The 144039-nt window shown below is 43.7% G+C and overlaps 1 protein-coding gene across 1 annotated transcript; it reads right to left on the reverse strand.

The window, feature by feature from the left end:
- Positions 1-6407: 6407 nt before the first annotated feature.
- On the reverse strand, positions 6408-117545 carry Frmpd2 (FERM and PDZ domain containing 2). Its single transcript, XM_048336023.1, has 29 exons — positions 117451-117545; positions 97923-98048; positions 96021-96178; positions 94271-94336; positions 92369-92560; positions 89719-89851; positions 87903-87990; positions 85166-85301; positions 82950-83021; positions 82254-82428; positions 80994-81141; positions 80246-80384; positions 72125-72280; positions 66862-67047; positions 57641-57797; positions 48967-49177; positions 42234-42334; positions 39996-40088; positions 39184-39291; positions 38986-39102; positions 27188-27375; positions 25342-25443; positions 21257-21350; positions 20327-20412; positions 17829-17976; positions 15515-15729; positions 13127-13225; positions 11803-12131; positions 6408-6611 (listed from the first exon to the last, which is right to left on the reverse strand). Exons 1-29 carry the CDS (start codon positions 117473-117475, stop codon positions 6563-6565), a joined length of 3897 nt encoding a protein of 1298 aa, XP_048191980.1. The 5' UTR covers positions 117476-117545; the 3' UTR covers positions 6408-6562.
- Positions 117546-144039: the final 26494 nt, after the last annotated feature.

The raw sequence follows: 144039 nt of genomic DNA on the forward strand, positions 1-144039 counted from the left end.
TTGTTTATGTTGTCAGTGGCTTTCCAACTGTCCCTGCACCATTTGTAAAAAGTCTATTCTTTCTCCATTGAGAATCTTTCAAACTTTTGTTAAAAGTCTGGGAGTCAGGTTCTGGTGGCTCATGCCTGTAATCCTAGCTAGTTTGGAGGCTGAGATCTAAGGATCACAGTTCAAACCCAACTCAGGCAGGAATGCTTGTGAGACTTTATCTCCAATTAACTACCAAAAAAAGTCAGAAGTAGAGCTGTGGCCAAGTGGTAGAGTGCTAGCCTTGAGCACAAAACCTCAGGGGACAGCATCCAGGCTTTGAGTTAAAGTTCCAGGACCAGCTTTTAAAAAAAAAAAATTCAGACATTTGTCTTTTTCTATAAATTTCAGAATGCATTTTTCTTTTTCCTTTTTTTGACAGTACGCTGGGGCTTTGTACATATTGCTCTTCCACTTGAGCCACACCTCCGCTGCTTTTTTTCTCTAGCTCTTTTTTCAGATAGGGTCACATTTTTGCCCTGGACCAGCTTCAGACAACAGTCCTCTTACCTCTACTTCCTGTGTAGCTTAGATTACAGATACATGCCAGGCCTACATTTTCCTTTCTACAATTCAATTATAGCATGAATATAAAATAAAATTTATAAAATAAATTACACAATGTTGCTTCTGACTACAAAACAATTTTCAGGGATTATGATAGGAATTGCATTAGACTTCTAAATCAACTTTGGGAGAAATGACATTTATACTGCTTTGAGTTGATTAGCCTACTTTTTAAACTATGAGTTAGTGCTGAATATTCATTGTGTTTTGACAAGTTACTACCAACTGTATGCTAGTATATAATAAGAGTTTAATGAATATTTATGGCTGGGAGAGAGGGTGAGAGAGCCAAGGAAATCCTTGAAGATTCTGGACCAGTGTTTCCCAAATCTGGCCACATAATCATCTGCTGTGCTTGGTAAAAGTTCTCTGGGCTTCAGTCCAACCAGTCTCATTCCAAAGCCCTAAGGGTGAACAGAGTGTGCCTTTGTTTTGTTGTGTTTGTTTGTTTTTTTATAGTTGATTCTCAAGTACAGTAGGGTTTGAGAATGTTGACCATACAGGCCACAAGTGGAAGCAGTTTGGAGGCCAGGAGAGGAGTGTTCTAGGACTGCATTATGTAGTTGGATTTTTTTTCTGAAACAAAGGGCAAGCCTAAGGAAAATGAATATATTCTCCATGAGAAATGGCTCAACATGGGAATCGAGCCTGCAGGTGGGCTATTGTTCCCTATAAGCATGACAACTAAGCTAATCTTATTTAAACTTCTATCCACCCAATTCTTGTTCAGAGAGAAAAGAAGCAAGCAGAGTATGGAAGAATACATGCAGTCCCAAAATAGTGAATACTGGTTTTTATTCACTCCATTGCATACTTGGTTGATTCCCAAACCTTGAGGCCTACAAAACTCTGTATCACCAAGCTATGAAAGAATCTATTAAAAGACTGTTCAGATCCTTCATTAACAGAAAAGCATGTCATAACCTATAAGACTATCATGAAGAGATGGGAAAAGTTAGAAAGAAGCAAAGCATACAAGGACGAGCTTGTGAATCAGCTTATAGCTGAGGCCTTTAACATTTGTGTTTTTGTATTTGTCTTTATTTTTGTCTGGTTATCTCTCTCTCTCTCTTCCTCCTCCCTTTTTCTCTCTCTCTCCCTCTCCTCCTTCCTCCCTCTCTCCTTCCCTGCCATGTTTTCTTTCTTTCCTTCCTTTTCTCTGTCTCCCAATTGTATTTATGAGACTGCTTCCTCACTCCCACCTGACTGGGAGTTTCATGGCTTGGGCTGAGGTCCCCCAAGTCTATTTCCATGGTTTATTTTTTGTAATAGTGGTGGCTGTATCTTAATATTTGGTCATGCTGGATCTACTTTTTCCTCTCTTCTTATTATAATTAGGTTTTACACACAAAGAGAAATATCCTTCTAAGTGACTATGCATAACTGTTGGTAAGTGTATAGAAAAGATACAGAAAGATAGCAAAACATATTTTCTCCCATTCAAACCTTTGAGCCAAACCTCCTAAGCAGGTCCCTTCAGGGATCTTTCACCATCAGGGACTAAATAGTGCCAAGCTGAATGTTGTATCCATCCTGGGAAGAACAGCAGACCTTGCCTCACTGGATGGAACACGTAGTTTCCAAATCCTTTCATGAGATGAAGCTACTCTTCATCCCCTGTCTCCTACTCACAAGGCTTTTCTTGACATAAACCCTACAATGAGTCTTGGCGGTGACCACCATGATCTCTTAGAAGTTAGCTTTTAACAGCTGAGCAAGGTGCTCCCCAGGTATCTTCTCAGGGACCCCTCCTTCCTGGCTGCAGAGCCCTTGGGTGTACTCTTTAACCAGGATCATCTGAGGGCTCTTCCATCAAAAGGATGTCCATGCAGAAACCCTCAAGGTTCTTCCTTATGTTCACCTAAAACAACAAGCAGCTTTCAGTGGGTGAAATTGATTGACATTTGGCCCTAAATCAAATGGATCAATCCCTTCCTCATACCCTCCCTGGACAATGAGGGCTGGGCCTTTGGGTTGTTTTTGTCTTCATTTTGTCTTGTTTGATCATGGAAAAGAAATACTTTGTGAGGAAGGAGTGGCCCCCATGTCACTAGATGGATGGAAATTATAGAGATTCAAAGGGAAACATACATTCTAGGGGAGATGTAAAAATGTAGCAAAATTAGATTCTGACAGCTGTAGTGTGAATCTGCTCTTCCTCACTGTATGATTCTGAACAAAGTAAATTTAAGCACATTTATAGAACAAAATATGAATACCAAGCAAAATTGATTTGAGGATTATATTAAATAACTTAGAGAACCTTCCTCTGTACTTAATATCTAAAAGGACCAAGTAACTAATTTGGCATAGAGGTTTCGGGGAGGCTCTACTCAATCCATATCAAAGTATTCTTTGTGTCTCTGAGACATCTCCCCACCTCCAAGACAAAGGATTGAATATATACAGTAGACCTGTAGGCAGTTTTAGGACCCCTTCGAGAATGTAAAGAGTATTCAAGCTACTATTCCAGAAAGAAGCACATAGGTCTAGACCTGAGACCCCCTGCATGCTAAAGACACACGTGTGGACCACTCTATGCAGCCTAGGCCAAGAACTCACACCTTGACAACTCATGCTTGAATCCCAAGTTCTGTTAGCAGAGGAAGGTAAGGCCTGCTCTCTTTGTGTACATAATAAAAGATAACAGGACTCATCAACATATCAAATTATGGCAAGTCCACTTAGGTACTGGCACCTTCTCTGTAGACAGGTACTTCTTCCCTCTCCACCTTCTGTTTGGGCACAAATCTGACTGCCTAGTCTACATGGACAAAAAAAAATAGAATTGAATGCATTTAAAAGGTTTCACCACATCACTGAAGCGTAGCACTTTCAAAGTGCTTACTACTAACACTTGCCTAGTGGTCTCACCTAACCATTACAACAGCAACATTTGGTTACCACCACTGGGGCTCAGCTCCATCTTTGTTTACAATTCATTTTTTGGAGGTCACTCAGCTAGTGAGTAACTCGGCAAGGCAGAAGCCCCTCCTACCACAGTGCCCTGTCCTCATTGCTGTGTGTGCATCTCCACTGAGACCTTTCATAATCACTGATGGAAGCATCTAGTTCTTGGTGGCTATCCTGTGGGTGCCTAAAAGTTGCTCAGCCTTCTTCCTTCAGCCCCCCAAACTTGAGGATCCCCTCCAGAAATAGTACCAGAACATGTGAGCCATACTCTCTGCTTGTTTCACACTGTGTAAATCTTTAATGAGCCTTTCAATCTCTACAGGGTATCTGGCTTTTCCACAAATGCCTGTGCATTGCCTTTCAAGCTTCAGAATCCTCCTCTCCATTAACCTTCTATTTTCTATTAAACTTCTATTTTCAGATAAGAGACTGGCTTTTATCATTGGACTTGAATTTCAAAGACCACCCTCCTTATCGCTTGCCTGCCACTGAATCCAAATCATTCACTTGTGATGGCAAACTTCCTTTTAGACAACCAGGAAAGTATAGCTGGGACAAAGCTGAATGAGAGTTATACTGGGATCTTTATAAATTGATCTCAGTAACTTACAGTGGGAATGGCTTATGAGAAAGCTTCTTAAACATTGAGTACTTTTTTATATGCACTGGAACACAGATATCATAGGTGCTTATCTAAGATGCTGGGTTGTTTAGGCATCTAGGGAATTTAACTTACCCAGGACTAGCCTGACAGATTAGGTTGCAAATACTCCTTCCTCAGCCTCTGGGGGCTCCTCACACTGATAGTTTGAATTTTCTTAGTGATGGTCTGTACATAGCCATCAAATCATGAGCCAGGTACCAGGGGATCATGCCTATAATCTTGGCTAATCAGGAGGCTGATCAAAGTTCAGAGTTAGACAGAACTAGATCAGGGTTCAGGGAAGATAGATCCTTCAGACTCTTGTCTCCTTAACCAGCTAAAAAGCTAGAACTGGCAATGTGGATTAAATGATAGCACACCAGTGGTGAGCAGGGGGGAAAAAAAGCTAAACAGAAGCATGAAGCCTTCAGTTCAAGTCCCAGAACCAGCATAATAAATAAATAAATAAATAAATAGCATCTTAATATGACACCAGGACTCACTTTAACTATAGGTAGCCCAGGGAGGAAAAAATCAAAACACACACACCCACCAAAAATAAAGAAACAGAAAAAAAAATTAGCAGGGCACTGGTATTAGCTTACACCTATAGTCCTAGCAACTCAGGAGACTAAGATCTGAGAATTGCAGTTCAAAGCCAGCACGGAAAGAAAAGTCTGTGAGATTTTTATCTCCAATAAACTACTCAGATAAAGCCAGAAATAGAACTGTGGCTCAAGTGGTAGAGCACTAGCCTTGAATACAAAGAGGCTCAGATACAGTGCCTAAGCCCTGTGTTCAAGCCCCAGGACCAGCATAACAAAAACAGGAATTGGCCCTTGACATGTTGACCCCTAAAACTGAGTAACTTGAGGATATTCAGTGTGCTCAGCCCTTGCTGGTGGCAGCACAGCTAACACTGAACATGTGAGCCTGGGAGTTGGGGAGAAGAGGTTGACTTCTCTCATTTACTTGCTTCATGGGCCTAGGAAAGCCCCAGGTGTGTCCTGTGTAAAATGGAGGTGGTAGTCATCCTGGACCTGTAGGATCATCATTTTGGAACAAGGACACTGTAAGCACTCAGCAGAAATGGCTGCCAGGGTGATTCCCCACCACCACAACAAGCTCTGCAATGCCCACAGACAGAACCCTGAAAACAGAGCCCCATGGGAAGAACTCAGCCTCATCCCACCCAGTGAGTGGGATCCCCACCTGAGTCCAGATCCACAGCATCTTCCAGGTCTTCCCAATCACTCTCATTTTCTTGGGACCTGTCCTGAAGCAAAGGCTCTGGAAGGACACCCCAAGAACAGAACTGTGGCAAGGGAATAGTCTCTGAATCTGCCTCCAAACATGCTTCACAGGGCAGCTGGCCTTCGGACACAGAGTTGATGATCAGGTACTCTTCATCCTCTGAGGTCCAGAAAGGGAGTTGTGATGGGTAGCACACGTCACCTTCAGCATCATCCCAGTCCCATTGAGGACTAGAAAACAGAAATCTGTGTGTCCTCCATCCTGGATCAGAAATTTCTTGCCCACTTTTCTTTTGCCTTTCAGGGGCAAAAGACGGGTCTTGCATGAGACCCATCCAGGCTTCAAACAGCTCCTGTCAGGGGTCACTCAAGGCATCAGAAGCAAACAGTGGCTCAGGCATGGTACCTATCCTAGAGGAGCCCCAACTTAGCAAATATTGTAGTGCAAGTAATGAGTAGAGGCAGCACAGAGTATTATGGGATGGAGGGGGCAGTTTAGCAAGCCCAGGAGACCACAGGGGGCTTGCCGGAGGGCCTGGTATTGCACACAGAGCCAAGAGCTATGACTCAGCCCTAGGACCAACTATTTACATGGTGAGCAGAGTTGCTCAGGCAGACAATGGTGACTTTATTAACTTTTCTGGTCCCTGGGTTTTCTCACTTGAAAACTGGAATATTGAAAAATGTATAAGACCATTAGAATGTTTAAATGAAATAACCCTGAGACATGCCTTCCATGGCTCCTGGCCCAGGCACATTTCTGGTCAGTGTGAGATGCTGTTCTTATGACTATAATGATGACTGCTATTTCAGTAAAGAGATTAGGTGTAAAGAACCAAAGAAGGAGACTGGGAGCCACTCAAGCAGGCGACCTTCAGAACCCTTTGTGCAAACACCAGGTCCTTTACTGCACACTTTAAAAAGTTCCTATTTAGAGAGGCGGCCTGCTGGAGTGACATTTATTCACTGTTTCACAGGAAAGACACAGGAGACAGGAGAATGGTAAAAGCTCATTATCTGGTGATGTAGATACAGATGAGACAGACTCAGCTTTCCAGGGGATGTTCCAGGATCACTACAGGTGATTTGATTAGAAAAAGCAGAAGAGCAGTGGGTGCAGGGTGTTCTGAATAGCACCGCAGACAGGCAGAGAAGGCACTCAGAAAATATCTGTTGCAAGTCCAGTTAGTGAGGATGAGAAGGAATATCTAAAAGGAAACACAGAGATTTAGCTTGTTTTTTTAAACCAACTACATAGGTCCTTATTTCTCAACCTCTTTCCCCAGACTCAAACCAATAGATGTTGGCTTTGTTCTGTAATAGTGTCCTCCCCACCCCCTTTCTGCAGTGTGTCTCGCTCCTAAAATCAGCTCTGCAATAAATACAGAAACAACCAGAGAACATCTGTCCCAACCTGAATTTTGCTATGATGGGGCATTATTTCTACTGAGCTACAGGTTATATATAAAAATGCATTTCAGGTAAATATATGCATGCTCATGTGTATAAAAAGAAACTGGACTCTGCATATACAAAAGAGAAACATTTGCTTTTTCAAGGGAAAAAATACTGAGAAACTTGCCATCAGTTTGAAGGGAAAATTGCTTTAAAAACTTAAAGTATTTGACCACATTGTACAGAAACTGCATTTTTTTTTTTACAAACATAGCGGAGAGACATCTGGGAAGTTTTATAAAAAGCAGGGAAACCGACAGGCAAGTCCCATCTTCGTATTCCATGCAAATGTGTGATTTGAAGGTAAGGATGAGATGAGGAGAGATGGGAGAGAACAATGAAAGGGGCAACACTGATCAAGGTCCATTATAATCATTATCCCACTTGTGGAATTGAAACCCTTTTGTACAACTACTTAAAGATAATAATACATTTTAAAATTTAAAAAGCAGAAAAACTATCTGTGTAAGGTGGCTCATATCTGTAATACTAACTACTGAAGAGATTGAGAAAATTGCAATTCAAAGTCAGCGTGGGCAAAAAGTTAGCAAGACCCCGTCTCAATTATTAAACTGGGTGTGTGGCATTTGCCAGTCATCTTAACTATATGGGAGGCCAGTAGTGGGAGTATCCTGTCTGAGGCTGTTCCCAGACAAAAAATGGCATACTTTCCCTGAAAAACGGTAGAGCACTTGCCTAGCAAACACAAAGCCTTGAGTTCAAAATCTAAGTAGGGGGGAAAAAAAGCAGGTAATGCAGTGCTTCAAGTAGCACTCAGGTCCTGCCTTTCCTGGACTCTGTTCCTACTCCTAATCAAGTGCAGATAGGACAGGCCTGCCCACAGACAGCTTCCTCCCTCACTAACTAGCTTATTCTCCCAGCTGTCCTGGGGGCTAGAGTCAAATTACACCTCCAGCCTCCTCCTTGTCCTTTGCTATTTCCAAGACAGCCCTCCTTCAGGTGTGCAGTCAGTTTAAGTCATTTAAGGTTCATTTCAAGGATCTTTGTCATATTTTTCATTCTTCATTCTTCAATGGTCATGCAGACTTGCATCATCACTTTCACAAAATGATACTTAACTAAATTTACATATATTTTACTTAAATGAATTCCACTACATGTGCTAGGCCAGACCAAAATAGAAAACTCAACTTTCTACTCAATGAGTATAGGTCCTGAAATGGATGCCAGGGGCAGAGAGGAACCCTCTGTCTTAAAAATGTAAGAACCAGACTTGATCTGGGCTGGATCAAAGCAAAAGCGATCTGCTCTCATACCAGGGGAGCATACAACATCACAACTAAGTTATGTCCAAGGGTAATGGGAGTGGGTTTGATTTCCACCTTATAACTGAACTTTATGCAATAGAATTTTACTCATTCATCTGTTACATCATTGGCAGAAACTTCTAGGTCATGTTGAAATCAAGCTGTATGATCTAGAAGCTTCTTCTCTTTTTGTTCCAAATTGTGAAGTGAGTTTGGCTTACAGGTGCTAGAAACAATGAGGCAGTTGGTTTGAGACAACTACCTCAGAACTTCAGATACTTCTAAGGGGGTCTGCAGTGTCACAACCTCACTTCTTTTTTTTTTTTTTTTGGCCAGTCCTGGGCCTTGGACTCAGGGCCTGAGCACTGTCCCTGGCTTCTTTTTGCTCAAGGCTAGCACTCTGCCACTTGAGCCACAGCGCCGCTTCTGGCCGTTTTCTGTATATGTGGTGCTGGGGAATCGAACCTAGGGCCTCGTGTATCCGAGGGAGGCACTCTTGCCACTAGGCTATATCCCCAGCCCACAACCTCACTTCTTAGCCCCAACCCTACCATGGAGTTGGAGGAATTGCCTTCAGTGACTGCTGGACACGTACTATGCTTTTCTTCCTTCAGGGGGCAGTCTCGAAATGTACACCAAATGCAAACTAATGTCCTGAATGCAAGCTAATGTCCTGTTAGAGGAGGAACTGTCATGGTTTGAGTCATTCCTTTAGAAGGATAGAAAAGGTTCCTGGCTGGTAAAGAGCCACTAAGGTGAGAGTAGAGCCAGGAATCATGGGAAGGCAGAACATTATCATCCCCAGAACTGTCATGGGGAGACAGTAAAAGAAGGAGGTGTGGGCCATGGAGGTAACCAAAAGAGTAATAGGAAAAGTAAGGCTCTGTACATGGCTGCATGCACCCTGTGGGTCTGGGCAGTGACCTCAGCATGTTACCACAGCAGCAGGGGACCCCTAGCCTGCTAGACTGCTCTGCACACGCAGACAGGACTCTTGTGTGACTCTCCAAGAATGACAGATTTGGGACACCTGATGTTCCCTTTGCAAGGAGGGACTAAGCCAAATATAATTTTACTTGGAAAAAGAGTGTTGTGTAATGGTTCTTGAAAAGAAAAAAAAAGTGACAGAAAGAGAGGAGATGGGCATCAGGAATGGTATTTGAAGCCACTTTAGGCAAATAAAAGTTCATGAGACCCACTCTTAACCCAAGCTTCTATTAAAGCTGGGAATGGTGGTATGCATCCTTGCCTACATAGGATTATAGTCCACTAAAGCAAAAAAGAAAGATTATATTTAAAGTAATAGCAAAAATAAGAAAGAGCCAAAGGCCTGGCTCAAGTGGTAGAGCTCCTACCTAGAAATCCCTGAGTCCTAGCAGTACTGCAAAAAAAAAAAAAAAAAAAAAAAAAAAGGATAGAAAGGGTGCTGCCTCATCAAGCCCATGGGGGTAGAACTCAGTGCCTCCAACTTACAAGGCAGAGGCTCTACCACTTGAGCCCCACCTCCATCTTCAAATTTTCTTACATGTCCTATAAGAGCATGCTAATGACAATCCTTGGATAAATCCCTACAGGTCATTCCCTTTATCATTTTATCTAGTATATCAATTACTGCCCAGAGTGCAACTGTAAGAAACTATAAATACACTTGTGTTCACACATTCATTGTCACTAATGAAAGTGCTCACCCACCCTGCTCTACTTTGCACATTGTTTTTGTGTGGCTGGCACAGCATTTTGTTTTGTTGGGGTTTTTTAATTTATCTGGATGATTTCAGGGAATGTAAGCCTGGCTCCTGTTTGTTCCAGCTTGCACAGGGTCTAATTATGACATTCATTCTGCTTCTTACCATGGTGGTCCCCTAGTTTCTGGGTGGGGACTTGCTCCAGGACCCCCTGAATATCATAATCCCCAGAGACTGAAGTTCTTTATATAAAATGTACTATACTTTTGTGTGTCACTTATAGATCACTTATAATATCCAATACAACAGAAATACTATGGAAATCATTGTAATGCTGTATTGTTGAGATAATGACAAAATCAAATATCTTTAATATTTTTTGTATTGTTACTAAGGATTGATTTCCTGGCCTAGGCATTATCCCTTGGATTTTTTGCTCAGGCTGATACTCTACCAATTGAGCCATAGCTCCACTTAAGCTTTTTTCTAGCTAATTGGAGATACAAGTCTCAAAGACATTCCTGCCCAGGCTAGCTTTGACCCATGATCCTCAGATCTCATCCTCCTGAGTAGCTAGGATTATGAGAGTGAGCCACCAACTCTCAGCTTTGAATATTTCTTATATTTTCAATTTAGAGTTGGTTGAGTATACATGTGTATTATCCACATACAATGGGCTGGCTGTTACCTGCCAGTCCCCATGAATCTGTTCTGGTCACACTTCTAGTGATGGAGCTATTTGTTTGTTTGACCTCCTGGAGTTTGAACTCAGGGTCTTGTGCTTGGTAGGTAGGCACTCTACCCCTGGAGCCACTCCCCAAGCCTTTGTTTCTTTCATTGTTTTGCCCAGAACCAGCCTCAGATGGCAATCCTCCTACCTATGCTTCTGGGATGACAGCTGTACCCAGCCAATTGGAATCACACTAAGTTTTTGCCTGAGCTGAACTTCAGCTGTGATCTTCCCAATCTCTATCCCCCAAGTAGCTGGGATTACAAGTGTAAACCACCACACTTGACCCAGATAAAAGCCATTTATTCTCAGCCATTTTATATAGTGTCAAACACTATTGCTCTTCATTATTTGCCTGTTTTGTGCCCATGCATTGAGCTAGCAAACCTAGAGACTGGAGCCTACCCAGCCCCCCCCTCTCTCTCTGTGTGTGTGTATGTGCCCCTCCCCCTTCTCTCCTTCCCTCCCTCTCTGCTCCAAATGTGTAATAAGTACCTGTCAAACTGAGTGAAGTGTATGTTTTTCATGATAAAGGGACTAAAAACTAGATATACTTAAGAGTATTCACTTAACAGTTATTAAAATTGTTTCTCCCTGGTCTTGAAGATATGTGTGTGTGTGTGTGTGTACACTTGTGTGTGTGTGTCTGTCTGTGTCTGCATATGTGTGCCAGTCAGAGGGCTTGAACTGGGGCCTGGGCACTGCCCATGAACTTCTGTGCTCAAGGCTGGCACTCTACCACTTGAGCCACTGCTCCACTTCTGGCTTTTTAGTGGTTACTTGGACATAAGAATTTCATGGACATTTCTGCCCAGGGAGGCATCAGACCATGATCCTCATATCTCAGCCCCCTGAGTAGCTAGGATTATCCGGGTGAGCCACCAGCACTAGGCATTGCATATTCTTAAAGGTGGTATGATAATGAAGAGGATGCACATAAGAACATCCCTCTTGCCAAAGTGCTGTAAGAGGCTGGGGAGGGTACCGGACACAGATTTGTGCACTAGGAGAGAATCTGAGGCTTGACAGCAGTGGTCTCCAGGACACTCAAGGTCTGGGTGGGAGGTGTTTCCCCAGAGCTCACGAGTGGCAACTGGTAGATCTCCAAACCTCCTGTTTCTCTTATTTCTGACCCCCACCCTCCTAAATGCTTGGGCACTGAGCACTGAGCACAATCTTGCCAAGTCATCCATTGCTTCATTGTAACCTTCTAATGGTAATGCCTGCCATTTGCCAATGTTGCAGACAAATTGTGTGTTACCTCTCAAGTCTGCTGATATCACACACTGAGTAGCAGCTTTGCCTTATGTCCTTTTCCAAAGAGGAAGTCAACTCCAGTGCCTCCGTTTCTTGGTGAAGTTTACATAAGTGAGGATGGGATTCTAGAAGATGCCTCGAGGACTTCGCCCAAGGTCTGGCTGGGTCCTGGTTCCCTTGTGCTTCTCTAACAGCCTTCCTGAGAGGCTCTGGCCCAAGCCTCAGGCCTTCCTCTGCGTCTCCAAGGTTGCCCTCTTGGCCCAGAATGGGGCCCTGCTCCCAGTCAGTACACACTGCTCTGGCGAATCCCTTGTCTGCTGAGACTTCAGGAGTCTAGTAAAAGAAATGACAATGATTACTTGCTCCACAGTGCACACTGGGGAAAACTATAAAAATTGCTTCTTTAATAACAGTCAGTGTGCATGTGTACAAATGGAATGGAAGGACGAGTAGGGCTGGATGACAAGGGAGAGCAATGGGACAGTGGTGTTGGTCAAGATGAACTGTACTCACAAAGTTTTATCCTTAGTTGAAATCCCCTTGTACAACTATTTACTTACAGAAATTTAAATAATAGCCATGTGCCAGTGGCTCAGGCCCATAATCCTAGTAACTCAGGAGGATGAGTTCAAAGCCAGCCCAAACAATGAAGTGCATGAGACTCTTATCTCTGATTACCAAAAATCAGGAAGTAGAGCTTTGGCTCAAATGGTAGAACATCAGCCTTAAGGAGAAAAAGGTATGGAACAGCACCCAGGCCCCAAGTTCCAGCTCTATTACTGGAACACACACACACACACACACACACACGCTTTTTAATGAAGAAGGAGGAAAAGGAGAAAGAGAAGGAGGAAAGAGGAAGGAGGAGAAGGAGGATGAGGAAGGGGAGAAGGAAGAATCCTACTTTCTAGTATAAAAAATGTTTGAAGTTTGTCTTCATCTGAAGCTCTTCATGAAGCTCTTCTTTGGGCATGAGGCTCTTCCTTAGTTCTCTTTCTCTCCTCTCTGGACACATGAAACCCCTGGGAGAAATCCTTTGCTCTGTTTTTGTGTCAACTCTCCTTGCTCCCCATTTCCCCCTCATCTAATGCTCAGGCTACCAAAGAGCCTGGCCCTAGACATTTCATTACCAAAGCCTAAATATACAAACCTTTTCAAGACAACCCCAACATTGGAGAGACAGAAACACGGGAAGAAAATGGATTTGGGGACCCAGTTGTTTTCCTTGTGGTCTTGAACCCACTCCAAAAGCAGAAGAGGGCTTCCCAGGACCACCAGACAAGAGAACAAGGGCCTGATGGGAGCCAGGTGAAGAAAGTGGAGCTTACCTGCAATCCCTGCTCCATCTCCTGCAGTGAACCTGGAGGGGGCCGGCAAAGGAGGAGTGTGACTTCTGGTGTAGCCCCTCGCAGTAAATGGAGCACCTCCTACAAGAAACCCAGAGCCAGGGTCAGATGTGGGGCTGGCATCTGTGGGGAGTGTCTCTTGAGGCCTGCCTTTTCAGCTGCCTTGATGTGTGTGTGTGTGTGTGTGTGTGTGTGTGTGTGTGTGTGTGTGTGTCCTAGCCCCACATAACTTTGAGGAATGTCACTGTGAACTTGAGTTCCCCTAAGCCACAAGCAGGGGATAGCAACCCGGGGGTCCCACAAAGGTGATGCACACAGGCTAGGAACAGCCCTAGAAAGCTCTGCAGCCTCCTGCCAAGGCTCAGCTGTGCCCTGGGGAGGCAGTTGCCTCCTCTCTGCTTCCTGCCACATGCAGGGTTCTCTCCTGCCTCCTTCCAGTAGTGATCCAAAGAGCAGATGCAGCCAAGTCTTTTCTCTGCTGTATTGCCTTCCTAGCTGGGCCTACCTACACAGCACTCAGATCCTGTGCTGGCTTGCTCCTCTCCCTCTCTCTGCCTATCTGTCCTCCCAGGTCCTCCCAGGTCTCACCTGCTTCCTGCTCAACTCTGCACATTTCCACCATGCTGGACCTATGCAGCCAAGCAATTTTCTCACGGCCAGAGGCATGAACTGCCTTCACAGCTGCCATTTCCTATCTGGACCAGGATTTCTTAACCTTCCAGTACTATTGACATTTTAGGCTGACTAATTCCAGGACACATGCCCTGTGCCCTGAAGGATATTTAGTATCATTTCCAGTTTCTGCCCATCAGATGACCACAGCACCCACAAACTGTGGCAACAATGATGTCCCTAGATTTTATGCTCCCAAGGGGCAGCAGCATGCCTTCTTGAGACCCACTGGTCTAGATATTCCATAGTGGCACCCTCTCCAGCTTCCCAGGACCTCCATTGGTTTCACTTGTAGCTTGCAAGTCTCCCAAGGCTTATGGATGGAAGGCTGAGTACAGAGCTGATGATCCCCAGAGAGCAATTCCTGGACCAGCAGATGCCATAGAGATGTGGAAATGTAAAGAGATAGAATCTAGTTGATTCATCAGTGGTTATAGAGCCCCTGGCCTCTTCTCTTCTCTTCTCACCCCTGCTGTCTCTCTCTTTCTCTGCCTTCCTCTCTGTCTTTTTAGTTCTGACTGTCTGTTTCCCATTTTCTCTATCTCTTCCTACCTGTCCCCAGAAGATGGATATTTGAAAGCCAAAGCCCATGCTGTTCTGGAGACTGTCCCTCTCCCAGCCTTTCCCAGATCTGTGTTCTACCTTCCAGCATCCTGCTCTGTGCTCCTGGAGCCCACCTGTGTGGGCTGCATGGGCTTCCCCTTGGGCTCTTCTGGAGAAGCACAAGCAGGGACCACTGCTAGGGAGGAGGAGGAGGTCATCGTGGGTTCCTCACTTGCTTCTCAAGAAGTTGCCACAGGATGGCTGTGGCCCTCAGATAATGCTGCAGCTGGGGCCTCTCTCTTTCCGGGGTTCGATAACTTTTCTTCCCACCTTCCTTTGGGCTTGAAAGAGTGGGAAGCTGCAGCCTACTGTGGTAGGCCCCAGGCTACTGCAATCTTCTCTGACTTCCAAATAACCTGCCCACACCTTTATTAACATCTCAAAAGACTCCATTTTCTGCCAAGACTAATATTTCATAGAGATTCTGTACTGCAAACATTGAGAAAAGCCCACTTTTACTATCTAGTTCTATCTACTCTGTCTCTCTCCTTTTATGTGGTGGGGTGTCAGTACTGGAGTTTGAACTGAGGGCCTGGGCATGGTCCCCTTCGCTTAAGACTAGTGCTCTACTACTTGAGACACAGTTTGACTTCCAGCTTTGGGGGATTAATTGGAAATAAGAGTCTCATGGACTTTTCTGCCTGGTCTGACTTCAAACTATAATCTCAGCTCTCAGCCTCCTGAGTAGCTAGGATGACCCACAGATGACCCCCATCCACTTTCCTTTTGAAATTACATTTTTGGTCATAGTCAGGACAGTTCCTGTCTCTTGTGCATCAAAAGCTTAAAGTGAGCAACAAGATCAAAAGGAGCTCAGAAGGGACATCTCTAGACCCTTCTGCCTCACACCCACCTCCCAAAAAAAGCCAGATTTCGCATTCAGTTTCACTAGTAAACCTAATGAAAAGCAAGGCTCACCAGAAGTCAGACTTTTTTTGTAATGAGACAGAAAATTAAATATGGAACATTCAGCCTATTGCTTTTCCTGTGGGGTCCAAGTCTAGGCCTCGAATGTGGATTTTAAGAGCCTGGGATAGTCTGTGGGGAGGTGACATCAGCCTGAACTCAGAGCTACCACCTTTGTGGCCCCCATACCTGGAAAGCAAGGCCTTCTGTGGGTCTTCCATCCACTGCCAGGATAATGTCACCAACTGCAATAGCCCCGTGCTCCTCTGCTGGCTGCCCAGGAAAGAGCCTCTTGATCCTCACGAGATCCCGCTTGAGCTGCCCACAGCTCTCTCCCTCCATATGCACGAAACTGAATCCAAAACCGTTGGTATTCTTTTTCAGTTTGACTTCAAACTTAGGACCTATATTGTGGGATGTTGATTAAAAAACAACTTTCAGTAGGTTGTAATCAGCCAGCCTCAACAGCAAATTGTCACAGAGATTAATTATTTCTGCATGGAATCTAAAGGTTTCATGTGTTGCTATGTTATAGATCAGTACTGTCCCATAGATAATTAGTACAAGCTGCAGGTACAAACTACAAGTTCCTTTCAAAATTTTCAAATAGTAACATTTTTTTAAAAGAAAAAAAGTGGTAAAATAAACCTTAATCATACATTTTACTTAACACAATATAGATAGTTCTCAACTTACCAAGGGATTAAATCCTGGTAAACTATTCACAAATTAAAAATGCCATAAGCCAGAAGTGCACCAGAACAGGCACCACTTGCTCACACCTGTAATCCCAGCTACCCAAGAGGCTGAGACCTGGTGGAGATTAAGGTTAGCAGCCAGTTCGGGCTGAAAAGCCCAAGAACTTCCATCTCCATCCAGTAAAAACTGGGTCGGAGGAATGATTCAAGTGGAAGAACATTAGCCGTGAGCAAGCAAGCTAAGTGAGGGTGAGAGGCCATGAGTTCAAATTCTGTACTTGCACAAGAGAAAAAGTTCCTAGAATTCACCTACCCTACCAAACACCCTAACTTCCAAGCACCTTTCATCTCCTTTGCTGAATGAGAGCTGCCACTCACTGTCACTGCCCAGGCTCAATAGATCTCAGCACATGTCACTAGCCTAGTACAAGATGAAGACTCAGAATTTATAGTACAGCTCCTATAGAATATGTGTGGCTTTACATTGCAAAGTTTAAAAAAAAACTATTGTTCAACCGTTCTGTTAGGAATTTTCTCTATATATTTATTTTGACATATAGTCATATGAAAATTGCATTAATGAGATGCTTATAATTGTTTTCTGAACTAAATCTTCAAACTCTGAAATGTATTGTATGCACTTGTATTGCCACATTCCAAATGTTGAGCAACTATGCATAAGTGACTACCTTATTGGCAATGCAAATATAGGCAGCCCACTAGATTAATATGTAAAGATTCCATTTTAAACATGCACAGCATGTTCTTAGTATTGAGTAAAACTTGTAGCATGTATACACTACATTTTAGAACATATTTTAGTATGCTCAACACTAAATTTTGCATAATTAGACCATGACGACAATAATGGCCAACTCTATGAGCAATATTTTAGTTGCTATTATTTTTTCTTTTGCATAGGACAAGGCAGTAACTTCAAGTTATTAAAGATGAGCACCATCCTATGTACTTAGAGAGTCTTATGGCCAGAAATGCTTCTAGGCTTTTGCTGGTCTGCCTTCACCCTCTCACCTGGTACTAATTTTCTCATTGGCATATTGGCCTCCATGGCCCAGTTTTTAGTCAAGTTTACCAAGGTTCCCCTTGGGGTGGGCAGAGGTGCACAAGAGGAAGAAACAGACTTGATTTAAGGACAAGGGATCCCCCTCTACCTTTCCCATCATTCAACCCTGTGGTTACTTTACCTCATGCCTCCTGTAGCAGGACCACAAAATCTACATGAAGGGACTGAAATATGGCCAAGCTCTAAGGCATGATGCAGAAAACAAAATCACAAGGGACATGCAAAGAGACAGTCCATCAGAATATGTGTAATTATGACCTTCTTGACTGGTCATAAATTTTCTTTTTTTACTGGTGCTAATAGGAGGCTAGAGTCCTACACATCTTCATCTTCCAACTCACCTAATCAGCCTTCAGATGACTTCGTTCCAAATGTGTTAGTTGAAATGTAGAGCCAATTATTTCTGAAAACACATGCCCCTTTTGTGCCAATTTTAGCCCTAAATACTTGTGCACAACATTAGCATTGAGACAGCTGATGTGAAGACTGAAAAAGGCTTGGTAGGCAGGGAGCAGAATTTTGCCTGATAATCATTTTGGGACAATGCCTTTGTTTTCCAGAAACATATTCCATCATCTTGGCTGATGATCATGAGTAATGCTGTTGACATTTTTTTTGAGAACCCAAAGGCAACCTTCCTGCTTTTTGTTTTTGACTTGACAATTCAAAAGCAGCACACAATGATATGACAATATTAACACTTGATTCTGTCTCCTCTTACCATCTGTCACCGAGACATAGCTCGCAGGTCTGCCAGGCAGGGCTGTTACCAGGGAAACCAGCTCATGTTCATCATCCATCCTGTTATTAGCAGAACAACATTGCTGTGCAATCCTGGGGCTTCTTCTCTCTAAGACCAGTTTGGCAACCTAGAAGGATGGTGGACAAAATTCAATTTATATTTCATGTGTCAACTACTCCATTCACTCAGAAAATTGCTTCTTAATTCTATGATGCTCCCTATAAGCTATTTCATTTGAATCTCAAATCAAAGTCTTCAATCTGGCCTCTGTAGTATCCAGACCTTGATATCCAATGCCCCTAGAAGTAACACATTCCCCTCTGTGTCAGCATGCTCAGTGTCAGCCCCATGTTCTCCCTCTGTTCCTTCCCCTCTTCTTCTTCAGTCCAAAATACTCATCCACATGCATTTACTCCCTGGGACATGGAGCCGCCTATTCATTAAGCTCATAGGGGCCATACTTGGAGTGGTCTAGCTCCCTACCTTGCAATCTCTGAATACTCATTGTTTGTAATCCTGTGAGTTTCCCCTATTAGAAACAATTCCTCCAGTGTTCTGTCTATTCCCTGTCCACTGCCCATGCTGGCTACACAGCAGCAAGCTCCTGCTAGCTGAGCTGATTGAATTCTGTGTTCATTTCTGTTGGTCTTTTCCAATCAAGACTGCTGGGGGTGCTGGGGATATGGCCTAGTGGCAAGAGTGCCTGCCTCATATACATGAGGCCCTGGGTTCGATTCCCCAGCACTACATATACAGAAAATGGCCAGAAGTGGCGCTGTGCTAGCCTTGAGCAAAAAGAAGCCAGGGACAGTGCTCAGGCCCTGAGTCCAAGCCCCAGGACTGGAAAAAAAAAAAAAAGACTGCTGGGGGTTTGATCCAAGATGCAAATTAAACATGAAATACTCCTGGTTAAAAGTTTCTACTACATCTCATGACTCAATGTCATATGAAGGCATTCTGGATTTCAGCCCCTTCCCTGCTTTCTGGCTTGATTTCTTATCCTTCTTCCCCACAACACTGCATGTCCTTGTTACCCCAGTAAGCCAAGAACCAGTAGTTGATATTAGTAGGAAGAGAAACAATAAACTTCTGCTGGGTACCTATAACCCTAGCTACTCAGGAGGCCAAGATCTGAGGATTAAGGTTTGAAGCCAGCCTGCAGAAAAGTCCATGAACCTCTTATCTCCAGTTAACCAGAAAAAAGCTGTAAGTAGAAGTGGGGCTCAAGTGGTAGACTGCCAGCTTTGAGAGGAAAAAGCTAAGGCATAGTGGCTCAGACTTAAGTTCAAGCCTCAGTAGCAGAACAAAAAAACAAAAATAAAATATGATAAGTTTGCATTGAGAACACTTTATCCTGCCTTCATTCTTGTGCTGCAATTGTTGTTCACCACAGTCCCACAGTGTCAGTGCCTGCATGTCATCATGCTAATATGCCAGCCAAGTGTCCTTTCTAGCCATTTCATTAATAAAGGTCTAAAGATCAGAGCATGATAATACATTATGGTTGTTTTTAAGATATATCAACCAAGTTTACCAGGACAAAAGAAGACTTGCTTTGGGAAAGGAAGTGTAAAAACACCAAAACTGGGCTGGAATGTGGCTTGGTGGTAGAGTGCTTGCATAGCATGCATGAAGCCCTGGGTTCGATTCCTCAGTGCCACATAGTGCTGGCCTTCAGCAAAGGAAGCTCAGGGGCAGTGCTCAAGCCCTGAGTTCAAGCTCCAGGACTGGCATTAAAAAAAAAACTCAAATATAGCAAAACTGCCTGGGAGTTTGCTAGAAAGGTCCTCAGCATCCTGTATGACTACTGGGTGACCCCTCAGTTACCAAGAGAGGGCAGGGCCATGTTCATTTTATGGCTTAGGATACCGGAGCTATTAGAACTCCTACCCTGAGGCAGAGGACAAAACCCATCACAATCACATCAAGTCACAGCCTCAATGCTGCATGGAATAAAACACATAATGAACATCTCTAGCTCTTAATGTCCTTAATTTCTAGCTCCCAGAACAGCACAGCCCACACCCTCTTGGTGGGTGTAAACACAGGGTGTTGAGTAGTGATATGTGCTGGAAGGTGGAGGTTCTTGTGGATGAGAGCCAGGAGGAGAGAGGACCTGACAGCAAATGGATGAGCTTGTCTGCAGGGTTGGAGCAGGCCTAGGGGGCATGGCCAGAGCCAGAATGATTCCGCTGCCTTTATCAGCTCTGTTCTGCTGTCTGATTCCTAAATCTAGGCAAGCAAACATAAGCTTTTCAATTTCTGCTTAGAAACCTCTGTCTGTTACCTTGTGAGTTTCACACCCATGTCTTTAAAAAAGGTATTAAGAGGAAGAAATAAAGAGGAAAAACATAGAAAAAGGAAAAAAGCATTAAGTGTCCTGACGGTCTCTCTCGCAACTGCGGGGGCAACTGCAGCTTCTGGTGTTGTCTGAACAAGCTCTGAAAGAAGGAAAGTTCCTTGTAAGGGTGCCTCACCTGCCCAGGACCCTTGAGACATTGCACAGCCTGCCTGTGAGTGAGGCCACATAGACTGACTCCATCCACCTGCAGGAGACGGTCACCTGGAAAAGAAAGGGTGGAATCATGTCCCAGACTCTGGGATTGCAGAAAGGGCTGCAGCCCCAGGCCTGGCCCTCCATGAAGCCTCAGACAAGGGACAGGAAGCCAAGCTGCTAGGTTTGCCTGGGCTCAGCAGGAGGCTTGCCTGGGTCTGATCACCTGTGCCTCCCTTTCCAAGGCATATGAAAGATCCAGGACATGAAAGCCTTTCTATTATTGGCTCACAGGATGGCTAAGCCAGCTCTGTTCTACCTTATCTTTCCTCCTGTTTTCCTGTGAAACTATTTGTGAAAAGATTTTCAAGTTCCTCAGTGCTAATATTTCTCTCCCCTAGATTTTTTTCATTTCAAAAAGGGTCAGGGAGGCAATGGTTGATATGGGGGATACTGAAATACAGGAGAACATGGAAGTAAGATTCTGGGTGCCTTTTTTTACTTGGTGCTAACAGTTTTAGAGAAGACTAAAAATCTATCCTTTAGAGTAGTGAGACACAATATAGGGCAGCAAGAAGGCTCGTATCTAACCAAGTAACACACACCCTATACTGAAGCAAGATCACCAGCACCAGCTCTGTTCCCACTCTGGGAAGCTGTACTTTGTCCCAAGAAAGCCAGCAACAAATTTCTTTTAAAGCTCTTCTGTCATCTTCTTCCCAATTTGCTGCCAAAATGTTTAGAGCTCTTCTGATCTATCAAGTGGGTAGGGAAGCTGAAATCCTCTCCTTCCAAAATGGGGAAATGGGGAAATAGGACTTTTGTGAGACAATGGCTTGTGGAAGGCAGAGTGGGCAAAGCCTGAGGGTCTACCAGAAAGTTGGGAGAGCTCCCAACAGCCTCCATTTCTCACCCTGTAGGATCTGTCCTTCTTTGGCAGCTGGACCTCCAGGAATGATGGATTTCACATAGATCCCTCCATATCGCACACTTGTGTTAATGCCGCCCTGTAAAACACAAAGGAAAACTTACCACCCATCTGCCCCTGCTGAGGAAGGGAGCCCCTCCTGCCTACCAACCATACCGCAGTCGCATTTGTTTGACAGTCTTTTATATCCACCTGTGTAGACTACCTTTTCCACTGAACAATAAGGTTATGTCCTTCAGAGAGCACAGGAATAGAAGCTGAGTCCCTGCCCCAGTCTATCACTGCAGGCGCTCTATAACTAGTCGTATAGAACACACAAAATCTGTAAAAGGTAGCAAATGAAGTGGATTTGCCTGTGTTTGTTTATGGATACAAAAAATAGAATTAAATTACACACTATTTTATGTTTTCAGTGGATCACCTAGCAATCCTGTCCATCAGGTGAGATAAAGATCTAGCTTGTTTTTTTCTTTCAATTTATACATACATTTAGACAGATTGTTTAATCAATGAGACTATATCACTCTTATTCAATTTTTCTGCCTCCACCTCCCAGTCTCACTGTAAGCAACACAGTGATAAGTGGTAATAGCTGGGAATCTACCCATGCCTGCCTACCTGTTTGTATCTATCTGCCTCCATCTATCTTTACCTTTTTCCATGCTCATATAGAAATGGTTAAAAGGAAATCTGACTAAGCTTCAAGATGGACATCCAAAGCCAGATATAAAAAATCATACCTGCAACTCCATCTATTTAGGAGGCAGAGGCAAGAGGATCACAAGTTTAAGGCCAGCTTGGGGAAAAGGTAGCTCGATTTTCTCTCTCTCTCAAAAAAAGCAAGAGAGGCCTGGGGCATATCTCAAGTGGTAGAGCACATACACAGAGCCCTGACTTCAATTCCTAGTAATCAACAAAAAAAGGGCGAGGGTACTCAAGCCAGACAGCTGAATGACCTTCGTTGCTCTAATTTGGAGCTTGAATGGCCCCCAGTGTGTGAAAAGCCTGGTTCCCAGTGTGGTACTGTTGGAAGGTGATGAGACCCTTAGGAGGCGGGGCCTAGGGAAGGTTTTCAGGTCATTGTCCTCAAGAGGACTGTGAGACCCTCTCTCCCCCTCTTTTGAGAAAGATCATGAAGTAAACAGCTGTGATCCACCACGTGATCCAAAGACCCAAACCAACTGGGCCAAACCTATCATGGATTGAAATCTGTATAAGAAAGATTCATAATAAACCTTGTTTATAAGTTAAGTATTTCAGGTATTGGTTACAGTGATTGAAAAGCTGACTAATAGAAACCATAAGGGCCTGATGGAATTTTGTTCAATTAGTCCAAGATTCCTGTGAAACTAGACTTCCAGCATTACTGATGCAAAACTTCAATGTGATCATCATTAAGAAAGGGTGAACTATGAATCAGCTGCAGATGTGACCTCAGTCTCGCTTTGATGGGCTTCAGGCCACTTTGCCCCCTGCCTGTCTATCACCGTCTGCTCTTGTTTAGAGGACTTACTGACCTTGCACAAGAGTGATGTGGTTCTCCCTTTCCAGTCAGACAGTAAGCTTACCTTCACTTCAGACCATTTGGTGACTATGGTTTCTTTCTTCTCTCTATGGCACTGGGTATTTAACACAGGGCCTGGCACTCTGCTGCTTGAGCCCTTTTGCCTTGATTCATTTGTGAATAAATTCTTATGTGTATGTCCAGCCAGCACAGATTGCAGTCTGTCTATTGATGCTTCCCATATACTTGGGATGACAGCTATACCACATCCAGCTGTTGTTTGATGGCCTCAATCCACAATCCCCTAATCAATCTCAGCCTTCCAAGTAGCCAAAGGGCACCAGCATCCAGCTATTGGTGGCCTTTGTTTCTTACGAACAACTATAAACACTCACCTAGTTCATGTGTTGAACAAAATAAGGACTCATGGCACAGTTTTCTACATGCTGCTTTCTTGATCCATGTATTCTTCACTGACATCTTTGTATGTAGAAAGAGCTGGTACTGATTCACTTGGTTTGGGTTTTGTTTTCTTATACTGGAACTGGGGCTTTAACTCAGTGCAGCAGTTTGCCATCTATGGAATACTTGTGCCACAATACAAGCAGCTTTTCCTCAACTGGTCTGTAATCTTTGTTTTCCATGTGTTCAACACTATAAGCAACACTGCATTACACATCTTCACATATTCAGCCTTGGTTAATGGGATTCTTATTTCTGTTTCTATGAGCCCAAGGCTATGTGCATTTGTCATTATAACAGACGTTGCCAGATTGCATCCCAGTGTGAGTGTGCATATAATTACTCACATTTCCCCAGTTTTGTGTGACAGTAGCCTTTTTCTGGATCCCACCAGCTATATTTGGCCAAGCTGATAGTTAAAGTTTCCTTTTAACTTAATTTGTATTCCTATGATTTCTTACAGATCAGAGTGTCTTTCATTTTTTGATGGCCATCATATTTGAATGAGATGTTTCAATAATTATTTTTAAAATTAAATTTCTCCAAAGAATCAAAGTTTTATGCCAGCAAAAAAATTCACTGATCTCCTCTTAGTGTGTGTGTGTGTGTGTGTGTGTGTGTGTGTGTGTGAATAATCTAAAATTTAGCAAGTTTTTCAGATGAGAAATAGCTATGGTGTCTGATAAGGCTGTTACTCCAAACCAAGAATAAGTTGTCCATTCTTGTTCCTAGCCTGTTCCCTCTCTAAGTATGAGCCTTATTTCTCTTTCTTTCTTTTCTTTTTCTTTTTATTTTGATGCCAGTGCTGAGGCTTGAACTAGGGGCCTTTCACTCTCACTTGGCTTTTTCTTCCAAGGCTGGCCCTCTACCACTTGAGCCACACCTCCAGTTTCTGAGTTTTGCTGGTTAATTGGAGATAAGAGACTTGAAATTTTCTATCTGGACTAGCTTCATACCTCATTCATCAAATCTCAGCCTCCTGTGTAGCTAGGACCATAAACATGAGCTACTGACAGCCAGCTTTATGAGCTTTATTTCTTGATGTTTAAAGTTACCAGCTAAGTTTATTGGCTAATGGTCCAGCCATCCAGGGATACTTGCTGTAGGTACACAGCATCACCATATACAAAAACAAATAACTAGCTAAGTGCCAGTGGCTTACACATGTAATCCTAGCTACTCTGGAGGCTGAGATCATAGTTTGAAGCCAGTCTACTCAGAAAAACTAACAAGACAGTTACATACAATTTAACACAAAAAAAGCCTGAACTGGTTCAAGTGGTAGAGTGCTAGCCCTGAGCAGAAAAACCTCAGAGACAAGCATTCAGGCCCTGAGTTCAAGCAGCAGGACTGGCAAAAAAAAAAAAAATCACACACATCCACACCCCAGTTCTCCTCTCTCTTCAGTTTGTTCGGGAAGTTTTCATTGGCCTTGACATTTCCTTACCTGTTGGGAGACTGTCTTCTCTTTCCAATCAACTGAATTCCACAATGTCATCCCTGAAATCCAGGTCCCTTCCAGTGTCACCAGGGAATGGGTTTTTCTAATGCTCAGTAAAAAGTACATTACCTCCCAACTTCTGCCCTCATGCTTCATAGCAGGGAGATCACAATTACCAGGGAATCTCCCACCCCAGGGGCAGGGGTCTGCTGGGCAGAACTCAGAAGCCAAATGCAGGATGCCAGTCTGGGCAGAGATCTTACCGAAGGTGAAGCACAAAGTTGCACTGTGATCTAGTTTGGGATGACAGTGGGTCACCCCATTCACCAATGGCTGGTGTCCTTGACACCCCACTTTGCTATTCTTTTCTTATTATCTAGTGTAATCTGAGTCTAGGCACTTCACAGTTCCACTCACACAATCCTCCTTACCCGGCAGCACTTCCTCAGCTCCTACCCTGGGTTCAGCCTCACTCCACCCTGCCTCTCCCAGTTTGTCCTTGAATTCCTATTCCCCATAGAGAGCAATTTCGTGGCTTTCTTTGATCCACCCACATCCCGTGTGCCCCCTGTACAAGAGTTCATGTCAGAGTGGAATGCCCACCAAGATGGTCATTTTTAATGGTTTTCCCACCAAGCAATACCCACCCCCCCTAATTCTCACAGTCACACTGAAGCCAAGAGTTCCATCTTCTTTAACCAGTTCCACAAAGTAGATTTCACCAGCATTGGTTTCTGGAGGTGATGGGGGACAAGAACCAACACCCTGTCCAGATAAAGAAACAGAGAAAGAGGAAACATGAGGTTTCTCCAAGCTCTCAGTTGCTCTTAGAAGTAGGCAGCACGGGGAGCATTTCCACAGGAGTCTAACTGCTTAGATTCCTATCCCAGTTCTGCTAACCCCGGAGACCATGGAATTATTCTTCTTTCCTCTCCATGCCTCAAGTGTCTCACCTCTGAAATTTGGTGGCAATAATAACTCTCTCCCATGACTCTTCCATGAGGTCACATGGATGACTTGCTCAAGACTGTGAGACATATAGGTAAACACTCAAACACCAGCTACTCTTATTATTCTTTGCTGTCCTTGTACATCCAAATCTTACACATTATGCTATAGACTGATCACTGGCACCCACGGCAGGGCCCAAGCAATGCATGTCTGAAATCCTAGCTACTCAGGAGGCTGAGATCTGAGAGTTGAGGTTCAAATCCAGTCCAGACAAGATAAATCCAAGACATTCTTTTCTCGAAGCTGGTCATAAAAGCTACAAATACCTGGCCTTTCCCTGGAGGGCCTTTGCTGTGGGTCCTCACCTGAAAGGTGCCCTTATCTCCAATGACTGAGGGACACACAGGAGAAACTGAACTGACAAGCCTTCCCTAAGCACTTCTTAGCTGACTCATACCCATTGTCCTATTTCCTTTCTCTAGGGCTCTCTATTAATTATCAAACCTACATACTCAGGCTTAACAATTGCTTCAGGTATTTATTTCCTTATGAAAGCTCACATAAAACTTACATTCAATAAACATATGTTTTTCCTCTTGTTAATCTGGCTACAAGGGCCCCATCTAAGAGACCTAAAGTAGATACACTGGGAGTAGCATGGCCCAGTGGGTAGGCATTATTACCTCTGCTTGTACAAAGGGAATGTGGGTTTGAAAGGTGTGAAACAAGAAGAAGTTGTACCAACTACTAAACCTGGGTAGAGAAGAAGGTTAAGGCTAAGCATCCCTTCAGAGGTGCTGGCAGCCTTTACAGAAACTATGGAACAGCTAAGCATCTGGGGTAGAAACAGCGTGGCTGTTACTACCCAGGCAAGAGGAGCAAGTAGGTGATGGAACCAGGGAGTCATTCTGGAGTAAGGACCACTTGATAGGAACTTGATATGCCCACTAATGGAGGGCACAGGCAGCCAGTCAGCCCCTGCCAGGGCTGAATCAACCAAAAGAGTGAGAATTGACACAGTGAGTGACTGTCAGCGGCAAGGCAGCAGAGCGCAGGGGGAGGCTGCAAAATGGATCTCTCACCTCGTGTCCAAGAAACAGTGAGGATGGCACTGATGCACACAAGTCCTCAGGACACTGAGGTAGTGTTTTATCTTCTGCCTCCATGGGATGAAGGTCAGGTACAAAGTAACCAAGCTGCCAGGTTGAGGACCAATCATCAACTAAGATTAGAAGATGTTCTGTGGCCTCAGCCCTGCCCTTGGCAGCCATCCATTTGGTCATCTTGTCTTTACCAGTAACAATTACTGGTCCTTGGTGACTAAGGACACTAGAGGCCTGTGGCCCTGGCACTGTGCCCAGTGCTCTGGCTTGTCCCCATGTAGGACAGGCTCTTATTTCCATTTCACAAGTGAGAGGCTGTGGCTAGTAGGTTAAGTAGGCTCTGGCCACCTGACATAGTGCCTCAAGAGCACAGGAGGATGTGGGAGCTGGGCTGGACTCCACAGCATTTTTACTTTCTACCAAATTCTAGAACATGAATCAAAGGGTATGGTCACCTTTGGTGGAAGAGGGGACAGCTCAGGCCTCTTCCTGGGGACTGGACTTAGTACTCCAATATTTCTGTCTTGGTCTTGTGTATGTAGTGACAAACTTCCCTGCTGGTTCTTCCTCAGGCTGTCTGTAGAGAAGATTCCAGAATTGACTTGGTTAGTCTTCTCTTCACTGGGCATATTTCCACAAATATCTATGAAAACAAGATAAGACAAACTCAACAGTTTGAGAGGCTGGCATATCAGTGGCATTGTAAGTGGGGCACAATGGTATCTTTCAGTGAAAGAGAGACCTTTCATAGTTGCAGAGAACAATGTGAATATAGCACTTCATGGAGGATGGTTCCATTTAGAATCAAGAAAGGGAAGATTCTGGATATGATTCAGAAACCTAAATAGAAGTCATTCATGCAGCCCAGTTGTGAAAACAGGAGCAAGGAGAGTGAATAATACCAACTTCCCCTGTGAAACTTTTGTCATATGATGAGAGATAAAGAGAAAAATAAAGGAGAGACAGAGGTCTTTCAACCTTCTCAACAGGCCACCCGGAATGGAGCATCCACATTCAAGAGGAAACAGTCCTCAGGATGAGTCTTGACCCCTCGCTCCAAGACCTGCAAGTGCTGCTGCGCTGAACTTCCATTTCCAAGACCCCAATGTGATTCAAAGACCCACATGAGGGTCTTTGGATGGGACTTGCTAGACTCATGTGGGTGAAAGTTGCTTACCCTAATTCTGAGCCTTGACTTGGCATAGAACAGAAGAAAATGCGTAGAACCTTGGGCAAGGTAGCTCACATTTCTAGACCTCAATTTCTTTAAACAGAACTAGAGATGATGCCAATATCAATAATACTGTAAGGTTAGTGAGATTTAAAGACTATTTCTAGAGAGGAGATTTTATGTAGAGGAAAAGAGATAACAATGTGTGTACACATTCTAGCTTAGTGTGTATAAAGCAAGAAGTGTATTACTGTTGATATCAGTATTTGCTGTTCAACAAGTGTGAATTAAAAGAGTACATAATAGAATATCTTTAAACCTGGTAGCACAAATGTGCAGGTAGATTTACTCTTTCACACAAACTCATTAGTACCCTGGGAAGTGCACCAAATCACATATTGAATGAATTTGATTTGAATGAATTTGACTTTAAAAAGTTGGTTTTGAGCTATTCAGATCTAAAGATACTCAGTAGGGAGGGAAGGAGACCCTTTTGTAATGCCATGTTCCTAGCCATTTCCTTCAGGGTCCACCATCACTGTCCTCCTGGCAATGGTCTACATGTCTCTTCATTTTCTTCCACACTATCCAAGAGACCAGGATGAGACCTAGCATCAAACTAAAGAGCCAGACTGTGCAACTGTGTTCTGTCTAAAGAAGCAAGAGCCACTGAGCTAGTTACCTAGGAAACTGGGATGGATGGACAAGGAGGAGGGGCTCCCTCTTGAATCTGCCACCTCGTTGCCTGGACTACAGGGCTGGCTTGGCTGGACTATAGTCTTACAGCTCCAATCTAGGAGGTAGGAAGGTTGATGTCCAACCAGGATCCCAACTCAAGAGGAAAGGGCAGGGTTGTCTGAGCCTAGAAGGCCACATGGTGTCCACTTAGTGGCAGAGACAAGAACAGTAGGTGAGGTGCCTGGGCATCAGGCCTTCTGCACATGTTCAATGAATATTTGCCAAATGTCTGCAGTGCCAGAGTCTCCCCCAGAAGCATCCCCTGGGCCTCAGTTTCCCCAGAGTGCCACTCCTTATAACCCAAGCTGCAGAGGAACTCTCTTCATCTCTTCCAAGTCTCTGGGCCAGCCTAAGTCTGCCAGGAGCCTGAGCAGCTCAAAACATTCTTGAAGAATTCAAGACCTCGTGAAATTCTGGGTTCTTTACCCACAAGTCCTCAGGCAATTTTGGCTAAAGGCAGGAAAGGCATAGTACTTCACTTAAAACTCATAGGCACTTTTCAGCCTTGCTGTCTAGATAAAATAGGACTTTTCCTCTTTAGACACAGCAACTTGGAACTGCTGTCTGGGGCCAGGGGGAGACAGGGCCAGGCCTAATCCTTGCCTGTTCCCACCCATTCCTGCCTGTTCCAGCCCCTTCATCTCAAATGCCTGCCAATCAAGCATTATCCTCCCTGCCTCCGCCCTTCGCATGGAGGGTCACTGCGGCTCACATCCACGTGTAAACACCCACGAACACTCAGTGTGTGATACATGTTATAAGGTACATGTAGCTGAGGTGACAGAAGCTAATGAGGCTATGGTGGCCTCATCCCCCACTCCCACATCCTCTGTCAGTCTCTCTCTGGCCCACTGCCTTTTCATATGTGTGGGGGGGGGAGGGGGGTGTATTTGAGACAAAAGTCAAAATGGAAGAGCCACGGCCCAGCTGTCCCCAGTGAGAGGGAGTCACATGAGTGAGAGTGGACTGGGTATGATTGATGGTGAGTTCCTGGTTTGTTGGGGATTCATCTTGGCCTTAAGGGGGGAAGGGTGAGGAGAGCACTCCCGAGAAGCCCCCTTCCCCCAGCCCTGGGGCAGTGTGGAAGTGAGCCACACCTCCTTCTGGGTCCGGAACCAGAAGGGGTAGCTTTGAGACCATCCCCCACCTTGTGCCAGCGCTCCCTTTTCGCACTGGCTTTGCCCACAGGGCGGTACTATGGGAAGTGATGTTAGCCCATGAGGGAGGTACTTGGGAGCTGCTCTTGGATGGACAAGCTTGCCAGCCTATCGCCAGCTCATGCTCAATCCTTGTCATCACTACTATATTACTGTGAGTCCCTCCCTATTAAATTGGATTGCTCTCCGAAGCGTCTCCTAGATCCGTCTGCGCCTGGCTTCCTTGGTGGGTAAGGAGGGAGGAAAAGGGGATCTCATTTGGCCACGTGCACCTTAGGCTAGCCCATGTCCCTTCACTCCACCTTGGCTGCCTGCTGGTCGGGTGCCCAGGGGAGAGGGTGAAAAGGGAGCACTGATAAGGGAGTAAGCTTAGCATCCCCCGCACCGGGGGAGGTAAATCTAGCCCGGCACTGGTTGGTTTTTGTTGCTGTTGTTTTAAACAATAAATAACTTTTTCTACTGTTTAAAAAGAAGAAGCACGATTAATGGGAAAAGTTTTGGCAGCAGGGGGCGGATTCTGTCGTGGAGGTTGCGGGACGCGGGCGGTGACGCGGGAGGCGGCCAGGACAGTGCTGCGTGGTGTTCGGGGCATGCGTGTGGTCCTTACCCAGTGGCTTCTGTTCACCGACAGATGAAGACACACATACTGTAGAGTTGGAAGTATAGCGGGAGACCCCACGGACACAAAGCAGGGTGCGGACCAAGACATACCCGGCAGCGACGAGAAGTTCGGGTCCACACCGGATTCGGACAAGGGAACCCAGCGCGGCAGAAAGAGGGAACGGGGGAAGCCACCACGACACTTCGCCAACCCCTGAAGGGCCAACCGCGGCACGGGACACACACACAAAGCAGCAAAAGTGAGTCCCCCATAATCCCTTCCCCCAACGGGAGACCCAAGCCCGACAAAGAAGCTATATCTCTCTCCCTCCCCCTCCCCACTCCCGTGGGAACAAAGGACCTCCAAATCAGGCGGGAAGCTCCCATCAGGCGCTGGGAAGCCAGTCTAGCAGGGGAAGGGCGGAACAGCCCCAAGCCCCCAAAGGTTCCTGAACTGGCAGAACCGGCCCCGTCCCCTTCCCAACAGGGGCCGGGGACGGCCGGCAGGGCAAGCCCCACCCGAGGCGCCTAGACCTTGCGGACTCTTACAACTAAAATCACAGGCGCTGGTGGGCAATACCAGCCCAGCAGGGTCACCTGAGCCTGATCTCGTTCCCCCTCCTCGCAGCGGAGGCGAGGTCTGAGGGGGCCAAGCCACACCCGGACAGTCGATCCCACTGGGCCCCACACATACTGCCTCCCCCCCCAACGGACTCGCGGGAGGGCGCAAGCACAACCCAACAACCCAGGGCTCGCTCTGGGAGGCAGACCCCACTAAAGTGCCTGTTGTAGGGGACTCACAGTGCACAGGAGGGCGGGGCCCCGGCGAAAGCGCCCGCTCTGGTAGGCGTGCCCTGCACTGGTGGGCGGGGCCACAGCGACAGCACCTGCTGCCGTAGACACGCCTACACAGAAGGGAGGGAAGATCTACACAGACCTCCAGATGCGCAAATCACAAAGAAACATAACTCAGTTCATCAAAGGACAAGCCAACTCGCCAGCTCCAAAAAGCAGCACGACTGAAGAGGAGATGGAGAATAAAAAAGCAAATGAGGACATGTTAACAGGAATGATCGAAACCGTCAGAAATGAAATCAGAAAACAATTCCAGGAGTTTAGAGCGGAAATCTGGAAGGACACCCAGGAAGCCAAGAAAGAAATGGAAGCAAAACTGGATACAATGCAAGCCTCGTTTAAAGAAATGGAAGCAAAAATGGATACAATGCAAGCCGCCTTTAAAGAAAATCTCCACACCCTGAGAATTGAAATGCATGAAAAAATAGATTTAAAATACAACTCTTTAAAGGAAGAAATTTCCACGATCAGAGCTGATATGACAACCATGAATAGCTCTCTGACATCCATAAACTCCGCAATTGAAACCATAACACAAAGAGTGGACCATATGGAATCCAGAATCTCTCTCCTGGACGATGAAGCAGCTGACAACAACCAGAAAATGACCACACTCCAAGAAAAGGTGAAGCTTCAGGGAAGATTAATCCAGGAACTAATGGACAAAGACAAGAGATATAATCTGCGCATAATTGGAATAGAAGAAGGAGCCGAATATCAGAGCAGAGGGCTTAATCATGTTCTCAATAAAGTTATTGCAGAAAACTTCCCCAATCTCACAGGGGACCCCATCCAGGTAACCGAAGCCTATAGGACACCTGGCAGGCCAGACCCCAGGAAAACCACCCCAAGGCACATAATATTCAAGACTACAGACCTCAAGATTAAAGAGCAAATTCTGAATTCAGCCAAAGCGAAGAAGGAAACTTTTTTCAATGGGAAGAGGATTCGAATAACATGCGACTTATCCACACAAACTTACCAAGCTCGAAGTGAGTGGAAGAACACCATCCAAGTACTTCAGAATAACAATTTACAACCTCGGATCAAATATCCAGCGAAACTGGAGTTCACATTCGAAGGGAGAACCAGATCTTTCCACACCAAAGAGGAGCTAAAGGAGTATGTGAATAAAAAACCAGCCCTACAGCGAATATTAAGAGGGGAAGCCCACCCAACAGAGATCGTAAAAGACACACAGACAGAATCAGAAAGAAACTTCAATAGCCAAAGTCCAGCAGAAAGACCAGCTCACTAAAGACAAGAAGAAAAAAAAAAAAAAACAGGAAAAAACAGCCCAACAAGAAAATGGAAGGAGAAAAAACACCCTTATCCTTGATCTCTTTAAATATAAATGGCTTAAACTCCCCGATCAAGAGGAGCAGACTGGCAGAATGGATCCGCAAACAAAAAGTTGACATCTGCTGTCTACAAGAGACCCACCTTACAGCAAGGGACAAAAACAGGCTTCGAATGAAAGGATGGAGCAAGATCTACCAAGCAAATGCACCCACCAAAACGGCAGGTGTAGCCATTCTGATCTCAGACAAGCTGGATTTCTCTTTAAAGTCCACTCAAAAAGACAAAGAAGGACACTACATATTAATACAAGGAAAAATCCAGAATCAAGACATCACGGTGATAAATGTATACTCACCGAACAAAAGAGGCCTGACATATGTCAAGCAAATTCTCACAGAATTACAGAGCAAGATAGATGCAAACACAATCATAGTGGGTGACTTTAATACTCCTCTCTCTCCAAGAGACAGATCCAACACCCAGAGGATTAGTAAGGAAGCTGAGGACCTAAATAACACCATTTCCCAAATGGATCTAACAGACCTATATAGAACCTTCCACCCTACAGAGACCCAATACACCTTCTTTTCAGCAGCCCATGGATCATATTCCAAAATAGACCACGTCATAGCCCACACAAAGAACCTCAGCAAATACAAAAGTATTGACATCATCCCATGTATTATATCTGATCACAGTGGATTAAAGGTAACCCTCAACAACAAAGGATACCACAGAGCCTATACACACTCTTGGAGGCTAAACCCCACGCTGCTATCCAACACTTGGGCCACAGATCAAATTAAAGATGAAATCAACGAATTCATAAGCCACAATGACAAAGAAAACACATCACAAAGAAACCTATGGGACACAGCTAAGGCAGTACTGAGGGGCAAGATCATTGCACTCAGTACCCACATTAAAAGAATGGAAGCAGAGCAGGTGAATACCCTCACGATGAAACTAAAACAACTGGAGAAACAAGAAATGACAGAATCTAAAACGACTAGGAGGGGAGAGATTACAAAGATTAAAGAAGAGATAAATCTGATTGAAAATAGAAAGACCATTCAACAAATAAATAAGACTAAAAGCTGGTTCTTTGAGAAAATAAACAAAATTGACAGACCCCTTGCAAGACTCACAAAAAAAGAAGAGAAGAGACTCATATTCGTAAAATCAGGGACTCCACAGGAAAAATTACAACAAGTACACACGATATCCAAACAATCATAAGGAGCTATTTCCAAAACCTCTACTCAACAAAAAACAATAATTTTACAGAAATGGATCAATTCTTAGAGAAGTACAAACTGCCCAAACTGAACCAAGAAGAAATAAATCAACTAAATAAACCAATAACTTACGGTGAGATACAGGAGGTAATCAAGAACCTCCCTACTAAGAAAAGCCCAGGCCCAGATGGATTCACCAATGAATTCTACAAAACCTTTAGTGAGGAGCTAATTCCAATACTCCTCAAACTCTTCCGCGAAATAGAAACGGAGGGAGAAATCCCGAACTCATTCTACGAAGCTAATATCATACTCATCCCCAAACCAGGCAAAGATCCAACAAAAAAAGAGAACTACAGACCAATATCACTAATGAACACAGATGCAAAGCTCCTCAATAAAATATTAGCTAACAGGATCCAGAAAGTGATCAAGAATATCATACATCATGACCAAGTAGGCTTCATCCCTCAGTCACAAGGATGGTTCAACATCCGTAAATCAATCAATGTAATTCACCACATAAACAGAACTAAAATCAAGAATCACATTGTTATCTCAGTCGATGCCCAAAAAGCCTTCGACAAAATACAACATCCATACCTATTAAAAGCTTTGGAGATAAGAGGAATAGATGGAACATTCCTCAAAACAATAAAAGCCATATACAACAGACCAACTGCTAATATCATATTAAATGGAGAGAAACTTAAATCATTCCCCCTAAACACAGGAACAAGACAAGGATGCCCACTCTCCCCACTTCTGTTCAACATAGTACTGGAATCCCTAGCCATAGCAATAAGGCAAGAGGAGGACATCAAAGGGATACACATCGGCAAGGAAGAAATCAAGTTATCCCTATTCGCAGACGACATGATCTTATATCTCAAGGACCCAAAAAACTCAGTACCCAAACTCCTACATCTAATAAACCAATTTGGCCAAGTAGCAGGATACAAAATCAATCCACAAAAGTCAGCAGCTTTTCTGTACACCAGCAATAGACAAACAGAAAAGGAAATTATGGAAACAATTCCATTTACAGTAGCCAAAAAAAGAATAAAGTACCTAGGGATCAACTTAACCAAGGACGTGACGGACCTATTCAATGAAAACTACAAAAATCTAATAAGGGAAATCAAAGAAGACACAAGGAGATGGAAAGACCTCCCATGCTCATGGGTAGGCAGAATCAATATAGTGAAAATGGCCATATTGCCCAAATTGTTATACAAATTCAATGCAATACCTATCAAAATCCCAGCCACATTCTTCACTGAAATAGAGAAACCAATCCATAAATTCATATGGAACAGCAAAAAACCTAGAATAGCCAAAGCAATTCTAGGCAAAAAACATAGTGCAGGAGATATCACCATACCAGACTTCAAGCTCTACTACAAGGCCATCATAACAAAAACAGCATGGTATTGGTATAAAAACAGATCGGAAGACCAGTGGATTAGAATTGAAGACCCAGAAATAAAACCGCACTCTTACAGCCAACTGATATTCGACAAAGGAGCTAAAGACATACAATGGAATAAACATAGCCTCTTCAACTACTGGTGCTGGGAGAACTGGGCAGCCATATGCAGAAAACTCAAAGGAGACCCAAGCCTATCACCATGCACCAAGATCAACTCAAAATGGATCAAGGACCTCAACATCAGACCTGAATCCTTGAAACTACTGAAGGACAGAGTAGGAAAGACACTAGAACTTATAGGCACAGGAAGGAACTTCCTGAATAGAGTCCCAGGGGCACAACAAATAGGGGAAAGACTCAACAAATGGGACTACTACAAATTAAAAAGTTTCTGCACAGCTAAGGTCATAGCCACCAAAATAGAAAGACAGCCAACGATATGGGAAAGGATATTTACCAGCACAGCAACAGACAAAGGCCTGATATCTGTCATCTACAGAGAACTCAAAAAACTAAGCCCCTCCAAGCCCAATAAACCTATTAGGAAATGGGCAAAAGAGCTAAAGAGAGACTTCACAAGAGAAGATATAAAAATGGCAAAGAAACACATGAGGAAATGCTCAACATCCCTGCTAGTAAAGGAAATGCAAATAAAAACAACCCTGAGATACCACCTCACCCCAGTTAGAATGGCCTATACTCTGAACTCAGGAAACAACAAATGCTGGAGGGGCTGTGGGGAAAGAGGAACCCTTCTCCATTGTTGGTGGGAGTGCAAATTAGTACAGCCACTTTGGAGAACAGTATGGAGGTTTCTCAAAAAGCTCAATATAGACCTACCCTATGACCCAGCCATACCACTCCTAGGCATCTATCCTAAACAGCAAAACCCAAGATATCAAAAGGACATTTGTACTTCCATGTTTATCGCAGCACAATTCACAATAGCCAAAATTTGGAAACAACCCAGATGCCCCTCCACAGATGAATGGATCCAAAAAATATGGTACTTATACACAATGGAATACTACATAGCGATTAGGAATGGTGAAATATTGTTATTCGCAGGGAAATGGTCAGAACTCGAACAAATAATGTTGAGTGAGACAAGCCTAGAACACAGAAAACAAAGGGGCATGATCTCCCTGATATATGACTGTTAACAAAGGGAGATGGAGAGACAGTAGAGACCAAGTCTGTGAACACTGTATATGTGCTTGATACATTGTATATTGCATATGGGTCTACCTGACCTAGACAAGGGATGGGAAAACAGGTTGTAAGATATCACAAGAAATGTACACACTGCCCTACTATGTAACTGCACCCTCTTTGCACAGCACCTTGTAAAAAAATTTTATGTTCAATTAATAATGAAAAAAATTTAAAAAAAAAAAAAGAAGAAGCACAACACAAAAGACCCACTGAAGTATTTAAACTGAGTTTACTGTATGCCCTGCTGGCTGATCTTGACAGGATTTATCTATCTAGTCCCTGACCTGCGCGATCTAGATTGATCACCTCAGCAGGATTCTAACTAGGTTCAAATTCATGGTGGTCAAGTCTGCACCCAGAAGCCCAGCCAGAGTCACCATGGAAAGCACTTCCTCCATCAGTGACAATTTCCAAAGGACCCTCGACTGTGACAAAGGCTGTGTTCCCAAGGACCTCTGCTGAGAAGCCTGTCATTCCCAGACATTGTGAGGAACCCACTGTCTGGAATTCTTGTAGGAAGCTGAGGTTGAAGATTTGGAGTACCACTTTTTTAAAGCGATTTTTCTTTTTTTTTTCAATTGTTACTATAAAGGTGATTTACATAAGGGTTACAGTTGCATATATATGTGAGGTACCCCTTCCTTTTCTCTCTCCCAGTTTCACATCTCCCCTCCCTCCCACCCGGTCCTCCCCCACACACACAAGTTGTATAGTTCATTTTCAGTAGAGTGTCTAGTGAAGGAATTTTTTATGCCTCTTCCCCATCACAGCAGGCCATTCTCAAACTACACTGATTTGTGATCAGCTGTATTATGTTTCCTGACAAAACAAGGAGTGGATTTAGTACTTCTATTGGTGTAGAATGTGCAAGAAAATGCTGTTGTATCTAACAGTGAGTCTGAGGTCAGTACAGTGAAAGTGTGGGGGCTGGCCACTAGAACAGCTGGGACAGCTCTGACCATAGGGTGAGAGGTACCCTCTATTTCCACTCCACCCATCTCTCCATTCCCAACGCCATAGCTGGATCTGGGCAGCTGCAATGCCTGGGAAGGCCACCAGGGAGTGATGTGCACATGAGTGAGAGAATGAAGGTGGAGGGTTTTGCCCCAGTGCATGGCAAGTGGATAGTCTATGATCAGACTAGAGTTTGCAGGCACTGTCCTGAAGTTTACAAACCCCCCAACCAAAAGGCATGAGTGGTCCTGCGTAATGAAAGAATGAGGATATCAGCCTCCCCTTATTTCTCCATCCAAATCCTAAAACTCCCCAAATCAATATAATGATACCATTCTTTTAGCAGTAGTAAACTCCCCAAATCAATATAATGATACCATTCTTTTAGCAGTAGTTGCTCTCTTCTTATCTAAAGGATAAAGAAAAATACCTTCAAAAAACAAAATCTATATTCATGGGGATCTGTAGCCCACCCTACATGCCAACTGAGAACTAAGTAAGAACAGTACCAGGTGCCAGTAGCTCATACCTGTAATCCTAGCTACTGGAGAGGTTGAGATCTGAGGATCGAGGTTCCAAACCAGCCCTGGCAAGCAAGTCCATGAGTCTATTATCTCTGATTAAGTGTCAAAAAAAAAAAAAGCTGGAAGTAAGTAAAGCTGTAGTTGAAGTGGTAGAGTGTTCCCCTTGAGCAAAAAAGCTAAGGGACAGCGGGGACAGTGCTTAGGACCTGCATTCAAGCCCAGGACAGGTGCACGGAGAGAGAGAGAGAGAAAAGCACATCTTCTGCGCTAATTCTGCTCCAAGGTTTAAGGTCACAGTTAGTGTTTGTCGCCTTCCCAGGGGGACAAGAGATTGCTCCAGCTAAGTCCAAACCATAGAAATCTCATCTTCAATTGGCATTGGGTAACAATAAAAATGTCATGCAAAGTGAATGAGCCAAAGCACTTATAGTGGGTGTGCCCAGACTTGCCTGGTTAATGTGAAAATAGCAATCTTTTCTGTCAGAGGATATCACCATCGTAACTATTTCTAGTTCTAGGTTCTTCCAGATTCTAGCTAAACCCCATTTGCCCATTAAGCTTGCCTGAAAATGTGTAAATGTTAGTTCCTCCCCTCTACTGGTATCAAATTCTAGCCAGGCACAAGCAGAGTGTGAACCTGAGCTTGGCCAACCTGAGTAGAGGGGCAAGGCCCACTGTGAGAGACAAAAGAGAGCAGCCAGCCTGCTCCTCGAGTTTGCTGGCCTGGCTGGTTGGTGGCACACCTCCTGCATAAGTAAACTTTGCCTTACTGAGCTCCTAATACATTAATGTCGTTATTCTTACATGACACCCCAATATCCTGAGGCATTTCTAACATTGATGAACAGGTAGAACCGGTTGCGGCCTTTCACCAGAACATACCATTATAAAGCCTGTTCTATCAACAGTGTTCCCCAAGGCATTGATTTGTACAATGACATTGCCACTTTGCAACCACCAGGAGGCTAGCAACATAAAAAACCTTCATGGAGCTCATTATCCCATGGCAATCAGACTCCTGAAATCAGACAATGCTGCTGAGTTTCTGGAAACAGGTTAAATCGTACCTTTGGACTGAGAAATGATTAATTCTATTTTGTCAGGGGAATTTTGAATCATTCTGACAGCCATGTTGAAAGTGAAGCCCTCCAAGCTGATATGATTCAAGGCCAGTATCTGCCCTCCTGGAAAAAATAAGACATCTCAATAATTCCACCAAGAAAACAAGAAAAGGATTCTTTTAAACAGGAATTTACGAAGATTACCTGGCTTCATCTTTTTAGTTTTTTCTGCTGGTCCCCCTGGAATAATAGAAGATATGAAAATTCCAGGGTTCACTTGGCCTTCATCTTCTCCTTCATTAATGACAAAACCTATGATCAAGATAGTTAATAAGATCATGCTTAATGGCTCTGCAGTTCAGAGAATTTAAGCAGTTTGAGGTCACACAGCTCCCAGTGGCATTGCCATTTGGATGTGAGTGGATTGCTCCCTTTAGCCATTAGATTGCCAGAAAAAGTAGTGTTCACTTTAGCAACCATGGCTAAAGCTAAAGATGCAGCCCAACAATTTGAACTAGATTTTATTCCAGGACAGAATCAGAGATAGGAAGGAGATTGTTTTTAATGAAGTATTCCATCTTGTTTCATGTATCTTGTTTCTTAGTGATTTTAGGGTGTTTTTTTAAAAAAATATGATCAATATTAAAAGGTGAGAAAGTTTGTCTATTCCTCACCATCACTGAGAATCTACATATACTAGAGAAATATTTTCCCATGCTACTGAGGACCTACATCGGGGCTTACAAGGAAGCCTTTGTCTCAAAAGTCCCATTGCTCTTATAGGACACTTCATGAGAGAAAGAGAGAGAAAAGAGGGAGGAGGAGGAGAAGGAAGAAAAGGAGGAGGAGGAAGAGGAGAGGGAGGGGGAGGAGGAGGAGATCACTGAAAAAAAAGAAGACAAATTGGGAGAGGAGGTCAGAAAGGGGTAGTAGAAAAGTTGAAAGGAAAAAGCAGCATCAGACTCCCCAGCTGCTTATCAGGGCAGATGGATGTCACCTGCAGAGGGCACTCTTACCAAAACCATGGTGTGGATCACGGTTCAGTGCCACATGAATGATTTCTTGACCGTGGTCTGTTGTAAAACTCTTTCTTCTGTTTTTCTGCGGCCCTAGAGGTGGAGTCAAAGCACAATTATGCCTTTCTTCCCAGGTTATTAATTTTTAAAAAGTAGAGAACAATAACACACATGTGCAAACACACACACACACACACACACACACATCCAAAAGCAAACATAGCTCATACAGAAGCTCCCAACAGCAGTGTGATGGGTCACTGAGCACACACTTCCAGGAGCCCACTGGGCCACTGTGAGTCAAGTTTTGAACTGTCAAAGCAGAGGCCAGCCCAGAGCAGGTGTTTTAGTTATGCCTTTTTTTTTTTTTAACCAATCCTGGGGCTTGAACTCAGGGCCTGAGCACTGTCCTTGGCTTCTTTTTGCCCAAGGCTAGCACTCTACCACAGCATCACTTCTGCTTTTTCTATATATGTGGTGCTGAGGAATCGGTCCCAGGGCTTCATATGTGCAAGGCAAGCACTTTAACACTAGGCCATATTCCCAGCCCTAGTTTTTGCCTTTTTTTCTCTCCTGTATTGGTCTTCGAACAAGATGAAAGATAAGCAGGATGTGTTTGCTCGCAGTGACAATTTAAACTAAATACAGAGATGAGACAACAAAATTTTCTTCAGTTGGCTCCCCACAAGACTATGTCGAAGGCTTGAGGGCCAGCCTCTGGTGTGCTGGTGCTAACGTCTTAGGGCTTGAACTCAGGACCTGAACGTTTTTCCTTAACTTTTTCACTAAAAGCTGGCATCTAGACCTCATCCTCTGGCTTTTTGCTGGTTAATTGGAGTTAAGAGTCTTGGATTTATCTGCCCAGACTAGCTTTGAACTGCAGTCCTCAGCTCTCAGCCACCTGTGTAGTTAGGATTACAGGTATGAGCCTCTGGCTCCCAGCCTTTTTTGAGAGCATTTGGAAGGAGTTCCTGAGACGCCAGCCTCTCCCTCCCTCACACTTTGCTTAGCAGCTGCCGTGAGTGGCTAGGCTTTCTCCAACATGGGCTACCACCATTGTGTCCTGTGCCACCCCAGGCCCAAAGCAACAGGGCCAAGTGGCCATAGTATTGAACTTCTAAAACTGTGAGCCAAAATAACTCCTCTTTTTTTAAAACAATTTTTATTGTTGTTACTATAAAGGTGATGTACAGAAGGGTTACAGTTATACCAGCTGGGTAAAGAGTTCATTTCTTTTTGGACAATATCACCCACCCCTTGTGGTCTCCCAGTTTTTTCCTCTTTTTTTCTCAAATTTTTATTATCAAACTGATGTACAGAGAGGTTACAGTTTCATACATTAGGCATTGGATACATTTCTTGTACTGTTTGTTACCTTGTCCCTCATACCCCCCTTTTCTCCTCTTTTTTAAGTTGACTTGTTGCAAGTATGTTATTACAGTAACCACAAGTTGACTCATACGTGCATCTACCTGTCAGGGTGATAGGGGCCAGCAGCTCAACCTGGCAGGATGAGGATCTACCACCATAACTGTTTTACACACACACACACACACACACACACACACACACACACACACACACACACACGACCACGAAAACTGCAGACTGGTAACAAAAAAATAGTTGCCTGGTGGTATAGAGCCAGCCCCCAGATCTGGTACTTGTCAAGTGTACATATTTTCCCTAACTGTGGAGTCTTCTTTGTTCTTATTTTCAACTGAGAACTCGCCAGGAGGAGAAGGTTATCTTCCCTGTGCACATTTTCTGGGGAACACAGAGATATGTTTTGGTCCTGTGAGGAGAAGCTTGATGCTAACAGATGGGATATTTTTCTAAACACACCACTCCTCAGTGGGTCTTCCTTATGGCAGAGCCCTGGGAATCACCTGGCCAAGCCAGTCCCTCTTCATACACCAGCCAGAGCCAAATATTGATTAGGACCACTCTTTCCTACCCTATGAAGTTTGAGAATAATTTCAAAAAGCAAAAAGATTGTGAATAGCCAGGCATCAATGTCTTATGCATACAATCCCACCAACTTAGGAGGAGTTCAAAGTGAGCCCAGTCAGGAAAATCATGAGACTCAGTACACAGGCTCAAGTCCTAGGACCAGCACCAAAACAAAAAATATATAATAATTATTTAGATTGGAAAGAAAACTGAAGTAGTAGTAATAGATTTAAAGCAAGCACCCCATCTAAGGTTTATTTAACCCTACATTGGTTTGTTCCCTACCTGCATAGACTCTCTGAGCAAGTGGCTTAGAGAGAAGGCCACAGGTCATTGGCTTCTGGATCAAACAGCTGGTGTCTGGCTGCTCCCAGTCAGTGTGGGGGCTGCAAGAAACGGTAACAAGTTAGATAAGGCCTCTTCATGGCAAATCTTGGGTACCTGTGTGTATGTGCATGGCCTGGGGAGGAAATCCCTGGGCCCAGCCATCCAGTTGATCCACAGTCCTCCCCACTGGGGGCTGATCTGGTCATGGGAGGTGAGTGAGGAGGGATGGGCTCACTGCAGTCACCCAGACCTCATCAGAACCTTCCATTTCCCCCTTTGCATAGGATATGCAAATTCTCAAGACCTCCCATTTCCTCAACTGTGAGATAGAAATGATCCAGGCTTCTGATAGCATCCACAGCAAGCCAAAACCATGAAGTATAGGGTCTTTATGTTTGTATGCGTGCTCTTGCTTCTAGCTGAAGGTCCTTAGCAGGTGCTCCAACATCCCACACCTGCTGTGTCCCACTAAAGGCAGACTTGAACACACACACTCACACACACTGAGATCAGGAAACATTCGTGTAGGCACACATGGTTAAAGGTATAGAGCTGTGAACTGGATGTGGTTTGTCCCCCAAAGGTTCATGTAGTGGACACTTGGTCCATAGTGGAGTGATGCTGAGGTGGTAGATCCTTTAAGAGGTGGAGCTCAAGGGTGAGGAGTCAAGTCACAGAGACACCACCTTTGCAAAGGATGAAGTAGTCCCCTGAGAGTGAGTAGTAAAAAAGCAAGACTCATCCCCTGCCTCAGGGGGTTCTTGTCCTCTTCTGAGAGCCCTCCTTTTTACATGCATCCCTGCCATAGTGCCAGTTACCAAGCGTTAAAGCAGCATGGGCCTCACCAGATCACCACTAAGCCTTTGGACTTTCAACCTTCAAAACTATGTGCCAGCTAGACGTGTGTGTGTGTGTGTGCGTGTGTGTGTGTGTGTGTGTGTGTGTGTGTGTGTGTGTGTGTGTGTACTAGTACTAGGACTTGAATTCAAGGCTTTGGCATTATTCCTTAGCTTTTTGCTGAAGGTTAGTACTCAACCATTTGAGCCACTTTGGACTTTTGGGTGAATTAGAGATAAGTCTCAAAGACTTTATACTGCTTGAGTTGGCTTCAAATCATAATGCTTAGATCTCAGTCTCCTAAGTAGTTTGGATTATGGTTGTGAACTTCTGTGCCCAGCTTAAACCTTTCTTTTAAGGTACCCAACCTTCTTCTGTTACAGCAACAGAAACATACTAATACATGCTAACAGACTAGTAAGTAAAAAATGTTGTATGTAGAAGAGAATGATGAATCAAGGGTCAGCTCGAATACTAACGGGCTATATTCAAAAATGAACAAGTCGAGAACAAGCAAGAAGAAGAGATAGAAAGCTACTGATGCTGAGAGCCCTGGAAAAAAAAGCCAGCATTGGACCTCAAGGCTGGTCAGTTGCCTGGTCAGAGTCCCCAACACTAATGAAGCCCCTCCCAGACCACAACTTAGGCATATAGGCTGTGGCAGGGGACCATGTTGTTATTTCCTGGAAGCAGTGATGGGAGCATGTAGCCATCTTCCTCATAGGGAAGAGCAGAGCTGGTAAGGAGAAGAGCAGAGAAGCTCTTTGCTCTTAGGGAGGAGCATCCTTCTACCTTTTTTCCTGCTCTGTCCTGCATCACAGCAAATCCAACTCAAGTTGATGGAGAATCCCACGGCAGCAAGGTGGGGGGACAGTCTGGACATGCAAGGTGGTGAGGACAGAATGCTGAGTCAGACATGTGCCTGTCCTATGACTGTCCCAGCCTACCAAAGATAGAGCTATCCATCTTCCCAGCCCACAGGAATGCTAAGTAGGAGGTGATTGGTAGAGTGCTTATGGGTTCAAAGGAAGATGTCCCAGCAGTCTGGGAGGAGCTGACCAAGGCTCTGAGGATGAGGGAGCATGTGAAGAAAAGCAAGGGGTTACCCCATCACCAGGTTTCTGTGGCTCCTGTGATCTTGCCACACAGGCAGCCAACTCTCGGTTGTTGAAAAGCCATTAACTGCCAGTTACACAAGGACAAAAAGTGTATGGCACTACATACTATATAAGGTAGTTAGATGAGTCAGATACATAGTCAGATATAGAATGGTGGAGGCAAGGGCCTGGACAAAGAAGAATGGGGAGGTGGTGCTGAATGGGACACTTTTAACATGGCAAGAAGAGGTCTGAGGATGGGTGATGAAAAGGGTTCTTCAACAACGTAAATGTACAAAATGCCATTGAATTACACTCTTAAAAGTGTTAAGGGGGACTGGGGATATGGCCTAGTGGCAAGAGTGCCTGCCTCATATACATGAGGCCCTGGGTTCGATTCCCCAGCACCACATATACAGAAAATGGCCAGAAGTGGCGCTGTGGCTCAAGTGGCAGAGTGCTAGCCTTGAGCAAAGAGAATCCAGGGACAGTGCTCAGGCCCAGAGTCCAAGCCCCAGGACTGGCCAAAAAAAAAAAAAAAAAAAGTGTTAAGGACCCTGCCAGTGGCAATTCACTTCTATAATCCAGCTATTCAGGAGGCTGAGATCTGAAGATCATGGTTCAAAGCCAGCCTGACCATGAAATCCCATGAACCTCTTCTGTCCATTTTACCACCAAAAAACTCAAGTGGTATCCTTGAGCAAAAAGGTTCAAGGACAGTACTCAGGTCCTTAGTTCAAGCCCCAATACCAGCACACACACAGAAAGAAAAGTTGGGATGGTACATTTTATGGATTATGTACTTGACCACAGTTTCAAAATCTTTTACATTGAAAACCTTTAAAAATCCATTTACTGAAAGTCTCTTCATTCTGTCCTCAGAGCTGAAGATAGAAATGATACATGGCTATTCTTAGGAATTTCAGTGCTCAGCAGAAGAATAAAAGTTTGTGCCTGCCAGGGGGAAAGGGACATAGGGCAGGGGCCTGTCCTAAATACAGCCAGTGGATGAGTCACCTCCTGACTGAGGAAGTCAGTCAGGACAGTTTTCAGAGGAGAGTGACAGGAAGAGGGGGGCGGCTACTTGGGAGAAGGAGAGGGCAGTAGGTGTATTTGTTGTTACCAATAACATATTTGTTCTAAGAAGCACTGAGTAAGTCAATGTAGTGAATGGCACTGGGGATGGGACTCTCTCTCTTCTGGGGGTCTCACCTTCCCTTCCTGGCTCCTGCCTGCCCTGAGCACATACCCCAAGCACCAAGTCCCCAGCATGGCCTGCTCTTTCTACCCTTTCTCACCACCTGTGCTTACTTACAAGTACTAGCTAGCAGGGACTATGTCTGTCCTGCTCAGCACCTAACCAGGGCTTACATACAGTAGGTGCTTAGCTGATTTTTCTAATAAAACAAATGAGACTTGTCCATGGCTCTCCTCTCTTGCCTCTACTAATGAAAATTAAGACCTGATTTCCCATCACCAGTGTGACCCTCTCCAGTGTTCACTCACAAAAGATCCAGAATACTGCACCTGTGTTATACTGAGTGATGGACCCATCCTGCTCCTGTAACAGGCAGTGTGTCCCCACATCCCTGAGAGATCCAGGAAGAGCACCAAAATCAGGATCCTCACTGTGGTCTACCTGTATTTAGCATTTATAATATACCTAAATTCCCACACCACCCCCAGTGGAATGGGTGTCACTGCTGACACCACTAGACAGATGAGGAAATGAGGCCAACATATCAAATACCTGTGTCATGATCACATGGCAGTGAACAGCAAAGCAAGTATTGGTAATGCACCTGCAGGGCCCAGGGGCCTAGGGGATATAGGCCACACAGACTCAGCTCCTCAGCTAAGTCAGAAGAGAGCTCCCTGCTGCATCATTTTCCCACATGCCAAACCAGAAGTACTCAGAGCCTCATTCTCTCATCCATGTCACCAAGATCAGCAGTACCTGGTGGACATGCCCTTTAACAGGTGCTTATAGGAGGCCTTCTGTACATGTCTCAGTGGAATGGAGACCTGCTGGCACCAGCTAACGTCTGTCCCCAACCTCCAATCACCCCATGCTCACTCCTTCTCCCTGACCTCTCCCCCACAAAACCCCACTCATACTTAAGTCATTGTCTTGGAAAAGGCAAGTCCTAGGTTTCCCCTTATTCCTAAGATTCACTTGTGGCCTCTTCAGTGAGTTATTATGAGTTGTGATCATTGGGCATTTGTAGACTAACATGGATATAATCAACATGTGATGACTGAGTTTCCTGGGGAAAGCAGGCTGCCATGTAGCTCCACAAAGCTTAGACCCACCTTGCAGGACCCCAACCTGTCACTGAAGTCCATTCATCCTCAGGAAGGATGCTTCACTGTCAGCACATTGTTCCATGAGGTTGGCTAAGTGCTCATTTCCCACCAAAGGCTCATGTGCTAAAGTCTCGGTCCCTGACTCTGAAGCTCCGAGGACAGAGGTAGAAGAACCTTTAAGAAGTAGGAAGGGCCTGATGGGAGGTTGTATTCGCCAGACTTAGCATCACATTCACAAATACCTGACAGAATCAATTTGAGGGAGGAGGATTTACTTTGGCTCACAGTTTTAGAGGCATCAGTCTGTGATGGTTAACTCCTTTGAGATTCTGACCCATGGTGAGACAGAATATCACAGTGGTTAGAGCATGGCAGAGTCTGTTCACCTAATAGTGAACAGTAAGTAGATAGTAGAAGGAAAGAATCAGGGACAAGACACAGCTTCCATGGGCCCACTCTTATTGCTTTGCTTCCCCTGCTCACCCCCTCCTCCAAAACTTTCTAAAACCCCTCAAATAGAACCACCAGCTAGGGAATACAACTTTCTAATGCATGAACTTTTGGGAGCTTTTTATCCAAACTATATCAGAAGTCTAAAGTCAGTGTGCTCATGAAATGAAAGAGGATATTAGGACCCTAGTCCCTTCGTCTCCCTGCCCCACCTTCCAGAAAAAGAACTGGCTTTTTCCACCACCTGCCCCTGCCATGATGTGCCTCACCATAGGCCCAAGAAGAACCAGGGCCCTTTGACCATGAATTGAAACCTACAAACTGGTCGTCAAAGTTAGCCTTTCCTCTTTTGGAGCTGATTATCTTGGTTATTTTGTTACAATAACACAAGTGTCTATAGTTGCTTTGCCACCAATCTCCTCCCAATATAGTCAAGCCTTCTTCATGCTGCATCTCTAGTGAGGTTCTACATGGCATTACAGGGCTTCAAGAGCCCAGCAAGAGATTTTTTTCTCTTCTTTCTTCTTCTTCCTTCTTTTTCCTCCCCTCCCCCTCCCTCTACCCCTCCTCCACATCCTTTTCCTTCTCCTCCTCCACATCCTTTTCCTCCTCCTCCTCCTCCTCCTCCTCCTCCTCCTCCTCCTCCTCCTCCTCCTCCTCCTCCTCCTCCTCCTCCTCCTCCTCCTTCTCCTCCTCCTTCTCTTCTCCCTCCTCTTCTCTTGAACTCCAGAGGCTCAAGCCTGTAACCCAAGCTATTCAGGAGACTGAGATCTGAGGGTCACAGTTCAAAGCCAGCCTATGCAGGGAAGTTTATGAGATTCTTATCTCCAATTAACTACCAAAAACCCAGAAATGGAATTGTGGCTCAAGTGACAGAGCAATCCTGAGTTCAAGAGGAGAGGGGACTACTAGGGTGCAGTGTATCCCAGCCACTGAGACCAGGGATCTGAGCATGTGAGGAAAGGTGTGCTAGACCTTCCAAACCAATCCAAGAGGACAGCCATGCTCCCAGTCAACACCAAATTGCAGCAGACGAATGCCCCAACTAAGTTCTACCTAGTTTTGTAACCCAGAATACTGAAATGAGATAACAAAATGATTGATTGGTGGCAATAAATGATAGAACAGTTTTGCTTCCCCAATATTGATTGACTTGGCAATGCACAGTGAATCCTATTTGCATCCAGAGAATTCAGGCAACCATTTTCTCCAAATGACTCTTAGGAATTTACATATATGCATGGATTTTAATTCAAATGAATCATCTATACACTCTTATTGGAGCAGATGTTTAGCTCATACAAAAAAAAAAAACCAGGCCTCAGTCATCTGTTGCCTGGGAATCTGTTCTATTTATACAACTTGCAATGTCAGTGTAATCCAAGTTCTGGGCTATTTTTAAATGTCAGGAACAGTGTTTTATAATGAAAAGTTGCATTTGTCAGCTTGTTGTTTCATATACAAATTTGAATGACAATCAGTCTACCCCATAGAATGGTATCAAGGTTAGGAATCTTGTCTTTTAAGGTTCAACTGCTTGTGTTTGAGTCATACCCTCAATTTTCCTTCCCGTAAAATGGGGAGAATAGTAATAATTTTTAAAAGCTACCCAGGGCTGTACAGGTTAAATCAGTTCATGTGCACAAGTACCTAGATTAGTATCTGGCTTCTAATAATTCCAAACAGACTTATTGTAACTTCTTTACGTTGTCCTCTGCAATTCCCACTACACTTAGTTTTTGGTTTTGTGTTGTATTGTTTGGGGTTTGTTGTTTTTGAGGTTTCTTGTTTTTTTCACCAAAAGGAAAGAGAGAAATTTTCCCCATAGCCTAGACCAAGCCCAGGGCTGGCCTACAATAACACTGGGTATAGTTGGCAGTGACTCAAGGATGCTATACTCCCCTTAGGAGTCACATCCATTAGCCAGCTGCTTCAGGTACAGATGGATCCAGTGCAGCAAGTGCCTGCTGGGCTGGGCTCAGAGAAAAGATGAAACCTACCTGCCTCCAATTCCTGCTGTCCCAGTTTGCTTGCTGATCTCCATGTTGAAGTTGTCCAGCCATGGGTTAAGCGGGCCTCCCATGGGCTTCTGCCACCTGGGTACAAACAACTCGTTTTCTGAGTGTGATAGTCTCTGAATCCATGTGAGAGGCGTGGCCTGGGTCTGGTGTGCAGGACTCAGATTGGTCATTTGCAGAAACTTGTCCTGGTCTGAAGGGAGAAGTGAGGAAACAGACACACACACACACACACACACATACACACACACACACACACACAATGACACTGGTCCACTTCCCCTGCAGGTGAGCAATATTCTCCCATTCTCAGCTCTCCTCTCCCAGCTTTCTCTGCACTACCAGGCCTGTTATTTTATTTTATTTTTTAGCCTCATATCAACTAGGAGAGTTCTGTGATTAGCTCTGGGAATGCAAGTCATCCTAATTAACACTTGCTAATGAAAGACACTTCAGAAACCTAAGAAGAGGCAAGATGATCCCTTTCCTATAGCTGACAAAACCAGGAGCCAGGAGCCTGTTCCCCAGGGCACAGCCACAGTATGCCTGGAGACCCATTGGGCAGAACACCAGATAAAATTAGCTTGCATATTCAGGCTTGCATCTGCATTTATAGATCTTTTCTCACAGTGGGACTTATAACAAACAGGATTTTACATCTCCTATCTCTACATGGTTTAGTTTGTCCTGGTCACAAGTCTGCACTTAAGAACCTATTTCCTGAAATACATGTATGTATTAGACAGGGCAGCCCCCATCTCTCCTTCCCTGCAGAAAATTTAATAAGTTACTCTGGTCAGATCTTGAGACCACAGATATCCCTCATACCTGTGAATGACCACTTCACTGCTTATAGAATTCATTTAATAATTGGGCAATTGAGTGGTTCACACTTGTAATCCTAGCTACTCAAGAGGCTAAGATCTGAGGGTCATGATTTGAAGTCAGCCTGGGCAGGAAAGCCCATAACACTCTTATCTACCAATTAAGTATATATTTTTAAAAAGTCAGAGTGGAGCTATGGCTCAAGTGGTAGAGTGCTACCCTTGAGAACAAAAGCTAAAGGATCATACCCAGGCCCTGAGTTCAAGCCCCAAGATTGAGACCAAAAACAAACAAACCAAAATGGTATTTGATCAATAGATTACTAAAGTGAATAGAGAGCACACAAAGCCAATTTTGTATTGTGAGCTCCCTGCTTAAAACTAGGAAGGAAAGACCTAAGGGCAGGGTGCTCAGCAGCATGTTTTGTCTATGTGTGTTTTTATGTGTTTATAAATGCACGTGATTGTGTGTGTGTGTGTATGTGTGTGTGTTTTCTATGTCTATGTACATGGTGTCTATGTGGGAGTGTGTATGTAGGAAGTGGCATGGTGTGGGGATGTTTATAGCCATAGTGTATGTGATATGAGTGTGTGCATGTGTGTATATGTATGTGTGCCCATGTATTACTGTATGGTACTCTCCATAGGAGGGAGTTGGTGGCACCTCAAGAAATGTCCTACAACAGTATCTGCTTCGCTGCCAGGGCTGTGTCTACTAAAATATCTAGCCTTTAAAAGAAAAAACACCTTTTTTCTGGGCGCTAGTGGCTCATGTCTGTAATCTTGGATATTCAGGAGGTTGAGATCTGCGAATCACAGTTTAAAGCCAACCCAAGCAAGAGAGTCTCCAAAACTCATCTCCAATTAACCACCAAACAAATCCAGAAGTGGAGCTGTAGAGTGGTATAGCATTAGCCTTGAGAAAAAAAAGCCAAGCAAGAACAGGAGGCCTTGAATTCAAGCCCCAATACCAGCACCAAAAAAAGAAAGAAGAGAGCCAGGAACCAGTGGCTCATACCTGTAATCCTAGCTATTCAGGAGGCTGAGATCTGAGGATCATAGTTTGAAGCCAGCCCAAGCAGGAAAGTTCAGTTAGCCACCAGAAAACAAGAAGTGGCACTGTGGCTCAAAATGGTAGAGAAAAAAAACCCAGGGATAGCACACAGGCCTTGAGTTTAAGTCCCACAACTGACAAGAAGAGGAGGGGGAGGGGAAGGGAAGGGAAAGGGGAGGAGGAGGGGGAAGAGGAGGAGGGGGGGAAGGGGGGAGGAGGAGGAGGAAGAAGCGGATGAGGAAGAGGAAGAAGAAGAGGAGAGGAAGAGAAAAAAGAGGACAGGGGAAGGAAGAAAAAAGAAACAGAGAGAAAGAGAAGGTAGGAGGAAGGAAGGAAGGAAGGAAGGAAGGAAGGAAGGAAGGAAGGAAGGAAGGAAGGAAGGAAGGAAGGAAGGAAGAAGAGAAGGAAGGAAGGAAGAGAGGGAGGGAGGGAGGGAGGGAGGGAGGGAGGGAGGGAGGGAGGGAGGGAGGGAGGGAGGGAGGGAGGGAGGAAGGGAAAAGAAACCTTTTCAAACATTTTGTCTAAGGGCTGGGAATATGGCCTAGTGGCAAGAATGCTTGCCTCATATACATGAAGCCCTGGGTTCAATTCCTCAGCACCACATATATAGGAAAGGCCAGAAGAGGCACTGTGGCTCAAGTGGCAGAGTGCTAGCCTTGAGCAAAAAGAAGCCAGGGACAGTGCTCAGGCCCTGAGTCCAAGCCCCAGGACTGGCAAAAAAAAAAAAAAAATTGTCTAAATGAGGACACTATGGTCCCATGGCTTGCTTACTGTAGGCAGAAAGGAATGGAAGGATGGAAGCAATCTGAATATGACCTGCAGGTTTCCACAAATGTCCTAGAGCCTTACACTGGGGCTTGGGTCTGTTCAGAAACAGCCATGGTAACAGCTGGTATTACTGAACACATCTTATGTGACAATCTAGTGGGAGGCAGATTGTCTACATTTTCTTCCTTCGTCCTCACCTACTCACTCAGAAAAATACTGTACTCATTTTACAGATGAGGGAACTAGAGACTAAGGGAGAATTGAAATTTCATTCCTGGTCCCAGGACCAGTAAGCGGTAGAGCAGGATTTCTACTGGAGTCTGCTGACTCCACAGTCCATGACAGACTATGGGTATGTTGAAGACACTGACCAAACAGCAGCTCAGCCAGCACACAACAGCACACCCAGCCTTGTGACCTCTGGGGCCTGACCACACAGTGGCCTTGGAGTTACTCATGGTGGATACTAATACCCGTGCAGAAATTCTAGGCAGAGACATTGAGATAGGTCCTGTCCAAGTAGGTTGAATGGTTTGGAGCAAGGCTGTAGAGAGCCTGGGGTTCTGGGATAGAAGGTGTAGAAAGAAGTGGAGGACTTGGGCTTTGGGAGGGATGGTGTGGTCATCAGGAAGCTGGAGAGTGCTGGGGAGTGAGGAGGAAGCTCAGGGCACAGGACTAGGCCTGCATGTGTGGTCAAGAGAGGAGATCACAGGGGTGAAGCCCTTAGCATCAGACCACCTGAGGCAAGGTGTGGATGGGGCTGTGGGCTGGTGCTCTTACCAGACTTTGACTGTATGGGACACCACTGGATCAACCAGGGAGGGGAGGGGAGATTTGCTAGTAAGAAGAAGAGCCCAGAGCTGATGTTCAGGAACAGAAGGAAGGGTTACCAAGCATATCCCCAAGCTACCGGCACATCAAAAACAGCACACAGTGTCTGTTCCCTGACTTTGGATGACTTACAGAGTAAATGTGGCTTTGGTAAAATAGCTGATGACTATCTGAATCTATCTGGATATCAAGGGCTCAGATCCAAGTCAGTTACAGTAGCCCAGCCCATAGGAGACAGGCGCAAGGACGCAGGGAAAGGGTACCAGGCAAGGTAATGGATAGCTCAGTGCACATCCACCCAGTACTGCACAGCCAGGAGCCAATCAGAAAGGATTGAGAAGCCCATGGGGTCCTCTCGGCAGCTTTCTGCATTTAGTCCTGAAATTGTATACTTGTAAAAAAAAAAAGTCTCAGTGATTGTTCTTTCTCCCCAGAAAACCAAATATAACTATGCAATAATCTGCTTGTTGAGACAATTCACAGAAGAATGACACTGAGAAACATTTGGAAAATGTTCAACTTCCCAACCATCAAAATAAATCACAATATAACACAAAATAAATCAACAATAGGAGGTTGTTTTCACAAAGATGCACAGGAGAGTGGCTAGGCTGGATGCCAAGGGGCCCAAACACAGCCCATCAAAGTTCCCTAGCTCTCAGATCCAGTCACTGTACTTTCAGCATCTAGTTTAACAAAGTGACGTAAACTCTAAAACGTATTCCTTTACTGATGCCTACTGTGATACTATTTGCAAAAAGCAAACTAAACATTAAAAGGGAGGAATGATTAAATATCTGTGTTTCCACATAAAAAAAACCTGTTCAGCCATCCATCCCTCCACTGCCATCGACACACCTACCCATCCATACACCTACCCATCCATCCTCCCACAGACACCCCTACACCACTTACCCATCCATCCCTCTACTGCCACTCACAGATTCATTCGTCCATCCACTCATCCATACACACACACCTAGACCCACCTACCCACCCATCCACCTACACACCTACCCATTTATCCTCCCACCCACCCATCCATCCATTCACATACATGCCTACACCCACCTACCCGCCCATCCCGCCACCATACACACACACACACATACACACACACACACACACACACATCTATCCATTCATCCACTCACCCACCAGTCCATCCATCTATACACACACACCCCTACATCTACCTACCCATCCATCCCTTCACTACCACACACACACTCACCCATCTACCCAGTCATCTACTCACCCACCATTCAGTCCATACATACACACACTCCTACAGCTATCTACCCATCCATCCCTCTACCACCACTCACACACTCACCTACCCCCCCACCCCACCTATCCACCCATATGCCCAATCAGAAAAAAAATGCACTAAGTAGTCCCATTTATCCCATCTCTATTTTGTAACAGAGGAGCAGTGAACAATATGGAATGTTATACTGGATTCTGAGGAATTTCCCGTCTATCTCAGATTGGAGACAGACATACACACAAATAACAATGACAGGTTAGAAGACAGAAGTCTAAAAAAAAAAAAAAAAAAAAAAAAACACAAGGCATGGTCCACTCTACCTGGGAAAGAGTCACCCAGGGACAGCCAAGGGTGACAGCCAATCAGGAAAGCCTACAAGAAGTTATCCTCAACGAGGGAGAGATGGGCTGATCTGTGGTCTATGCCTAGAAGGAGTTTTGGCACAAAATCATAGGTGGCAGTTGTTAAGCACAAAGACCCTGGAACCTGAGACCTGCAGGTGTGTTAACAGCCAGCAGGATGGCATGTAGAACAGTTGGAGAGCAGAAGGAAGAGTCTGGGCATGAATGGAATCAAGGCTGGGACCAGATCTCATGTAGGGTTCCATGGGTCATCCTCTGATGATGGGGGCCATCTCTGCAGACAGCACAGAGCCATTGAGTGGGCCTAGTTCTTTTGCAAGGGCTTTCAAAGGCAGAGGGAAGGACAAGTACAGAAGATGTGAGCTTCAGCATGAAACTTGTCTGACAGCATGTCAGAGGATGGGAAAGAGGGTGCAGATCCCAGGTCCTTCCAGCAACAGAACAAAGATCCTGTCAGGAGCTCAAGTCTTGGATGCTCTGAGAAGGAAGACAGGTTAGAGGCAGCCAGATGGCTGCCACACACCATCATAAAAATGCTGTGTGCAGGAACTTCTCACGTGAAAGTTCCAAAATGGCACAGTTAATAGTCTGCATGAATCCTTAAGTATAAATGAATATTCGATTCTTGAAAATTCCTAAAAACATTTCATTTGAGGAAACAGCATACAATGAGAAAAATAGACTTCATAAGACTAATTTCTCAGTGAGCTCATGGGAGTCTGTATAAATATTTTATCAGCATTGAAATCAGGCAATTAAAGTAATATTGATGGTGTTTGATGCATAGAATCTCAGCCATAGCAGGTAGATTGAATATAATTAATTTGCATTTATCATTTCCAGTTCCTTGGAAGTATCTTAGAAGCAACAACTTTGGGTTTCAGTAAACATTTGTTTGTTTGTTTTGTTGCAAATAGTGTGCTACCTTTCCTCCCTGTGTGTGGTTCTGTGTCTGAAAACTCAGCGATAGTGTTTTTCCCTGGTCACACTTGATTTTGGCTTTTTGCTGGTTAACTGATAAGAATCTCACAGACTTTTCTGCCTGGGCTGGCTTTGAACCATGATGCTTCCTGATTAGCTAGGATTACAGGGCCCCAGGCCAGCTCTGGGAATGCAGTGACCCAGCTCCCACGGTCATTGGCCAGTACTGATCCAAACCCCACAGGCAGAGACCATTGTTGCTATCCACAATGCACACTGGATGCCAGGCATCCAGCACAGTGTTCAGATGAGCACAGTGTGGATCAGAGAGGACATGAGCTGCCCAAAGGCACACAGCAAACATTCCTCTGAGTCTGTGTATTCCATAGGTCACATTTTTACCCAGTGCTTTTCTAACTTTTGGGTACATTTAAGTCAGCTGCATGCTTTTTCAAATATGGATTTCATTTCACTAGATATAGGTAGAGCCTGAGATTCTCTACCCTTAGTTGAGCTCCCAGGTGAGGTGTGCACACTGCAGGGCCCACAGCCCCCTTCTGAATATGGAGTGTGGAAGGCTATACTTTTACTGTTCCTTCGTATAATAGGAAAAGGAATGCTGAGAGAACAATGGTGACTGTGATAAGGTTAACACTGTAATCTGGCTCAGTGGCCCTAAAAGACAGACTCTGGCCAGTTATGAAAAGCTAGGTACCAGGGGTAAAGTGTCAGGCTCTGGGCCCTGAGAGCCACAAGTTCAAGTGTCAGCTCACCAACTAAGCAGGCTGGCCTTTCACATCACTCCTCCAAGCCCCAGTTTGTTCTCCCACCCAGGAAAAATGTTGCAGATTCCTGCTTTCCAGGGTTGTTTGAGAATAACAGTATGACAAAAAGTGTATTTCTATCGTAAATGAGATAATTCATGTATGCCTAATTATCTCATAATACCAGGAAAATAGCAATAGCAATATGGTATCTAGAATTTCCTACATACTCAATAAATAGTAACTAATCTTCTACAAACATTGGTCTCTTTCCTAATTGTATCAATTACAGATGTTCATTCCTGAAATTTTGGTAAGTACTAAAAAAACATAAAGAGAAAACAATCAGGTTTGTATGTTTAACTCACAAAGTAATAGCAAGTTATATTATGGTGTTGTGCATTTCTGTATTCTTCCTTTCCTGTTTTACAACATGATTATACCAGTGCTATCCATGCATTTAGCATGTGTGACTATTTAAACATAAGCCAGTGCTAATGGCTCATGCTTATAATCCTAGCTACTCAAGAAGCTGAGATACAAGGATCGCAGTTCAAAGCCAGCCTAAACAGGAAAGTCTATGAGACTCTTATTAGTTTACCAGAAAAACTTCAGAGGTAAAGCTGTAGCTCAAGTGGTAGAGCGCCACTCTTGAGTCAAAAAGCCAAGGGGCCCCAAGCAAGGGGCCCTGAACTTAAGCCCCAGTACCAGCACAAAAATAAATGAATAAATAAATGTAAAATGAATTACTGAAATTCAAACAGAATGAAAGATTTACTTTCTTGCGCATGCTTGTCACCTTTCAAATGTTCCATAGGCACCTGCTATGGGGGGATCCACACTGGAGGATGGAGAACTTTATATAATCAAGGTCCCATCTGACAGTGCTGAAGATGGCCTCATGGCTGCCTTTCCTCTCCTAGCCTTGAATCATGTACACAGTGTCACATGTCCTCCTCCTCCAAAAACTACTTTTATTGTATACAGATGTGCTGTGAGTTAACTAGTCTTCTATTTCAGGATACTTAGGGTGCTACCAAATGTGATAACTGAACAACACAGGTATCACTTCATGTATGTTCATACCTATTGGCTCAGGATAAATATTCATCTACAAAGAAAATATGGGGCCAGAAAGACAGAGACACATACACACATATGTATATATATATATATATATATGTATATGTACGTGTGCATATATTATATATGCATGTGTACACATGTGTGCACGTGTGTTCTATGTACATGTGTGCATATACCTGTATATATGCATGTACATATGTAAGTATATGTATGCATATAATCAAAAGGTTCCATTTATATTATATGCGTATAATATATATATATATGTGAGTGTATATATATATCCTACATCTTGCACTCTGGGAAGACTCTATCAGTTAAATTCTTGGGCCAATTTATTTTTGTTCTTACCAATCTGAGAAAATAATTGCACTCCATTTTTACTGTGTTACTGTCATTACTAGGCATATTAAAGACTCTAAAGAATTCTAGATCAATTGCGTCTGTTTGTACAAATTTTCTTGCAAATTAACAAATGCCAAAAGTGTATGTTGAGAATGTACTACCAAGTGCTAGTGGCTCATGTGTGTAATCCTAACTACTCAGTAGACTGAGGTTTGAGATTCACAGTTCAAAACCAGCCCAGGCAGACAAATCCGAGTCTCTTATCGCTAATCAACTGGCAAAAAAGCAGAAGTGGAGGCATGGCTCAAGTGACAGAGCACCAGCCTTGAGTGGAAAAAGCTAAGAGGAAGCATGAGCCTCTGAGTTCAAGCCCCACTACTGGCACGAGAGAGAGAGAAACAGACAGACAGAATGTAGCATCATCTACTCACCAGTTGAAAGGTGGCAAGTGTGCCCAGAGTCCATCTGTGCATTAAACGCATGCTGGGCAGAGCAGAGCCCCAGTAAATATTTACAGATCTTGGCTGAATCAGTGACAAACGTGTACTTTTTCCCAGTAATACTGCTGGTGATGGTGAACTTTTTTCGCTGAAGGAAGCAAACACAGACTTTAATGCTTGATATCTCTTACCCATCCACTGAAGTGCAAGTGTAGAGAGCATAATAAAATGTTCAGCTTCATTTGTCAAGTCAGGATACAGAAAGGCCACCCATGTGACCATGTTCATATAGAAACAACCGAAATGCCTTTCAATGGATGAATGGGTTGAGCAAATATCACACACACACACACACACACACACACACACACACACACACACACACACAAAATGGGGTTTTACTCATCCTTCCAGAAAAAAAGATACACAATATTTGCAAAGAAATGGATGGGCCTGGTAAAGAATTATGTGAAGTGAAAGTCAGGCAAAGGACATATTTTCTCTCACATATGGAAGCTAAATCTACTTTATAAATATATATATGTAAACATCTATAGGGTCACATGCATAAGTGTACAAATGTATTAACTAAAATGTGGTATATAGAGGGGAGGATTCCAATGGTATAACTCCTTTGAACAATTGACTTACAGTCTAACAAATGAATACCAGAAAGGTGGGATTTGAGATGTTGGGAGATGAGATTAAGAGGAGGAGGGTAAACAAATGGAGAAAGAAAGAGTGGGAGAATGCAGTCATAGTAGTCAAGGTATATATGTGAAAACAGGACACGGTAAATAGAGGGGATAGGTGGGATTGGGAGAGGTGGGAGGGAACGATACAGGGGTGACATGGATCAAGATGTATTATATTCATAAACTGACATGCTGACTTGAAATTCCTTTGTACAACTACTTAAAGATAATAAAATTACAATAACAAAAATATGCTTGGCCCGATGCCCATTATCAGCATATCAGCAGCCCAAAGTAGATGGGAAGCATTTTCTGACAATAGCCCTATATTTTTTCTTGAACTAAAAAAAAAAAAATCATTTTCTGTTTCTCTCATTCATAAGTCAAATGCACACTTGGCAGACAATTGTTACTTGCTAAGGAGTGTGCGAGATGGAAAGAGTGAGAGAAATCAGGTGCACACATCACCCTGAGCAAGGAGCCAACATCCTTCTCAATGTGCATTGTGAAGAGGCCAGTGAATATTCAATCTAAAAATTCCAAGACGTTATAGACAGAGCTCAGCTAGTAGGCAGGATATAAAAAAAAAACCAAGAAAAGAAAACTGTACCTCTATATGTGTTCTAATATTTTTGTTGCAATGAGACAAAGAAGCAACAGAAAACGAGTGGGCTGCTGGAAGCTATGGCAGGTGGGCACTTCTTGTGATTAGTGATCACAGAAAAACAGGGAGCTGTGAGCAGACTGGTAGACACCAGTGACTACCAAGATGGCCGCCAGACACCAGCCAACCCCGGGCCTTGTTATACCGTATAATAACACATTAACAGAGAAATGTGTTACATACAAAGAAAGGCACACCGGGCCCACATGCAAAGTGGTGTGTACTCTCTGGGTATCTTTCCCTTTCCCTTTTCCTGGAAAAAGCATTTCTATTCAAACCCTTCCCACAAAACACAGTGTATGTCTTTGTTTATGCTCACTATATCCATGAGTGCCCTGTTGGGTTTCTTTTCTTGAACATATTTTCACTTTGCTGTTTTTGTGGGGGTTTTGATGCCATGGGTGGGGGTTGAATTCAACACCTGGGCGCTTAGCTTTTTCACTTAAGGCTGGCACTTTACCACTTGAGCCACAGCACCACTTATGACTTTTGGTGGTTAATTGGAGGTAAGAGTCTCATGCCCCAGCTGGCTTCAAATCATGGTGCTCAAATCTCAGGCTCCTGAGTACTTGGATTTCAAACATAAGTCATCGGCATCCAGCTCGACGCCGCCTCCTCCCCCTCCCCCTCCTCCTCCTCCTCCCAGTACTGGAAATTGAACTCAGTGCCTCACATTTACTAGATAGGCACTTTACCGCTTCATCCACAGCTTCAATCCTTCTTCATATTGGTTATTTTCAAGGTAGAGCATCACTTAACACCCAGGCAAACCTGGACTGTGATCTGCTACTTGTTCTTTCCTGTGTCTGTGCCCACTGTGCTTCGCTTGCCATAACAGGCACCTGCTACCACACTGTGCCATTGGTTGAAATGAAGTCTCATGAACTTCTTTTTGCTCAGGATGGGCTTAATCTCAATTCCTCCTTCTCTGCCTCTCAAGTGGCTAGGATTACAGGCTTGAACTACTGCATTTGGCTCACTTTATTTTTGCTTTAGAACTAGCCTGAGGCTGATTTCTATCCTACATGAAGGAAAAGATTATCTGCCCAGCTGGTGACAGCTTTCTGGCAGGCACAGTTACAGTTCTGTGCCAGGTTCTATTCTGAGGGCTTTGAGGATATTACACCTTTTTTGTCTTCCCAGTTACAGAATTGAGAGAGAATCTGTCATTATCTCAGTCTTACAGGTGAGTAAATGGAGCATGAGTCCTCATGATGCAGAAGGAATTGAAGTCACTGCACCAGGAAATGCTTCTCTACATTTTATTTTCAAGACCTATATGCAAGATGATAATATTTATATAGCTCGCTGGCTAAACTGGTCAGGTCTGCCACTTGGGGATATTTATGTTGAGTTTTGCAGACACCACAACTTTTTGTAATATGTAATTCTAATTATCTCAAATTAGTAAAATGTTATTAAATATAAATCCATATATATCATTCAAATAAAATGCCTAGTCTAGATATTAAAGGCTCATGCCTAATCCTGGCTAATCAGGAGGCTGAAGTCTGGAGGATCACAGTTTAAAACCTGCCCATGCAGACAAATCCATGAGACTTGCATCCCCAATTAACTAGCAAAAAAGCTAGAAGTGGGGGTGTGGCTCAACTGATAGAGCACTAGCCTTGAGAGGAAAAAGCTAAGCAAGAGTGTGATTCCCTGAGTTCAAGACCAGTACACACACTGAATGAATGAATGAATTGATGTTTAGAACAGTCCTCCCACCACTGAAATTTCTGATCTTCCCAAGGGCAAATCTGTTTCAATTCCATTTCCATTGGTTTGTCAAACACTAATGAAAAGCAGGAAAGTGTTTGTTGCTTGTCCTCTGAGAAATTCCTTTTGCCCACTAACCTAATTTTAGATAAATTTCATCATTCATAAATATCCTTCACTCTTCCTGACAAATGTATCTTCTAAGTCTCCTTGGGTCAGTTTAGATGAATTCTCAGTCCAATGCTATACCTAGCATTTCTTGACATTTCATATTTTTCTCAAGAATTCTTAGTACTATACTTAATAATTCGTCCTTAGTATTCAGTGGATCATCTTGTATATACTTTTCCAAAGTTGAATACATATTTGTCACTGCCTGGTGTTATCATTTTATTCAGTGCTGACAAGTTTATATTAAGCTCAGTCAGGAATTTAATTTTGTTTAGTAACTAAGACACTTTTTCAGGTCTAATAAAGATTCTTGAGGAAAAAATAGAGATTCTTGAAAAAATTCTTGAGGAAAAAATCACTCACACAAAGAGGGAGAGAAAGAGAGAGGGGGGAGGAGGAAGGTAGGGAGAAAAAGAGAAGAAGAGAGACGGGAGAGCGAGGAGAAGGGAGAGGGCAAGATGGAGAGGTAATGAGGAGGAGTGAGAGAGGGAGGGAGGAAGAAAAGAAGGAAGAGAGGAGGGGATGGAGAGAGGGAGGAGGAAAGGAAGGGACAAGGAGGGAGAGAGTAAGGGAAAGGAAGAGAGGGGGAGATTCAGTTTGAAACCTGTCAGCAGAACTGTCCTTTGGGATGTTGGAGTACTAAGGGATTAAACACCAAGAGTGAAAAGCCATCTATTTCTTACCATAAAGCTGAAAACAATCTTGATGGCAGTGGTTAGGTTTTTATTTCTATTTATCCTCACTCTGATAGTATCATTTGATGGGAAATTTACATCTGCACCAAAGTTCCTCCTGTGCATGCATTTCTTTGCTGTATAACTCCAATCTCACTTCCCCACACAACCCTGAAAACCTTTGCTACCCTGCTTGCCCCTAAGGCTGCAATACTAACATTCTGAGTGCTTCTGTCCCTACCACCTCTTTTGTTGGAAAGCATCAGTTTTCCATTTCAAACTGTTTACTCCTTGTAGTTTTATTGTTGCTATTTGCTTCCCTGATTGCTTATTCAAAACCTTTCTGTTTTGAATTGAAGACCCAGAATTGAACCCACAGAACTACGCCTACTTAATCTTTGATAAAGGAGCTAAAACAATAGTATGGAAGAAAGATAGCCTCTTTAACAAGTGGTGCTGGCAAAACTGGCTCAACACATGCAACAAACTAAAACTAGATCCTTATATATCACCCTGCACCAAAATCAATTCCAAATGGATTAAAGACCTTGAAATCAAAACAGGCACCCTGAAAACACTAAAGGAAGGAGTAGGAGAAACACTTGGGCTCCTTGGCACAGGACAGAACTTCCTTAACAAAGACCCTGAAAGGCTACAAATCAAAGAAAGGTTGGACAAATGGGACTGCATCAAACTTCAGAGCTTCTGCACTGCAAAGGACATAGCTCTCAAGATAAACAGAAAGCCCACAGACTGGGAGAAGATCTTTACCGGACATTCAACAGACAAAGGCCTCATCTCTAAAATATATGCAGAACTAAAAAAATTACCTTCTTCCAAAACAAAACCGCAAAGAACCAATAGCCCCCTCATCAAGTGGGCTAAAGACTTACAAAGAAACTTCTCTGATGAGGAAATGAGAATGGCCAATAGGCATATGAAAAAATGTTCTACATCACTGGCCATAAAGGAAATGCAAATCAAAACAACATTGAGATTCCATCTCACCCCAGCAAGAATGTCATATATCAAGAAAACTATGGGGCTGGGGATATAGCCTAGTGGCAAGAGTGCCTGCCTCGGATACACGAGGCCCTAGGTTCGATTCCCCAGCACCACATATACAGAAAACGGCCAGAAGCGGCGCTGTGGCTCAAGTGGCGGAGTGCTAGCCTTGAGCGGGAAGAAGCCAGGGACAGTGCTCAGTCCCGGAGTCCAAGGCCCAGGACTGGCCAAAAAAAAAAAAAGAAAACTAATAATAACAATTGTTGGAGGGGATGTGGCCAAAAGGGAACCCTACTTCATTGTTGGTGGGAATGTAAACTGGTTCAGCCACTCTGGCAAGCAGTATGGAGATTCCTCAGAAGGCTCAATATAGAACTCCCCTATGACCCAGCAGCCCCACTGTTGGGTATCTATCCAAAAGCCCACAAACAAAATCACAGTAATGCCACCAGCACAACAATGTTCATCGCAGCACAATTTGTCATAGCAAGAATCTGGAACCAACCCAGATGCCCCTCCATAGATGAATGGATCAGGAAAATGTGGTACATATACACAATGGAATTTTATGCCTCTATCAGAAAGAATAACATTGTTCCATTTGTAAGGAAATGGAAGGACTTGGAAAAAGTTATACTAAGTGAAGTGAGCCAGACCCAAAGAAACATGGACTCTATGGTCTCCCTTATTGGGAATAATTAGTACAGGTTTAGGCAAGCCATAGCAGAGCATCACAAGGCCCAATAGCTATACCCTTATGAACACATAAGATGATGCTAAGTGAAATGAACTCCATGTTATGGAAACAATTGTTATATCACAGTTGTAACTACTTTCAACGTCCTATGGGTATGTGTAGTTTCTATTATTGATGATGTTCTTGTATCACCTTCCTATGGTTGTACCTACACTATCTCTGTAATCTTATCTGAGTATATTGGAAACCGTGTTTACTGGTATTGGAAGTAAGAAATTCAAAGGGAATACCAAATTTGAGAGACACAGGGTAAAAAAGGAGAAATAACTACAAAAGCAATACTTGCAAAACTGTTTGGTGTAAGAGAACTGAACAGCTGGGGGGGGGAGGGAAAGGGGGGAGGGAGGGGGGCATGAGGGACAAGGTAACAAACAGTACAAGAAATGTATCCAATGCCTAATGTATGAAACTGTAACCTCTCTGTACATCAGTTTGATAAAAATTTGAAAAAAAAAAACCTTTCTGTTTTGATACATCTTGGCAAACCTACAATAATTTTCCAGGCAGAGGCAGATGCAGGGAAATCCTTCCAGCACCCTCACCTGGGAAGACCTTTCCTGGAAGGGCTGGGACAGTGTGTTCACCTGTTCCTATAAAATGTGGGAAGTAAAATATTTCCACCATTGTCAGTCAAGACTACTGAGTCTCCAACTTGTGTTCTGCTAGAGTTTGGATCTTAAATGTCCACTGAGATCCATATGTTAAAGGTGCAGTCCTCAGGGTGGAGCTATTGGGAGATGGTAGACTCTTTAGGAGGTGTGGTCTAGTGGGAGGAAGTTAGGTCATTGGGGATGTGTCCTTGGAGTATTAGTATTAGTACTCTACTCTCTTCCCCTGTCTCTTTGCTCCTTGGCCATAACATACATGGTTTTGCTCACTGGCCTCACCACAAGCCCAAAGCAACACAGATAGTCAATCCCAGACTGAAGCCTCTACAGTCATGAGCCTAACTAAAACATTTTCTATTTAAAAATTAAACATTTTGGGTATTTTGTTACAGTGATGGGAAGCTAACACATGAAATGAGGTAGTGCTGATGATCTGGGAAAAAATCCCTCTGAAGAGAAATTGAGATGGGGCTACTGTTAGTGAGCTTTACTGATGTGGCTTTCAGTCTTCTTTGCAATCATTACTTCCTTAGCGGGCATCTCAGAACACCCTTTCCACTGGGATAAACCACCCAGCTCTCAACAAAAGGGGGAAGGGGCAACAGCATTAGCAACTGATCATGTCCTGCAACATACTACACCTAAGTGGGAGTTGATATGAGTCAGTAGCTGGTGTGAAGGATAATTTTGTACTCATTAGAAATTTTAAACTACAGTGGTACTGTGGCTCAAAGTGGTAGTCTTGAACTGAAGAGCTCAGGGACAGCACCCAGGCCCAAAGTTCATACACCATAATGGGTGAGAAGAAAGAAAAGAAAGAAAGAAAGAAAGAAAGAAAGAAAGAAAGAAAGAAAGAAAGAAAGAAAGAAAGAAAGAAAGAAGAAGAAAGAAAGAAAGAAAGAAAGAAAGGAAGGAAGGAAGGAAGGAAGGAAGGAAGGAAGGAAGGAAGGAAGGAAGGAAGGAAGGAAGGAAGGAAATTTTAAACTATAATTAAATTCTCTAAAACACCCAATCACAGGAGGCTGAGATGTGAGGAATGAGATTTGAAGCCAACCCAGGCGCACACATGTAGTCTTAGGTACTCAAGAGGCTGAGATCTGAGTTCAAAGACAGTCTAGACAGAAAGTCTGTGAGACTCTTATCTCCAGTAAACTACCAAAACACCAGGGATGGAGCTGTGGCTCAAATGGGAGAGTGCTCCCTAGCTTTGAGCAAAAAACACAAAGGGAGAATGCTCAGACTCTGAGTTCAAGCTCCAGGACTGGCACACACAAAAAGGGTTTTGGGTTTTTTAAATTTATTTTCTCATTCTAAATAAATGTTCCCTTTCATTGAGTGCCTTATAACTTTATATTCTTTTCCTTAAAGAGGATCCTACATGGCATACATCTTCTGCTCTTGCATTTCTGTTCAACAATTTAAACTAGGGCTGATGAGAAAGAACAATAATCAAAATATGTAGACTTCTTGCTTTAGAAGGAACACTTGTTGAAGTGAACATCAAATTATGCACGCATGTCAATACACCAATGAAGCATAATCTTTGAAAATGGAATCTTAGCCAGGTCCTGGTGACTCACATCTGTAATCCTAATCCTGTCTAAGATCCAGAGGATTATAGTTCAAAACCTGCCTACCAGGAAAAGCCTGCCAGACTTCACCTCCAAAATAATGAGCACAAACTGGAGGCATAGTTCAAGTGGTAGAGCATAAATTGACCAAGTATGAGTCCTTGAGTTCAAACCACAATCTACCTTCAAAATAAATAAAGAAAGAAAGGACACCTCTCTTGGCCCTGCCTCTTCTCTGCAGATTGGTAAGATGACTGCTCAGTGATTATTTGAAGCATCTTGACTTTAGCTGTTAGTAAACAAAATTGAAGCTAGCTTCCTGAGCTGTTTCTCATATTGTTCTCAGAGTTGCCTATTTTGTGCTTGCAGGAGCATAAAATGCTAAAGTCATTTTCTGTGAAAGATGCTAAGTTGGTGGCGAGCAGCTGGGGGCCTTCCTTCATGAGATAATTTCTTTTCCCAGAAAAATAAAGCATTCATGCCAAGAAAGATGATCATCGGGGGATGGGAATCAGAATTAAGTAGTTTTTCTTAAGCTATTAAGTTTGTCTTATGGACCCAGTAACTTCCCAGCTTTACTCAAACAAGGTCCCTGATATAGGAAAAATAAACACTCATAAATTTAGGCCAATTTATATATAAAGTACTTACTGGAGGCGAAAGGGCTGGATTTTATCACTTCACAAACTCCATTTTTGGCCAGGCTCCAATGGCTCATGCCTATAATCCTAGATACCCAAGAGCTAAGATCTGAGGATCATGGTGTGCAAAGCCAGCCCAGGCAGGAAAGTCCATGAGACTACTATCTGCCAAAAAACTGGAAATAGAGCTGGGCTTGAATGGTAGAGCACTAGCCTTGAGCACCAAAGCACTTAGACCCTGAGTTCAAGCCCCAAGGCTGGCACAATCCCATAGCACATGTGTCATCCATGAGCAACAGGCCAGGTGCCTGGACTCATGGTGTACAAGGGGTAATTAACAAATGAAAATGATTCAAACCTTGCAGAATCCTCTCAGCCTATAGACTCCTTATCCTCCATCTTCCATCTCCAACCTGATTGTCAACATAGATGGGATCCCCAGTGCAAGGAAACTTCCCAGAGGGCAAGTGTAACCCTTGAGGCTGTGAATGAGCTAGTGAAGGATGATGGGAAGAAATGGCCTCTTGCAGACCTTCCCAGACCTCTTAGTAGACTCCGCCCAAATATCCTCAGTGCATCAGAATATCGATGCCAGGATGGTAGCAACTTTGTCAAAAAATGTATCTGTCACTTCTCACTCCTTTAAAGATGCACAGATCAAAAAGAAAACAAAGCACACATCACTCATCAAATTTAGCCACACTCACACAAGTCGAGATCTTCCCAGTTTCTCTCCACAGAAACCATGAGGTTGCAATTCTGCTATTGTTTTTCACTTCATAGACTATGATGCCTCTGGCACAGATCCCCAAGGCCATGTCCCCTTCTGGTCTCTTCTTCTCTGGGAAAACTCGGTGAATGAACACTCCATATTCTGGGAGCTGTTGGGTAACCTGGAGAAAGGAGAAAGGCCAGTTTCGGAGACACCACTCTACTGGTTCAAGATACAGGGCCTCAATCCACCTCATGAACAATGCATTGGTTTAATTCTACCTTCACTGTGTACGTTAAAGAAACAGCTAAGCATATTTCCTTACTCTAGAAATATCCCCACCGCTTACTTGATTTCTTTCTTCCTTTCTTTTTATTTTCTTTCTTTTGTGCTTGTGCTGGGGCTTGAACTCAGTGCCTGGACACTATCTCTTAGCTTTATCACTGTACCACTCGAGCCATAACTCCACTTCTGCATTTTTTTTCTAGTTAATTGGAAACAAAGCCATGATCCTTAGAGCTCATGCTCCTGAATAGCTACAGGCATGAGACACTAGCGCCCAGCTCATTTTGGTGTTTAGAGTAAAATAGTCTTCTGCAAGACACAATGTTGTCATTAAGAAAAAAGTTGTCTTATGCCCATGCAAGCCCACAGTGGCTCCGAGGGGACCAGTGCCCATTCCCCAGCTACAAAGGGCCCCATCAGGGCAGGACTCTTCATTGAGCAACTGTCTCCTTTGTCTTAATTTCACCTCTTTGGGAGTATCAAACACAGGTTTGAGTCTCTTTTTAACTTTGGAGAGAAATTATTTGTTGTTGTTGTCATTGTCATCGTCATCATCATCATCATCAAGCTCACCCCAAATTTACTGAGCACTTACTGAGCACCAGTGCTGAAAGAGCCACAGCCACACTGGTATGTAGTTAAGATATGGCACATTTTTCAATCAATTTGAGTAATGTGCCAAAGTTCCCACTTTGGGAATGTAGACATGTGAGTATTTGCTCCTGAGTCTACACCATCAACAAGCAAAATGCATAAAGATTGATAAAGATTGGGAACACATGAACATATATAAAATCACCAAGGGCATCTTCCTAGCTACGTAGGAGGCTGAGATGTAAGGATCACAGTTCAAAGTCAGCCCAGGCAGCAACGTCTGTGAGACTCTTAACTCCAATAAGTCACCAAAAAGCTAGAGGTCGAGCTGTCGCTCAAGTGGTAGAGCACTAGCCTTGAGTACAAAAACTCAGAGACAGTGTCCAGGACCTGAATTCAAGCCCCAGGACTGGCACAATAATAATAATAACAACAATAATAATAATAATAGTATATTGTCTGTCTCCTCTCTGCTATGAAGTCTCCCATGGTGCCATTCCTCTTCCATCCCACATGGGGATTCTCTCAAAGGGAGATAAGTGGGCCAGGGCCATCCCACCCGGATCCCCTGTCTTCCTACAGCAGACAGCAAAATAAGATCGGAACCAGGAGCACCCCACTGCACCCTTGCTGTTCTGAAAATGGTTGGAAGTCAATGGATTGTTGTTTCCAGATACTAGCCAAGAAATTCACAACAGGACATGTGCTTTGACTCTTATCACTTAACCTCTGAGAATCTGTCCTAGGAGAAGAGGCTGAATAATACAGACAAGTCCTTCTCATGGTTTTTTTCAATGCAGACTTTCATGGCTCAGTTGGAGGTAGGCAAGGAGAGGGGGGCCAGCTCCTGGGTGGTAAATGATTTCCTGAAGACAGAACTGCTTTAAACGAATAATCAAGCAGCTCGTACAAAGGGTATTTATAAAGCATCTGCAGTCATCTAGGGAATGCATTTTGTAAAGTGGAGAAAATACAGAATATAGATTCTAACAGGCTGAGAGAGAGAGAGAGAGAGAGAGAGAGAGAGAGAGATTTTTTAATTAACACATCACAACCCCTTCTGGTGTGCGAGCATGGCTCCACGGCCGAGCAAGTGCGCTTAACAGTGAGTTAACCTTGAACAGGTGGTTGTGGGATTCACATACTCTTGAGCAGCACATCTCCCCAACAGAGGATGGGGTTCTGTGGTAGCCATGCTGGACTGCTGCCAAGCCTGCTTCTAGTGGAAAGTAATGAATTGGAAGGATTGGCATCTGGGAATTAGGTCAGCCCCACCAGGCAGCCACCTGGGAATGCTTTCCTTTTTTTCTATTTTTTAAAAGAAAAAAGAGCCAAGAGGAGCTATAATTAAATAATCCAGTGACTATTTGCAGAACAGACTCTGCAGTGGGCTAGGAGGCTCCAGGGCCCTCCAGGAGTTCACAGCTTCCTTCCTGCAAGTGATGAGAACCAAGACTGGGACACCAGGTAGGCTCCACAGTGCACAGCACTAAAGTTAAAACTGCTCACCACCTTTGACCTGGAGGTGAGATTCTGTCACTAACTAACTAGGCAGAAACCCAGCTAAAGATTCATGTGAAAAAACGCTAACCTCTGTATGGTTGCCTTAGTTCCATGTTGTGTCAAACAATAGAGCACAGGAGGAGAAAACTATGGATTGTTAAACTCCGTTTTCCAAATTTTAAGGATATGAGATTATTGTGAATACTTCTACATGGAAGCCAGGTGCCAGTGCCTATAATCTAGTACTCAGGAGGCTGAGATCTGGGAATCAAGGTTCAAAGCCAGCCCAGGCAGGAAAGTCTTTATCTCCAGTTAACCAGCAAAAAGCCAGAAGTGGAACTGTGGATTGAGCAGTAGAGCACCAGCCTTGAGTGAAAAAGCTAAGAGACAGTGTCCAGGCCCTGAGTTCAAGCCCCAGTAGTGGCACCAGGGTAAAGGTGTATGTATATGTGTCTATATATAATAAGTATCAGTCCACCTTTAAATATATATGCATATGTATGAATGCACAGAACAAAGAGAGAAAGACAAAGCCACCACAATATAGGTGTGCTAATTCCACAGGGCAGAATGATGAGGATGCTCACATTCCTAAAAGACTTTGTTAAGAAAAAAAAAAAAAACTCAGGCCTTAATGCAGAGGGTCCTAGTATATTCTGGGGATGACTGTGTCTCCATTAAGCTCTCTGTACCAAGAAGAAAGAGCCAAGCTGAGTGCTGTAGGCTCATGCTTAGAATCCTACCTATGTAGGAAACTGAGATCTGAGGATTGTGGTTCAAAGCCAGTCCAGGTAGGAAAGTCTGTGAGACTCTTAGCTCCAAGTAACCATCAAAAAGCAGGAAGTGGAGCTGTGGCTTATGTGGTAGAATGAACAGAGACAGTGCCTGGACCCTGAGTTCAAGCTCCAAGAACAGCAAAATAAGAAGGGGAGGGAGAGAGGGGGAGGAAGGGGGAGAAGGAACAGTCAGCCTACAGCATTAGCAACTGCATCTAGCCCATCAAATAGCAAGTATGAAATCCAGAGTATTCCTTGACACCAAAGAAGGTTGCATGCAAATGTAATAAAATTGATTCAGTGCATCTATGAAAAACTAGAGAAAATGGGAGAATGTTGTATTTTTTGCTTCTGAGATGGTGGCTGCTTTTGCAGTTGTTTTTCATAATTCAAGCCAGGGGAGGGAACATCTGTCAGCATCTGTCTTGCAAGAATGTCATGCTGTGCGGAGTTCTTGGTCTCTTGAATCAATTCTTAAGTTCTGTGGCCACTGCCATCAGAGGGCTTTAAAGTCTCCACTTGCTTCCCATCAAGGGAATGAGTGCTGCATCCTGTGGTTAGTGAACGTGCAGTGTGGACCATGGAATGCAGGAAGCACTATCCAGTCGTTGCTTCCTTACTGAAATCCTTGCAGACTGGCCCCATGCTAGGCATGAGCATGGCTGCAATAAAGGCCAGGCCACAAAGAAAAAGCCAGACCCCACCTTGTTCGCTCTGCTTTCAGGTACCTGTCTCTATGAAAAGAAAGAAAACATGGACAAAATGGAGCTTCCTTTAAACACTGCTCATTCAAAGCCAAACATCAGTGGCTCATGCCTGTAATCCTTGATTCTCAGAAGGCTGAGATCTGAGGATCAAAGTTCAAAATCAACCTGGGCAGGAAAGTCTGTGAGATTCTTATCTCCAATTAAGCACCAACAAATCTGAAGTGGAGCAGTGGCTCAAGTAGTAGAATGCTAGCCTTTAGCATAAAAAGCTCAGGACAGCACCAGGGCCTTGAGTTCAAGCCCCAGGACCAGCACAAACAAAAACAATAACAACAACAAAAAACATTCCTTCAAAGCCAGGCACCAATGGCTCAGCCTATAAACCTAGCTACTCAGAAAGCTGATATCAGAGGATCATGGCTCAGAGCCAGTGAGGGCAGAGAAATCCCTGAGACTCTTATCTCAAACTAACCAGCAAAAAGCCAGAAGTTGAAGTGTGGCTCAAGTGGTAAAGCTCCACCATTGAGGATTAAAAGCTAAGGCAGACTGCAGTGCCCTGAGATCAAGCCCCAGTACCAGCACCAAAACAAAAAACAAACAAATTAAAACCCTGCTTGTCAAATCTAAAGGTCCAGCCACATATCCTGTCTCAGAAGATCTGAGGGCCCCTTTCATGCACCGCATGCCCAGCTGTACCTGCAAGGAAGTCAGCCACTCCTGCCCTGCTCCCACCTGGAGTGGCTGGGAGGTTGTTCTTATGGTGTGTTTTTATCTCATAGCTGCCTCTGCCCCTAGCAGAGGACAGGAACTCATTGGACCAGAAGTGCAGACTCCATTTTTCCATCCCCCACAGTACTTGACCACAGTGGAGGGAGATGGTGGGCCAGAGAAGGTATTCATCATTGCAGATGCCCACAAATATGGGAAGGGAATGAAATGTCACTGCTTTGGTTCCAGGGGTATAGAGACTGGAACGCACTTTGCCCCTTGTACAGGGAACATGCAGGCTGTGCTGGACTGTAGTCAGTGATCTGTACACAAGAGGCCTTCTAGTGGCTTCGCATTGGCTCACTTCTGTGTGTACTTCAGTCATCCTGTGTGTCACCTATGACAGATGTGGTCTACCTCCAAAGTGCTGAACTGCCCCCTCTAAGGTTAAAGCAAAGACCCACAGTAGTCTCTAGCCTACCCATCTTTGAAGGGAACATTTCCAATGCCGCCTGCTTCTACAATCATCTCCCTGACCCTCAGGTTGATGGGAGCTCCTTTCTTTGCATCTTAAGGCTCTGATTAGTACCTCCCTGTGCATCTGGTTCCCAGAGACAGCTCCAAGAGGATCACTGATGGCATTCCTTGAATCCCAGCCCCTCTCTGAAGAGCCAGAAGGCCTCACCCTCAAGAACTCCAGCTCAGCTTCCTCTCTCCACAGCTCAGCACTGAGCCGGTGCATCTCAGACACTTCAACCTGGACCCGAAGAGCAGTCATTCTGTCCAGCAGACTGGCTGGGATGTAATCTTCAACTCGGAAATAAGCCTTACTCTCCACCTGCTGGAAACAGGAGAGAGGAAAGGAGTTAAGCCTAAAAACTTTCTAGAGGATTCCAAACAGACAGTGTGTCTGTAGATACAATCCCATCAGGCCTTGGGGAAAGGATGGTCCTTCAAGGTGCCCCATAAAAAGTAGGGCCAAATGCTAGGACATGAGCAAAACAGTGAGAAGCAAACAGCCCTCCCTCCATTTTTGAGCCCCTCCTTAAACTGCAGTGGGCTCTTTTGCTCCTCCATACAACCTTGTAGGAGAGCGGTATCTAGCATTGCCTTTGCCATGATAAAGAGGGAAATCATTCTGTAAGAGGCAACCTAAAAAATGCTTTTGTGGTGAATGAATTGAAATTATCTCAACTTTTTGCACATGTTCCCTCTGATCTGAGCTGTTCTCTCCTGCCTTCCTGCAATCCCTCCAGGCTCCAGGAAAGAGAACAGTCACTGATAAGCATCTTGCATGGAAAGCAAATTCAAATAGTCAGTGCCTATTTCTTTTCATCAAAAGAGCAAAGAGCAGCAGAAAACTCAGGGGACCCCTGCCAGCCAACTTGCTCCGGTTCCCTTCCAGTGATAAAATGGTAACACTTGGGAACTTCCAGAGACAAAGACTGAAGTAGTGGTCAGCAGGCCACATCTTCTCCTTGGGACTGTTTTAACTGTGCATACCTTTCTCACTATCTGCCCCCAGTTCTCTGTTTCATGTGAAGCCAGTGTCTGTGCCCCTGAAGATGGCTAAACATGTTCTAAGTGCTGCCACCCTACAGCTGCCCATATAGGAAGCCTCCTTTCCCTTTATTTCACATATGGAGCCCAAGGACCTGATCTAACTTAGGACTCCTGGACGTGGAGCCTTAGGGACTTCAATTCCACAGGGCCAAGGCCAGCCAGCTTTTAAGAGAAAGAAACCCATAATGCCATTACATGTTCCCAAAGCCATAGAAAACCCTGGGCTCTAAAATTTTATTTTTCTTCACATCTACAGCCATGTGTTCCCAGTCCTGTCCCCTGTGATGAGGAGGTACCGTATGTGACAATGGCTATGCATGTGAAGATATTGAAACCCCAGCACCCCACCCCAGGCCTCACACTTAACCAGCTCTGCTCTGTAAGGGGCTGAGGCTGCAAGTCAGGATTGCCTACTGCCTGTGATGGCTCCCTGAATAGACTGGGACAGAGAGAATTGTGCTGAAAGTCATAGAGGTGTGGCCTCCAGTCATGGTAAAGAATGAGAAGTCTTAGCTATTCAGGAAGCTGAGATCTGAGGATTACAGTTCAGAGACAACCCAGGAAGGAAAAATCTATGAGACTCTTATCTCCAATTAACCACCAAAAAGCCCAAAGTAGAGCTGTGGGAGAGCACTAGCCTTTAAATTAAAAAAATAAAAATAAAAATAAAAACACCTCAAGGTCAGTGCCCAGACCCTGATTTCAAGCCCCAGGAGTGGTACAGGAAAGAAAAAACCAACAAACCATAAAAGTATAGTGCTGAAAGAAAGAAGATTGCACAAAAATGTTCCATGATGTATGGCTCCAGTGATGTGACACTCTGCTAGGATGTTGGTGAAAAGGTCAGTGATTGCTGGTGGTTACAGAGAAGGTGGTGAGTAGGTGGTTCACAGAGGATTTTTAGGGCAATGAAACTACACTGCATGATACTACAATAGTAGATGTATGACCTTATAACTTTGTCAAAATTCATAATATATGTACAACACCAAGACTGCACCCAGCATCAACCATGGACTCTGGATGATGGATGTGTGGATGTGCACTTAAGGTATTTATATTGTTTATGGTAGAGGCTGTGTATGTGTGGGAACTAGGGTTATAATGAGAGATCTTTACACCTTCTCAATTTTGCTGTGATCTTGAAGCTGCTTTGTTAAGGCCCAGATGTTAAAGACTTGCTCATCAGCCTTTGACTCTATTCCTTAAGGAGGTAGAGCCTAGAGGAAAGAAATTAGGTCATTGGGAGTCATTGGGAGTGTGGCCTTGGAGGGGATATTGGAACCACACTCCTTCTATCTTTCTCTGTTTTGCTTTCCAGTCTCTGTGAGGTGAGCAGCTTTGCTCCACCATGAGCTTCCACCATGATAACCTGTCTGGTCATAGGCCTAAAGCAATGAGATCAAGAAGCCCTGTTCTGGGGCTGGGAATATGGCCTAGTGGCAAGAGCGCTTGCCTCGTATACATGAAGCCCTGGGTTCAATTCCCCAGCACCACATATATAGAAAATGGCCAGAAGTGGCACTGTGGCTCAAGTGGCAGAGTGCTATCCTTGAGCAAAAAGAAGCCAGGGACAGTGCTCAGGCCCTGAGTCCAAGCCCCAGGACTGACCAAAAAATAAATAAATAAAATAATAATAATAATAATAATTTTTAAAAAAAGAAACCCTGTCCTGAAAGCTCTAAACTCATGAACTAGAATCTATCCTCCCTATCAGTTGACCACCACAGGTATTTTGTCACAGTGATGGAAAGATGGCTAACACATATTCTAAAAATTAATGTCTATTAAAACTTTGTGGGGAAACAAAAAAAAAAAAGTACTCATGGTCTTTGACCCAGAATCTTTTGCTAGGAAGATATTTAAAAGAAACAGTCAACATGGACCTAGAAAGCTCCAAGCACAAGTCCTTTATTTCTATGTCATTTACAAAAAGAAAAGATCAAAAGCAACTCAAGGGATAATTATAGTTCATTATCACTTGCATGGCACAATCAGGTGAATGCCCAGAGAACTGGAAAATAAAGGAAGCCCCAGTTCTGCGGAGTCACAGCACCTGCCACTCCACAGGGTTATCAGGACACCAAGGGAGGACACAGCCCAAATGAAAAGGCCACAAATCCAGTGTGGCAATGTTTACAACTATGGGGCGGGGGGGAAGCCCTGAATGAGATGGAGGCTGGAAGAGAATGTGCCTGAGGAATGCTATTCTGCTATGATGATGTGATTACAGAGATTTATTTTGGTACTAAATTGTCTTTGTCTCCCTTTTTAAAATGCAAATGTAATCATGTTACTTCCCTGCTTAAAATTCCACAGGGGCTCCCAATCTTGCACAACAGTGATTTTCAAGTCTTTTCTCTTCCCAGCACCAGAACCACTTATCACACAAAATATACGTCCTGAGCAGGGCACAGTAAGTCCTCCCAGATATGATGGCCACCTGGGCTCAGGTCACAGTGAAATACCTAGCCTCTGTGGTGGCCCAGCCTCTCCCCTTTGAGGCCTTCCTGATATGGTTGGGATCGTAAATGTCCCCCATGTGTTCAAGGCTTGGTCACCAGTCTGGCAAGAGTAGAGCCATGTGGGAGGAAGTGATGTCATTGGGGCATGCCCTTAAAGATAATTGGGACTTTAGTGGTCTCCTTCCCCACCCCTCCCCTCCCCATCCTCTTCCTCCTCTCACTTCTCCTCCTCCCTTTCCCCCTTCTCCACCTCAATTTGCAGTACTGGAGTTTGAACTCAGAGTGAGGGCAGAGGCAGAATGGGAAGAAGAAAGATATTCCTACTTCTAATAATGACGGATTGTATCTGCTCTGTAGACCTTTTGTCTTCCTTTGTTCATCGTGTCTGCTTAAGGCTATGGCCGGCTATGGAGCCTGAACATCATCTTCTCCTTCTCCTTCTCCTTCTCCTTCTCCTTCTCCTTCTCCTCCTCTTCCTCTTCCTCCTTCTCCTCTTTCTCCTTCTCTTCCTCCTCCTCTTTCTTCCTCCTCCTCCTGTTCCTTCTTTCTTTCTCTCTCTCTCTCTGTTTTCCAGATGCCACAAGGTGACCACCGCCTCCAGTGTGCACTCCCACCACAGAGCAACTGGATTGACACCTCTGAACATGAACCAAATAAATCCTTCCTCCTTGAGGTAGATTTTCATAGGTATTCTGTCACAACAATGGAAAGCTAACATACATCCCTATGACATTTGAGACACCCATTGCAGTGCCCAGCACATAGTGAAGCAGGCAAGTACACTTTGGGTTCTGGCTGATACTTACGTGTCACTGTAGATGTCATCTGTTGTCATGGATGTAGCAATATGTCCCTAGCATTATCAGGAGAAGGCTATGACTGTGTAGTGGGGAAAATGCACAGGAAATCTCTGCATCTTCTACCTATTATTGCTCTAAAACTGCTCTTCAGAATGAAGTTTATGGCCAGGTACTTGTGACTCATGTCTGTGATCCTAGCTACCAAGGAGGCTGATATCTGAGAAGCTCAGTTTGAAGCTAGATCAGGCAAGAAATTTTGTGGGACTCCTATCTCCAATAAACCAGCAAAAAGCTCAAAGTGGAGGTATGGCTCAATTGGCAGAGTACTAGCCTTAGGGCTGGGGATATGGCCTAGTGGCAAGAGTGCTTGCCTCATATACATGTGGCCCTGGGTTCAATTCTCCAGCACCACATATACAGAAAATGGCCAGAAGTGGCGCTGTGGCTCAAGTGGCAGAGTGCTAGCCTTGAGCGGGAAGAAGCCAGGGACAGTGCTCAGGCCCTGAGTCCAAGCCCCAGGACTGGCCAAAACAAAACAAAACAAAACAGAGTACTAGCCTTAAACAAAAAAGTTCAGGGACATGCCCAGACCCTACGTTCAAGCCCCAGTAAAGTACACACACACACACACACACACACACACACACACACACACACACACCAAAAAAATTGTTATATACTTTTTAGAGTCTTTGATCCAGCATTTCATTGCTAGGAATATATCCAAGCAGTCAGGAGAAATGAATCCTAACTAGGCTCTCAAGAACAAACTTGACCTCAGAGTCACAATTTTCTCAACTACCAAAAGATTCATACCAACTTTTCAGTTAAGATAGGATTCCATAGTGCCAAGATGGAACAGGCCCATTGGTGGATACTTAAATAGGTGGCTTTGTGTAACCTGTGGTCTTCATACACAAGAAAGAGAGTACACAGTGGGCAGTGGAGAGCATATCAAAAATGCTCTGGATACCAAAGGTATGAGCAGAGAGGACTGGCAGGATTTGGGAGAGGGGAGCCAAGTGGAGGATAAGATCAGAGGAAAGCAAGCCAGGCACAGGCGGCTCACATCTGTAACCCTAGCTACTCAGGAGGCTGAGATCTGAGGATTGTGATTCAAAGTCAGCCCAGGCAGAAAAGTCAATAAGACTCTTACCTGCCCAAATGTCAGAAGTGGTGCTTTGGCTCATGTGATAGAGCTCTAGCCTTGAGCAGAAAAGCTCAGGGATAGTACCCAGGCCCTGAGTTCAAGCCCCAGGCCAGCAAAAAATAAATTAGAGGAAAGCAGAAACAGGTGAGGTCAGTCAAAAATTCAGAAATCAGACAAGTCCCCAGGGCAGGGCACTGTGGATGTTAATTTTATGTGTCGATGTAACTCAGCCACAGGGTGTTCAGGCACGTGGTCAGACATTCAGGTGATGTTCACTAGGAGAAAAAATATGTTTTGGAAAACATCAACATTTCAATTAGTAGGATGAATAAAGCAGATTTCCCTATCCAATGTGGTTGGCTAACTTAGTCCATTGGGGCTATCCTAACAAAATGCCATAAATTTGGGTAGTTAATATTTTAAAAATATCAGAAGTGTATTTCTCACAGTTCTGGAAGCTGAGAAGTCCAAGATCCAGGCAGCAACCCTGGTGTCCAGGCAGGCTGCTGAGCACCCTGTTCCCAAGAATGTGCCTTGCTGCGCGGTCGGTATGTGAGGGAAGAGCCTTGCTCCCTCCAGCCCCAGTTCATAAGGCTCTAACTCATCCCAAAGGGCAAAGCCCTCATGACTTACTACTCATTTACCAGCTCTACCTCATGATAGGACCACAATGGGACCGCGCTTCCACCTGAACTTGGGAGGAAATACATTCAAACCGGAGCCAGGAGCTCCAAGAAATCTAATACTCTGATAGGAGAAAATAAATTAAAGGACTAAAATGTCCAGCCATCTAGAAAATAAGATGGAATCCCTTTCTGTCTGGCTATCTTTAAGCTAGAACACAGGTCTTCTGGCCCTGGGCTACATTGCTAGGCCCTACCAAAAAAAAAAATAAAAGCTTGAAGGGGCAAGTTAGAGATTAAGGGAACCAGGCCAGCTCTGGAAGATCTCCCTCTGAGGCAGAGTGGTACAAGAGGCAGAAAGCGGAGTTAGTCCCATGGACCACAGCAGGCCCAGCGGAGTAGGGAGGGGAATGTCAATGGTGCTTCCAGTCCCTGCCAAGCAAGCTTCCACCTTGCCTGTCAATGGTTTATCACAGGGTCACCAAGGCAGGAGCCAGGCCTCCATTCATTATCCACTTAGAGGGTGGAACTGAGGAGCCTCTGAAGACAAACCTGACAGAGGAGAAAGCTCAGACACAGGAAGCCCAAGTCTTTCTGACATCACTGGCAGCAAGTACTAGCTTTTCACTGTTATGACACAATATCTGAGAAAACCAAAGAAAACACTCAAGGAGAAGAAAGGATTTGTTTTGGCTAATGATTTCAGCATTTCATCCATGGTCAGCTAGATCCATTGCTTTGGGCATAAGGGGAGGCAAAATATCATGGCAAACGTGGGCTACATGAGGCTGCCAGCCTTATGGCTGCCAACAAGTGGAGAGACAGAGGGCATCCCCATTTTTAATTCCAACTTAGGTAAACAAGTACCTCAGCATTACTCCTTCCTAATTTGTGTCATTTGCTAATTAAATAGCCCCTGTCAACTCACTGAAAGACAATTACATATGGTTGTGCTGCTGTCGCAGGGCATGACCAACAAGACATCAGCCATGTTTGAGAGGAAGTACATCCCACCAGAGCTAGCTAGCTCTGACCTCAGAGTCACACACACACTTGGGCTCAAATTGTGACTTTGGCAGTTACTAGACACTTTAAGCAACAACAGATTGTTCTTCTACAGAATATATCAGTTTCATAATGTTACTATGAGAGTTGAGAGGGCTAACACTATAGAAAATGTGTGTCAATGGCAGGAACAAACTTTTTTGTTGGTTGTAGGGCTTGAACTTGGGGCCTGGGCACTGTCCCTGAGCTCTTTTTACTTAAGGCTAACACTCTACCACTTTGAACCACAGATCCCTTTCTGGTTTTCTGGTGGTTAATTGGAGGTAAGAGTCTCATGGACTTTCCTGTCTGGGCTGGCTTTGAGCTGCGATACTCAGATCTCAGCCTCCTAAGTAGCTACGACTACAGATGGGAGCCACCAGCACCTGGCCAGAATTATTTCTTAATGAAAGTTTTGGTGATGATGATGATGACAGGAACTCAATAAATAAGTAAATTATTCTTTTTTTTTTGGAGTACTGTGTTTGGAGTGTAGTCTCAGTGTCCTGCAAGTGTCCATTGTGATGAAAGATCTGGTCTTCAGAGCTATGGAAAGGTGAGGGGACCTTTTGGGAGGAAGGACCCATTGAAAAGGTCTTAGGTCATTGGGGATGTGGCCTTGGAAGGCATCCAGAACCTCAGTCTCTCTCTGAATTTCCATTGGGCACCATAAGCTCTTCCACACACAATCCCGCTGTGATGTGCCACTACTCATCGCCCTCACCAGAGGCCAAATCAACCCAGAAGCCCAATATTGGACTTTGAATTTCCAAACAGTAAGTTAAATGAGTTTTTTCTCTCCATGAGTTCACTGTCTCTGATGTTCCACCACAGTAACAAATCTGAATAATACAAGAGGGATGAATTAGACTAGAAATACAGTACCACCGCTCTCCAGAACCTGAGAAACAGTTGATGAGTGCTTCTTGGATGGATGGATACATAGTTGGATGGATGGATGGAAGGATGGATGGATGGATGGATGGATGGAAAGACTGTCGCAAAGATGGATGGATGGGTGGATGGATAGACTTTACCATGATCTCAGTAGTACATGATGACAATACTTCTTCAAGGCAGAATCTCCACATTACTATCTTTCCAATTCCATAATAATTTCTCCTTTTACTCCACCCAGAGGGCCCCTGTATCCAGCCCTACCTCCTTAGGATAGTTGCCAAACTCGGCTTGCAAGGCTAGAGCCCCCAACTGCAATAGTATCTCATCATTGCAATGCAGTCTCTCTTCCAGGATGTCCTTCCGAAGCTGCAGATAAAACTGATGCCTTGTCAGGCTGTACCTGGTAAATGAACACAAGAAAGAAGGTGGGTGGAGAGCTGAGAGGTCAGGAGAACCTAAACCAGGGGGCCACTCAGCCTGGGCAGGAAATGGGGGCAGGAGAGGGGATAGGCTATCACCCAACAGAACCCAGAGTACAAGGTCAGGGAGACCAGTGTATTCTCTCCACCTCACCATGCCTCTGCCTTTGTGTCGGGCACTTCCAAAACCCCACTGAGATGTCCACTGCTATGGCTCCCTCCCATAAGGTATAATGTATGGTAAGCAAAGGAGCAGAAATGGTGAGTCAATTCCAAATCCAGTGCTCTCTCCTCCAGCCTCTCCCTAGGCTGCTGGATTGTGAGTGAAGGGAGAAGGGGGAAACAGGTTGAGTGAACTTTGACCTCAAGTGACCTCTGTTTGAAATACAAGGGCAAGTTCTTATTCTGACCTGAGTTCATCTCAAAATCAAACAAAAAAAAAACACACAATGGATATTTTCCTTTTATGCTCATTTATATAAGAAACACATGGGCAGAAACTGCTGTCATTTCTATGGAAGTCCCCATACCCAAAGCGCTCGCCTGAAGCACTCTGTATAAGGTCCTCCAGGGCGGGTGGCAGCACTCACTGGAGCAGCCCACAGTGGCTGACGAAGAACTTTATCCGCAGAAACAGCGTGAAGGTATCCAGGGTGGTCTTCAGCAGCTGCTCCCTCCAGCCTTCTGGGGCGATTTTGCACAGTCTGGTTTCATTGTCCAGGAAAAAGAACTCTTTGCCTAAGATGGAAGTAGAGAGAGAGTATGGAGGGGGAAGGGACAGGCAGCACCCCAGCCCTTAGGCTCACAGCCCTGAGTCCTAACCCCATGCTCAGATGCCTTGTTGGTGTAGGAGAGAACAGGAGAGTCCCCTCAGTGCCCGGCAGTTAACACCTGCTTCCCAGCTGTCAACTTGTGAACATAAAATAGCAAAGGATTTCTAGGTGCTGATGGTTCACACCTGTGATCCTAGCTACTCAAGAGGCTGAGTTCTGGGGATCCTGGTTCAAAGCCAGACCTGATGGGAAGGTTTGTGAGACTCCGATCTCCAATTACCCACCAAAAAGCCAGAAGTAGAGCTGTGGTTCAAGAGGTAAAGCACAAAGCTTAAGGACAGCACTCAGACCCTTAACTCAAGCCCCAATGCCAGAACAGTAGGTAGATTGATAGATAGATGATGATGATGATGATGATGATGATGATGATGATGATGATGATGATGATGGACAGATAGAAACAAATAGAAATAAAAGGTAATAAGTGACAAAGGCCTATGAAGTTTTCACCATGTACCAGGCCTTCTGCATCAATTGCCTTATCTTCCACCTCTCAGTCTAACTCCAATGCCTTGCTATTCCTCAGAGCAATCTGGCAGATCACATCCCCTCCCTCTTCAACATCCTACACTCACTATTTCCTGACAATCTGTGAACACTTGAAACTTTTTTTTTTGCTGGTCCTGGAGCTTGAACCCTGGGCCTGGGTGCTGTTCCTGAGCCCCTTTTGCTTAAGATTAGAGCTCTACCACTTGTACCATAGCACCGCTTCTGGCTTTTTGCTGTGATTCAATGAAAATTAGAGTCTCATTGACGTTCCTGCCCAAGCTGGCTTTGAACCTCGATCCTCAGATCTCAGCCTTCTGAGTTGCTGGCCAGAGCCACCAGTGCCAGGCCACTTGACACTTTTTACACAAGCACCTGAGGTTCTCACCACCATGCTAACTGATGGTAAAGTAGACAGAGGGAGATATCCTTGTCTTAAACTACTTTCCTAGGGGAAACCCAGCTCAGATTCCCACATATCTGGTTCCTAGAGGCCCAAGAAGGCCAGTGATGCTCCCAGGAGATGCTCACCTTTCACATAAGCCAAACAAAAGTAGGTGGTCTCTCTGAGATTGGTGAAGGACATGACGGCATTGAAGACAGCTCCCACGGTGGACCTGATGTCGCATTTTACCTCCAGACACTGCCCACTCAGCAGGACCACACAGAGGTCCCTAAGAGCCAAATAGGATTTCCCTTTTTTGGTCTAAAAACAACAGTGGTGGTGTAAGTTGTCACAGTAACTATGAGACTTGGGCTAGTTACTGCACTAGCCACTTTAAACTGTATTATCTCATTTAACCATCAAACAACCTTAGGAGTAGTGCCCAGGCCAAGAGTTAAAATCCTAGGTCCACCACTCACAGCTACTGCGAGTAAGTAGCTAGCCACAGACTGCTGACATCCACAGCAGAGATTGGAGCCTAACACCATGCCCCACATGTGAGAGGTGCCTCACAAGCACCCAGACTGAATGAGAGGTAGGCTAGAGTGACTGGTGGTGGACAGACCAGTAAGATCAAGCCAGAAGCTGTAGAGGGTTTCTCTCAAAGGTGTAAAGGAGATAGTGAAGGAATTGGGCAGGAATAGAAGTGGTCACTGCTCTGGTCACAGTCTAGAGAAGACTGGGGGGCCACAGGGACATCTTCACATAGAACATCGCTAGATACCAGACTTTCCTGGCTAGGCAACTCCCTCCTTGACCACCCAGCCCAGCCCCAGGGTTACCACAATGGTTCCAGGCAGATGTAGGGTCACTGGGGCCTCTCCAGCCATCAGGACAAACTCCGGCCTGGAAAACTGGAGAAAATATTCAGACTACTTATAGTGGAGAAACAGAGTTGGCTTCCCCTATAAGCTCATTTCCCCCAGCCTCCCCAGTTCTTTGTTCTCCAGACTCCAAAGGAAACAGGTTTCAGCAAGACCTCAAAGCCACTATGAGTATCTGAAGGAGACTGATACATCTTGGCCCTTAAGTAAGCACAGGGACATCTTTATTAAGAGTTCACAACTCACACAGCATTTCCTAATCTTTTCAGTGTATCAAACTATAAAACACATCCTAGCCAGAAGCTGGTGGTTCACTCCCGTAATCTGAACTACTTAGGAGGCTGAGCTCTGATGGTTGCAGTTTAAGCAGAAATGTGAGGATTTTATCTCTAAGTAATCACCAAAAAGCCAGAAGTGGAGCTATGGCTCAAGTGATAGAGCACCAGCCTTGAGCTACAAAGCTCAGGTACAGCATTCAAGCCCTGAGTTCAAGCCTCAGTTTCTCTCTCTCTCTCTCTCTCTCTCTCTCTCTCTCTCTCTCTCTCTCTCTGTGTGTGTGTGTGTGTGTGTCTCTGTCTCTCTCTCTCTCTCTCTCTCACACACACACACACACTCATTATGTTCAATGAAACAAACCCTCACAAATAAAACACCAGGGTTAGATTAAGGAAAAGTTTTTCTAGCTTTAGCAGTGGAATCAGGAGTGTTCACCATCAACTCTCATTCTTGGTTTACAAAACTCCTCATTTGTGTCAGTGATGAACCAAGAAATGTTTTAGTCCTCGTGTTACTTAGAGCCAGCCATCATCTCCTGGTTGCCTGTCCTCAACTCATTTTACTGGTGAGAAAATGGAGGCTCCAAGAGGCTAAAAGCTCCCTGTGTGCATAGCCAGCAGGTCACAGGCTTAGGGGTGATGTGTTATGTGCCCCCACAGACTCCCAGCAGGACTCTGGTTTCCAGAGACTACAACTGGAGATGGGATGTGTCCTGGGAGAGTCCCCAGCCCCAGTCCTTAGGGGGTGATGGAGAGAGAAAGCTCATAAGGCAGCATGCATCAGGGGCTGAGAGCTTCCTGAGGGTAGGGACACCCCTTCAGCCCAGCCCTCAGAATCTCCTTCTTGAAGGCCACAGCAGGGGGCTTGAGGGGAGGTGCGGCATGTGGAAGGAAGCAGGACCACACAAAAGGAGGGGTGACCAGAGGCCATTTAGGGCTCAGCTTTAATTTGTTGTTGGTCTTTAATTTCCCTATGACAATGATCTTCTGAATCCATCTGGGTTTGAGGGTCCCAATGATGAGACACAAGGTCAGGTAGACAGCTACCCCATGAATGGCATGTCACCCTATATGCAGTTCAGGGCACCCGTCCCCTCAGGGCCACTGTGGGCTTGTACACTGTATGACAGCTTTTCAGCTGAGGGCAGCGTTTTGTGTCTTGAAGCAAGACTGCTTTATCCTAAACACCAAAGGGAGCTGGGAGCTGGTGGCTCATGCCTGTCATCCTAGCTACTTCGGGAGGCTGAGATCCAAAGATTGGGGTCTGAAGCCAGGCTGGACAGAAAACTCTGTAACTTTTAGCTCCAAATAACCAGCCAAAAGCCAGAAGTGGATGTGTGGCTCAAGTGATAGAGCACCAGCCTTGAGCCAAAAAAAAAAAAAAAAAGAAACAAAGAAAGAATGAATGAAACAAAGAAAGCCAAGTGAGAGCTCAAGTTCCTGAATTCAAGCCTCAGTGCTGGTAAAAAAAAAAAAAAAAAAAAAAAAAAAAAAATGAATGAATGAAACAAACAAAAAAAACACCAAAATGGCTATGACTGGTTTCAGGGCTGTTTGTAGAAGACCTTTTGAGCAGAGGATGTATCCTGGGCCCAGCCATTATCTGATCAGGCAGCACAAACTTGACCAGCTGACCCTCATTGTGGCCTCTCCATGAGGAGTCCTGGCTCCCAGAAGATCCCTGGCAAGTGCATTCAGTCTAGACAGCTCTCTGAGCACATGCCACTCTTGCTCTGTCTTTCACACTATTGGCTGTGAGCTTTCTGAGAGGTAGGCTGTGGCCTCTTCCACTTTATTCATAACACAAGGTCTCCTGTAGACCCAGCCCACTGAGGCTCTTTGTCACCACCCCTCTGCCCAAGCCCTTTGGGAGACTCTCTCAGCCATCTTATGGCTCACCTTTCCCTTTCTTTGCAGGAAACTTCTTGGAGAAGGAGTTGTTGGCCGTGACCTTTCTGCGTCTGCCAAGGGTACAGACCCGGAGCTCAGCGGCCGGTCCTCTTGAACGTCGTGGGGAAGAACACCTGCAACACTGCTGGGCAGGGATGGAGAGGTCATGAAGCTCTTGATGATGCTCCGACACCAGACATCTGGGCAGCTGCACCCATGCCCCTCACCCCGTGAGGACTTCCTGCAGCCACTGCTTAGGTAGGGAAACTGAGACTTACACAAGTCAGGTTTGTAGAGCCATGGGAATGGGTGGGGTTAGGAGTACATGATCCCTTAGCCATGAGATTCCCGTGATCTGACTTCCTTCCTCCATGTTTAAAATATTTTGACCATAAAGATAAGTCATGTACCACATAATGGCAGCACATAGCAGATGCACCCGCAGTACCATGATGTTTCGACTGAGGTGAAGGTTCCTGTCACCTAGTGAGGCAGACTTGTTACATGGTAATACCACACGTTGTGTGTTTACTGTTGTGAGGAACCTGCCCTGCCTGTCCTGTGCCGCTCAGCAGTACCATCTGCGTGATCGATAATGGTAACAAACGACTCTCACTAGCCTCTCATTCGCCTAAGAATTTGCTACTGTGTGCCTGTATCATTACTTCAGAATATACTCTTTGAACAAACTCTTGAGATTTTTTGTTTAAAAAAAGTATTCTAGTCCAGGCACCAATGGTTCATGCCTGAAATCCTAGCCACTCTGGAGACTGAGATCTGAGGATGATGGTTCAAAGCCAGTTCAGAAAGAAATTCTACTGGACTCGTATCTCCAATTTTTTGTTCTTATTGTTTAACTTGTCTCTTTTTATGCTGGTCCTAGGGCTTGAACTCCGGGCCAGGGCACTAAGTTTTGGGGTGTGTGTGTGTGTGTGTGTGTGTGTGTGTGTGTGTCTGTGTCTGTGTCTGTGTCTGTGTGTCTGTGTGTCTGTGTGTTTCTCAAAGCTAGTACTCTACCACAGTGGAGACACAGATCCACTTCCAGCTTTTTGATGATTAATTGGAGCTAAGTATCTCATGGCCTTTCCTACCTAGGCTGGCTTCCACCAGTAAACCTCAGATCTCAGCCTCTTAAGTGGCCAGGATTACAAAAGTGAGCTACCAGTGCCTGGTTAACAGTCCTAGTCATGAGTAAAAAAGCTGAGGGACAGCTCCCAAGCCCTGAATTCAAGCCCCAGGACCAGCACACGTGCGCACACACACACATACATATAGTGTTGTAAACAGTTGGCCATATTTTGCCACCAGCATCCTTATATATCTGTTTCCTTTGTCTTTTGACTACACTTCTTTATCTGGTGCCAGTCTTGTGTTGCTTTGTCACCATAACTCTGAGTACTAGGCTATTATAGTACACACACGTACATGTATACACACACATGCATATGCCCACATGAGCACATATGCATGAATGTACGTGCATGTGCACAGATGTATGTATACCTAAGAACACACACACACACACACACACACCATAGACCCTAAGTGTGTAGAAGGCTACGCCATCAGTTTTGTGTAAGGACATGTCATGATGTTCACACCCCAATGATATCACCTAACAACACATTTCTCAGAACCTGCCCCACTATTAAGAGATGGATGACTATGTATGATTTATGGTATCAGAGGGAAGCTATTTCATTAGCAAAAATAGTTTCAAATGGCAAGAAAAATCATACGGTAAATGCTATGAGCATCGGTCAAACCCCAGCAGTGGATATGACAAGTATATGGCTAAAGCCAGCAGCTGAGCTATGCAAAGATAAGCTTGCATCGCAAACCTTATCAAAGCACCAAAGAAATACACACTCCAACCCCAGGTCCCCACAGTTCCAGCTCTGGGAAGATACGGGCCCAGCACACAATTAAAGTACAATGTCAGACTAGTGAAGGAAAAAAGGCTTTGCAAAGCAACTTTACAACCTCTTCCCTTGGAAAGGTGGAGTCATTTCCCTGGCCTTGAACTCTGGGCTGGATTTAAGGCCTGATTAGGCTAATAAAATGAGGCAGAAGTCATGGAAAGCTGGAGCTGGAATTCTCTCTCTCTCTCTCTCTCTCTCTCTCTCTCTCTCTCTCTCTCTCTCCTCTTCTCTTTTCTCCTTCCTTCCCTCCTCCCTTCCCTCCTCTCTCCTTTCCTCCTTCCTTCTTCTTTTTCCCTCCCTCCTTTTCCTTTTCTCCCTTCCTTTTCTCTCCCTCTTCCCTTCTTCTCTATCTTGCCCTTCCTCTCTCCTCTTCTCTTTTCCTTCCTCCCCTTCCCTCCCTCCTTCCCTCCCCCATCTCTCCCCTGTCTCTGTCAGGTGAGCAATCAAAGCCCAGCCTCTTAGAAAAGAGCAGCCAAATATCTACCAGGATCCCAGAGGGTTCAGAAAGGCTGGGCTGAGCACAGGCTCCAGGCTGCAGAGGTGCAAGCTAAATGCTATGACAGCTGGGCTTTGTGCTGGGTAGCAGGTAGTAAGCAATTGCAATCGCTTAAGGCACATTGTTGCTCTGTCCCTGCGCCTAACCATGGTTCCAAGAGGAGACAGGGCATCTGATGACAGCCCCTCAACACTACGCTTCTACATTTCCCAATGGAAGATTTTTGGAGAGGCAAGAGGCTTCTTTCTCATCAATAATCACTTTTTTAAAAGCAGGAAATAAGCCATCTCCCACCAAGTTCCCAGCACCTTCCAACCTCAGAACTCACCTGTTAACAAAGAGGCTGCAGTGACTCTGTGCTGTGTTGTTCCATCGGGGATCCAGGGAGCTCTGGGTTTCTGTGCTTCTCTCTGAAACTAATCAAACACACACTAGAAGGTATGGCTGGAGGCAAAGGGCCTGGCGTTCTGGAATCAGGCAGCCCAGAGTATAGATAACATCACAACTCACTAACTGAGTGCCCCTGGTGAAATGAGAGAACTTCTCTGAATCTTCGTGCTCATATGAAAAATGTCACAGGTGGGAGATGGGAGCACTATAAGAGGGGAGTAAGAAGCTGGGCACCAGTGGCTCATGCCTGTAATCCTAGCTACTCAGAATGCTGAGATCTGAGGATTGTGGTTCAAAGACAGCCTGGGCAGGAAAGGCCGTGAGACTTTTGTTGTTGTTAATCGTGGGGCTTGAACTCTGGGCCTGGCCCCTGTCCCTGAGCTCTTCATCTCAAAGCTAATGCTCTACCACTTAAGCCACACACCACTTTCAGTTTTCTGGGGGTTAAATAGAGTCTCACGGACTTTTCTGCCCAGGCTAGCTTTGAACCGCAATCCTCAGATCTCAGCCTCCCAAGTCTCTAGGATTACAGGCTCAAGCCACTGGCACCAGGCTGAGACTCTTATTTCCAATAAACTACTCAGAAAAGCCAGAAGTGGTGCTGTGGCTCAGTGGTAAAACACTAGCCTTGTGCAAACAAAGCTCAGGGATAGAGTATAGGGCCTGAGTTCAATCCCCCAGAACTGGTGAAGTAGAGAAAAAAGAGGAGAAGGAGGAGGAGGAGGAGGAAGTTGAGAAGGAGGAAAAGGGAGAGGAAGTGGTGGAGGCCACCACTTAATGGCAAAGAATAGAATAGCATCTTGTGTTAAGGATCAAAAAAAGGGGAGTGACTTTAATTAGAAATAAAAATACAAAACCAAGTGAAGTGGTATGTGCCTGTCATCCCAGGACTCAGGAGTTGGTGACAGGAAGATTTAAAGCTTGAGGCCACCTTGGTTTACATAAAAAGACCCTGTCTATAAATAAATGAGCAAATAAATAAAATAAACAAGGAAAAAATCAGCAAATCAGCAAACAAGCTCGGTTTTAGTTGAAAAACCAACTTCTTAAAAGTTATATTTTTTCTATAAGTCCATATAGAAAGTAACTTTTTCCTGGGTGCTAGTGGCTACAACTAACCCCAGGTATCCTGGGTAGCTGAGACCTGAGAATTGAGGTTGAGAGCTGGCCTAGACAGTCAAATCCTAGAAACTCTTATCTCCAATTAACCAGCAAAAAGCCAGAAGTGGAGATGTGGCTCACATGGTAGAGCACCAGACTTAAGGGGGAAAAATAAAACAAGCAAGAGCATGAGGTCCTATATTCAAGCACAGATAGATCGATGATAGATAGACAGATATAGATATTGTTTCAGAAGCTTTACTTTTTTGTTCCTTATTCTGTTTGAGTTGTTTTTAACTGTGTGGGGTTTTTTTTTGTATTTTCATTTTTGGTATTAGGGATTGAACCCAGGACACTGCACTTGCTAAGCAAGCACTTTGCCACTGAGCTACATCCCAACATCCCAGCCCTTGTTGCTTATTCTGATTTGTTGTCATCACCTTGTGAAGTTAGATTTTAATTAAAAGAAGATGAACTTTTGCTACAAGTATCTCTGTTTGATGGTTAAGGGGTGGGGGGCTAAGACTCAGCCCCTTCACTGCAGGACTTCCTGGAGAAGTGCCACTTGCCTGGGCTTTCTCTGCCATCACAGCAGAATAGCTGACCCACGCTGGGCACTAGTGGCCAGGCAGGGAGCTCAGGACCTCACCCACCTCTGTGAGGATGCAGATCATCCAGGGCCTGGGAGGCAGGGCTCTTGCTGCTTGCCTGATGCAGCCTCTTCCTGAGCAGATAGCTTCTGCTCTGTGGCTCACAGGTGCTTTCTTCCACAACTCTCCTCTCTACCTGGAGATCAAGGGCATCACACAGCTGCCACCCCAGGTCAGCAGACACCAGCAAACTACTTACCAGGCTAGACCAATATGGCATCATCCACCCTATCCAGGGAGAGCCCAGTGTCACTTTGTCCAATACCTGGAAGACGCTCTGGATCCATCCACTCGCCCCCTAGCAGTGAGTCACTTCCGCCAGTCCTGGGTCTGGCACATCAGGACCCTTCTCTTGCTTTTCTGTCCTGGCTGGGGTCTCTCAGCACCTCTGAGCAGCAGGACCCAGCACCATGTCCTTCCCACTGCAACCTTGCCACTTCATGTACATCACTCCCCATTGTAACATGACCTCAAACTTCCTCCCCTGTCTGTGTCCCCTGTCTTGCTGGCCTGTGTCCCCCACCATACTGTGCCATCTGTATGATCTATCCAGCATGGCAGCTGCCCTAGTATGGCTCTGAACAAGTTGAAATTTATTTTGTGGATTCCTGAGCCCATGGATGCCATCCAGAACAGTGACATGCCACTGAATCTTTCAAATAAATATAGCCTTGTCCCACCTGAACCTTCAGGCCCAGTGATAATATCAGAGCCATATCTCATGTGCAAAGACAGAAAGGGAGATCTACCATGAATGCTGGTCCTGGGGCTTGAACTCAGGGCCTGGGATATCCCTGGAGTTTTTTTTCTCAAGGCTAGCACTCTCCCACTTGTGGCACAGCTCTACTGCCAGCTTTTTGGTGGTTAATTGGAGATAAGAGTTTCATGGAGTTTCCTGCCCAGGCTGGTTTTGAACTGTGATCATCGGATCTCAGCCTCTTGAGTTGCTAGGATTACAGGCATGAGCCACCAGTGCCTGGCTAGGAGGGACATTTTCTAATGGACTGTTTGTAGTGCCTACTCACCTGTCTCTTTATCTCCATCCATATGGTGCCTGTGTTAATCTTGGCCTGGGCTCACCAACATGTCCATAAACAGATGCCGCTGCCTAGCTGGGTTCTGGCTCTGCCTCCCTCCAGATTATCTCACATAAAAACCTCCTTGCATTGAATACCATAGGCCCCTTGCTTGCCTGTCCTTCTCCAGCCATGCCTTGGCATGGAGGAGCAGTGACAGGGATCAACTTCCAGGCACCATTCCTGCTCCAGCGCTCCCTGTGGGATGGAAAGAGGCTATCCCCTGCTGAGGCCACTTTTTTCTTCAGCTTGCCCCCAGTCTGATCTCCCTCACTACCATTTCCCAGACTGCTTCCCCAATACATGACTTGCCCAGGAATCCCAGCCACAGGGATGGAGGGCCCCCAACCCTCAATCAAATACTGACGTGTGCCAGGTTCCTGCAATGCACTGGGCATGCAAAGAACAGAAAACCGCCTGCTGAGACAAAGGCAGAGGGTGGGAGGCTGGAGGGGAGGGGACAGATACCCTGAGAGTAAAATGTCAAACAAGGCCTAGAAGATAGAATGGAAGAACTGAATTCCAGCTCATAAATGTGACTGTTCTGTATAAACACACACTTGCAAAGGTTTAATAGTCTGAGCCATGATAGAAATCAGGCTCTACCTATGGGAATTCAACTGGACCACCTGATAGAACTTGAATGACAAGAATATTCTAGATCTGCCCTGTCCAGTAGGATAGCCACCAGCTCTCTGCAGGGACTGAGTACTTGAAATGTAACAAGTGCAACTATGGTATTGAATGTGTGTGTGTGTGTGTGTGTGTGTGTGTGTGTGTGTTTGTGCTGCTCGGATGGAACCTAGGGCCTTATGTGTGTTCGACAACCACTCCACCACTAAGCTACTTTGCAGCCCCCTGAATTATTATACATTTTTGTACCCTGCTGGAGCTTGAACTCATGACCTTACTATCTTGCTTGGCTTCTTCTTTTCCCTTTTTTATTGTTATTATAAAGGAAATATACAGCTAGATTACAGTTCCATAAGTTAAGTAATGAGTACATTTCTTTTTGGACAATGTCACCCCTTCCCTCATTCTCTCCCAGTTTTTCCCTTATGTACCCACCCACAATTTGAACAGTTCATTTTCAAAATATTGTCTAGTGAGTATCATTGCTGCATTTGTTTACCCTTTGCCCCTCCATTTTTGTGTCCCCCCTCCCAAAGACGGATAAATGAACAAACAAAACAAAAAGAAAACAAAACAACAAGAACAAAGAACTCCCTTGTTTCCATTTCCTACAGTTCATCTTGATAAATACTACTTTATTTGATCAGAAGGGCATAGGCATTGTGCCTTTGTGCTTCTTCCCTAAGAGTATTACTTGGCTTTCTTTATCAAGACTGGCACTCCATCACTTGGCATAAGTGTCTTGTGGATTTTGTTTCTGCCTTGTCTGGCTTTGAACCTTGATCCTCAGATCTCAGCCTCCTAAGTAGCTAGGATTACAACCATGTGCTACTGGTGCTTAGCTTCTTATTATATTTTAATTAGTTATCATTTAGCCAATTTCCATTTCAATGACCACACATGATGAGTGGCTGCCAGGTTGCTGGGTCTAGTTGTGCACTGACCTCGGAGATGGAGCCCAGCACCAGGCCCACCAGACGCCTGATGTGGAGGCTGGCGGGGGTGGGGTACACAGCCACTTCTTCCTGGTGGACCCGACAGACTTCCAGAACTGACAGGAGTGGCTGCCTCCTGTGCGGCTGATCCTCACACATGGCCAGCAGGAGCGCGTGCACTGGCTCGCTGAGTGGCAGGGGCTGCGGGACACAGGGTGGCGAGAAGGACAAGTGCCATTCAAACATACACTGTGATGTCAGCACTGTGACTGGAGCACCCTAGAGATATCACCTCCAGAATATAAGCCTGCTCCTTCTGGGAGGTTCAATACATACAATCCATCACCAAGACTACAGGATGCAGAACACACACACACACACACACACACACACACACACACACACAGTGTGCAGTGTGCTTCTCACTCACCTGGACAACCCTCAGTTGGGACACACACCTGGAATGCAGGTAAGGGACCGGATGGTGATGGTGATCGCCACTGATGCCAGGCACCTGGGCATCCCAGTCGGCAGCCTTTCACACATGTTCACCCTGCAGCCTGCCATGCCCACCAGTGAGGAAAGTGGGTCTCATTTCATGGACCCTTGAGCGCCAATGACATTAAAACTAGGGTCTGAGACAGGTACCAGTGGCTCATGTAATCCTAGCTACTCAGGATGATGAGCTCAGAAGATCAAAGTTCAAAGCTAGCCCAGTAGGAAAGTCTGTGACTTTTATCTCCAATGAACACCAGAACAAACAAAAACACTGGAAGTGGTCCTGTGACTCAAGTAGTAGAGCTCTAGCCTTAAGTACAAAAGCTCAGGGACAGCACCCAGGCCTTGAGTTCAAGTCCCAGGACTGGCAACACACACACACACACACACACACACACACACACACACACACACACACATACACACATGTATGCATGCACACAAATCTTTCACTGTGGTGTCTCCAGCAGCAGTCTCCCAGCCTGACTGCACTCTTGTAGAACTAGTTTCTAAGAAACTCTAATGGTATCCCATGAAATTTTACACAAAGACATGCACACACATACTCAACAGTCCCAAACTGTAAAATGCTATGCTGTACAACACTGAAGTTTGTATGCACTGAGCCTTCTGATAGTGTATAAAGTACTTCTCCTGAAAACCTCAGAGGATGGACTCCACCTGCCTTTGGGGAACATCATCAGATTGGTTTGCAAGAGAGGCATCTCACTTCAAGAAGGGGCAGCTTTAAAAGAGTTTCCAGTCAATACAGAAAAACAATGAAGTTGGGCATTGGTGGCTCACACTTGTCATCCTAGCTACTCAGGAGGCTGAGATCTGAGGATGTCAGTTTGAAGCCAGCCCAGGCAGAAAAGTCCAAGCAACTCTTTCTCCAACTAGCCAGCAAAAAACTGGAGGAGAAAGTGTGGCTCAAGTGACAAAACTCCAGCCTTGAATGGAAAGCAAATTGAGAGTGTGAAGCCCCACTACACACACACACACACACACACACAACATAACAGTGGCCTCTGTACCTGGAAACTCCTCCAGCTTACTACTTCCCTGAACAGAGATGGTTACATAGGCATTATCTTGCTTTCCAGTCCCAACTATGCCTGCCTACAGTGCCAGATTGAGCCCAATGCTGAGGCTGCACCAGCACTTAAAGAAAGGAGCTGTGTACTTGACTGCTAAAGCTTGCTAGGTCCTAGGAGGGAAGCATGGTGACACCCATGCTCAGTAAATGTGATCCTGCTATAGACAAACACTGAACTAACCCAAAGCTGTGCCTGAAAAGCTGGGAGTATGGCTCAAGCAGTAGAGCAGTTGCCTAGTGAGTACAAGACCTGAGTTCAAATCACAGTTTGAAGTAAAGCCATGGCTGAGCAGAACCTGGAGCCTTCATTTACAGACCTGGTTTGGAGGGACGTGGAACCCTGCTGACCAGTAGAGAGTCATTCCCAAAGAATAGACATGTACCTGCCCAAGGGAAACACACATGATTAGATGTCCACCAACTCTAGCATTCCATAGTGCTGGTCTTGGGGGCAAAGTCAATTCCACAGAGTCATCTGTCTAGCCACACCACCTGCTCCCCTCACCCTGTGCTGCCTCCTACACTACAGGTGAGAAAGCCAGAAGTTTGCTTTCTAGTAGAAACTATGATACCTAGGAGATAGATGTATAGCTATATAGCCTACTATCAATCCACATATATATATACATATATATTCTGAAATAGTAAATTTTTTAAAAGTATCTAGAAGAAGGTGGTTCATGTCTGTAATCCTAGCTACTCAGGAGGCTGAGATCTAAAGATTAGGGTTTGAAGCCAGCCTGGGAAGTTAAGTCCGTGAGTCTCTTATCTCCAACTAACTAGCCATCAGCCAAGAGTAAAGATATGGCTCAAGTGTTAGATCACTTGAGCAAAAAAGCTAATGGAGAGGCCCTGAGTTCAAGCCCCAGTATCAGCACAAAACCAACCATTTGCTTTACTGATTAATGGAATGTATGAGACTGATTCCATCCTTTTCCTCTTTTTTCCAGATTGAATACTGATTTGATACATAGAGTCACAGAAGCCATCTACAACCATCAAAATGCCAACAGATAAAAAGGATAGAATTTAAATAGACAGTCTAGCTCTTCAGTGAAATCAAGGAGCTGCTGACCGCCCCCTTCTTAAGTAACTAATAACTCTGTCTGTGACCATAGCCATTGTATTGTAGACTTTTGGGGTTTTGTGGTCAAAACCATTTGTAAAGGACATATGATGGTTTCATTAAAGATCATTTACTCAGAGCCTGTTCAACACTTCTTGAATGCTCATGATCTCCAGATTGACTAAATCATAGCAAACCCAATGTACAGGTGTAGAAATGAGCTCATCAAAGTTATTTGCTGAGCCTGGCACTGGTGGCTCACACCTATAATCCTGTCCACTCAGGAGACTGAGATCTGAGGATCACAATTCAATACCAGCCCAGGCAGAAAAGGCCATAAGAGATTCTTATCTCCAATAAGCTACTCAGAAAAGGTCAGAAGTGGTGGAGTGCTAGCCTTGAGCCCACAAAGCTCAGGGACAGTGAGTACCTAGGCCCTGGGTTCAAGCCCCAGGACCAGTACAAGAAAAGAAAACTGACTTGCCTTTGTCTAAGAGCTAACGAGAGGCCGGCAAGGAACAATGAAAACAATGTCCGTGTGTGTGTGTGTGTGTGTGTGTGTGTGTGTGTTAAGTGGGTGTGCATGCCTGCACACACATATGCCAGTAATGGAGCTTGAAGTAAGGGCCCCCTATGCCAGTACTGGAGCTTGAAGTAAGGTCCCCCTTCTGTTCCTGAGTTTTTGTGTTCAAGGCTAATGTTCTACAACTTGAGTCATAGCTCTACTTCTGTCTTTTTGGTGGTTAATTGGAGATAAGAATTTCACTGGCTTTTCTACCTGGGTTGGTTTTGAATCCTGATCTTCTGATCTCAGCTTCCTGAGTATCTAGGATTCCAGGCATGAGCCACCAGCACATGGCTAAGATCAATGTCCTTTAGCCCACTGTACCTCTGTGTTGACAGCCAGGTTCTGCAGAGCTGGGCTAGGAGCTAGAAATGCTGCTCTGATGACAGGCTTTTCCTGGGGGACAGGAGGCAGGTGCAGAGGCCTCACATCTTACCTGAGACACATCTGGCTTCTCATCCTGGCTCAATCCTTGTAGGAGTTCAGGGGCCTTGAATGGTGCAGCCTCTACATGAGAAATATGGTCTTGGAAAGAAAGACTTCCAGCTGTAGACAGCAAGACTGACCAGGGACAGACCACATAATCTGATGAACCTGAAACCAAGGCAGTGAAGGGGTAACAACGTAAGGCTGCCACCTGGAGGCCACCAGAGAATTGCACCCTGTAGGTGCTTGCCTGGTGTGAGCCAGCCCCAGGGGAGACACAGAACTGAATACATTCTATCCTGACTTGCAAGAACATGCATTGAAACGGGTGGCCAAAAATGTAGCATCCGAATGTATCAGTGGCCTGAGAGTTTTAGAAGGTTACAGGAGGCCAGAGCTTAGAATTGGGGTAAGTTTGAAGCTCTCTCCAGCCAGACCAGGACCCAAGGCAGTTGGTCTTCAGAAGCTCTATAAGTGCTCACGGGAACCTCCAGAGTAGAGGAAGGGTGTGAGCACCCAGGGAGAGGGAGACAGGAGCGGTACAGATGCACTTTGCCCATGATGGGACCTCTCACCTCCTGGAGCATTTTTGAGCCTCTGCTGTATGTGCCTCTTTTGTCAACCATTTGAGGTTTCTAAGCCAACATTTGAATGTAAGTTCTAGGGATTAACTTCAGTTACTGATTGGATGCCTCAGACCCATCCTTCTGTACCTGCCCCTTCCAGCATCTCTATACACAGAGAGTGTGGTGCTCAGCTTTCCCAGACGGGGTGCTAGAGAGACCTTGCAGAAGACAGGGGATCTCCTTCTGTGTCCAGGAGGTGGGCAGTGTAGGTGTGAGAGACCTGGGTGGAGACATGGACCTTGGAAGAGAGATTTCCACTGCCACCTCTAGGCCTGGCCTGGTCACTTGATCACCTGCTCTAGACTGGCCACACAAGTATTGTAGGTAAGCATCTTCCTGCTCACCTGAGCCTGTCCAGACCCCAAAGGGTTATGCTCACTTCTACTCGCTCAGCCACCTGACTACCAGTGGCTATTGCCTAGCCTCACCTGGGTCATGACTGCAGGCCATCATGGCCAGGAAAGCCATGTCATCATCATAAGCTGTAAGCACACCTCTAACAAATCTGAACCCCCACCTGGAGAGGAGGCTCTCCTTCAAAGTTTGTCCCTCACTGGGAACCTGCCCTCAGCTCTCAATATAAGCTTTCTTCTATCTTTCCATCAGTTCTGTATTACAGTTCAATTGTTCATTATACTAACCTCCCCTTGAGAGCACTGTATGGATTCTGTCTTGTTGTTTAAGATGATGATCTCCTCCACCTCCTCCTCTTCCTCTTTGGGCTCCTGCCTTTGGTATTACTGGGGATTTGAACACTTGCTAAGCCTGTGTTCTTAAGCCACATACCCAGTCCTCTTGCATTTAGTTTATTTTTCAAATAGGGTCTCGTGCTTTTGCCCAGGTCAGCCTTGGGGCAAAGTCATCCTACCTCCACCTTCCAAGTAGCTGGAACCACAGGCATGCCCCACCATACCCAACTTGAGTTCTGTCTTCTGATAGGAAGCAGGGTCGTTCAGCACATAACAGATGGAGTGTTTGAGTGTCCTGTATGATTGTCCTTGCCGCCCATCTCTGGCCAAGCATAAGTGGCCTGGGGTTGATAGGCCTGTATTGCTGTAGCAAGACTAAGGCTTTTCAAGCAAAGTCTGTCAATTCTGCCTCATAACATGGGACTATGAAACAGACCAGCCTCCCAAATGCAACTGCTAGGTAGGTGTCATTTGCCTATTCATTCAGGAACCTTGGACTAATAGCCAGTTGAAAAGAAGCAAAAAATATTATTTGTTTGAAAAGCTTCCCATTCATTCCACACTCCTGCAACTCACTTGCCCCAAGTCTTCCCTTACCATTGCGCAGATCTTCCAGGAGCCTCTCAGCAGCGAGTGACAAGAGGGACCAGATTTCTTCCTCAGACAGAGCTTCACCCATGACCTGCAGTACACTGGCCAGAGTCACTGAGGCTGGGCTCATGCCTGCAAAGAAACATGGGTGACAGATCCCATGCAGTATCCAGAATCACACTGGATCCAGCACTGGTCATTGAACAGAACAGGGGCATCAGGCTTCCATTGCCTGCATTCCAGGACCGGGACATCCTGAGCCAGGCATGTGGGAGATGAGAAAGAAGGCTCTGAAGCATTGCCCATGTAGGCTGGTTGAGGCTTAGTGAGTGAGCAAATAAATAGACAAGCCAACCACCCCCCCCCCCCAGTGACAGGTTAAGTAAATGAATGAATGAACAGCAGAACCATGGCAGGCCCACCTCCTCTGGGAGAGCTTCCATGACAGAAAGTGGGCATCTCTGCCTCTTCTCCTCAGCCTGGGAAAGTGGATTAATAACCATTTGTGCCTCAACAAATGATTTGTGTCTTTCTTCTCTGGCTGCCACATGCCAAGTGTGAGAGATCAACACAGATCTTCTGCCAGCACCCACCCACGCTGCAAGTAAGGGTCCCCCAAAGGAGCCCCCAAAGGGCTCACAGAAGAGCAGACAGGATGAAAAGCAGGAGGAGGCAGCCAGGAGGGTATGATCTTCCTTTTCCTCCCAGAAGCTAAACAAAGAACACTCCTGTAAACCAAAGCTGACATGTCAATGTTTGTCCCCAACAAAGCCCCCTCCCACTAATCCCCAGAGCCCAGGAGCTAGTGGCAGCAGCGGAAGAAGCCAGGTGGCAGGCTTGTCTTAATCTGGTTATATATCAAGATTTATTTTTTTTCTACAGCTCTCGCTCGGGGAGAATGGATGTGCATGCTGGGATGGAGTGGGGGAGGGAACTCACATAATACTACATTATAGACCCTGCATTCCCCTCCCACCCACCATGGCTGCTAAGCCCAGCTTTCTGCTCACCAGCTGTGCAGTGCTCTCAGAAAGACAGGCTCAGAGAAAAAGCCTGGCTCTTCCATCTCTACTAGGGGCCAGGGAGAGAACTGCTGCCAGACCTCCTCAAGATGCCAAGTCCGTGAGCTATGATTTTAGCCAAGGAGTTTGTGAGGGGCAGCTGCTGCTGACATTCACAGGCAGGTAAAGGTTTGATGGGCAGCAGACACTGGTAACCCTGATTTGATCGATGCATGATTGAAATCACACAGCCCTCCATAGATGTATAATTACTGTGTCTCAACTAAGAATTTAAGTCATGAATTAGAAGCTCAAGACTAAACTCTTCCTTTGTTTTCTTCCTTTCTCTTCCGCCCTCTTTCCTTCATTCATCCTCCCTTCCCTTTCTTTCTCTTCTCTTTCTTTCCTCTCCCTTCTTCTTTCCTTCCTTATTTCCTTTCCTTTCCTTATTTCCTTTTGTCCCCCGCCCCTCCCTTCTCTTTTTTCTTTTCATTCCCTTCCTCTCCTCTCTCCTCCCCATCCTCCCTTCTTTTTTCTTTTCTTTTCCTTCTTTCCTTTCCTTCCTTTCTTTTTCTTTCCTCCTCCTATTTTGCAAGCTTAGATTTATAGACCAAATATCTCCATTCAGTCACATGCTTTCTAACTCTCTATAACCTACGTGAATGGCTATTTTTAAGGATTAAAAACAAAGAGATATGGATGAGACTTTGCTTCTCAGACAGAAAAATCTCTAAATCCTAATCTAAAATATGGGCTGTGAGGGGGTTTTCCAATCAGTTTAAGACAGAAAGGAAACTGGTTGATTAAGACCAGTATTTCAATATAGTAATTTGTAAAATGGGTTACAGTAATCCTTAATGTAAAGCAAGCACTATTTAAGTAGTGGCTTTTATAATTATAGTGGGTACTAATCCAGCATTCAAGGTAATTAACATGTTGTACTGGGATATTACTAAGGTTATTATAGTACAGATAATTTTAGATCCTCAGACCTTTAGTTTCAACAATCAACATATTATATTTTCCTTGTCTGATAACCAGCTAAGAGGACAGGGTTGACTGAATGAGATTTGTTTTTTTAATTTCAAAACATAAATATGCATAAAAGCACATAGCATCCTGCTCAAAAGCTGCATTATAGATCTGGGCTCTGCTATGGTTTTAAGTTAAGGTTTGACCTCATTGATATTCATGTTGACATTTGATTGCTAAGGCCTAATTACTAAAGCCTTGAAATAAGATTAGTTCTACTGGAAACAGGTTAGCTCTCATGAGAACACATTATTGAAAAGCAGATCCGCTTCTCTGTCCACATGCACCTACACCTACATGTCTTTCTGTATCCTACCATAAAGATTTCAGCAGAGGCCAGACCAATGCTACTCAACTCCATAACAGTGCACTAAAATTAACCATTTTTACTTTCAGATTAGCCAGTGTTAGGTAGTCCAGATAGCTTTAAAATCTGAACTGTGCTCCTGCAAAAGGGATACCCTGCTGCCAGAAAGTAAGAGGCCGCTTGAAAGATGATTTGGTGGGTCCTGTGACCTAATGAGAAGCCCTCTAACTTTCTGTCTATCTGCACCCTTGGATCTAAGCTGTTCTCTGCACAATCCCTTGCAATCACCTTGTTTGCAGGAGGAAAGAGAAGATTCAGAGAGGTATCTTGTGTGGAAGGCAAACTGTTCATCAAACCAACAATGGCTTCTTATCATCTTGAAAACAAACAGCCCAAAACTCAAGAGATCACCTTGTTCCTATTCTGTTCCATTAACAAAGTGATAATTTATCTGGAATTTCTACAAGGACAAGACTGAGCTCATGGTCAATCAGGCCTTAGCTTCAACTTGGGACTCTTTTAACTGTGCATGCCTTTCTTACCCTCTGCCCCCAATGCTCCCTACTTAACCTGAAGCCAATGTCTTTGCCCCTGAGGATAGGTAAAGATGCGCTGAAGTGCTGTCTTCCGATGGCTGCCATGTAAGTAATCTTTCTTACCCCTTGCCATGTCTATTTGGCATATGGGGATGAGTGGCTGGACTTAACTTTGGACTCCTGGACTTTGGGCCTGGGGTCTAAAAACCTAAGTTACAAAAAGAACCTATTGAACTGCATTAGAAGTGCAGTTGCAAAATGCCAACCTGGAAAAGTTTATAGGTCAAACAATCTAGTTCCTCAATAAATAAATTTACAAGACAATACAAATATGTTTTGATTGGACTCCTTTTCTCTTATGTGATTTAAAATAACAGGGAACATTCAATGTCTGGAAAAGCAACTAATTTCTCAGGTTGTAGCAACAAGCATCTCTCCTGGTCATTAAAGCTAAGAGGTCCTTGATGTGCATGTATGTCTGTGCATTCATATGTGCATGTTACTAGAGCTTGAACTCCAGGCCTCTCACTCTTGCTCATCTTCTCTGCTTACAGCTGGTGCTCTACCTCTGAAGCCTCACCTCCACTTCCAGATTTTTGTTAATTAATTGGAGGCAAGAGTCTCTCAGATTTGTCCTCCCAGGCTAGCACTAAACTATGATCTCAGACTCTTGAATGGTTAAGATTATAGGCATGAGCCACCTGTACCTGGTTTGAAATTGCAGTTCTTGTTATTGGAATTGTCAAGATCACTACTTCCACATCAAGTTCCACACTTAATACAAGAGGTAAAAAAGAAACAATTCACCATTCTTTATCATTTAAAAACAACAAAACAAAACAAAATGAAAGCATTGCCACACTTATTCCAATGAACTTATTCCATGATTGCTCTGCAGAAAACAGTGAACACAGCCAATTATTTTTGCACACACTCCTTTCTGATTGGCCCCAGAGATGATGCAGTGCCATGGAACATTATGACCTAACCCTAGGGTAAGCAGGTGCCAGGGGAGAGTGCCGAGTCCTGGAAACCATCTGGCAGCTCTAGGCACAGCCTTCTACACCAGCTGTCCTTTGTAGAAATCTCAAGGGAGAGTAGCCAATTTGAGTACACTCTGGGGACCCCACTCTTGCACACCACTCCTTAAGAACCAACCTGGAATCGCCACTAACATTGTTCTCTCTCTCTCTCTCTCTCTATCTATCTATCTATCTATCTATCTATCTATCTCTCTCTCTCTCTCTCTCTGTCTCTCTCTCTCTCTCTCTGTAACATGGTAAAGGTCCATTAGAAAATTAACATTTCTTTTGCCCTTACCATATGCCAGTCCTGTGTCCTGGATGTTTTCCATGGATAAATAATTTCAGTCTCACAGCAAGCTTTGAAATAGGGATAATACTTCTGTAGAAACTGAGGGACAGAGGGATGCCATGACTTGGACAGCACCTCATGGCTAGACTTGGGTTTAGGCTCCTGATTTTCAAGGCGATGCCTTCACCACCATATTCTGCTAGTTGAAGAAATGATCTGAAGCACCTTATGGAGCCAGAAGTCTAAAGTGGGAAACAGGCTGATCAGCCTTTCATCGCACCATGATGCCTCTGGGCTCTTCTCCAAGTTTCTCTAAATGGTCTGGTGGATGAGGTACTGCTGTGCTATGGCCTAAAAAAAGGATCATTAACTATTAAAAGGATACAGGGATCCCACATCAGATAAACCAAAGCTACTAGCCAGCAAGGATGCTCTGGGAAAGTTTCCAGCCAATGAGCACTCATTTAGAGCAAAGCCCACATCTCCCTCTCTCCCTCTCTAATCTCCCATGTACCTTCTTTGACCTGATCTCCAAAGACCAAAGTCTCTATAAAGACCCCCTAATCTGAAAATGTCTGTGATCCACTAGATGAAACAGCCTATGTTGAGACCCCTGCTCTTCCAGGAGCCTCCTCACAGTACTCTCTGATGTGCTACCAGGTTGTGGGGCATCCTAACTGCCAGGAAATAATTTGCTTGGCATCTGACAGATCTCTACCTGGTCTGATTTATATAGCAGCTCATCTTCTGTCCATGTATTTTTAGTGCTCTACTTGGGCCATGATGCTATAGACCTGAGATTCATCAGCAAGGATACCCTGGTACTCCTGCACTCATTCATGTATTAAACAAATACTTACCAAAGATCTAGTATAATTCAAGATCTATGCAGGAAATGGAATGGGGACCAATCTGACATCCTGCCTTCACGAGGCCTGGGCACTGGCAGAGGGAACAGGTGAGCAATGAAAGGATAGGCAAATCAAATAATTGTGTGGCATGGTAGGCTCTTCAGGAAAAGCGAAATGGATGATATCTTGTCATTGGAGTGGGGACTCTGCAGCTAGAACATCAGGCAAGGTACCTGGAGATAGGACATTTGAGCTGCAATTTGGACATTGAGAAGGAAATCAGTTGTGAGACAAAGTGTCCAGAGAAAATAAGCCACAAAAATCCCAGGGTTTGGCAGATTCCATGAATACAGAGAAGACCTGCATGCTGAGGACAGTAAGCGAGGGTGCAGGTTGGAGGTAGAGACACAGAGCTAAGCAGGGGCAGTCTGATGGGTCAACTCTAGTCAAGAGAAAAAAAATGCATTCTTGGGGCTGGGGATATGGCCTAGTGGCAAGAGTGCCTGCCTCATATACATGAGGCCCTGGGTTCGATTCCCCAGCACCACATATACAGAAAATGGCCAGAAGTGGCGCTGTGGCTCAAGTGGCAGAGTGCTGGCCTTGAGCAAAACGAAGCCAGGGACAGTGCTCAGGCCCAGAGTCCAAGCCCCAGGACTGGCCAAAAAAAAAAAAAAAATTGCATTCTTGCCTAGGTGACTTGGGACACATGGCAGGGTGCTTGCTTGTGCAGCAAGTAAGTGGGACTCACGCTGTGCAAAGCCAGCCAGTAGCCAGTGCTGTGGCTAAATACTGACAAGGGAAGTGCAGCACCCAAGGGCTTAGCAGGCTCCCATGTTATCTATCTGTGAATCTGAATTTTTTTTTATCACCTCCAGTAAGAACCCTGTGTCCAAGTCCACTGGGCGAAGGCTGAGTGATGACCCCTGAGTTCCCTCTGATGGATGGAGCCAGCTACCCAAAGGCAGGTCCTATGCATTCATTGTCATAGTAAATACAGTAGAGGGGCTTGAGGACCTGGACACTGTTTCTTAGTATGCTTGCTCAAGGCTGGTGCTCTTTAACTTGAGCCGTCCCTTCATTTCTGGGTTTTTGCTGGTTAATTGGAAATAAAAGTCTACAAGCTTCTTGCCCTGGCTGGTTTTAAACTGTGATCCTCAGATCTCAACCTCTTGAGTAACTAGGATTATAGGTCTCTGGCCCCTGGCCCCTGGCTACTGTCACAGTATTTCACAGCGTATGACAAGTTCTAGCTTTGAGGAAGTAATGATCTTTACTGATCCTAAGCAATTGTTAACTAGGAAGGCTTTACACTGTGAGACCTTGGTGTCCTTCCATGATTCTGCCTTCATATGTTACCCTCCCCCAGTTTCTACCAAGGAACTTGGGCCAGGGTCTCTGGGGGCTTTCTTAGCTCTAAAATTCAAGGTGCTACTACCTAAGAAATAAACAGATACATTTGAAGCCAAAGAAACAGAGTGGGGACAGTGTACACAACTCCTGATCTCAAAAAAAGAGGCAATTGATCCCTCCTGTCAATACGGTTTATTATTTCAAACTCTACCCTTGAATTTCTCAGTAGCCTTTCTCCCTCCCCCTCTTCTGGAAATGTCTTCCAGGATTTGATGTCTCCTCTTGTGGTCATTTCTTGCAGCTCCTTTAACAAATCACCACAAACTTAGAGCCCAGTTTCACAGGCCAAAGATCTGGAGTCAGTCATGGAGCTGAAATCAGTGTGTGGACAGGACCATATTGCCTCCATAATAAAGGAAATTTCACTCTTTACCTCTCCAGGTTTCTGATGACTGTCTGCATTCCTTGGCTGGTGGCTACATCCCTCCAGTATCTGCCTTGGAAGTCATGGTGCCTGTCTTCTACCTGGTCAAAATATTCTTCCTCCTTCTTTTGAGAACACTTGTCATTACAAAGTGGAGCTATGGCTCAGGTGGTAGAGCACAAGTTTTGAGAGAAAAACCAACACAACAACATGAAGAAGAGAGAGCCAGGTGCTGTTGGCTCATGCCTGTAATCCTAGCTACTCAAGAGGCTGATAGCTAAGGATCGAGCTTTGAAGCCAGCCTGGGTAGGAAAATCCATGAGACTCTTATGTTCAATTGACTACCAAAAAGATGCAAGTGGAGGTGTGGCTCAAGTGGTAAAGTGCTAACCTTGAGTATATACACTCAGGGACAGCATGTAAGCCAGAGACGTATTCAAGCCAGAGTTCAAGCCCCAGTACCGCTCCCACCACCACCCCCCGCCAAAAACAAAAGAAAAAACAGAGAGAGCATGAGGCCCTGAGTTCAAGCTCCAGTACTGGCACAGAGAAAGAGAAAGAGACAAAAAGTGAGAATATTTAAGGTTTCCCTAGATCATCCAGGAAACCCTCAGATCCCTTTATATAATCCAATCTGTTGTTTTCGCCACATTCATAGGTTCCATATTTATAGATAATATTTATAGGCACCACAGAGAGAATTTGGTTATCTTTTTATTTTTTATTCCTGGCTGTGTGATCTTATGCACTGGGTAAATACTTGACCTCTCTGAGCCTCAGTTTTGTTACCTGAGCAATAGAGAGTTAACAGCAGCAATATGTCATAGAACTGTTGAGATTATGTCAAAATACCGGATGTATAAAAAGTGCCAAGCATGTCTTCTTTCAGTTCTCTCTCCATCACTACTGCAAGCATCAAGACAGGGATTTTAAACACAGAAAGTTCCTGAGTGGCTTCCAACAGCATGATTTTAGAAGAGATTGTGTTAATTGTTTCCATCTGTCCACCAGAAATTGAGGTGCTATAAACATCCCATTTTCAATAGCTCAAGTATTGCAATGTCCCTAAAATAGACAGTCCAGGGAGGAGCCAGGAAAGAGTGGTGTTGGGCTCCCTCAGAATCAAAGCTCACAAATCAGTTCTTTCCTCTCTCCTCCCTTTGTTTCTTAAGTCCCTATCCATTCCTTTTCCCTTTCAACATTCATTGAAAACCGTCTGCCCACAATCCAATCAAGATCTGAATGTAACTTGCCACAGGACAAGTTGCATCTTTCCCCCCCCCAAAAAAAAAAGAAAATGATGCTCTGCCTGACCTGTTTAAAGGTCTAAAGGAATCAAGAGCCCCCAGGTCCAGAACTCTCCACAGTGCCAGCCTCAGAAGCTAACTTCCAGCAGGTATGTGTGTGAAATTGCATCACCTACTGCGTGCCTTCTCCACATGGGCCTTTCCCTGCCACTTCAACACACAGTGCATGCACACACACTCACGCACACAAACACGTGGGAGCACACATGCACGCACACATGCACACACACACACACACACACAGAGCCAATTAAATGCTGGAGAGATTGCTGTCAGGCTTCCAACCTCTTGCAGTGGATGTGAGAACAAGCTAAGGTAAGAAAGACAACCAAACTGGGCACTGTGGTTCACTTCTGTAATCCTAATGACTCAAGAGGCTGAGATACAAGGATCAGTTTGGAGCCAGCTTGAGCAGGAGAGGTCATGAGAGTCTTCGCTCCAATTAACCACTAACAAGCTGGAAGCAAAGGTATGGCTCAAGAGGAAAAGCACCAGCCTTGAGTGAAAAAGCTAAAAGACACTGTGCCCAGGTCCTGTGTTCAAGCCCCAGTACCAGCACCAAAAAAAGAAAGAAGGACAATCAGGGTGCCCCCACCCCCAGCACTGCAAGGTGGAACCATCCCTCATTTGTAAATGAGAGAGTGGAGAGCAGTATAGAGAAAGATTTTAGAACACTTAGGGCAACATTTCTGCTACCTACAATCTCTAATATACCACTGCCCTAATACTTGCTCTATTCCTATCTCACTTTTCTACTAAGATACTTTTTCTTATTTGTTTAAATGGGTTTATTTTCAAGGAATCATATATCATTATGGTCAATGGGAAAATAGTATCATTAGACATAAATAAAAGATAAATTATAACAATTTTTAAAATTATTGAGTTCTTGCCAGATAATATTGCCTCCCAGAGGCTCTGAGCTTCTGGATCAGTTGAGTTAGAGAAATGGGAAATATCCATGGATCTGAACAGGCTCTTTGGCTGACTTCTGAAAAAAATGGAAGTAAAATGCCAAAAACATGTACTGTGAATCCACTTGTATTCTGTGGGACTGCCTGGCCTTTGCTTTGTGCATCATCATTTAGGCCACTACTTTCACCACCTTCTTCCTCCTCCTTCTTCCTCCTCCTCCTCCTTCTTCTTCTTCTTCTTCTTCTTCTTCTTCTTCTTCTTCTTCTTCTTCTTCTTCTTCTTCTTCTTCTTCTTCTTCTTCTTCCTCCTCAACTTGCTACGGTGTAACTGGTTCTCAACATGGACTGGCTGATTCCTGCTTTATGATAATGAGTAAGGAAAGTAGACTTTTACAGGTTACAGAATCTTCATATACTTCTATGTCTCCCAAAAGCCCCCCCCACCACACACACACACACACACACACACACACAAAAGGTCCCTCCTTTCAGACAAAGAAATTTCATTTTTCTCTTTTGTTCTGTTTTTTTTTTGTGCCCATACTGACTTAAACTCAGAGACTAGGCACCCTTAGGTGTTTTTTTTTGTTTTGTTTTGTTTTAATTTCCCACATGGCCATTTACAGCTTTTTGAAGATTAATTGGAAAGGTGAGTCTTTCCTGCCCAGTCTAGCCACAGCTCAGCCTCCTGAGTATCTAGGATTACAAGTATTAGCCACTGGCACCCAGCAAAAACAGAGATTGTAGTTAATTTCAGATTGTAAAAAGACACATGGTTGGTAAGCACCATTTAGGATTCTAAAAGAGGGAAAAGATGAATCTGTGAGCTAATCAGACTAGGGTTGCAAGTGTTTCAATTAGCATTCAATTTTTTAAAGATGTGCTGTTTAGAAGTGGCTTTGTGTTGAGCTTTGCATTTCAACCTTAAGATTCATGCTTCATTGACATAGTGATTTATATATTAAAAGAATCATTTCACATGGCATTCAATTAATCTTCAACTAATTGATAATATATCTATCATTATTTCTCCAAAGAACAGTAAAGCTCAGATTCCATTTAGGAGAGTTCTTAAAGAAACCCAAAACCAATAGGAAAGAGAAAGACAAGAAAATAGAAGAATTGAAAGCCTCAGATGCCCACTGCATTACTCAGTCAACAGGGGAGAGGGGAAGAGTACAAGATAAAGATTTATCACAGGGACTTACATAATTATGAAGGCTAAGAGCCCTCATAATCTGCTATCTACAGGCTGGAGGTCCAGAAATCCTGACGGTGTGACTCAGTCCAAGTTCAAAGGCCCAAGAACTAGAGGAACAGATCATGTAAATCCAAGAGGATAAAAGAAGGTGAGATGAGATGTTCCATCTTAAGCAGTTAGGCAGAATGAAAGGGATAAGTTACCTCTTCCTCTCCTTTTTGTTCAAATCAGACCTTCTATGGGGTGGCTAATGCCAACCCACTTGGGGGAGGGCCATGTGCTTTACTGAGTTATGTGATTCCCATGCTGGTTTCACTTGGAAACACCTTACACTCCCAAATGATATTTAATCTGGGCACTCTATAGCACAATATAGTTGACAGGTACAGAAAACAGCACTTCTAGCTAGACAAATGTAAGTGTCCCAAATTAAATGTTATTTACCTTAGTTCCTATTGCCAAGTACATTACATTCAGCCATCAATGAAAGTTTCCAAGTCACATATAAAACCAAGAGAGTGAGAAAAAGAAACAACGTAAAGAGAGAAAGCAAGTGACAGAAATTCAAAATAGCAATGACTACTATACTATGGGCTATGCAGAAAATAGAAAATGTTCATGAATACACAGGTAATATAAGCAGAAAGGTGAAAATTCCAAAAACTAAAATCAAGCAGAAATGTTAAAAATCAGCAGCACTAGGAGAGAGTGCAAAATGAACTGAATCTGTAACGAAGAGGCCTTCTGAAAAATAGAGCTACAGGGCCTGGCGCAGTCTACAAAACATTTAAGGAACAGATGACATCAGTCCTCTATATGCTCTTCCAGAAAATAGAAGCAAAGAAAATACTTCCAGGGGCTGGGAATATGGTCTAGTGGCAAGAGTGCTTGTCTCATATACATGAAGCCCTAGGTTTGATTCCCCAGCACCACATATATAGAAAATAGCCAGAAGTGGCACTGTGGCTCAAGTGGCAGAGTGCTAGCCTTGAGCAAAAAGAAGCCAGGGACAGTGCTCAGGCCCTGAGTCCAAGGCCCAGGACTGGCAAAAAAAAGAAAAAGAAAATACTTCCAAACGCATTCTTTGAAGTCAGAATTGCCCTAATACCACAACCATAAAAAAGATACTACAACAAAGTAAAACCACAGATCAATGAGTTTCATGAATGAGGAGGAAAAAAATCTCCTATATAATATTAGCAAATTGAGTTCAATGATGTAAAAACATAATCATATATCATGATGAAATGAAATTTAATGCAGGCCTACAAAGCTGGCTAACATTCAAAAATGCTATTAATTCAACCCAGAACTTCCACAGACTAAGGAAAAATCATACCATTATAACCGTTAGTACAGAAAAGGCTATTTGACAAAAATCCAACACCCAGTCACAATTAAAAACAAATTTTCAACTAATCAATAATACAGAACTTTCTGTATATAACTTTTTTTAAAAAAAGTTTACAGCCAACATTTTACCTAATGATGAGAAATGAGATTCATCTTTGCAAAGGTCAGGAAGAAGACAAAGGTAGGACTCTCACTGTTCATATTGAGCATCCTAAAGGAAGTCCTAGTTAATGTAACCAAAGGTATATAGATTGGGAAGGAAGAAGTAAAATTGTCTCCATTCAGAGATGACATCAATATGTAGATAGAAAATCTCAAATAATCAACAAATAGCCTCTTGGAACTAACAGGTATCCAACTATTTATTACTCAAGAGGCTGAGTGAGATCTGAGAATCACAGTTCAAAGCCAACCCAGGCAGAAATGTCCCAAAGACTCTTACCTCCAATTAACTAGCAAAAAGCTGAAAGTGAAAGTGTGGCTCATGTGGTAGAGTCCTTGAGAAAAAAGCCAAATGAGAGCAAACAGCTATGAGTTCAAACCCCAGTATTAGCCCCAAAAACACACAAATCAAAACAAACAAAAAACTCTAAAAAGCAATTATATAAGCAATGCAGGTCATGAAGTTAATACACAAAATAAAATTGATTGATTTTAAGTAATGTTAGCAATGATAACTGAGATTTGAAATTTTAAATACAATATCTGTTATTAAATTAACACTAAAAGGTTATGATGTAGTTAGGAATAAATTTATCAAAATATGTATAAGATTCTTTTGAGGAAAAGCACAAAATTCAGATGAAAACAATTTTTCCTGTAAAGAGTTAGTCCATGTTCATGGATAGGAAGATGATATCATTAAGATGTTACTTCTCAACTTGATCTACACAGATTTAATCAAGCCCTGTCAAAGTCCCAGGCATTTATCTTATTAACATCAACAACTGATTCTAAGGTTATACAAGAAAAGAAGCAGAACATTCGACATAATAGTTTAAAATAAAAACAAAGTTTTAACACTAGTTCCCAAAGTTATTATAAAGTACATGAAGCAAGAGAATGTTGTATTGATGAAAGAATAAAGAACTAAATCAGAGACATAGAATAGAAAGCCCCCAAATAGGCCAATACAATTTACCTAATCTACTTTTAAAGAACGAGCAATGGCAATTAAATAGAGATTCTGACTAAATTTATTGACCAAAGGTCAGCAAGGCCAGGTGGCAAAACAAGTTTTTCCCACCAGGGGGTGACTTTCTTCTCACTCCCCTGTTAGAAGAAACCATATTGAACCCTCTATTTCCACCTTTGCCTGGCATAACAAGAAACTCCTTGGCCTTCCCACTGTGCTGGCATTGGATGAGACCCAGTAGAGAGGGACGACTTTCACCCTATGCAGGGTAACAAAGGACTGTCTCTGAAGTGTCTTATGAGGAGCAGTATTGGTATCCCTGGTCATCTTAGCTAAAGTTCTATCAGTAGAAAACTTAGTGGGAAGACACAACACTGCCCTAAACAACAGTGTAAAGATGTCCTGGAGGGGTCAAGAGAGGCTTAGCAGAGAACCTGGACTTCTACTTCCATCTGAAAGTAAATCAACAGACACTCCTCCTGGATGCAGTCAAGGGACAGCTGCTTAAAAAGGTCTAAAGAAGGTCCAGACACTGAGCACCTGTGGCTCACACCTGTAATCCTAGATACTCAGGAGGCTGAGATCTGAGGATCGAGGTTCAAAGCCAGCCCCGGCAGGAAAGTCCATTAAGACTCTTATCTCCAATTTAACCACCAGAAAGCTAGAGATGGCGTTGTGGCTCCAAGTGGTAGAGCACTAGCTTTGTGCTGAAGAGCTCAGGGACAGCGCCTAGGCCCAGAGTTCAAGCCCAACCAACCATGAATGAGTGAATGAATGAATGAATGAATGAGGTCCAGGGTTTTATAACATGATGCCCAAGCATCTAGCATTTGATAGATATTACTCATCAGATCAAGAACTGGGAAAATCTCAACTTGGATGAAAAATAAAACAATGAATGCCAACACTAAGATGATACAGATGATCAATGTATCTGACACGGTACTTAATGAACAACTGGAAACACAATGAACATAAATTTAAAAAAAAAAATAGAAACTCTCAACAAGGAAATAGAAAGTCTCAGCAAGGAAATCTGAAAACCAAATGGAAGTTTTAGAACTAAGCATGGAAATCTAAAAGTCAAATGGAAATTTTATAACTAAAGGCTACAATAACAAAATTAAAAACATAATAAGTAGGTTCAAAAGTTTGCAAGCAGACAGAAAAAGAAAAAAATGGAATGAGAACAGAACGATAGAAATAACTCAATCTGAATAACAGAAAGCAAGTAACATTTTATACATCAAAAGTCCCTATGGAGGGCTGGGGATATGGCCTAGTGGCAAGAGTGCTTGCCTCGTATACATGAGGCCCTGGGTTCAATTCCCCAGCACCACATATACAGAAAACGGCCAGAAGTGGCGCTGTGGCTCAAGTGGCAGAGTGCTAGCCTTGAGCAAGAAGAAGCCAGGGACAGTGCTCAGGCCCTGAGTCCAAGCCCCAGGACTGGCCAAAAAAAAAAAGTCCCTATGGAGAAAGTGAAAATACAATCCAAAGAATGGCAAAAAGTATTTACAGGTAATCTAACATATAGGATATATAAAGGGCTTTTTTTTCAATTCAACAACAAAAACAATTTTTTTTTAGTAATTTTACTAGTATTGTGCAGAGTGGTTACTATTTCAGAAGTCAGGTAATGAGAACATTTCTTTTTTTTTTTTCTTTTTTTTTTGCCAGTCCTGGGGTTTGAACTCAGGGCCTGAACACTGTCCCTGGCTTCTTTTTGCTCAAGGCTAGCACTCTACCACTTGAGCTACAGTGCCACTTCTGTTTTTCTCTATATATGTAGTGCTGAAGAATCAAACCCAGGGCTTCTTATATACGAGACAAGCACTCTACCACTAGGCCATATTCCCAGCCCGCCCCCACACCAAAAAAAAAAAAAAAAATTTTAAATAGGCGAAAGACTCAAGAAGACAACTGTCCAAAGAACACATGCGAATGCTCACAGAAGCATTATTCATAACCAAAAAGTGGAAATCACTCAATTGTCTAACAGCTGACAAACAGATAAACACAAAGTACTGAAAAATGCTGCAACAGAGATGACTTTTGAGGTGTATTTTTTTTGTTGTTTTTTTTTTTTTTGTGTGTGTGTGTGTGTTTTTTGTTTTTTTTTGCCAGTCCTGGACCTTGAACTCAGGGCCTGAGCGCTGTCCCTGGCTTCCTTTTGCTCAAGACTAGCACTCCGCCACTTGAGCCACAGCGCCACTTCTGGCCATTTTCTATATGTGGTGCTGAGGAATCGAGCCTAGGGCTTCATGTATACAAAGCAAGCACTCTTGCCACTAGGCCATATTCCCAGCCCCCCAGAGATGACTTTTGAAAGCCTGTTATAAATGTTCACATTTTATTCATATCAGGTTTATTTGTGATGGCCAAAAAGTTGAACCAAAATACCTTCATCTGGTGAGTGGCTACACAAATTGTGGTAAAGACGTACGATAAAATACTATTTGGCAATGAAAAGCAAAGAGTGGTACTTGCAATGACTTCACTACATCTCAAGAGCATTGTGACAAGTGGGGGGGGAAAGCCAGTCTCAAATAGTCACATAATGTGTAAATATTTAAGTAATTCACATTTGCAAGGTGTAGACTGGAAACCAGGCTCTTTCACAGCTCTCATTAACATGAAAGCTAAACTAGTTTATATTTTTTAGTATAATCTATTTAAAAAGTATACCAGGTAGGCATTGATTGCTTGTGCCTATAATCCTAGTTATTTGGGAGACTGAGATCTGACAATGGCAGTTTGAAGTCAGCCCAGGAAGAAAAGTCCATGAGACTCATCTCTAATTAATCACCAAAAAAGCCAGAAGTGGAACTGTAGCTCAAGGGATAGAGCACCAACCCTTGGGAGGTGGAAGGTGGGGAAAGAGCACAAGGCCCTGAGTTCAATTGCTAGTACCAGCAACAAGAACAAATAAACAAAACAAAAACCTTATATTTCCCCCCAGTCACTTCCACCTAGACCAGAATAAGACATTTCAGCTCACAGAAAACATGTGATTGCAGCAGAGGATCACAAGAGACCAATAGCTATACCCTTATAAACACATAAGAATGATGCTAAGTGAAATGAACTCCATGTTATGGAAACGATTGTTATGTCACTGTTGTAACTACTTTCAACATGCTATGTGTAACTGTACCTTCTATTATTGATGATTTTCTTGTATCCCCTTCCTGTAGTGTACCTGCATTATCTCTGTATCTAATCTGAGTACATTGGAAACCGTGTATACTGGTATTAGAACTAGGAAACTGAAAGGGAATACCAAAATTGAGAGACACTGGGTAAAAAAGACAAACGACTTCAAAAGAAATACTTGCAAACCTGTTTGGTATAAATGAACTGAACAACTCATGGGGGGGAAAGGGAAAAGGGGAGGGAGGAATGAGGGAGGAGGTAACAAACAGTACAAGAAATGTATCCAATGCCTAATGTATGAAACTGTAACCTCTCTTTGCATCAGTTTGACAATAAAAAATTTTTTAAAAAAAGAAAACATGTGATTGGTGCAAATACAATACTTCATTTGCATAATGGATTTAACCAGGACTGGTGTAAACATGAGGGGGCTGCTATGATTGGCACATACACCTTTGGCCCCTCCCCCTTCTGGCTATATAAGCAGGCTGTTTAGTTTGCAGCAAAATGTTATCCTCCTTGATATTCCTCTGGTGTAACACCATCAAGTCCAGATGAAAACTTTCTCTCCAGTGGTCTTGCCTACTTCTGCTGAACTGTTAACAGGAGGGAAAGAAGCAGCCAGCAGTACAGATTATGCAGTAGCACATATCTTCAGGTAGCAATAAACTGTATAGGTGCAAAGAGTAGTAACACTGAACCCTGTTCCGCTGTCATAGCTGCTAGGAACCTGGGGCCTGAATGCTAAGGCCCCAACTAAGGCTGACATCCCCTGCAAACATCCACAAGAGCCTGGAAGAGTTCTCAGCCTTGCAGGATTTCTATCTGGATAGAGGGAAAAGACCCTAGGCTGCTGGTTTGTAACAGAAAGCTCCAGTACCTTCCATTAAGAGAAGAGAGAGGAAGGGTGGGCAGTCATTTTATCTAATGTACATATGTGAAAAATGCAGCGAGATAAATTTAGAGGATGGATGGGGTTGGGAGCAGCAATGGGGGAGAACAATGGAAGGGGTGACAATGGAGATGCTCTATACTCATAAACTAACACATTGAATTGAAACTGCTTTGTACAACTAAAGATAATTAATTTTTAAAGTGAATTTTAAAAAGAGAGAAGAGCAAGTAATAAAGAAGAAAGTTATTATGCAGAGCAGGCCAGAAGAAATCTCATTGGATCAGATGCTTACACTCATACAAGTAATGTTTGTGAGCACTGATGTGCCATGCCTAGAAAATCAAAAGAGCTTGACCCTCAGCTCTCCCCCTTAGAGATTTGCTGATAGGAGTGCATGTGGTGTTCACAGCCATCTGAGGAAGGCCAGACACTCTGTGTAAATAGTCATCAGCCTCTTCTGTTCTATGTTTAATTCCGTAATCATCTTGCATGGTGCTCTTCTCCAAGTTCAACATTTTCACTACGGATATCTTCTTCCCTACAGAGAGCAAGTATTCCAAGTTCTTCCTTTATGTCCCTTCTTCCCTCCAGAACTAGGTGTGCTTTAACTCCTTCAAAAACCCTTGGGTCCTGGGAGGTGTTGAAGAAGCCTCCGATTGCACAGTGAGCGCCAGTGATTACATTTCCAAGGGTCTGGACATGCTTTTCTCTGCCTGGAGTGCCTTTCCCCAAGCACCTACTTTCACCCCCAATATTCTGGGCCCCACTTCCAAACTGCACTAAGCATCAGCTCTCCCAGCAGCCCATCTCACCTCTACACTGGGATTTGCTGTCATCACAAGTTGTCATGCAGGCCCCTCTTTCTGGCTCACCCACACTCTGAAAGAGAAAAGGGAGTCCCAGTACCTAGCACCTGTCTTGGTACCTAGGAGATGAATGTTATGTGCATGTGAAATCAATGAGTAATTAATTGATTTATTTCAACCACGGCTAATCGTGGGGCTTTGGGGAGAGGGTGGTTTTAGCCAGGAAAATACACACATCTCATCTCTCCAATTATTGTTTCCCTCCTAACTTGGATACTAGGGATTGAACTAGGGCCTCAAGTTTACCTCACACTACCATGTGAGCCAAGCCCCTAATTTCCTTTGCTTCTTAGATAAGGCCTACTGTGCTAACTTTGCATGGGCTGGTTTCTCATCTAGGTCTTTCTGTCTACCTCCAGGTAGTTAGGATTACAGGCTTGTACAACCACACCCAACCCTCCTCCTTCTTTTTGAGACAGGGTTTCATTATGTAATCCAGTCTGGCCTTGAAGGCCTTGAAACTGTGATTGTTCTGCAGCCTCCTCAGTGCTCCAATCACAGGTGTGCACTACCATGCCAGTTTTGTTCGTTGGGTTTTATTTGCCGGGGGTGGGGGGGCGGTTGAGATGGGACTCACTGCATAACCCAGACTGGCCATAAAACTTGTGATTCCCTACCTCAGTGTCTTAAGTGCTGGAATTACAGGTATACATCATGTTGCCTAGCTGAACTGTTGAGTTTTAAAAAAAAATTATTTAAACTGTTGAAAAAGTCAACTGAGTATTATTATTCTTATACATATAAAACAAGATAAATCATTTGACTTCCTTTTAAATTATTTTCTAAGAGTCAGATATGGTCTGAAACTCTTTAAACCATTGATATTCTTCTTCTTCTTTTTTTTGGTCCCAGTACTAGGGCTTGAATCCACTTGAGCCACAGCTCCACTTCTGGCTTTTTGGTGGCTAGCTGGGGATGAGTATCACAGGGAAAGGAAAGAGAATACCAAAATCAAGAGACAAAGGATAAAAAGACAAATGATTCCAAGCAAAACTTACAAAACCATTTGGTGTAAACCAACTGAACAACTCATGGGGGTAGAGGGGAAGGGGGTAAGGGAGGCGAGGGGAAAATGAGTGAAGAGGTAACAAGTTGAACAAGAAATCTACTCACTACCTTACATATGAAACTGTAACCCCTCTGTAATTCACTTTGACAGTAAAGGAAAAAAAATTAAAAAGAAGTATAAACAATAGAAAAGCTTTTCCCTGAGTAAAAGGAAGTCTGAAACTGGAGGGAAAAAAATGCCAAATAAATTATTTCTCTTTAAAAAGGGGTGGAGGGGTGTCACAGATGTTTCTACCTAGCCCAGCTTCAAACTTCAGTCCTCAGATCTCTGCCTCCAGAGTAGCTAGGATTACAGGCATAAGACACTGGTTCCCAGCTAACCATCGATATTCTTAAAGCAATAACCAAAATTGCTCATTTCTGAGAAATATTAACAATATCATTTACTGAGCTACTCTTGTGCTGCCAACACAAGCTAAGTGCCTTTCTCATTCACATTGGGGATCATACAGGGGTCCCATGAATCCTCTATACAATAATGTGGACATCCTTGTCCCCATTTTACAGATGAGGAAGTCAAGTCAGAAAAGCTCAAACACTGTTTGAATTTGCAAACAGTGCCAGAGCAGTAATTCAAGCAAAGGTTAGTTTAACTCTTTCGTGCATATTTTCTCTCCTAGGTTCAGTTATTCTCCTTAAAAAAAAAAAAAAGTCAAGTCTATCAGACCCAACCAGTAACCTCCAAATAATATGGTAGCGAGTCACAGCACAGAGCCTAACATAGCAATTTTATCCTAATGTCTACATCCAGGCTGTGTGAGGGATTTGCCCTTTCCTTAACCCAGATTTATAGGAGAAAAGAGAGTCATGCAAAAGGGTACCTGCATCCTTTGTCACTGGCTGCATCCCAAAGTCTCTGTGACCCAGGCTAGGCCTTCAGCATGAAACAACTTCCCAGTGGCAATGGAGGATCTCCTGTGATCTCTGGGGAGCCGCCTGCACCCTGGCTGCTGCAGCTTTTGTTTACTATCTGTCACTACGCACTGGCTGCCCAGCAAGTGAATCAACAAGGCCCTGTCCCTTTCCTGCTGCCCACATGCTCTGGGCTCTGCCCTGAGGCCCATTAATAGCAGAGGCACTTCCAAGCCTGTGGCCTCAAAGCCAGTGACCCAGGAGAGCCCGGAAGAGCTCAAGGGGATTAGGTGGCCCTGAGGTCCGGCTCAGCAGGGCATTTATGCTGATGTCACTTTATCTCCTGGCCCAAAAAAAGAAAAAGCTCTGTAAGTAGCAGGAGACAGGCAGGACAGCCAAGGCTTGCTTCACCAGTTCCCCATCCTACCATTTGATTTTTGATTTTTGTACCAGTGCTAGAGCTTCAACTCAGGGCACTGTCCCTTCACTTTTTTCATTCAAGACTGGTGCTCTACTGCTTGAGCCACAGCCCACTTCTGACTTTTTGATGGCTAGAGATAAGAGACTATTGGATTCATCTACCCAACTGGCTTTGAATGCTGATCCTCGGATCTTAGCTTCCTGAGTAGCTAGGGTTAAAGGCGTAAAACACCAGCCATCAGATGAAAATGTGTCTTTTAAAAAAGGAAAAATGAATATGAAGTTTGCTTGACCAAAAACGTAAATTTTAAAAAATTGAGGAAACTCAGAGCTGGCGAGGGTATGGCCAACACATGTGTCCTCATAACCAGTAATGAGAATACAGATCAGTGCAGCCTCCCGTCAGGGAGTTTGGCAGTACTCATCCATGCTTGTAAATCCACACAGCCTTTGCAAACTCAGTTTCTAGGAAACAACCCCATGGATATTCATTCATTCAGTATTGGAAAAAGAGTGCTCCCTGGCATTAGTTATACTGATATTAATTATTGGAAATAATTAATTTTAATGAATTACATATATTTGTGTCTGTCTGTTTGTACCCTGATTCAGGGCCTAGTACTGACTAGGCAGTCACTCTACCATTTGAGCTATACCCCAACCCTTTATGCCTTAGTTATTTTTCAAACAGAGTCTTGCAGTTTTCATCTGGGCTGGGCTGGCTTCCAGTCCTCCTACTTATACCTTCCCCATGGCCAGAATGACAGGTGCATGCCACTATATCCAGGTTTGGTTGTTGTTGTTATTGTTGTTGTTGAGATGGATGAAAGTCTTGTCTTACTGGCCTCAAACCATGATCTTTCTGATCTCTCCTACCCAAGTATTTGGGATTAAAGGTATGAGTCACTGGGCCCAGCCTGCTTATAAAAAAAATTTAACCAATTTATAGAAACTACTGCAATATATTGTTTGTTTGTTTTTTTTTTTTTTGCCAATCCTGGGGCTTGAACTCTGAGCCTGAGCACTGTCCCTGGCTTCTTTTTGCTCAAGGCTAGCACTCTACCACTTGAGCCACAGCGCCACTTCCAGCTTTTTCTACATATGTGATGCTGAGGAATCGAACCCAGGGCTTCATGTATATGAGGCAAGCACTTTACCACTAGGCCATATTCCCAGCTCTGCAATATATTGTTGCAACAGCAAAAACAAAAACAGAAAACCCCAAAGCCAGCAAAGTGTCTAGTAGTTATATAAATAGATGGAAGTTCACACACAGTGGAAAACCAGCTACACAGCAGTACAAAGAAGAGAAGCAGAGCTAGACACTAGTAGCTCACACCTGTAATCCTAGCTACACAGGAGGTTGAGATATAAGGATCACAGTTCAACACAAGCTGGGGTAGGAAAGTCTGTAAGACTCATATCTCTAATTAACCAGCCAAAATCCAACAATGGAAATGTGTCTCAAGTGGTAGGGGGCCAGCCTTGAGTGAAAAAGCCAAGTGGCAGGGCCCTGCTCCTGAGTTCAAGCCCCACTATTTGTGCACACATACACACACATGCACATGCACACACACTCATACAAATAATTACAATAACAATAATTATTAGTAAAAGAAGGGAGGCTGTTGCCAAGAAAATGTTTTAAAAAACAAAACATGTGGCATAGCCAAAAATGATTCCTGTAAGGTTTATTAAAGTAGGTAGCCAATGAAGGAGAACACCATGCAGTATTAAGGCAGGAAAGAAAAGTTTATTCCCGAACTGCTGGCCTATGGCCAAGATGATGCATGGCCCGGAGAGAAGGGCTAACCCACCGCCCTCCTATGCCTTATCTAGGGCAGGAGCAGGAAGTGTGGCAAGGTGAGAGGAAGTGGCTGCTTCCAGGTATGCCAGTTACCTAGGTAACAGAGGTACTGGACAGAGACTTTAGACAGGCAGGAGCATCTGCATGGAGCCCTCCCGGCAGAACTTACAGTTCCTTTTATTCTAAATAGATCACAAAAACCAAGTATATGCATATATATTCTTTATTTGGAAAGAATCATTAAAAAAAAAAAAACCTTTAGAGGGCTGGGAATATGGCCTAGTGGTAGAATGTTTGCCTGGCATACATGAAGCCCTGAGCTTGATTCCTCAGCACCACACACAGAAAAAGCCGGAAAAGGTGCTGTGGCTCAAGTGGCAGAGTGCTAGCCTTGAGCATAAAGAAGCCAGGGACAGTGCTCAGGACCTGAGTCCAAGTCCCAGGACTGATCAAAATAAATAAACAAATAAATAAAAACAACAACAAAAAAAACCTTTAGAATGCTTTGGAGAAAAAGAAACTATCAGGTTTGGGGGATTTTTTTTTTACTTCCTTGTACCCTTATATTGCTTTAAAAATACAAGATATATTAAAACTTGTGTTTCTTGCCTGCTTAAAACTGCTTTTTCTGGGATTCTCTGCCATCTAACAAAATACTTTATTATATTTGCAACCAACTGTTTCCTTTCTTCCAAATTTCTTTTTATGTATGTGTGCCACTCCTGGGGCTTGAACTCAGGGCCTCATGCTTTAGCTTGGCTTTTTCACTTACAGCGGGTGCTTTGCCACTTAAGCTACACTTCCACTCTGGCTTTTTGCTGGTTAATTGGAGATAAAAGTCTCATGGACTTGACTGCCAAAGCTGGCCTCAAACTGTGATCCTTAGATATCAGCCTGGGAGTAGCCAGGGTTTCAGGCATGGGCTGCCTATACCCACTTCTTCCACGTTTCTCTATATACCACATTCATCCTGAAACTTGATCAAAGACAAATTCCCCAGTCTCTACTCAGCGAGGCAGGTTCTCAAGTGATCCATGGCAGTGGTGAAACAAAATGGGTGGTTGAGAATGTTAGAAAATGCTTACATTTTCAAGCAAGGGTCTGTGTGACCATTATTTAGTAATTTCTTTATGCCAACCATGCATACTTGAAGAAACTGAGTGCCATAGGGAAAAAACAGATTTCTGTAGTCATGGGGTAATTTGTGGCAGAACAAAGAGCAATACCTAAGCCACCTTGCTGCAGTGCTGTGGCAGATGCACTTCCTTCATCCTAGTCCCAACCCATCTCTCACTGCAGCCCTCCGAGTCCAAAGTCTTCCTCTTATTTTTCCAAGAGACGAGATCTGGTGGTATTAAACTGGATAAATCAAGGTCTCTAAGCTAATTTGGGCAGTTTAACCGAATTCACCAAGGTTGATCAAGTTCACTGGCAAGGCCAATCCCAGCTGGGAGTTGACTGCAGAGAATTCCCCACACTGCAGATTCAAGAATGAAGTAAGGACTAGTGACAACAGAGCAGCAGCAGGATTTGCCTGCTGTGATGAGGACATACTCCAGGCTAAGCCTTTTGCCATTGTATCTGATCCCATACATGTATGCGCTGGGACATGAAGAACAGGGGCTCCTACTCTGCAGACTAGGAAAATAGGCTTCTTCCAGTGTTGTGCCAAGTCGCAAAAACACCACCAAGAAGACCACCGAGACTCAGACATTCCGAAATGCAAAAGCAAGGCAAGACTTTATTCAAGCGGGGCCGCGGCCCAGGCCTTGTCCTACCCACCAACACAGCGGAGGTTAGGAGGCCGCCCCGAGCTACAATTACACAGGGCTTATGAAGGCAAAAAACAAAGTTACAACAATCAGGTGTTCAAGCAAGCAAGATTAGGACACAGGTACAAATCTGATTGGCTCAGGGTTCGAGGCATTCTAGGGGTGGTCAGTGTTAAGCATTCCCAGCGGTTAGAGTTCTAGACCGACTGGGCCCTAATGGGCTTGTCCTGGGTATGCTCACAGGGCCTGCTTATCTCAGGTTCACGTGGTAAAGTGGGGTTCACGTGGTAAAGTGGGGTTCACGTGGTAAAGTGGGACCTGACTTCAAAGTCTGGCACTTCACCAGAAGTCAAATACTAAATCTAATAGTCATAAAATAGGGCAGAGTTGGGATTTGAATCCCTAAAGGATTGGCCCATTGCCACACCAATTTTGTTGTGCAGTTTCTTGATCAGGAGCAATCTATATGGAATACCATGAGGTCAGATAAGGCATTCTATACGTCTATGGGTGGCAGTTTTGATACCAGATATAAATGGGTATCCAGATTAAAAACTAACCAAAGTCACTGGGCTGGAAATATGGCCTAGTGGCAAGAGTGTTTGCCTCCTACACATGAAGCTCTCAGGTTCGATTCCCCAGCACCACATATATGGAAAACGGCCAGAAGGGGCGCTGTGGCTCAGGTGGCAGAGTGCTAGCCCTGAGCAGGAAGAAGCCAGGGATGGTGCTCAGGCCCTGAGTCCAAGGCCCAGGACTGGCCAAAAAAAACAAAAAAAACAAAAAAAAACTAACCAAAGTCAGGAGCTGGTCTCATACCTGTAATCCTAACTACTCAGGAAGCTGAAATCTGAGGATCAAGGTTCAAAGCCAGCCCAGGCAGGAAAGTCTCTGAGACTCTTATCTTCAATTAATAACCAAAATGCAGAAAATAGAGCTGTGGCTTAAGCAGTAGAGCATAAGCCCTGAGCCTCTAGTTTAAGCCCCAGGATCAGAAGGAAAAACAAAAAGCAAAAACAAACAAAAAAAAAGCCACTAACCAAAAATTCACTGACACTGACTTGGCCAGCTGTATTCCTACTTCTAGAAAACTACCATCAAGTGAAAGCCTTGGAGAAGGGAAGAAATTCTGCTTTCTGTGAAATGGAAGAAAGAGTAAAGGATAAGTATAGAAAGGGACTAGAAATGTTGGAGCCAATGGGAAATCCCATGTCAGATGGTCTTCATCTTTCTAAAGATGTACAAGTCATTTTCTGACAAATATGATGAAACTTAGACCAAAGAATGGACAAAATTTGTAAGGGGGAGTGTGAGGGATAGGCAATCTGAGAGGAATTGCAGAGATGGTGAGAAACAGGTGCACTCAAGGGACTGGAGGGCCAGAAAATCAGGAAGGCAAGGAAAACAAATGAGGAATGAAGGTGATGAGAATAATTGCCAAGGATTGGCTCAATGAGTTGCATGCATGCACGTGTGCATGCCAGTATTGGGGCTTGAACTCAGGGCTAAGATACCATCCTTCAACTTTTCACCCACGGTTGCTGCTCTACCACTTGAGCCATACCTCCACTATAAGCTCTTTGTTGGCTCATTGGAGACAATAATTTCACAGACTTTCCTGCCCAGGCTGGCTTCACACCTCAATCCTCCAATTTCAACCTCCTGAGTAGCTAGGATTACAGGTGTGAGCCACCAGTGGCTGGCAAAGACAATATTTTTAAAGAGTTAAATCTGAGTAGACTAGATCCTTAGATTTCAGGTCTGTAGCAGAGAATGCCTGAGAAGTTGTGGGAAAAATATTGATCAGAAAGGAAGCTTTTTGTATACACAGGAAGGAAGGCTCTATAAAATATCAAAAAGGGAGCTGGCCTTGCCCTGGACCAGGTGGTGCTAGGCAGGGCAGGCCGAAGCTGACCAGCTAACTGGGAAAGACTGTGAACAAGCATGACAGGCAGCTGAGGAGGGAGAGGAAGTAAACTTCTACCAACAGACCAGAGGCAGCAATGTTAGGAGCAGAGCCTGTTTACATAGAAACTGTTGTTTACATAGAAACTGCAGGGTTGTAGTTTCAACTTTTACTGGCTCTGTTAGCTTTCTTTTTGCTGTGACAAGAGACCTGACACGAACAAAGCAGTTAAGGTTAATTTTGGCTCATGGTATCAAAAGTTTCAATTTAGAGTCCCAGGCTCTGTTAATTCTGAGCTTGTGCTATGGCAGAATGTCATGGTGGCTGGAGCATATGACAGAGGCTGGTCACCTCATGGTGGACAGGAAGCAGAGAAAAATGAAGGGACTGGGGGCCAGGGATAACCTTGGCCTCCACTGTTCTACTTCCTCCAGCTAAGTTCCATCTCTTAAAATTTCCACCATCTCCCCCATGTGGCCCCACATGGGGACAAGTGACACAGTACGTGACTATGTGGGGACATTCCATATTCCACAGCACCTACTGAGGACACTCAGACAGCTAAGCAAAATATTTAGCTTGGGGTGATTGAGCTTTGTAAAGTTGCTGCTGTTTCTTGAGATAAACTGGAATATTGCTTCTCTAAGAACCACAGCTGGTCAGATCTTGAACGAATAATGTTGAGCGAGACAAACCCAGAGCACAGAGGACATAGGCGCATGGTCTCCCTGATATGTGGTTGTTGGAGTGGGAGGGGAGAACAGTAGAGATCATGTCTGTAAAATAACAAACTTCTTTTCAAATGGTATTTCTACATATTTTGGTCAGCAACTTTACATCATGTCTCTAAAACCAAACAATTACTAAATAAACATAAAAAGGTCTAGGATAGACCTGCCAGGAGCACAATAGCTCAACAGCTACATACATATGATTATATATGATGAGGCTAAGCAAAATGAACTCCAAGAGATGGAAACAGAAGGATTTTCCTGTTGTCATTATGTTTAATGTACTAGGTAAATTTCCTTTGATGTACCCCCTGTGGTCACTGTATATGATTCTGGTACACTGGATATTGTATATATGCTTATCTGAACTGGGGAAGGGAAAGAAAAATGAAGGAGGGTGTAACAAATATGACAAAAAATGTACTCACTACCTTATTATGTACCTATACCCTCTCTGTAATCACCTTATCAATAAAATTTAATTTAAGGGGCTGGGGATATGGCCTAGTGGCAAGAGTGCTTGCCTCGTGTACATGAGGCCCTGGGTTCAATTCCCCAGCACCACATATACAGAAAATGGCCAGAAGTGGCGCTGTGGCTCAAGTGGCAGAGTGCTAGCCTTGAGCAAAAAGAAGCCAGGGACAGTGTTCAAGCCCTGAGTCCAAGCCCCAGGACTGGCCAAAAAAAAGAAAAAAGAAAAAAAATTTAATTAAAAAAAAAAAAGAACCACAGCTGAATGAAATCACATGCTTTACTAAGATTCCTATCGGAAGAGTCTGTAGATCAGTCCTGGAAGTCCCAAGGAGGAAGCTGAAGACTGGACAGGACCAACATGTTCAGATATTGTGATGCAGACTCCTCTGCTTGCTGGATTGACCATGGTGGCTCCGCGTTAAGGTACAATGATCTCATGGAAAACTTGGACCCAGGTAGAGAAAAAAATTATCAGAGCACAGAGAGGAAGGAGTAGTGAGCTTGTAGAAGACATTAATATCCCTGGAGGCCAGATCTGTAGGCAGTGAGTACAAATAAGGGTCAATGGGAAGCAGAGCAGATGGAGAGCACCATAGATCAAGCTTGTGGACACTGAGTTCCTGGGGCCTTCTTTTCATAGTAACACATTCCAATTGCCAGCAAGGTGTTAGGCAGAGACAGATGACAACTCAAGCTCCCATCTGAACAAAGAAGCATATATTTCAGGAGGGAACTCACTGTTCCTTGATTTATCTGCCACAGAAGGGGAGCTTTTCTAAGGCACATCCATTGTCATGGTCCTTCCATATTGCAAGAAACAGGTTGTAGTCAGGGTTTGTTCAGTCACTAAGGGATGAGGAATGCAATGTGAAGTCAAGATAGTCTTCCTACCACTTCTTTTGGAGATTTATTTAGTATTTATTTTTGGATAACGTCACTCCTTCTCTTGCTTTCTCCATGTTTTTCCCCTCCTGTCCCCACCCACATATTGTATAGTTCATTTTCAATATAGTGTCTAGTGAGTATCACTGCTGCCTTTGTTCACCCCTTGTCCCTCCATTTCTGTGCTCCCCTTACACTCCCAAAGACAGATAAACAAACAAGACAAAAAGGAAAGAAAACAAGAACAGCAACTAAGAAAAACACCTCTTGTTTCCACTTCTTGAAGTTCCTTTTGATAAATATTATTTTATATGATGCGAGGCACAGAGGCATTGCACCTTGTTGTTCCTCTCCTAAGAGTGTCCTCCTTTGATCTCACTGTGTGTTCCCACTACTTATTACTCAAGCATTTTTCCTTGACCAATGAGAAATTTTTGATTCATAAATGGCCTGTGATGGCTTTGACTCACAGCCACTCATCTTTGACTGGGCTTCTGGTGGATCAGTAGGTGAGAGCAAGGTGTCTTCCTCCCTTGACTTGCTGCCATACTTTGGGCTACATGCATAGCTATACTTCTGGCCTTGACATTCCTCCCCAGGCCTTCAGTAGCCCATCCATCTGGGAAGATGGTTTGGGCTGAGCAGCAAGTTTTCTCTTGATTTTTAGAGTGCCCACCATGCTGCCTGACTTTTCCAATTCACAAACTGAGCTTGGCTTCAAAGAGCAGGACAAAAAATGTAGTTCATTTCCATCCTTCAACCATTCCCTCATTTATTATCCCACCACTTATTGGCCATTGGAACTTGGGTGACTTAACCTGTCTGTTAAAATGAAATCATTATGAAAATTAAATGAACAAATCAGCCTTGTAGTGGGCTGGGAATATGGCCTAGTGGCAAGAGTGCTTGCCTCCTATACATGAAGCCCTGGGTTCAATTCCCCAGCACCACATATGTAGAAAATGGCCAGAAGTGGCACTGTGGCTCAAGTGGCAGAGTGCTAGCCTTGAGTAAAAAGAAGCCAGGGACAGTGCTCAGGCCCGAAGTCCAAGCCCCAGGACTGGCAAAAAAAAAAAAAAAAAAATATATATATATATATATATATATATATATATATATATATATCAGCCTTGTACACATCAATGGACATGTTAAATTGAAATCCCCTTGGACAACTATTTGAAGACAATAAACCAAAAGAGAGAAAATGAAATGGAATGAAATCTATTGTAAATTATAAAAAGGGGGATGTAGTTAGAAATTCTTTGAGGGGATGAGTTTGCTTAAAGAACATAATAAGCAGTGTGGGCCCAATGAATCCTCTTTGTGTGACTAATATATGCTAATAGAAAAAGATTTAAAATCTTAAATAAAAAGTTTTAATGAACAAATCCATGACTATCCCACTGCATAGTTTACATGCTGTTATTAACTTAAAATGAGTTAGTCTCTCCCACTATAATTCATTACCTGTAAAGCCTTGGCAACTAAGGCATGTCTTTTATCAGTCTAGATATTCTTTATATTCTCTAGGGTCATGTCCTCTATTAATATGATTTCTTCCCCTGAATTAAAGAGCTCATCCAAATGTTGAAGGGAAGCCACTGTGAAATGTGAATGCTGTGCATTGTCTGGGAAGTTTATCTTTCCCTTATGCAGTGGCAGAGAAACAAGACAGTCTAAAACCAATGACAAGATTGGGGGGAGGGAAGATGGGAGAAAAATGAGGGAGGGGTAACAAGTAGGACAAGAAATGTACTCGCTACCTTTACTGATGTAACTGTAACCCCTCTGTACATCACCTTGACAACAATTAATTAATTAATTAAAATAAAATAAATAAAACCAATGACAGGAAAAGTCCAAATTCTATCAATGCAAACCCAGCATGCAGCTTTCAAACAGTGATCTTTGACACCTAGTGACCATAACTGGAACTACATCAAGACTTTCCCATCATGAAACAGGGTAACCTTGAGGTCCACATGGCAAGCAACACTGCCAAAATATGGAGACTACTTCTTGAGAAACTGAAGAGGAAAACAACACACACCTTAGGAAGAACTATGTGAAAATGATAAAGTCAGCCTTGAATTTCCAGTCTAGGCTCTGCCAAGTTGATAAGTTGGGTGACCTTGAGCAAGAAACTTTGTATCTCCAAATCATGATGATCCTCTATTTCATATATCCAGTATGAGGACAGTGTGAAATTCTTGTTTTGTTTTTTTTTAGTTTCAAACATGGCCAGTCCTACTAAAAACATTAGTACCTATTACCCCAATATTTTCAGGCTCCCAGTCACTGGATTTGGTTTCATTAACACACTAATCATTCATGCTTGGGTCTTTGAAAGTTCATGTTTTTCCCGTTTCTGGAATCACCAATTCCTGGTGCCATTTTGGCTGAGGGCCATGGACAATGCCCAATTTGCCTCTACCTGGAGCCACTTGAAAAATGGTTCACTCACATTTTTAAAATATTGCTGTAAAGACTGGTAAAATGTCTTTATGCTTAGTTAAAAACAAAAACAAAAATGGCCAGGCACCAGTAGTTCAGCCTATAAACTTAGCTACTCAGGAGGCTGAGATCAGAGTATCACAATTTGAAGCCAGCCCAGGTGGGAAAGTTCATAAGATTCTTATTTCCGATTAACCACTTAAAAGTTGGAAGTAGAGCTGTGACCCAAAGAAGGTAGAGCACTAGCCTTGAGCAAAAAGCTCAGGGACAGCACCCAGGCCTTGAGTTCAGGCTCCATGATGGACCAAAAAACAAACAAACAAATTTAACCAATCTAATATCCCTTTTTATATCTCCTTTGGCCTTCAATTTTATAACAATTTTTCCTAATTATTCTAGTTTAGACACCTTCTACCTTTCTTGGTTTGATTCTTTTAATGGTAGTCCTATAAATTATGATATGCATACTGAATTTGTCAGTGCCCCAAATTAATCAATATTTTTTCTCTCCTCCCATCCAAAACAAAGACCTTAGAACATATATTCACTAACAGAAATAACAGAGAGAGAAAGAGATCCAGAAAACTCTTTCATTGGCAACCAGCTGCTTGGAAATGAAGTGGAACGTCTCCCCCGCCACTGCTTGTAACAAATTCATGGAATTTGATCATGAATGATGCATGTACTTTTTGTTGTTGTGGTTTTTTTTTCTGCAAAGTGTATGCTGCTGAGGCTCCAAGTGAAGAGTGGCAAGGTTATATATTCCTAATCAGTGATAAGGACACTGTTTCTCTGTGAAAATAGTCTCCTCACTATTAAGTGAGCGTCTTCCTACTATGGACGAAAGAGAACTAGAGAAAGGAAGTACAAGTCTGTTCAGGATTGCACTATGAATGTGGGTCTGTTGCTATCTCAAGATTTTTTGTTTGGTTGGTTATTTCTTTAATAGAAGCTGGGCATTTTGTGGCTTATACTTCTAGTCCTAATTACCCAAGAGGCTGAAATCTGAGTATCATGGCTCAAAGCAAGCCCAGAAAATAAAATCTGTGACACTCTTATCTCCAATAAACAGCAAAAAGTCAGAAGTGAAAGTATAGCTCAAGTGGTAGATTGCCAGGCAAGAGCTCAAGGCCCTAAGGTCAAGTAAGGGCAAAGGAAAGGGGGCAGGGTTACTGTACTGATATTACCCTGTTTCATCACTTGAGGCCAGAAAGAGCTAGGAGAATCCATCCTTTCCAATCGGTCTAAAGATAAGGTCTGCCAGTGTGTTGTGAAAACTTTCCTAAACAGAGAAGGAAAGAAATCTGAAACAAAATGCCCACAATTCTTGGTCTTATTAATCCATACATCCAAAAACTCAATATATCACCATATTGCAGGCAGGTGCCGATTGCTCATATCTGTTATCCTAGCTATGCAGGAAGCTGAGATCTGAGGATTGCAGTTCAAAGGAAACCTGGGTAGGAAAATCTGTGAGATTCTCATCTCCAATTACCCGCCCAAAAAGCTGGAAGTAGAGCTATGGCTCAAGTAATAGAGCACTAGTCTTGAGGGGCTCAGGGACAGCACCCAGATCCTGAGTTCAAGACCCAGGGCTGTCACAAAAGAGACAGAGACAGAGAGACAGAGACAGCAAAGGAGGAGGAGGAGAAGTAGGAGAAGGAGGGGGAGGGGAAGGAGAGGAGGAGGAGAGGGGGAAAAGAGGAGAAGGAGGAGGAAAAGGCTGCAGAAGATGATAAACTTCTGAAAGATACCAAAGAAAAATGACCAGAAACACTTGAAAAGAGGTGGAGACTTTCTGTTTGGAGAGCTGATACCTCTGAGTCTGGTCCAACTTTTAAAAGGAAGGAGGGAGAATAAAGCAATCCTTACTTTTTAGGAAAGGCAACTTTAAAAATGTGGTTGGTCTTTCATATTCATAAGTTCCACATCCGCAAGTTCAACTAAATGAGAATTGAAAATATTTGTCTAAAAATCACACATGCAGACTCTTTTCTTCTCATTAATCCCTGACAATACAGTCTAAGCACCAGTTACATAGTATTTACATTGCATCAGATATTGTAAGTAATATAGAAATGATTTAAAGTTTATGGAAGGAAGTATGTAGGCTACATGAAAATAGTATGCCATTTTACCTAAGGAATTTAAGTGTCTGTAGCTTTTGGTGTCTTCAATGAGTCTTGGACCAATCTCCTATGGGTACTGAGAGATAATTGTATAGTACACAGCAGTACACTAAAAAAATTTTCCTCCCAAATATAAAACCAACAAACTTTATGACTGCAATAATTGCATATGTGTGTCAGTTATGAATGAGAAGAGAGTCCCTAAGGGAGTTGGGTTATGTGGTTATCCTCATGGAGTCTGGCACTCAGTTTATGACTTCCATCCAGAAATAAGGAAAATTTGACCTCTTTTCCAGGTCATATCTTCTGGTCACAATATTGGGATCATAATATTAGGGTGTAATGTAAGTAGATCTAGGATGTTTGGGGTACCCAGCATGGAGACCAATATCTGTGATCTGTAGGCAACATCCTTATTCCTAGAGGTAGACATGGTATACTGCTGTAAGTCCACATATTTTTGTTCCAATGCTCTATTTCTGGTTTGTTCTGATTCTAACAGCCCCTAACCAAGGAAATTGAAAAATAGTATTTCCTAGACATGCTGGACAGATGTGAAAAAATGTACCTGCTAAAGGCCAAATCATTCACTAGAGGGAAAATGGAAATGACCGGCTGGGCCACTCCCCTAAATTGCCTGACTCTACTTTTATTTACATCAGCACTGGGGGCTTGAACAAGGGCTGCCACTCTCACTTGGCTTTTGTGTTCAAGGGTACAAGTCTATTACTTGAGCTACACTTCCACTTCTGCTTTTTGCTGGTTAACTAGAAATGAGAGTTCCACAGATGTTTCTTCTGCCTCCACTGACTTCAAACCATGATTCTCAGATCTTAGGATCCTGAATAGCTAGGATTACAGGATAGAGCAACCAGCTTCTGGCTTTCTGACTCTACCTTAATGGATGCCTTTCTCATTCTTTATTCATGTTTTGACTACATAAGAAGCCTGAGAGAAAAGACAAGTTAGTTACCTCTCCATGAGACTGAATACATAAGATAGAAGTCTTTCCCTTAGAATTATGACATTGAAAGCATTCAAAAACTCCTGAGCTGTCATGTGAAAGAGGGAAGGAGAAAAATAAAGATGATATAAGACAAGAACATAATTCCAAATGTTACCTCAATCCTTGAGAAATACAGTTTTGTTTTCATTAAAGTAAATACAGGTCAATGACAAACAAATTCAAGTCTTTCTTGGGCTTATGGACTTGTAAGCTTCTCTGCACTACTCTGACCCCATCTGTGATGTGTATCTCTCTCCCCAACCCCTGCCACAGTTGTCAAGATTTTATTTAACAAAAGGAAAGTAAAAGCTACTCAAGAGAGTGCACAGCAGACCCAGACACCAGTTGTTTTGGTGTTGTATATCTTTATCTAACCCACTATCAGGTTCCTGATGCTTGAGTTAGATCTTGTCCCTGTATCTCCATGCTACACATATATTCATGCATATGCAGACATGTACACACTCATACAACCACGCATGTGCACATGTGCACACACATATGCACACATACCTTGAATACATTGAACCAACATCTGCCTCTTCTTCTCCCACAGTATTCTGAGCCTCTTGCTTATTCCTGCCTGCCTGGGGTGGGGGATGGGGGAGGGAATTCAGGAAGACTAGAAAGAACTTATCTTCAGAGTTTGGAAAGAATCAGGAATATGAGAGCAATAAGTAGCAGGTGATGTGTGTTTTTTTGTCCTTGTGATGTCCTTGATTGACAGCTTGATTGGATTAAGAATTTGATTAGTAAAGTAATAATGAAGTACACACCTGCTTATATCTGTGAGAGCATTTCCATATACCATTTAATAAAGGGGCAAGACCTACTCTAAATGTAGATGGCACCATCCCATAGGCTGGAGGCTGGGATGGGATAAAGAGGGGGAAAAGGAGAAAGCCAGCTAGTACAGGCATCTGTCTCTGTTTTCTGGCTGCCATGAGATGAGAGAGAGGGCAGTTTCCCACCACCATGGTGTTCAATTTTCACCTCAGGCCTACAGGGACCAGGGGGCTAATGGACCATAGGCTGAAACCCCTGAAACCATGAGCCAAAATAAATACTTCTGCAAGTCAGACTAAACCTTCCTTCCTCCCTTAATTTATTTTTCTTAGATATTTGTCTCAGTACTGGAAAGTCTAATATATTTGATATTTTTCTTTACTTCCAAAAGTATAGCTTCTCTTTTTCTTTAATTATACATGTACACACACAAATGAATGCACATACATACACACATATATATACACACATACAAATAGATGCTGTATGTATACTAAATATATAGCATTTGTATGTATATATACACATGATACACACACTATTTATATTGTATAATTGTTCCTTGATTCCTCCAACCTTGGCCAGGAATATATCATCTACTATATGTTATGTATAGACATTAGTTGCTGTATCATAGATGGTATACGTTTGTATCTACATCTCTCTCATACAAGTGCCTGGAACGATATTCTCAGCTAGCCCTTCCAAATCTACTCCCCATCATGCAGTTTGCCAGTGCTGATGTCAGATGATATCCCAAGGCTCTGGCTCTCAGCTTATGGCTGACTTGTTCCATTACTCTGGTATAAGGGGCAGTGGCAGGTGACATGAAGAATGAGAGGCTCCGGTATTCATTCCCCCTGGCTTTTCCCTGACAGCTGCTAAGGAGTATCTGTTTTACCTCAAACCACTGCCATGAGCATTATCTATCCTACCCTCAGTGGATGCTGAAAACTATCCTTTCCTCTCTCCAGGCTTAGACTAGTGAAGTTCAGCTTTCTACTAGCTCCAGGATAGCATTTTGCCACAGTCCTGGTTTTCTTGCTGGAATCTTTGGAAACAATTCCTTACTAAGATCTCGTTAATTACCACAGATGAGGGAGGCCATGTCTTTCCTATAGGACCATTGACTGATACAAATGTATAATGTAAATACCCTGTTTAAAAGCCCTAATAAAATTAAAGTCGAGCTTCCTGATTATTTGGGCCTGTTCCTCCTTCCCATTCTTGAAGCTGATCACAGATGATTAATCACATTAATTTTGTTGCTAGGTATCTTTGATTCACCTTTGCTGTGGGAAAACCAACTGACCAACAACTATGATGAACAACTTGCTCCTTGGTCTCCAAACATCCACAGATTTGTGCCCTTCTGTCTTGCTTTTTCCTTTATCTTTCACTCTGCCTGAAGACACAGTTTCCCTTTTAGTCTCCCCCCACCTTCCCCACCTCCCTGGAAGCTCTAATTCTCTATGGTGCCTGAACTCTTATATTGTGAAGGGGCTCCTGTCCTTAGCCTAGAATTTCTGTTGATTTTTCAAATTCACTGACTTTTACAAGTCATCTGAGCACATGTTTCTGCCCCATAATGTTCAATCATCTTGGATGAATTTATTGCCCACACCAGAGACAATTATACCTCTTACAGGACCCAGTGAAAGATAAAAATGGGAGCAAAGAGCCAGTAGGTCACACCTGCAATCCTAGCTATTCAGGAGGCTGAGATCTGAGGATTATGGTTCCACACTAGCTCAGGCAGGAATGTCCGTAAGACTCTTAACTCCGATTAATCACCAAAAAAGCTGAAAGTTAGAGCTGTGGCTCAAGTGGTAGAGCAGTACAAAAGCTCAGGGGCAGTGCCAAACCCTGAGTTCAAGCCCCAGGACTATCAGAAGGAAAGAAGGAAGAAAGAAAGAAAGAAAGAAAGAAAGAAAGAAAGAAAGAAAGAAAGAAAGAAAGAAAGAAAGAAAGAAAGAAAGAAAGAAAGAAAGAAAGAAAGAAAGAAAGAAAGAAAGAAAGAAAGAAAGAAAGAAAGAAAGAAAGAAAGAAAGAAAGAAAGAAAGAAAGAAAGAAAGAAAGAAAGAAAGAAAGAAAGAAAGAAAGAAAGAAGGGGCTGGGAGTATGGCCTAGTGGCAAGAGTGCTTGCCTCATATACATGAAGCCCTGGGTTTGATTCCCCAGCACCACATATATAGAAAACGGCCAGAAGTGGCGCTGTGGCTCAAGTGGCAGAGTGCTAGCCTTGAGCAAAAAGAAGCTAGGGACAGTGCTCAGGCCCTGAGTCCAAGGCCCAGGACTGGCAAAAAAAAAAAAAAAGAAAAAGAAAAGAAAAGAAAAAAGAAAGAAAGAAAGAAGGGGGAAGGAGGGAGGGAAGGAGGGATGGGGAAAGGAAGGAAAGAAGGAAGGAAGGAAGGAAGGAAGGAAGGAAGGAAGGAAGGAAGGAAGGAAGGAAGGAAGGAAGGAAGGAAAGAAGGAAGGAAGGAAGGAAAGAAGGAAAGGAAGGAAACCAAAAACATGGAGAAGTGGGTCCCTTGTTCAAAAAGTTAAAAAAATTATCAAGCTTTTCTCTTTAAAATATCTTATTGCTTATCAAGTATAATAGGAGTGATGACTCATGAGCAACAACATAAAACTACAAAATGCAAAAAGATTCTATTTTGGTTTCCATTTTATAAAATAAACAATGCTACTTTATTAATTAATATATTTGCTTGATTGATCATTTCTTTAGTTTTATTTATCAAGTCTTAAAAATGTATCATTTTAATAACTTGTTTAAAAATTAGTATTCAAGGGCTGGGAATGTGGCCTAGTGGTAGAGTGCTTGCCTCATATATATGAAGCTCTGGGGTCGAGTCCTCAGCACCACATATATAGAAAAAGCCAGAAGTGGCACTGTGGCTCAAGTGGTAAATAGAAGCCAGGGACAGTGCTCAGGCCCTGAGTTCAAGCCCCAGGACTGGCAGAAACAACTAACATTCAAGCCAGGTGTAATGGTGTATGTCTGTAATCTCAACACTAGGGAAACTGAGGTAAGAGGATTATGAATTTGAGACCAACCTGGGCTATATAGTGAGCCTCTGCCTCCAAACAAATTCAATTTCAAATAACACAACTAAAAGTATTATCAGGTGTTCTTGTCAAGTAGAAAAAAATATATTTGTTGGGGCTGGGAATATGGTCTAGTGGCAAGAGTGCTTGCCTTGTATACATGAAGCCCTGGGTTCGATTCCTCAGCACCACATTTACAGAAAAAGCCAGCAGAGGCACTGTGGCTCAATTGGTAGAATGCTAGCCTGGAGCAAGAAGAAGCCAGGGACAGTGCTCAAACCCTGAGTTCAAGCTCCAGGACTGGAGCTTGTTGGTAAGTTTAAATTTTGAAAAGGATTTTTCTGCCAATGTAACCATTATTGAAACTACCAGTACTTTATAGGTTATGACATCAAAATACATTTCAAATAAATTATTTCAAATTACAAATATTAGTATATTTAGGACTGATTTTTTTTTTAACCAGTCCTGGGGCTTGGATTTAGGACCTGAGCACTGTCCCTGGCTTCTTTTGCTCAAGGCTGGCACTCTGCCACTTGAGCCACAGTGCCACTTCTGGCCATTTTCTGTATATGTGGTGCTGGGGAATTGAATCCAGGGCTTCATGTATAGGAGGCAAGCACTCTTGCCACTAGGCCATATCCCCAGCCCAGGACTGATGTTTTAAGGAACAATTTTTGTAGAAAGATTTAACTATTTGTACAAGTCAATTTCATGTAACTTTTATAATTTGAAATGCAAATATATACAATGTTTCCCCTAACATTTCCTATAACTTGTGGAAGTTTAACAAGAAACAAAGTAGCTTCATGATTTGTGGATATTTCAGATATGCATTATGGCCATAACATTGTATCGTCCATCACCAAGAAAAGTAAATTTGGGGCTGGGGATATGGCCTAGTGGCAAGAGTGCCTGCCTCATATACATGAGGCCCTGGGTTCGATTCCCCAGCACCACATATACAGAAAATGGCCAGAGGGGGCGCTGTGGCTCAAGTGGCAGAGTGCTAGCATTGAGCAAAAAGAAGCCAGGGACAGTGCTCAGGCCCAGAGTCCAAGCCCCAGGACTGGCCAAAAAAAAACAAAAAAAAGAAAAGTAAATTTAAAGTTTACTTTCCTTATTAATCCTAGGTTTATCAGAAGCTTCATGTGAAAATAGTGTTCATTTTTATGAATTACAACACTGACTCATCTTCATTTCTATTTCTATGCCTGTGGCAATTTACATTGCATTGTGGTAACAGGTTTTAAAAAGAATCTAAACACTAAAGTCTAGTAACTCCTTGATTGACTTTATCGCTCCCACTCTTTGCTGTCTGCTAGTAATAGTTTGGGTCTTCCAAAAATCCACATGTTAAAGGCTTGGTCTGGGCTGGGGATATGGCCCAGTGGCAAGAGTGCCTGCCTCATATACATGAGGCCCTGGGTTCGATTCCCCAGCACCACATATACAGAAAATGGCCAGAAGTGGCACTGTGGCTCAAGTGGCAGAGTGCTAGCCTTGAGCAAAAAGAAGCCAGGGACAGTGCTCAGGCCCAGAGTCCAAGCCCCAGAACTGGCCAAAAAAAAAAAAAAAAAAAAGGCTTGGTCTGAGAGTGGCACTATTGTGAGCTCAGTAATCTTTAGAAGGTGGGGCCTAGTGGGAGGTTGTTAGGTTATTGGTGTGGCTCCTTAAAGAGGCTTACAGAACACTGGCATCTTCCTGCCCTTTTTTGCTTTCTGTCCACAAGATGAGCAGATTTCTTTTACCACATGCTGCATCTATGATGTGCTGGTTAGCCAAAAGCAAAAAGCAACAGGGCCAACTGATCATGGACCCTTCAAAATCAGCCTTCTTCTTTATAAATTCATTGTCTTGGGTATTTGTTATAGTAACAAAAGGCTGACTATCACACTGCCTGAGCATGAGCAGTTCTGGACCTGGATTTCAAGGAAAGAGGTAATTGTTGTGCACTGAACCGGCTCTGGAGACTTATGGAAAAAGCTTCACTGGCCCCCTTCACATCTCTTGTTTCCCTGACTATGATTTTCATCACTGTATTTACTGCTGCTGCTGCCATTTCTAACACCAATTTGGGCTCATGTGCTAGCACTGATTGTCCCTTCAGTGTTGCATAGTGTCTCAGGATGCTCTAGGTACATGTATGTGCAGGCCACTGCTGGATATGCAGAGAGGCCTAAGTCCCTGGTTAGCATGTTGCTACCCAATCTGTTTCTCTGCTCATGCACATGCTACAGTGTCCCATGAGTATTTATTCCTAAAATACAAGTCCAGTGATGAAGTTATGAAAATTGCAAGATAGTGGCAAGAAACCAAGCAAGGACCTTCTCTTAGAGACTGACTCTGTCTGACTGCATAGATCATTTGATCTATAAATCCAGGCCTGGTCTAAGGAGATGATGCATCAGAAAAGTATCTATCTAATTAGTCATTCAAACCTGAACACATCATTACTCACCACACTGGTGTGATATTTGTAAACTATCCTGGACAACTGGGGACATTTGGTCAGCCACCATTTATACTCAAAGCTCAGAGTTACTTCTGACTGTGAATGACCTTCTCTCCTGCTATCCATCACCCATACATCTTCTAGAACATCTTGGCGAATGCTTCACATCAGAAAGTTAAGCTATACTATCCCATCCAATTCCTCTCTGTCTACCTCCTTCTCGAATGCCTTTATGAATGCTCTCAGTGGTAAGAGGCTCATTTGTTCCTTGTGCGAATTTTGCTCTAGTATCTGTCTTCTGCCAGCCTCATTACACTTTTGTGCAGCCTAGGTCCCAGTGCCCTTATCCTGAGTATCTCAAGGGTGCTTTCAACTACCCTGAGCTCCATCTTCTTGCTGCACTTGCCTAGGAAAATCTCAGCTCCTGGAATGTTTCTAAAAGTGTCTGTTTTTCTACCCTAAGTCAACAAGGATTCTAGAGAAATGCTCACAATTCTGTCCTTGTGAATCCATGGCTTGCAATCTCGGCTGAGAGCTGTCAAGAATCCTTCAGCTCACTGTTTACCTTTGTATCCTTAAATGTCTTGCCTTGGAACTATAATATATAGGACTGTTTAAGATGGGGAAAATCTAGTGTCATGACTAATCCCCCCACAGGAATTCTATTTGATGTGTTTTCTAGTATTTTTTCCTCTTTTGCCTAAAATATTTGTATATCCTAGAAACCAGCTCTTAATATTTGGTTTGCTCTCTGGCTTGTCTCTTTCAAACCTATCCAGTCTATCTCTTGAGGCAACCGTATAAAATATCAGAGGAGTAGCTGGGAATATGGCCTAGTGGCAAGAGTGCTTGCCTCCTATACATGAAGCCCTGGGTTCGATTACCCAGCACCACATATATGGAAAACGGCCAGAAGGGGCGCTGTGGCTCAGGTGGCAGAGTGCTAGCCTTGAGCGGGAAGAAGCCAGGGATGGTGCTCAGGCCCTGAGTCCAAGGCCCAGGACTGGCCAAAAAAAAAAAATATATATATATATATATATAATATATATATAATATATATATTATATTATATTATATTCTATATATATATTATATATATAGAATATATATATAGAATATATATATAATATATATTATATATATATAATATATATATATATTATATATATATATGCCTCAAGAGATAGACTGGATAGGTTTGAAGAATATATATATATATATATGATATATATATATATGATATATATATATATATATATATATATCAGAGGAAATTCAACTTCCTAGGTGTGGTGCTCTGCTATAAGGCCAGAGATAAATAAATGTTCAAATCTGGTGTCATTTTAAGTGGTACTGTCTTCTCAGCAGGGCTGCAGGCAAAGAGTCTCCATCTCTATTGTGGCATGCTCTTGCTTGGGAGACCTTGATCAGTTGCTTCAGGATAAATGTAGTACTGGGCTAGGTCCTGCCTTTGAGAACAAGCTATTTAAAACATTCCTATAGTTCCTGCTAAGCACAAAGAGAAATTCTCTATGTTTTTGCAAAGATGGAAAACAACAAACATATTTTGGCTTTTCAAGTAAAGAGAACAGAGCAGAAGGGCAGGAGGAGGAACAGGCTGGAGTTTGGGTTTGAGAGTCTGTGTAGTCTTCCTGGATTAGTGCTGTTGGAAATTAATTTCTCTTCTGCTTGTAATAGATTATCTGTTTCCCAAGCAGCCACAGGAGTGCAGAATGCTTTGGGTTTGGGAGGGAGCCTTCACTTGCTGTCATGTTTAACTGTCCTTTATTTATTTATTTATTTATTTATTTATTTTTTTTTTTTGCCAGTCCTGGGCCTTGGACTCAGGGCCTGAGCACTGTCCCTGGCTTCCTTTTGCTCAAGGCTAGCACTCTGCCACTTGAGCCACAGCGCCACTTCTGGCCGTTTTCTATACATATGGTGCTGGGGAATCGAACCCAGGGCTTCATGTATACGAGGCAAGCACTCTTGCCACTAGGCCATATCCCCAGCCCCTGTCCTTTATTTTAAAGGGCCACACATTGCCTTTTCCCAAGTCCTGTTACTCACTCTCTTCCATCTACTTCCCAATCCCATATCTGGCCTGGAATCTGATCGACTGATCAGCCATGCCAAGCTTTAGGGGAATACATTCTTCATGTTTTCAGTAAGAAGAACAATAGATTGTCATCAATGAAACTGTTACTGTTCAGGAAGTTGTTCTGGAAAAGGGATTAATGAGCTCTTGAAAATTCCAATTCTATATTTAAAAATACCCTATTTTATATTTTAAAAAGATTTTTTTATTCTTAGTGAATAATTGTATATATTTATGGGCTTCAATGTGGTATTTGAATATATATATATATATATACTGATCACAACAAGGTACTTGGTATCACCTCAAACACTGATCTTTTCGTGTGTGTGTGTGTGTGTGTGTGTGTGTGTGTGTGAGAGAGAGAGAGAGAGAGAGAGAGAGAGAGAGTGTGTCAGTCCCAGGGACTCAGCACCTGGTTGCTGTCCCTTAGCTTTTTAATCTAGCACTCTACCAATTGAGTCACAGCTCCACTTCCAGCTTTTTGGTGGTTATAGAAATGAGTCTTACAGACTTTCCTGACTGAGGCAGGCTTTGAACTGACATCCTCAGATTTCAGCCTCCTGAGGATTAAAGGCATGAACCACTAATGCCAGACAAATTTATCATGTTTTGATGGTGGGAACATTCCAAATCCTCTCTATTAGCTATTCAGAAATATACAATTTATTATTGTCAGCACAGGAGGAAAACTATTGCTGACAGTAATTAATACATACATTTATAAAAATGTGGGAGGTTCTTTCTGCACAGAAGTAGGTAGAAGCTGATAATGATAGCTGATATTGAATCAAAATCTGTCCCTGCTACACAAAGCATGCTGCTAAGAGCATTACAGAACTGGGCATGAAATTATATAGCTTTATTCTTGCTAAATCCCTCACTTCACCACTGCTCTGAGAATTAGATTGCTTTCTACTTCTCCCTGGTCTGTAATTTTTCTGATGGGTAGTTGAAGGTACCAGCCAAGATCTCTGCCTGTCCACTCTCTTCAGAAACCTTGTCTTGTTGACTCAAGGAGACCTCTTTACCCACTGCTCCCACAAGATGTAGAGGATGCCTGTGCTTCTCTTTACTGCTTCACACAGCCAAAACCACCAGCTCTGCATTCTCATTTCCCATTGGCTGCTTGGCCCACTTCTGGTTCCATTACTTTAGGTTTTCAGTTCTCCTTTTGTGGTAAGTTTTATCCACCATTCCTTTCTTCCTGGTTCCTGTCTCCTGGTTTTCCTTCCACACCCCAGGTCAGCTCTGTCCTGGGCTCATCCTGTTGCTTATGACGCCTCAATACTAGAGTTCCTCAGGCCTGGCTCCAAGCTCTCTTCTGTTCTTGCTCACTGCCCTCTCTTCTTCACTGCCCTCTCTTCTTCAGGCCTGGCTAACTCATCCATACCCAAGTTAGCATGTCTGAATTTAGCTGAATTTCTTATTTAGCTGAATTCATTTCTTGTTTAGCTCTGTCTACCCACCCACCAACTCAGCATCGCCTTTGGGCAATTCAAAACCCTTGAAGCAACTAAACCTGCTGTCAAGATCTTTCCACCTCAGCTAGGTCCTTTCCCAAATCAGTATCTTGGTAAATCAAACCAACATCCAGCCTTGGCCATATGCCAGAACCATAGGAGTGTTCCTGAAGGTTCCTTTTCCTTCACTGCCACCCACCCAGCATTTGCAAAAACTGTGAGCTCTGCATAGGGAGGGTTCCTAAATGGGTCTCAGCTCATTTCATTTGCAATTTCTATGACCACTGCCTCCGACCAAGCCTCTACTTGCTATCTAGGCTACTGTTACATCCACTTTGCCTCCTTCAATAAGAAATCTTTTCAAGACCTCACCTTGGTCTTTTCAAGACATCATTTTTCTAGGTAGGTGTGGTAGTGCATGTCTAATCCCAGAGGCTCTGAACTCAATCCTTACTATGAAACAAGCAACAATGTTCATCGCAGCACAATTTGTCATAAGCTAGAATCTGGAACCAACCCAGATGACCCTCAGTAGATGAGTGGATCAGGAAAATGTGGTACATCCACACAATGGAATTTTATGCCTCTATCAGAAAGCCCCATTTGTAAGGAAATGGAAGGACTTGGAAAAAGTTATACTAAGTGAAGTGATCCAGACCCAAAGAAACATGGACTATATGGTCTCCCTTATAGGGAATAATTAGCACAGGTTTAGGCAAGTCACAGCAGAGGATCACAGGAGCCCAATAGCTATACCCTTATGAACACATAAGATAATGCTAAGTGAAATGAACTCCATGTTATGGAAACAATTGTTATATCACAGTTGTAACTACTTTCAACGTGCCATATGTAACTGTAGCCTCTATTATTGATGATATTCCTGTATCACCTTCCTGTGGTTGTACCTACACTATCTCTGTATCTTATCTGAGTATATTGGAAACCGGGTATACTGGTATAAGAACCAGTAAATTGGAAGGGAATACCAAAATCGAGAGACACAGGGTAAAAAAAGACAAACAACTACAGAAGCAATACTTACAAACTGTTTGGTGAAAATGAACTGAACAACTGAACAACTCATGGGGGGAGGGGGAAGGGAAGGGGGAGGGGGAGGGGGGAATGAGGGAGGAGGTAACAGTACAAGAAATGTATCCAATGCCTAATGTATGAAACTGTAACCACCCTGTAATTCGGTTTGATAATAAAAAAAATATATATATATAAATATAACTAGGCAAAAAACACTTTCAACGTGGTTGGCATGGCTGTTCTAGGTTTGATCTCTTTACTATTCTTAATTTCATCTTGGGTTCTCCAACAAAGTTGGACACTCTTCAATTTCTCTAACTCATGTTTTCATCACTGGACATTGCACACCAAGTTACTTCTATCTGAAATAATCTGCCTAGCTGGACACCAGAGGCTCACACCTGTAATTCCAGCTACTCAGGTGGCTCAGATCTGAGAGTTGCAGTTCAAAGCCTGCCCAGGTAGGAAAGTCCATAAGACTCTAATTTCCAATTGACCACCAAAAGCCAGATGTGAAAGCATAGCTCACTAGCCCTGAGCTAAAGAAGCTAAGGGACAGCATCCAAGCATGTAAACACAATAATAATAATAATAATAATAATAATAATAATAATAATAATTGTCTAGTCAAACCTGTTCTCAGCTCAAGTAACAGTTCCTTTCTTGGCCTTATTTCAGTTGTATCTATTAGTTTTTAATACTATGAATCTTTTTTAATTTGCATTACAACCTCGATAATTTTTAAAAGTTTGTTTAGTTATTATTTTCATATAATCATAATTAAGTCTGTAAGATCCATTGTATTAGCAGTGCTAGAGCACTGTCTGGCATTTGTGGGCATTCATTAAATATTTATTGGAGAAATAAAGAAGTCTGTGAGGGAAGGAAGAAATGAAGAGACAATGAATGAATGAGTGAATGGCTGAATACTTACACATTCTCTAATAATAACTAGAATTAGGGCAGTCCTATGTGTAATGATAAAGCAGTCTACTGGAATTTACTTATATCTTCAAGTATTTATGTATTTATTTGTGTGTGCATGTGTGCACCAGTAATGGGGATTGAACTTAGGGCCTGGACATTGTTCTTGAACTTTTTTTGCTCAAGGTTGGTGCTCTACCACTTGAGCCACAGCTCTATTTCTGGACTTTTGGTGATTAATTGGAGAGGTCACATGGACTTTCCTGCTGGGGCTGGCTTTGAACTGTGATCTCAAGTCTCTTGAGTAGCTAGGATTATAGGCGTGAGCCCCAGTGCCCAGCTATGTATTAATTATTAAAGTAACCTATTTCTAATGGGTAACTTACATTATTTCTTTTGAAAGTCAAAGTAGGAGAATGAAATCATCTTTCATTCCACAGTCCAATGAACCACTGTTAAAATAATCGAACATATTTATTCCCAGTTTTTTTTTGTTGTTGTTGTTGTTCTGTTTTGTTTTGCCAGTCCTGGGCCATAAACTCAGGGCCTGAGCACTGTCCCTGGCTTCTTTTTGCTCAAGGCTAGCACTCTGCCACTGGAGCCACAGCGCCACTTCTGGCCGTTTTCTATATATGTGGTGCTGAGGAATTGAACCCAGGGCTTCATGTATTCGAGGCAAGTACTCTTGCCACTAGGCCATATTCCCAGCCCCATCTTCCCAGTTTTTTTAAATGAGCGCAGCACGTATGTGCAATGTGTATACATACGTTGCTCACGAGTGGAATCATTCTATATACGTTTCTTCCTGATGACACCCTATGAACATTTTCGCTTGTCGCAGGCATTTTTTCAAACACTTCACATTTGCAGTGCTACCATGTATTTATTCTACCACAGGTTTGATAGCAATGTGTCTCTCTACCCATTGTTGGATATTTACCCCTGAGGTAAACCAGGCAATGCAAAGAATCTGGGAGGAAGTGGATTTGGGGAAAACAGGTACAGCTTTTTTTAGGGAGCAGAAGAGGGCATTTCTTTGCCTGGAGTGGGGGGGGGGGGGGGAGGTGAGGAGGTGGATGAACCCACGCAGGTGTCTCCCGAGAGAAACATATGGTCAAATGAAACAGCTTTCAGGTACGCATGCTGGCAGGTGCGCCAGCTT

The sequence above is a fragment of the Perognathus longimembris genome, chromosome 2 (assembly GCF_023159225.1).
Source record: "Perognathus longimembris pacificus isolate PPM17 chromosome 2, ASM2315922v1, whole genome shotgun sequence".
In the NCBI taxonomy this organism is placed as follows: domain Eukaryota; kingdom Metazoa; phylum Chordata; class Mammalia; order Rodentia; family Heteromyidae; genus Perognathus; species Perognathus longimembris.

What these genes read in the sequence shown, in the direction of transcription:
- Frmpd2 (XM_048336023.1), bottom strand. Translation starts at nt 117,475, where the DNA reads ATGCAGCCAGTGACAAAGGATGCAG. An exon ending in TGCTCAGAGAGTCTATGCAG is followed by an intron (nt 40,089 to 42,233) that starts GTAGGGAACAAA and finishes CTCCACCTCTAG; the next exon opens with GGCCGCAGAAAAACAGAAGA. An exon ending in TGATCCACACCATGGTTTTG is followed by an intron (nt 39,292 to 39,995) that starts GTAAGAGTGCCC and finishes TCTTGATCATAG; the next exon opens with GTTTTGTCATTAATGAAGGA.